Below are 142,575 nucleotides of genomic sequence, written 5' to 3'. Positions count from 1 at the left end.
GATGTTGATTCTTAGGCATTCTAAATGCATCTCAGAGGCCTTTATATACATGCACTCCTAGTGTACTTTCATTGATATTGAATTGAATACATATCAATATTCTGATCAAACTCTTTCTGGTCTACAGTTGTGCTTGTGTTTGAGTTCTTTGTTCTTGGGTGAATTTTGCCCTAAGGAAATTTTTTACATGGTATCAGATCTTGGAGAATTTTTCTTCAAATAGTCGTTCTAGACCATTGTTGCTTTAGCACCTCGGCTCAAATCTGGAGTACCACAGAAATTGGGAGCGTCTAGAGCTAGAATGGACCTCGCCATTACATCTGGAACATTGATTCAGTGCAAATCGACAATAAATTTGGCTACCCTAGGCCAAAGTCAATTGTGAGGCAATTTTTTTTGCAAACCAACACCCAAAGACCCCGATTTGCAAGTTTGGGTATGATCTTTTAGATTTGTAATTTAATTTAATTCAGATATGGAATTATTTATTTTCTCTGCCATTTTCGTGTTTTTTTTTTTTTTTTTTGCCTTTCGGGCAACAGATCAATTTTTTTTGGTACAGGTACCGAGCAGTCAAATTCTGACCCTACACCCTACGCAGAGAATATTCTATAGGGAACCAAGGAATATTCCTTGGCTTTAATGGCGAGCACATTAATATTTCCATCATCGAGCTAAAATCACCAGAATCCAACTCCAGCAATGACATCTTACCATACCCTCCGGCCACACACACTGGACACACCAACCGGCAGTTGTTTGTATTTAACGACGGGCTCTTTATTTTAAACCCTCCACAGTCCCAACTCATGTTGCATGTGGGATAATATATAAACTTCCAGCCGCTGCAAAAAAAATTTCAACTCGTAAAACCCGATCATCGGGAATGAAAAGACTCCTCTGGTCCGGCTCTTGCTCCTACAGTTTAAAACAAAATTTGGCCCCTGTGAAAACAAAATTGGCACCAGTGTTTCAAATTATTTAGCCCGTGCTTAGCATCAACACGTGGAACTCCACAGTGTCGTCGTACCTAGGACACATAGCAAAAACTTTATTACCTATGCGAACTCTCTGTTAGCATGCCCCGTGGGTAAGACCACCTATTAACACCTGACACATGGTCTACCACTATGGACCAACACCACCTCAGTAATTCCAACGTAGTCACCTTAGCCACCATGCGGGTTGACTCAGTCGCCACATCTATAGCCTAGTTAGAAGGTGACTGTACAACCACGTCAATAAGACTGTACATCCATATTATCGCCATGTGTCACATCTGTACAATTCGTACAACCCAATTAGATGTCACGTCACCCTGGGAGGCTTTTCTTCATTGACGTCAACCAGACATGATGTTAAAATTGATAGCTGTCTGACCATCATTCCTAGACATATTTCAACTACTGCAATGAGTGTTTGACCATCAAATTTAAGCTTGCAGTTTTCTGCCCAGACCCCTCTTCAGATGCATTTTTTATTTGACAACCTTACTTTGAGAGTCCATAACTTGGTCATCCAAACTCCAAATTAGGTGCAATTTTTTTAAATTTTGGGTAGAATTTCCTAAAAAATTTAGTGGTGGTGTTCTTTTCTAGTTTTGGTGCAAGGATTTTTCAGAATTTTCATTTTTAAGCAATTGTACCTATTCAATCCTGCATTTTGCAACTTCAAATGCTTCGTACAAGCTCATCACGACACTTTTGAAAGTGCATTATTTTTTGTCTACTTTCCAGATTTGCAGTAAGATTCTAGGGTTGTGTGGACAAAAATCTCACTTTCAGTATTAGGGCTTTTTTCTGCATTGTAATGCTTTGATTACTTTTCAAAATTGTTGTACATCTGAGCTCTAGTGCTTAGTGATAGATTTGGGCCTCAAAAGGTAGTTGTAAAAAGTAAAATCAAAAGTCAACTTTGTACATTTTGACAAGTGGCCTATTGTACAAGCACTACATATAAAGTGCCAAAAGCATCTTTTTTTGGGGGGGTCTTTTGATTGAGTGAAAAGGGGGGGTGTGTACTGTGTTCTTGTGTCTCTCTTGTGTGCTCTTTCCATTTTTTGCATCATGGGTTCTGTTGGTGTTTGAAACTACTGAGCAACAAAATACTCAATACTAGAATGATAATACTCAAATAACCTAAGGATTAGCCAATTCCCATAGTCAATTATACAAGTAAATCATCTGGACCCAACTTTAATGAAACCAAGGATGGTTTCCTACTCTTTAGGCCCTACTTTACCAAGGTGGGTATACCTAAGGATGATCCTATTGCAAACTGTGGTATGAAATTATTTTAGTTTCATTCTGATTCTCATCTTTTACCCTCAGGCACATACACAGTTTGTCAATTTTCTTTAAAGCTCTCAAATACATATGCATCCCATATAAGCAGATATGGTCACAATTCTCCTTGAGTTTACAAGTGTTCCTGGAAACAACGGCTACCTAGGACCCAAAAAACTAAATGTAAACGAGTGGTGACCAGCGTTACAACCTTGAACAAAAATAGAATAAGAATGACTTTGAAATTATAATAGTTTTAATCATGTAGAAGCAGAATTTGCTCTCGATCATCTTTGATTTATGAGACCAGTACCTTATCCATTGGGCATAGAGTCACTTATGGGCAGGAGACCATGTTCAGTTATCTTGTATTTGAATCTGTCAACTATAATCACCTATTTCCATTCTTACATGATATCCTCTTCATAAACTCATGAATTCTACTGATCTATTGAAGCATTTACATAATTCATTGAATTAGAAGCAACAATATAACTTATATACACCCCATCCAGAATGAATTCAACCAAATGAACATTATTCAAATGATCTCAAAACTAATAAACTCATGAAAAGGAGACAGAAAATGGTGACACATAATTGGTGTAAATACCCCTTTGTATTATCCTTTTTGCTGATTAATACAGTAACCAATAGAAACTCAGTAAAGAACCCAAAAATTATATTGATTCTCCATTTCTATTTTTATCAGAAAAGTACATGACTGAAAATAAACTCCAAACAACTACATATGATTGGACCGAATGTACTTTCTTGAAAGATTGAAAATTATACCAATCTCAGACCCTCACAATGCCTTGAAAACTCATTTATATAACATGAGTTGCAACAAGAAAAGGGCAAATGTGATTGACAAGTGTCCTTCCAAACAAGAAACATAACAGAATTAACAAGAGACAAAAACATGTATAACAGAATGCCAAGCACATCAAAATATCCCCTAGGTAGGCCCATTTTTGTTACTGCCGCAAATCATCAACTTTTGATTCATCACCTACTATTCTGGATCTTCAGAATATGTGGCTACCAAACTAGCCAACAAAGGATTATCCTGTGGTGCCTCCAAATCAATTTTTCCCCTTGGATTTTCACTGCTTTCATCTCGAACAGGCAATATTACTTTTTCATCTGATAGCTCCTCTATCATGTCCACATCTCGAGCTTCTTTTCCTGCGGCGGGAACTAACTAGTGACTTTCACCTTCTTCTTCTTTCAAATCTAGTGTGGATGTGTCAATGATCTACACCTCAACTTCTTGTTCTTCATCATCATCTGTACCGCCTTCTTCTAACTGCTCACCAGAAGCAATAATTGTCATCCAGGTGTTAAATTGTGCATCATCAGGCCAGCTGAATTACAAGATATCATCTTGCTTCTTTAATATATAGTTAGCCTCATTATCAAAACCAATAAATTATTGTCTCAAAGAATCAAAAAATAACTGGACTTTAACCAATTCCTCTGTCGTGGTGGCCCACCAGGCATGCCCTTTTTCATTTATAACTCTATATATCCTTGTGCAGAATAAGTCATCCAATTCTTTACTCCATTCATCCTTATTTTTCAATTTATTCTTTCTATCCAAGGCACAAGGAAATAAATCAAATTTTTGATTCTTGTACTTGCTCAAATAAGAAACAATTTACAGTTGCAAAGCAATTCTCCTGTTATCAAAATCTGACAGGTTATTAGCAACATCATACAATTTTTCAATATGGTCATGGGAAGACCTTATAACTGAATAACATAAAAGAGTAATTTCTTTCTCCCTTTTTCCCCACTTATTAACAATAGGCTTGAGGGTTTCATCATGGGTCTTTAGTTCCTCCCATACACTTGTTACTCTTGCTAACTGATCATAGAACAAGGACCATTCAATTTTATCTACTAAATACATTAGAGCCTTTCTAAGCTTATCCTCATATTGTATATTTAGCTCTACATGTAAGGCCCATAGCTTGCTTTTCTCTTCTTCAAAATCCTCAATTGTGTAATATTTTGGCCTTTGGGGTGTGTCTGGTATTTCTACAAGGGGGATGGGTTTAAAAGGTTCCACTGGAGGACGGGGGTATGTTATTCTTGGCTTGGTGGACTTCCCCATTAGCTTGTCTTCAAGCTCAATTCTCTTTTTTACCTCCTTATTATAGGTCTCAAGAATTGTTTCATATTTACTCTGTAACTCAAACATAGCATGTTCTTCCTTCTTAGCAGTGGCCAAAAGAAATTGGGATGAATCCACATTCTAGTGTGCTGCCTGCACATGTGAGTTATCAACAACCCTTCTTACAATTATGTTTCCCATCAATCCAAACTCATCTAATTGTGATGGTGTGGCTCTAGATCCTCTTGTTAATGACCAACTAACCAATGCAGCTTGATCCTCAATAAATGCAGTGCCCCTGAAGTCCTTTTTATTTTGATCTACCAAATTCAATTTGTTTGAAACAGAACTAAAAATTATGGCATCAACAATATCCCAATTTGATAACAATAAAATGTTAGATGCCTTCACCATTTGCCTCCCCTCCTCAGGGCTTATCTTCTGAAATTCTTTTATCATTTCTTCTTTTGTTTGTTTCTAGATGGAAGCTTCATCCATTTCTGGATGCTCTGTTTTTAACCTTTTACATCTCTCTTCAAAAATATTCATGTTTTCCCTCCATGCAAATTGTTGGAAAGCCTTGGATCTCACAAAGCTATCATCAACCAAAAATTGATGACTTGCCTGTTCTAACACAGGGTCCAATTCCCTACCTCTATAGTTGGCTGTTGTTAGATCCAAACTTGGTAGGGGAGGTTCTGGAGGGTTACCCTCATCTAATTCTTCTCGAGTAATAAAGATACCTCCCTGTGATCCCATCTACTCAATTTGCTCACTAGTGAGCTGCTCTCCTTCAATCCTTAAATTGGATTGAGTAGGCGAATATTCCTCAACTTGAGGGCTCTTTTTGTGCATTACCTTCTACCTCTTGGGAGAAGGTTCATTAGTTCTATCCTCTTGAACAACATTGGTGGATCCCATTATTTGTTTGCCTTTATCCACAGGAGGCCTTTTATTCTAAATCACAATATAACCTAGTTTCTTTTGAACAATTATTTGACCAGCTCCTATATTAGGAGTGAAAGCCAACCTCCTCACGACCTCTCTGGCCTTATCAGGATAAGAATCAATAAAAAATTGTTTCTTCTCATTCATAGCTTCCATTATTTCAGGGAAGGTATTCATGAGTTTATTTATTTTGTCAGCCTCTGTGTTAGCATTATCTAGAGGACTATATTTCTGATCAAAACAATGAATGAATTCTAAAACTTGGGAACAGACTCTCCATTTTTCTTTTTTAGTTTCTTGTTCTTGCAATGAGAATTCATTCCTTATAATGTCCTTTGGATAATATGAATCATGTTTGACATGTCCTAGCTTAATTCTATGCCTCGAGGTTTGATTAAAAAATCCCTCAGAATCACAAAAATGGGGGTGGGAGACAACCATCATATACTGATTCAAAATTTTATGCAAAAAGAGCCAACCCCCTTTGGTAATCACATACTGATGGGCCACTGTGTAGGTAGGGAAAATTGACCCTAGTTGCCTTTTCAACAGAAACATTTCTTCTACTCCTCCTAATTTCCACAAAACTTTAGCCATTCCTACCTTCAAAGGTACTTGGTAAGGCAAGACATGAGGACTCCATTTAAAACCATAGATTCTAAAAATTGTAGAAACAAAGTAAGGAATGATATCTCCCCAATTGTGTGAAACTTTCAAGTTATGGGGGTTGTCCATAGACCTAAGGAGGTTCATTAATACCTTAGGGATCCTAAGATTATCACTTAATATGAGGCATCTCAATTTAGAAGCAAAATACCTATCAAATCTGACAAAATAGGCATTATTTGCATCCTAGGTCATATCTACACTCCACAACTAGACTGGCAGTGCTTCCCCATTCTCCTCTCTGTTCAATTCCATCTCATTACCAAAATATGTCACCCCCTTAAACAAGAACATATGCATCAATAGAGAATAGTGGCCAAAAGTTTTCTCCACTTTGCCCCTGGCAATTCCAACTAAATCAGTATGAATTTCTTCAGCCAAAAAGGAAGCAAAATCAAAGATAACATCTACACCAAAAGAGGCAATTTGAACCATCATATACATAAGGCCAATGGGCATGAAATCCTGCTCATCCTCACCAAAAACACGGCATAGGGTCTTGTATATCTCTACAGCCCGGGAAGTGAAATTTTTTTTCTTAAAAGGTTCCCTAGAGGTTGCAATAATTACTAACAAAGTTCATATTGTACCAATGTGCGCCCTCAGTGCACCCCCCCTAATCACATCCTTCTTTGCTTTGTATTCATTTTCTAGTTCTGGCAGATTAATTGGCACATGGTAATCTGACAATGGTTCTAGGTGAAAAACCTCTCTAATTTCTTTAGGACTAATTGAGATCAGAGACACACCATCATTTCTTCTCACCACCCTAATAGATTGGTCATATTCTTGGCAATGGCTTCAAGCAAATCACAATCCATGAAAACACTCAGAACTACTAGCTTTCCCAAATCAAAATTCCAAACGTTAGCATGCAGGGAAAACAAATTCCTCTCTGAAAACCATTTTTTAAACAAGACAAGACCAGTTTGCATAGTTGTTGCATCCTTAACCCATTTCCCCTTGTCATATAGGCCATCAACAATGTTAAGCCTAGGGTTTAAGGAAATTAACCTTTTTAACTTGTGCAGGCTTGGTGGTGGATTCTGGGAGTAATTCTAGCAAATCGTCATGGACATTCCTATCCATATAATTAACTTGCCCAGAAAATGCTTTCTTAGGAGGCATCTTGATCGTAATAACAGGAACTAGAATGCTACAGAGGTTGTAATATGAGTACTTACTTGACTTGCCAAACTTGTTCTTCTCTGAACCTTTATAATTTCTCTCAAACATATGAGGAATTGCTTCACGTCCTTGCTAGGCTAAACACAATATGATCAATAGGCTCTTGTGCTTAGAAAATGTGAAATCTTTGTTTGCGTGAGACTGGAAGTAATGAAATCTCCTGTATTATACTCTATTTTTCTCACACGTGAAGCTTTCATTCATCATAAATGTATAGAATAGAAAAATAGAGTGGCATCACACTTCCTTTTAAATTTGCACAATTGATCCTTAAAAAATCCTATGATCCAGGAATGAAAACTAGGCTGACTCACTTTTCTTCTTAGCACACTGGCAGTCAAACCAATAAACTGCTTCCATCTATACCTTTCCTTCAATGTTGGCATTTCAATATGGACCCACTGATGACTAGGGACATGTGTCATCAAGTCGCTACCTCGCTATGTGTAACTTTTGAGCATCTTGCTATAGCGAGATAGCAATAACCACTGATTTTGCTTTGATCGTGTGGCAAACATTTGAAATAACTCTTAAGAGAACAATGGTGGGCCCCTCGTTCACTAGCTCGCTATACATAATCTTCGCACATCTTTTCATAGTGATTTAGCGAGTATCGTTGATCCATGCTTGATCTGACAATCAAAATTCTTTGCATACTTTATGCATGGGGAGTGGGTCCAAGTTACTACTAGCGTTGAGCTAGCTTAACATGTAATCACATATATATATTATTTTAAACTTTTAGTGACATCATACTTCCTCGGCCTTGCCATGTTTGTTATTTTCAGGCGGGTCACTACATCGCTATCGACAAAATCACCAACTTTCCAGCTAGCAAGATAGCGATTTTTTAGTAACCCATCAAAATTGACACTGGGAAATAAAACTATGAATGACACAACCTTTATAGAAATAAAAGTAGAGGTTGCAAAATATCTTCCTCGGGATCCTCAAAATCATTTCATGTTTTAAAAGAACATCGTATTTTGCAATGACTGAGCCCTCGCTATGTTGCTACCAAAAAATTGGTGATTTTTCGAGTAGCGAAGTAGCGACCTCCAACAGATTCATAATTTTGGTAACAGATAACAAAAGATACATTGATTGAAACTTCACCAATTAATAATGGTGTCAGAGAAGGTGGTCATGCATATTTATGAGACTACATCAGAATTTCTGTGGTCACATCAACTTTAAAAAGGTTACTACTTTGTTTAAAATCTGGGCACTTGCTATGTCACTACCAGTAGGTCACATAGATTTTTCAGTAGTGACTTAGCAAATTGTCGAAGTAACTTGAACTCTAGTGACACCATTTGCAAGTTTCTCCTTGTGTGTCCTTTCTAATACTGACAATCCTGGGACATAGCACGTGATCATAATGTCTTCATATTAACACACCTTTTTCAACGTTGGACTACATTTTTCAGTACCACAACATAGTTCTCTGATGGTCGCTACATCGCTATAGGAAACAACCTCGCAACTTTTTATAGCGAGCATGCGACAACCATGGATTCAAACGAGATCCAACGGTGGGATAAAACTTTTCAAAAGGACTCAACAATGACCTCAAAGCAGGCGGGAAAAAAATATTCACTTTTTTAAAACTTTCGTGCTAGGATAAAATAAAAGGGTGAGATCTAGGGCTTTACACAGATTTTAAAAGGTACCAAAAGTCTGAGACCGAAACCTAAAACTCTAGGATCTAATAAAAGGATTCACATCTGATTTTTATACCGTGATTTTAAGGGAAGTTATTTATGGTAAAAATCAGACCAATAGGTTCATCTAAATGTCCACTTCTAACTTAACGTAATTATTCTACATGGAAAGATATTGCATGGAATAGATTAATGGAAAAAAGGTTTAAGTCTTTATGTTGATGGTTCAATCCCCAAATCCACTGATGCTACAAAACTCATTGATTGGAAAAAAAAAAAGACCAACAGGCTTTAGGAATTATCAGGAATCGTGTACATAGAGATCTCTTCTTCCACATTTCCAATTTCAAAGAATCCAAACCTGTATGGGACAAACTTGAATCATTGTATGCTAAGGTGGATGAGGAAAAGGGTTTTCAAATTGAGGATGATCTACTTCTCTTAGATCTAAAGAAGTTTGACACAATTCAAGATTACATCAACAAAGCCAATGAGTATAGGGCACTACTTAAAGATTGTGGAAATCCCATGAAGGATGATAAGTTGATTCATCATATCCTGAAGAGGCTACCTTCAAAGTATACTTCCTTTGTTTCGAGTTATAATACTCATAGATTAACCATGGGAAGTGCCTTCCAGAAGCCTACATTTGATGCATTTGCAGAGATGTTGATTGTTGAACAATCTCACTTGATAGATTTAGGACTTCTCACAACATCAAAGACCAAAGAATTGGTGGCTAGTGATGAGAACCAATCAAGTCAAGGAGGAAAAAGTTCTAAGAAGAAGAAGAAGAAGAAGAAGCAGTGGAAGCAGAAGTCACAATCTAAGACACAACAATCCTTCTCACAGCAAGGCAATTCTTCTTCCAACAAGAAGGGAAGTAATGAAAAGAAGGTTAAACTTTTTTGTGCATATTGCAAAAAGCCAAATCATGATGAGCATCATTGCAAGACTAAGAGAATCAATGAGTTGGAAAACCTACTCAGGAAGAACAAAATTCAAGTGCCAAGTACTTCCAAGGATTCAACTCCACCCACTTCAAAGGGAAAAGGGCAAGCACTTATGGTAAACATAAGCTCTTCTTCACAATGGATACTTGACTCAAGTGTGTTCTATCATATGGGTTCTTCAAAGGGAGACTTTTCTTCATTGAAGCAATCACAGCACTACATATCTTTGTAGGAGATGATACCAAAATGGAAGTTGAAGGGAAAGGACATGTCAAAATGGAAAATGGAGAATTCAAAGATGTTCTCTATGTTCTAAACCTAAGCTCTAATCTACTCTCAATTTACCAAATCACTCACCTTAGAGATGGCAACAAAGTTGAGTTCCTTCCAAATTCAGTGATGGTGCGAAGTCTAAAAGATGATTCATTGGTTGCAGTGGGGAAAGTCAATCATGACAAGAGGCTTTATTCCTTCTCCCACTTTGTGCCTAAATCTCCTTGACAAGCCTTGATAACTCAATCTAATTCACAAATCAAACTATGACATGAGCAGTATGGTCATCTTGACTTTCGCTATCTTCAGCAACTTTGCTTCAAACACATGGTCAAAGGTCTACCTAACATCAATTTTTCTAAGGGAGAGTGTTCATCATGTTCAATGGATATGCATCTTGAGGAGAAGTATGATAAAGGGAAGTCTTCTAGAGCACCAGTTGTTCTTCAGTTGGTTCACATGGTTTTAGTAGGACCTTTTGCAGTGACTTCAGTCAGCCAGGGTCACTACATCCTTATTTTTGTTAATGACTTTTCATGCTTCACATGGGTCTACTTCCTTCATCATAAGAATGAAGTGGTTGATAAGCTTCAAGCCTTCAAGAGTCATGTTGAACAGAAATCAAGGAAAGCCATCAAGGTTCTATGGATGGACGACAAAAGTAGATATGTGAATAGAAGACTCAAAGACTTTTGCAAACTTGAGGGAATTGATCTTCAGAATCCACCAACATTCAGTCTACATAAGACAGATGTTGTAGCTATGAGGATTAGGACTCTCAAAACCATGGAAAGTTGCATGATAAAAGCCAAGTCTATTGATCCTACACTTGAAGTCGAAGCCATTAACAGTGCTACTCACAAACTTAACAGGTCTCTTCATAATACCATAGATAGGAAAACTCCTTTTGAGGCATGGTGCGACATAAAACCAGTTGTGAGTCACTTCAGAATCTTTGGTTGTCTAGCATGGGAAAACATATCTTCCAGGGGATGCAAGGCACCAACACCTAGGCCTTGTGCTTTCATCAATTATGAAGACGGTGCTAAGGCATATAGACTTATGGATCCTGAGACTCATGAGATTTTTATGGAGAAGGATGTTCACTTTGAGGAAAGTTCATCCAGCTTATCCTCTAATCCTCTTCGCTATACTCTGGAAACTGATAGTGACACTAGTGATAGTGCTTCAATAGATTCAAACATGTGGGATTCTATCAACAGTTGTAGCGAGCGATCACATCATAGTCCACATGCATACATTGCCACAGTACTAGGTCCAACATAGTAGGGTACACTTTGTCTTCCAACTCTAGCAACAGAAGATGACTACATAGCAGACATTGTAGGTTTGTGCGTGGAGTCACACATAACAGACTTGGGAGACAACCTTGATGATTTACATCTTCTCTTTGATGAAGATGATCCTTCTACACTTGTTGTGAGGGCTCACTCTGACCCTTGTGTCCATTCTCTACATAATCAATCTTCATAGGTTGGCATGATTGTGGATCCTTATGTACAGTAGTTAGAGGAGGTCTCTTTATTAGTTGAGGAGGCAGATGGTTCATTGGAACAGGTTCAACAGACATCCTTGACAAATCTGCATTTGTTCTTTTTAGCATCGTTGGAAGGGGTGAACATCAACATTGACACAAGGACACTTGAGTAGGTTTCAGGGCCACCGTACATCTTCAGGATTGTACCTTTACCATTGTTTCTTCCAAAGGGGAGGAACATCATTCAACACTCATGGACCAGCTTCTTCCTTGGAGCAACAAAAACTGGTCAACATTCTTCATTGGGGGGGAGGACTACCTTGTCTCTCTTCCTCTTCTCTCTTATGGGGGGGGCGGGGGGGGGGGGGGGACTTTTTCCTCTTACGAGGTCTTTTGAGACATTTAGGAGTTTCGTATCTTTATAAGTTGTCATGTTGACAACACAGAAGTACGCAATTCTAATTCAGCAAATGGTGTCTACAACACTAGAGTTTGCATCATTCATTGAGTTGTCATGTAGACAACATTGTTATTCATACTCCCTTTTTAGCACATGTTGTCTACAACATAAATTTGCATGCTACACCATTGTAGGCTTATCCTCTCATCATCACACTTACTTCTCTACTTAATGGAGGATAACCCATATCTGGTGGACATGTGCCTAGTTGTATGACTTATCATGATGTTGATTCTTAGGCATTCTAGATGCATCTCAAAGGCCTTTCTATATAGGCACTCCTAGTGTACTTTTATTGATATTGAATTGAATACATATCAATATTATGATCATACTCTTTTTGGTCTACAATTGTGCTTATGTTTGAGTTCTTTGTTCTTGGGTGAATTTTGCCCTAAGGCAAATTCTTACATAAACCATAAAATTCCTGCACTAACTTGAATTCTATATCTATATCTTTGAGGGTCATCATCAATTGGAATAAGAGGAATTGTTCTTTTAAATAGATGATGTAGATCCTAGGTGGCGGCCTACAAGTAATTATTTGGTCGGCCAGCTTAAGGACGTGATCCTTCTTTTGCTTCCGTCTCACTAATTGCTCTTTTAATTTTGTAATTTCTTCACCTTGGTCTATTATTACCTTCTTCATTTTCTTTCTATCTTCTTCCCATAGGGTTGTTGTTAACACATGTTTATTATATAGCTGAAAAAAAATCATTTGTAAGGTAATCGGGCCACTTTCTTCATCCCAATTATTTTTCTTCCTTCGGTCCCTCCATGAGCATTCCAAGAAGCTTATAAACCACGTTTTCTTATAGGAAACAAGGGCATTTTCTGAACAATCTAGCTAGTGCATTATTGGGTCTTCTTCTTCTTCACGGCTTGAGGTATCCTATTGGCTTACTTGGGAATCATTTTGGCATTCATTCACCTCAGCTTTAAATTTCAAGTTGATTGGGGAAATCCCTGGATAACTTGTACTAGAGGTCCTTCATCAAATTGTTTAGGTAAAGTGGACTAAGTTTCTGAGGGCACTTTAGGAATTTGTACTCTCTTTCGAGGGCTTCTCCACACAGGGGTTTCTTCAAGCATCACAACCTTTTTCTTGCTAACCCTCTTTAGTGTCTCTGCTGTAGGAGTAGCTGCTACAAGAGCTAACTTTATTTTCTTTTGTTTTGAAACTGTAGGGTTTCATTTTTCTGCTATAGGAACTAAAGTTTCTTCTTATAACTTTCATTTTCTTTTTGCTCGAGTAGAAGTAGGTATATTTCTCATTTGAGTGGGTAAAGGCACATTTTCTTGCACATTTTCAATTTTCACACCTTGGGTGCCTTGCTCAATAGTTGTATCAATGGAGACTGCATTATATTGGCTAGGTTGCACATTAGGGGCAATTTGAGGCTGCAGGGTTTTATGCTGGACAAATTCTACCCATGCCATAGGAGAGACGTCCCTAAGAGATCTTTCTACAAGAAATTTAATTAAGGCACGGTGAGTAATATAATTGTCCTTTCCTTTCTAGGTTTCCTCAACACTAATGCATAACATATTGAACAAGAAATCGGGGACATTTACTGGAAGATTATGCCTTACATAACTGAGTAACTTAAAATGATGTGTGTGCAAATTAGAAAATCTTCCTTTACAGGTGAAATACCTAATAATATGCATAGCCAACTTATTGTATGGCGAAGGAATAGACATTCTTTTGTACCCCTACTTAGTAATCTCCAATGGGGGGTCACATGGTAGGGTAAACTAGGCCCTAGCTACTTTGGCATCGTTCTTATTAGGGTAGTGTTCCCCTGCTACTAGTAGCCCAATTACTTCCACTATTCATTCCTCTACGATAACGATTGTCAATCCCCATACTGTTGCTTCACCTTCCTCAAATGTATTTGTAAATATAGTAGTTGCCTCTTCATCAAACTCCATTAATTTCAAGAAATATCCTATCCAACCACATTCATTGAATCTTCTTACTACTTCTACATCAAAAAGTAAAATACTATGATCTACTTGTTCACGTCACTGCAACTGACCTCCCATTTGTGCTTACTAATCTCAACCTCTGCTATGTTTTCATCAATTACCCTCTTCCCTTCTGTGAATTTCAAACTTCTTCTTTCTAAAACCACATACCCTTTTCACATTCTTTTGGTCTTTTCGTCATGAATAATAATAATGTAGTTTTAATAGAATGAATCATAGATATGCAAGAATCACTTCAAAATTTAATTCTGATCACATCTTAGTCTGGCAATGAGGGATTATAAAGGTTCGACACTGGACACTTGTGTAGTATGGCTGCTGGATTTTAATCAAACAAAGGGAAAGTATAGATTTGAGGATTTTAATGAGTAAATAGAAATGTCACTTGGAATTAGTGACCTTCCTTGCCCCCTAAGAAACATGGACAAGTGTCCTCGCTTGTCATACTTGGCACAAGGTACAAAACTAGCATAATGTTGCAATGATATATTTAATGCAATAGTAGATATAACCAACTAAATCTATGCGCTAAAAATGAATAAAATTTGAAAAGATTGTACCTATCAATTTGATCATTGCACATGCTAGATAAAGGTGGTGAGAGTGGAAGAACGACAACAACAACAAACTTTAGCAAACTAGCTGTATTATGGAAAGCATATAAAAATGATGACATGGAAGGTAAGTTGGTGGTAGAGAAATAAATGAAATGAGTTTAAAAAGAAGAATTTAGAAAGTGAATGGAGAATTGAACTTTATATAAACATAAAGTGTTTATTATGGGCATGCTCAAAGGAATTCTTATTGAAGAGCTACAAGAAGAAGATTGGCACCCTCTACTGCAGGAAGTGTTACCTGTTGTTCGTTTGAAACTAGCTGTTGAAATTGCTATAGGAAGTCTTCTTTCATTTGGGGTTGGTGATACAACTTTAACTGATGTCCATTGACTAATAACTTGAAGTGTACTGGATCAATTATGGTTAACTGGATTTCTCCATTTGCAAATACATGGCCTATTTCATAGGTACCCATCCATCATGTTTGCAACTTATCTGGCATTTCTTTGACTCTGAATTTATAAAGTAATGCCCAACATTCAATTTAAAATTGCTTACTCTTAATGTGGGAGTCATGCCATTGTTTCCTTTCCTTCTATATGATTTATGTGCATTCGAGGGAGACTTGTGCATTTCATCCAAAGAATTAAGATGCAGTAAATGCTCTCTCTTTGTTGCAGGAAGATCAATGTTTAACTCTAGCATTGTTCTTAAAGTTTTGTGTTCAAATTTAATGGGTAGCATTGCTACTTTTCCATACAATAGTTCGAATGGTGTAAACGCTATGGTCGTCTTCCATGTTGTTCGATATGGCCAGACAACTTTTAGTAGTCTGTTGCTCCAATCTTTGCGGTGCAAGTGAACTATCTTTGTTCAGATGGCTTCTATCTCCTGATTTGTAACTTCTGCTTCTTTATTAATTTGAGGATGATAGGGGCTTGATTTCTGATGTCTAATATTATATTCCTTCATGAGTTTTGTTATCAGATTAGAAGTGAATTGAGCATCTTGGTCAATACCAAGTTCTCTGGGTATGCCATATCGAGCAAAGATTTCTTCATACAGAAATTGGCAACTTTATGGTCACGGGCATGCTTCATGGCTTTGAGTTTGACCCATTTTGTCAAGTAGTCAGTGCATACAAGGATGAATGATTTCCCATTGGATGGAGGATCTATTGGACTAATGAAGTCCATGCCCCATTTGTTGAATGGTGTTACCACCACCTGTGGATTGAGAGGCATTTCATCTGATCTTGTTGGTCGGCCCATCCTCTGACATCTATCACACTTTCATGTATAACTGGCTGCATCTTTATGAAGTGTAGGCCAATAGTAACCAGTTGCTAAAATCTTCAACGTTATTTTTTTTTGCAAAGTTCCCCCTCATGGTTCATTATGACATGCATGTAAAATGTCATATGTCTCATCTTCTTACACACATCTCTACATAACTTGGTCAGGTCTAGTGTAAAATAGTGTGTTATCAATCCAAGAGAAATGGAAGCTTTTCTCTACAAGCAACCTCCTATCCTTGTAAGAGAAGTGTGTGGGCATTTTATTAGCTCTAATGTAATTAGCTATGTCTACATACCATGGAGTTTGGACAACAATATGAAATAAATGCTCATTTAGAAATGTATCATTTATCAAAGTAGTATCTTCTTCATCATGGTGGATTTTGGATAGATAATCAGCTATCACATTCACTTTCCCAGGTTTGTCAATGATTGTGATATCAAATTCCTGCAAAAGAAGTAGTCATCTTGCTAACCTACCTATGATGGTTGGTTTGTTCATGAGATACTGAATTGTTGCATGGTCAGTGTGAACAAATATGGGATAACCAATTACATAATGCCAAAATTTGTTCAGAGCTTAAACTACTACTAATAGTTCTTTTTCAGTCATTGTATAGTTTAACTTTGGTCCATGAAGACTCTTACTAATATAGTAGATTACATTTTCAAGGTTTTGAGATTTTTGTCCTAGGATTGCATCTATGGCACAGTCAGAAGCATCTGTATGTATTTGAAAAGGAAAAGTCTAATTAGGACCCCTAAGTCTCAGTATAGTTGTCAACAATGACTTGAGCTACCAGAAGGAGTTATCGCATTCCTTTGTCTATGAAAATTCAACCTCTTTGGTAAACAAAGTATATGGAGGACTAGTTACCTGACTAAAATTTTGGATAAACCTCCTATAATAGCCAACATGTCCTAGGAAAGATTTGACTTCTTTTGCTTTGTGGGAATAGGGAGTGTGAGAATTATCTCTATTTTCGCAGGGTCTACCTGGATTCCAGCTTCAAAGATAAAATGTCCCAAGACCACGCCTTTCTACATCATCAGAAAGCATTTCTCACTATTGAGAGACAGGTTATGTTCTTCACATCATATTAGTACTTTCTCCAAGTTCTTTAGGGCTTTCTCAAATGTGACACCAAAGGTAGTGAAGTCATCCATGTATATCTCCATGCAATCATGTGATATGTTAGCAAAGATATTGATTACAACTCTCTGAAAAGTAGTAGGTGCATTGCACAAGCCAAATGGTAATACAAAATAAGCATAGGTACCCCAAGGACATGTAAATGTGGTCTTCTCTTGATCTTTTGGAGCAATACTTATCTGATTTTAACCACTGTATCCATCCATAAATGAGGAGTATTTCTTTCCAGCCAAAGTATCCAAAACTTGGTCAATAAAGGGCAAAGGAAAGTGATCCTTCTTTGTGCCATTATTTAACTCTTTTTAATTTACAAATATCCACCACTTACCTTCTTTCTTAGGTATAATAACTAATGGTGATATCCATTTGCTATCATAGATTGGATAGATGAATCCTACATCTAACAACTTCTGCAACTCAGTCTTAACTATCTCACGCAATGTAGGATTTATTCTCCTCTAAGGTTGACAGAGTGGCAAGCTTCCATCATTGATGTAGATCCTATGGCTGCAAAGTTTAGGGCTCAGTCCAACCATATCCCCATAATTCCAAGCAAAGGTTTTCTCATGCTGATTGAGGAGCTTGGTTAACAATCCCAATTGTGATTGGGACAACTTGTTTACATGGAGATTATGACCAAGAGAAAGTTCTACAGTAGTTGTTAACTCTAAAATTGACACTTTTGGTACTAGACTTGTAGTTGTTTCACTTGGCAGTAATTGATCAATTATCTTAGGACTTGCTAGGTAAACATAGTCTTCATAGGTACATAGCTTAAGACAGAATTCTCAACAATATCTCTGGCCACTATACATTCATTAGTAAGAATGCTATGTATTACATCATCTTCCTCCTACATTTTCAAAAAAGAGTGCCTATGCAACATCATGAGCTTGGCTACAGAATTCAACTCTTCCTCTTTGTCCCCTAAATCTAACCAAATAGGTTCTCCCAAGTCTAGTTGGGGTTGGGTAGGTGGATATAGCACTAGCTTACTTATGACTTGACCATTTGAAATTGTCGCACTGCCTAATCTGTAATTAATTTTAGCATCAATGGTGGCTAACTAGGGTCATTTTAGCATCACCCTAGAAAACATTTTGGGCTACTATTCACCAATGGCACAAAATTTTGGGCTACTATTTGCTAATTGGCTATTGTTTATATTCACCAATGTATGGCCGACATGTTGTAACTAATTTTAACCCTAAAGCAGGAAAAATACTTGTATAAAAGGGCCTAGGGTTAGGGATTGTTCAATAAGGTGATGCAAAAATTGGTTCTTGCAGCAGTATTGAGCTGTAAGGGATTACAGATTGTAATCAAGTTGTTATTACTGGATCATAATAATATTGGACTTGTTGTTTGGTGGACATAGCCCAAGGTTTGGGTGAACTACATTAAATCTTGGTGTCTTGTGTTCTTTTTTGTGTGATATATTATTTTCTAATATTATTTATATTTGCAAGTAATTGTTATTTCTATCTGAGGTTTAATATGACAGGATAACCAACAAGTTTTACTTTAGGTGATAGGATAAGAAAATTAGTAGGGTATTCCCATGAATCTAAAGTCACTATCACATATTCTATGAGACCATCTGGAATGACAATTGAACTATCAATAAGTTGTAACACTGTGGGAGTTGTCCTTAAGCCTTCTATGTGTAACCTATGAACTATATCTTTACTCATCACATTTATTGTTGCTCCCAAATCAACTAAAGCATTTTTCACAACCTATCCATTTATGATTAGATTATCTACTTGACTGCCAGGATTTGTATACTTTGGTATCACTACCTTCCCTAACATGATATCTACTAATTTCCCATCAACATGGACTATTTGAGGATCTTTCTTCTTCCTCCTTGGCTTCTTAAGGCATGCTTCCTTAATAGCCTTTCCATAAAGAGGGATGTCCTTGATAACTTGGAATAGAGGGATGTGGATGTGTATTTTTTTTAGCTACTCAATAATATCAAATGTCTCTTCCTCTTGGGATATAGATTTCTCTTTATTTAGCCTATGTGGAAAGGGAAGATTCACCGAGGTGTGGTCAATAGTCTTGCTGGGTACATCAATTGGCAGGTTGGTATTTGGCAATGTAGCTTCTAGAAGTGGTGTTGCAGGAGTGTCTACAACTTCCATGATAATAGGATATTCTGGTGTAGGCAGAGTTGTACTAGATCACAAATGGATATCAAATATCTCTAGTGACTAAGTAGGGCACTGCTAAGTATCAGTAGTGTACGTTTGCTATTGTTGTTGCTTATTGTTTGGATTTGGCTAAGATTGAGTAGGCAATTGGGTTGGCTTAGGATTAGCATTATTTGGTGTAGGAAGTGGCATTATTGCAAGTGGTTGCACTAGAGGTGGTAGTTGTGGGTTGTCAAAATTTTGGTTAGGCTACTATGGAGGCCCCCTCCATTGGTTATTTTGTTGCCAATTTCCTTGTGGTGGTTGCCATTGATTCTGTTGATTTTGCTACTAGTTATTTTTTTGATTAGGCCACTGGTTGTTTCACTGGTTTTTCCATTGATTATTTTGTTGACTAGGCCACTGGTTGTTTTTCAGTTTTGCCAAGGAGGTTGGGAGTACTAGGAAGGATTCTGACAACTTTGGTTTTGCCACTGATTATTGTAAGAATTTGAAAATTATAGAGGATCTTGAGGCATACCTTGTCTTGAAGCCCATGGTCAATGTTGAGCAATGAAGAACACTTGATCATTGCCCCCATCTATCTTCATGTACTCAATTGGAAAATGTTGATTCTCCAGGTTGATTACCAACTTACATGTGCAGTCTTGCTTTTGTTTGAGGCAGTGATGACAATACTCTGCCAATTGTGATTCAACTTTTGTATGCTTCTTCTTTGTAGTCATGGTGTCAAGATGTGTAGCAACATCATTTATGATGTCCTACTTGAAATATGAGAGTAAATTAGATATCTCAAGATTTGAAATGCCTTGACCGATCCCTTTAGTGATTATGCACCGGTACCCTCTACCTTTCTTCACAGTTGACCTTGAGTAGTTAAGACAGATTTTCTTGAGGTCATCCCAAGAAGATTGTTATATATCGCCACCAACCATCAGGTCTAATGCTTCCAGACAATTATTGTTTACCCCTCTCAAAAAGATTAGTTTCTATGAATCCTCTGCCAGTACATATTGGGGGTTCTTCTGCAGTGTGTGCAAAAAATATGAAACATAGTCTTCTAATGTTTTGTCCTCCTTTTGTGACATTCTAAAAATATCATCTCTCTTGGATCACTCCCCTTGTGGTAATCTTTGTATTTCTCCATAAGCAGAGTCTGTATCTCATCCTAGGCACCTGTTGCATTGGCTCCTAAGTCCATGAACCATTGTAAGGTTGATTCTTTCAGTATTGTTGGAAACAACTTGAGCTTGTGGGCATCGGTGTTATAGTCAAAGCTACGATAGAGTATGTCAAACTCAAACAAGAAAGTATTAGCATCCTTAGTTAGAAGGCCATAAAACTTTGGAAGAGTAATTGTGGGTATATTTTCGAGATTATTGTTGTTTATGAGGAAATGGAAAAGTAGGGTGTGCCATTACTGGAGGTATTTGATTATGGGGTTGCTGCTAAAAAGGAGCATTAGCTATAGGATTGTTAACAACGAGTGAATTTGGACCAAAACTATCAAGAAAGCTGGCCAAGATTTCAACAAAAGGTTGAAGATCACTTATATCCAAAGATTCTGCTCTAGAGGAAGATGTTGCAGGAAAATTAGGACTTGCATCCTCAAAAGGCAACTCAACTTCTTCAACTTCATCATTCAAATTAATAGATCCTTTGAAAGAAATCTGTCATATTCATCTCGTCATCTTCCTCCTTGATGCATGCAATTGAATTCTTCATGCTTGTGAAGCAAATTTTAGGACTGCAAATCTCTTTTAAAAAAAACAAAAAAAAAAAAAACTATGACTCAAAAAGATGTTCCTAGCTTGACACCATCCTCGTCAAGGGCACAAAAAATGGTCTGCCTCACAATAAGTGTGTGATAATCATGCTTAGAGCCTTACTTAGGAATATTTTATTCAATCTAAGGATTACTTCTCCCACCATGAGGTGCATTTAATTTTTCAACCCTAGGATGTATACTTGAAATGGTCAGCACGGTATGTGCAGTAGGTTCCTTGAAGAGTCATTATGCTTATGCTATAGGAAAGTCAAATGCATATAAAGAACCTACACTAGTACTATAGGAAAGTAACACACTTAACTCTTTACTGAAAGGAATGCTGGAAATGCAACTCTATGCTAACCTATATTTCAACCCAGACCATCCACTATAACTGCTCTTGTAGATGCTACAAGAACATTCACAAAGTACGATGCTGCAAGAAGAAACTGTAACTTCTATATGAAATACTAGAAATGCTAGAAGTAAATCTACACTACTCTAGTCTAATCCACCTCCAAAGTGGCCCCCCTTGATTGGCTTCTGCTATTCTACTAACATAGATTGTAAACTAAGAATTACTTCATTATATTTCAAAAACTTCTTACATAAGAACAATACATAAAATTGTAGATAAATTGCTACAAGATACAACAATGTTTTTCCATAAACTCTTTCCAACTTCTTTAAACTATTGATCCAATCCTTATAAATAGAGGTTTGACACTTATTCTAAAATAGAAAAGAAAACAAACTAACTGAAGATCTGCCAAAGAAGAAGAGGGAAATATAACAGCCCGCAGAATAAGAAATAAAGTTTGGTCGACCAATTTAGCACAATAGTAAACACAAAGGGAATAGAGCAATAATCCATCCCTGCATTCTTGGAATAATGGCTCCTTCTTTGTAGTAGTTGTGTCTTCTAGTGTCATAATGATTCCTCTGTCACAGATGGGCCTTAACACTCCTCTTGAATGTTGTCAACCACTCTCTACCTTCTTCATTTCCTAGCAAGTTAGTTACAATGCAAAAATATTTACACAAGTAAGCATAATAAAACTAAATCCAAATATTAAAACACACATTCTGATGGTTATATGAAATACTACATTATATGTATAATATTGGCAAAATATGACATAACTATCTACCCATGGTTTAACAGTTCTATCTAGACTTTATCATAAGTTCAACTGGTTATGAGTTCACAAATGTCCTAGCAATATTAAAAATAGAGTATTAAAATTAATATAAAATAGAGGCAATAATTAGCCTCATCACTTATTGTAGCCTGAAAAAACATCTAAGAAGGAAAACCTTTTTGAACCATTAACCTTGTATAGGACTTTTTCCATGGAGGGAAGGGCATGGTGATCTTTAAGAGAAGCCCTATTAAGGTCTCTAAAGTTTACACATAGTCTAATCTCTCCACTCTTCTTCCTAATAGGAACAAGGTTAGCCACCCATGAGGAGTACTTGATAGGGAAAATAATGTTGGCCTCTATGAGCCTTGAAAATTCTTTTCTCATTAGTGGTTCAATCTTAGGGTTTACTAGCCTTTGCTTCTACCTAATAGGCTTGGAATTATCATCTATATCAATGGTCTTCTGAGATAATTTTGGGTCAAAAACCTTCAAGTCTTCATATGTCCAAGCAATAACATCATTAAATTCTTGACATAATTTAACAAAGACCTCTTGTTCAATATTAGTGCATACCTTTCCCAAGTTGAGAGTCCTTTCATTAGCAATAGTGACAGGCATATGATCATCCTTGCTTGTAGTCAGATTTGAACCCTTGCCCTTTGCTTGATCATCAGAGTTGAAAATGTCATCCAAGGTGACTAGACCTTTAGGTAACTTTTTGGAGTTCAAGTTCAAAATCTGGTCTCCATACTGACTTTAGAGCTTAGATTGATTTTTAGTCGAGAACTATGCTAGATTTTGCAAGAAATTGATAATTTGAACATCATAGTCAAAAACATGCCAATTAGTATTATTGTTAGGAACAATAGGCCTTACAACAATTCTGATCTGTTTCTCCTTTTCATCAGCAACATGCTCTAGTATATCATAAGAGGCACCAATTGTTGCAAGTTTGTCAACATGTTTATTTTCTCTTCTAGGGACACTTTGGATGTTAAATGCTTGGAAGCCTTCAAGCAGATCCCACACTCAGTGCTTGCATGATTTGAGAAGGTTGTTCCTTGTGACATTTTGGATCCTTACTTGATTAACAACCAACTCACTATCCCTAAATACTCTTGAGTCTTGATTCCTCTCTTTTGTGCAAGTTGGAGACCTTGGATAAGAGCTTCATACTTTGCTAAATTATTAGTGTAGCTAAATTGGAACCTATAAGAGAAATAATATTTCTATAATTTAGTGGAAATGAGCATGACACCAACCCCTAAACCATTCTTATTCCTTGAGCCATCAAAAACCCTGCTCCACAATGCATCAATATTCTCTTTCTTTTTTATGATATCAGGAACAGGAGCATCACACTTTGATATGCAATATGTGTCGAGGCCTATCTCTTGAACTTCTTGTACTAGATCAAACTGATAAGAAATTTCCCATTCATCCAAAAGAAAGTCAAGAACCCCTGCCAAAGAAGTAGCAAGCTCATGTGCTATGTCTCCATCCTCTTCTTCAAAAATAGTGCAATTCATGTTTATGGGACTTGGGGTATAAGTCTCTATGTGATTAAGGGTGTGAGGTTATGCCCCTATGGAAGATTTTGTTCCATATCTTGTTTTAAAAATATATATAAGACCAAGCAGATGAAATATAGCCAACTATTTGTGCAGTAAAGTCTCTGGAAAGATAGATGGTAAAATGTGGCTTGACCTCAGCTACTAATATGTCTTGTACTATAGTGCAAGCAAGGCATGCATGCAATGCCATTTCTACATTCTTTAAGACTCCTACAGTCTTGACAAAGTTGCCATCCAATTGAAGCACATCCCTAACCATTGGATCATATTTGATACCCATGAGGTTAGCTACACATCTAGGCATTATAGAGCTACTAGCCCCTGAATCTATCAAACAATTATGGACTAGCTTATCTCCTATGATTAAAGAGACATGTAAAGGAGGAGGTTTGGTTTTCTTACTTACTTCTCCTTCTTTAGTCGATTGCACCAAGCTTGTTGCATTCTCCTCTCTAGGTGGTTGATCTTTCACTTCTATGCTCTCTAGCTCTTATTGCAACAACTTATTCTATGATGGTATAGTAGTAAAAATGTCCCATATAGAGATATTGACATTAGTCTTTTTCATTTGATCTACCACATTGAAGGTAGGAGCACCGACTACTTTGACTAGAGCTTTAGGAATTGTATGGATAGGATGTTGAGCTTTAGAAGTCTGAGGTTCAACATACTTTTTGCTACTCATATCTTGTCTCTATTGAGGAGTAACATCAAATTGTACATTCATCACTAGCACATGAGGAGCTGCATCTAAAGTTGAAGCTTGATTTGGTGAAGGAATGACATCCTTAATAACACTTCTCTTACTTTTGGTGTTATGGGCCATGACATCATGATTAGCATGGCAATGTTCCTTTCAATGGTTCATGAAAGAACAATCACCTTGTTGTCATAGATGAGAAGCATCAATAGGCTAATTAGCATTGTCTTGTTGCTCTACTGCTTGTTCATGTGTAGTTAATGCCAAATAAGACTCTACCCTATGACACATATAATATCCATAGGAGTGGTTACAAGAAGAGTAAAAGTCTTGATCTTGAGCAAGATTATTCTAAGGGGCTAAAGCCCTATTTAGGTTGGTATTCGTAATATGGGTGTTGTCAATAGGTCTATTCTGATTGTAGGGGATATGACTCTGGTTTGGGGATTTATTATGTATGGTACCTGATACTAAAGTTGGGGAGGCTTATTATTTTGAGCTTGTTGCCTCTTCATAGTCACTAACTCATTACTTATTTTTTACATCACTGCATCGTTGTCCTCCATCTTCTTTTCTTGATCCTGCAACTTCTTATCTATATTCTACATCAATTTTTGCATCATGGCCTCAATCTTATCAACTCCATTAGAAGATGTGGAAGCTATTGGGACCACAACAAGGGACTTACTTTTAGAGGAAGTAAGAATAGGGGCTATTGCAGGTTGATGATTGGGCATGTTAGGAAAGAAAGGCATTGGAGGCCTAGAAGCTAACTTCCCTCCTTGTATCAAGATATTTTCTACCCTTATGGCTATCTCATAAGTATTTGGTAAAGTATCCCTTCCCATAGATTGCAGAGTGGTAGCAATATCACCGTTAAAGGCTCTAAGGTAATACAAGAATGCATTACCAAGGGAAGGCTTTACTACAATAGGTATTCTATCCCATGTCTTTTGAAACCTATAATTAAAATTAGTCATATATTCATGGGCTACCCTCTTGATGGTTGTCAGCTACTCTAAAATTGATAGGTGATTACTTTTGTTCTCAAAATTTTTACAAAGACCTGCTCCTAACCCATCCCAATTAGTAGTTATGAGGCAAACCTCTATACCATTGCAATGCTTTTCCTTTTAAGGATGAAGCTAGAAGCTTGAAAACAACATCATCTTTTGTAATACCATGTATATTACAAACATTTGAAATCTCCTAAATATGTTCTATAGGGGAGATGGAAGTTTCACTAGTGAAATCAGGTATACTTTTGAGAGTTGACGGTGGAATATCATGTCTTTGAGCCAAAAGGAGAGGACTCCCACCACTAAAGGTGGTAAATGCATGTGCTCTAGGTTGTGCCATATAGAATAATGACCTGTTTATATGAAAAGGTGACAAGCTAGGCTGTGATTTGTCAACAGGAGGGGTAGAAAGAGATCTCACAAGTGTATGTGCTATTTTTGCACTCCTAATTGGTGATAGAGATAATCTATTTCTTTTTTTTCTAGGGTTTGAAAATGAAAGCTCAATGTATTGAAAATTACCTCTAGAAGATGCCCTTGTGTAAGCCTTGGGCATGAATCACAACTTTGGTTTGGAGACTAAAATGTAGAGATCGAGTTGCCAAGTACTTGAAAATGAGCCTCTTGAAGCCCTGAAATACTGAGAGCAACACTATCTTCTCAGTATGTATTGGAAATTTTCTTCTTTGACACCAATGGAATTATAATGCTTCAAGTGTTAGTCCCACTAGGTGTGCCAAAAACTATTGACACAAAAGCTTGCACCCTTGGCTAAAGTCTTACCTAAAGGTAGCCTCGTGTAACATGGAAACAATCTAAAAAGTGTGGGACTTTATGACTTGAGATTGAATCTCTGGAGAAGGCTGACTTCCTTACTATCAGGATGCACCTAACTATTTCTTGAGAGGAAAAGGGAGAAAAAATGCATGCAATCGAACTACCTATTCTAATCTAAGAGGAGATGATACACCAAATAGTATGTTCAACCCTATCTCTACCCAAGAATGCACAGTTCATTAGTACAACCTCAAAGTATACAAATTCAATCCTTTCTTAATCCAACAACCACATGTAGATCAGAAACCCAAAAGAATTCTATAAGAAAGGGACTTCATGCAATATCATTTAGAAGTCAAGTAGATACAATTATATAGTTTGAGAGACAAAGACAATACACTAACACAAGTCAAGAGGGTGTTGCATAGTATATTAATGGAAGAATGAGATACAATAGAGGAATATATTAACTCACAAGCAAAGGAAATTATAGTAGTAAAGCATAGACATACAATGCTATAGAATCAGAGAGGAAGATCGACCCTAAGAAGAGTTACAAAATCTATTTTTATAGTGTAAGCATAACTCAAATAGCTTCTACCTTAAGGCAAAACTCAACAAATGCATTCAAGATTGCAAAGAATAGTCATTGCAAATCTAGAAAAAATTTGATCATGGCACACATCAAGACATAGGAAGAATCACTTCTTCACCAAATAGAGCCCTAAGAAGATATAAATGATGGCAATTAATGTTCTAACTGATTAGATGGACCAACAGGTAGTGATGGAGTGTCTCTTCTCATTTATTAGGCATGGGGAATGATGAAAGTGGTTTGAAAGAGATAAAAAAGATTAGATCTACCACTAAAGAGTTGCTTCCTTTCTTATCAACATGCCAAATTAGCCATGTCATCGGTCAACTGGAGTCAACCTTCAAGCCTTTCTACGTGGACCGATCATACTTTATCAATCTATCACCCTACCAGTATTCAACTTATGTTTCATGTTTGACCGCCCGTGATTGCAGCTTTTCCACCACCTTTCTTCATTAGTACTTATTCCTTACAAAACCATGATCGACTATCTATCACTACTTCGTAGCTTACCTTCAACGTTCTCCACTAACTACTACTACCTGGCGAAAACATGAAACTAGCATCTTGCAACATCGCCACTTGATATCCAACTCAACATTAGATGCCTATGATCGTGTGAAACTATGATCTAACCTACTAACATAACATTCATATTGTCGTGACATAAACCTTGACTTAACATGAAATGCCCGCTACCATGTGAAAATAGACTTAACTGTCATTGCTTGCTATCCAACTGGGCCCACTGAGACACGTGTTACATCATTATTATCTCACTATATAAATTAAGCATACAATTTTCCATAACGACATAGTGACGTGTTGATTTTGTCAGATCCAATAGCAAAAAATATAGCTGGGACCCTTCCTTCATAGTTCAACTCCTCAATCAATCAGGAACTGCCACATCATCAAGGTAATTCTTTTGGTGCCATGCCAAAATTTTGTGACCTTAACCTGAGATTATCTTAACTTATCATGACCATGTGAAAAGGAAGAGATGCATGATCGCAGTATTAACTACAGTTCAAGCCATAACTCTAGTGAAGCTGCGATGACTGCCAGGTCTACTCATTTATGTTATTGCTGCTTTGCAGCTTAAATCTTAACCCATCATTGACCTTAATGACCGTGCACACAAGGTGATTCATGAATTTTCCATCTTGACCATGGTTAATACTAAACTCTTTGCGATTATGCAAATGAAGAAGGGTCATGACATTGTAGCTTAAACCTTGAGTCAAGATTGTAACCTTGCGATAGAGCGATAAAGAGAGATTGTTGCATTGCCACTCATAACTAGATTTTAGCCTTTTAAACTAAAAATCCATGCTGATCGCTTGAAATAGCTGTGTCATGCAATCACACCTCCCCAATTGGTTAAGTCACAAACTGCAATGACTGGGCAATAAAAGATAACCAACTAAGAATTTCCCAGGGGATAAAGCATGAAAATGTTAAGATTTAGGATATAAAAAGGATAAACCAAATTTTTTAATATATCTTTTATTTGATCATTTTAATATTTGAATAAATATGATCATTGGCCATGCTTGATAGGCAAAACTCAAATTTTGGTGGGAAGGCAAATATCGCTAATAGTGTCCTCAAAGATTGCTCAACACATGAATAACCAAATAAGAAGACATGTTGTATTGTAGTTGACTCAATTGGTCCTATAATAGGAGAGTCCCAATGCATCCTTGGAATACATACTCGCTTATCCATTTTCAAGTTATATAGTCTATTGTCAATTTTCTAATTGTCAGATCCTACAATCTTTTATTTTGAAATTTCTAAGAATGCTTTTAAAAAAAATGTTATATATATAAACAATGCACTAATAAAGCTAGTTATATTAGTTACTAGTGTAATTCTCCTAGTAAAGGATGTAATTAATCAAATTTTGAGAAACATATCGCAAGTATTGTCTATAGCACAAGTTTTCGTGATTGAAAAGAAAAATCAATAAAATCAAGATGCACATAATCCTCTTTAGTTTTGTGTTGATTTTGCTATGTTTATTATTATAGCACCAAATCTAAAAGGGAAAATAACTTCATTTGACTCCAATGCTTATCATCTCTAGTTCATGATAAGGTATTGTTGACATTTTATGTAATGTTTATCATCTTTTACGAAAAAAATTGTTAATGTGATGCTATTGTTTAGGATTTGTGGTGTTGATGGTTAGCTTTTTTTTGTTAATGATAGATATTTGCTTCTTGTGAGCATCAAGATGGGACTAATCCAACTTCTTTGTAATAGAATTATGAGACTACTTGTAGCCTTTCATGTGCCCCTTTGCGATTTTAACTTGGATCTGTACAATGACAACTCAATATTTCAACTAAGCTTACCCCTTTAGACTTGTGAGACTACTTGTAGCCTTTAATGTGCCCCTTTGGGATTTTAACTTCGATCTATACAATGACAACTCAATATTTTAACTAAGGTCACCCCTTTAGACATTTTCTCATTAATTTACGAATGGGACAAACTAGTTTTAACACATAATGAGGCATGATGGCCTGCAATTAACAATGATTGCCCATTTTTGTAAAATCCAAGCATTGACTAGTTTTTATGTGGGTTATAAATATATTTATGGATATTTAGTAGTTTTATCTAGGTTATAATTATATTAATGATTTTAGGTTAAGTTACAATTAGAACTCAATATTTCAACTAAGCTCGCCCCTTTAGACATTTGCTTATTAATTTATGAATGAGACAAACTAGTTATAACACATAATTAGGCACGATGACACGATTGCCTACTTTTTGTACAATGCAAGCATTGACTAGTTTTTATGTGGGCTGCATATATATATATATATATATATATATATATATATATATATATATATATATATATATAGAGAGAGAGAGAGAGAGAGAGAGATATACATATATATATATATATATATATATATATTTACATAGTTGATAAATATAGTTATGGATAATGGCTAGTCATAGCCCACTAAAATGAGGCAAAATGACCTACAACGAACAAAGGTTAAATACTTTCAAACATTGACTAGTTTTATGTGGATTATAATAATAGTTATGGTTATCAATTCGTTTTATATTGGTGTGAGCAAATTATATGTCAAACCTAATCAAGATAATTGGCCTCATCCCAACTACTATAGTCCCATCTTGGGAAGTTATACTCTTGTCAAAGAAAATATTGCATTGAAATATTCAAAACTTTCAATATTTAAATGTAACATTATATTCAAATCTATCAATATAAAAATAATTCATTATAATTGTATAACTGACCATCTATTCAATATATTTTCAAATCAAATCTATTGACTTTCAACCTTTAAAGCTTCATGGTCATTTAGTAACAATATGTTTGCAATATAAATTTTGTTTTCAATTATAACAACTAGAAGGTAGCCTTATTTTAAGCTCATAAAATAGAAATATTAAACATCTAATGTCAACAACACTCTACCCTCTCCTTAGTAATTACTTTACAATATAAATTGAAAGCTTCATGAGAGTTAGTAGGTCTGCATGAAAAGAATGAGGTGCAATTAATGAAGTAAAATCTCTCAAAATTCTTAAGACAAGTCATATGCACAAGAAAATCTATGATATGTGGATTTTCATTAACAACCACTCTTTTTGCAAATTCAAAGTTATGTTATTCTCTCATGAGCACTACCCATGAAGATGGATTTGTGTGGTCTAAGTGGGTATGGGAAAGAGCCATTGGGAATTCCAAATAGCAAATACCACCTTTCTCAAATAGAAGTAGACTCAAATTCCAAATAGCAAATACCACATTTCTCAAATAGAAGTAGACTCAGAGGAATGGTATACGAAATTGGGGGGTTTTGAGTTATAATAGGGTTGTAACAACCCCAAGGGAATAACCCATGATTCCATGCTTGATCAATGGATGTTGTACCTCATTTGATATTGAGATTACTTCTAGCCCCACGAGGACACAAGGTTGAGCGAAAATCAATAGACAACTATATATCATTACTTCATTTTGGGGAGATCAAGTTCCTTTTGAACTTCAGCTAAGAAATGTTATTGTTTTGAGGTATGGACAACATAATTAGAACCCTTTCTCCATGAAATGACCTTGAATGACTAAGGGAGTTGAATGTATTATTACTGGTGAATTGTTGGTTGGATATTCTGTTAATTTCCAGTGGTAAATCTATGCATTAAACTTCTTAACTGTCATTGTATTCAATATATATTTTGAAAAATAAAATTGAATGGAGCTTGTGTCATTGAAGCAACCTAATTTTGAAATTTGAATGCACTTTTGAGGTCGATCTGAAGCAAGAATCCACACACTTGAGCTTAGAATTTCATATAATACGAACAAAAACTTACAAGCCTAAAATGGAAGAAGAATTTGATTTGCTAGTGAAAGATCATGATTGTGGTTAGCCACTTGAGGGAGAGGTGTTAAAAATGAATCCCAATGCAAAATTTAAAGCCAAGTTGTCCCTATTTTCCCCGAGTGAAAAAACCTTTGAGAGGAACCCCCATAAATAAGAGATTCAATGTTCTATTTCAAACACATGTAATTCAAATCCTTAATGAGAAAAGCAAACCAAGTTTGGTCATGCAAAAATTAGAGAAGAAATAGGAAATCAACCTTCTTATCTACATTCAAAGGAAATTAAAATTGTTGAAGATAGAGCAATCAAGCTTCAGGGCTAATCGAAAATTTGAACCCAAAAGAATCTGAAATTGATTATGATAAATTTGTAGGTTGTGATTAGAAAAATTAGCAGGGAGATCCAAATTTCCATAAAGGATTACATGTCAATAGAGTCCAAACCTTGAGGAAGCTGAATCAATATTCAAGTGCATCTAGGTCAATCTAAAACCCCACAGAACAAAGTAATTGAGCTAATGATAGGATTCCAAATTGAAAACAATGATTCTTCTATGCTACAAAGAATGTTAAAACACATAAAACATTTTTTTCCCAATTTAATGGTGGGTAACACTGGGGGCGCAAACAAGTAATAACCACCATATGTAAAACAAACTTGAGTTCAAAACTCTGCTACAAATGCATTTCTCTAGCATTAAAACAAGCTCGTCACCATAAGACAAACAATTTTGGTGACACCAGATTTATAGCTAATCGTACAACAAATTGATTGCAATCCTATTCCTAAATATAAAATCTTTGCATCCCTTATAAGAAGCTTTTCCCTACCCAAACAAACATTTGATGAAACACAACAACTATCTAGTTATAGCTAATGGCATAGCCCCTTTTTCAATCCATAACTATTCATTGAATAGATTGTCAACATAGGAAAAAGAAATTAGATAAGCTGGTAGTTAGTTTTAGTTTAGTTGAGCAAAAAATCAAGTGAACAAACATATTTACAAAACATCTTTGTATCCAAAACAAAAAGAGAGAATGTTAATAATCATAGTAAAATAATTGGGCATGTTTCAAGAAAATGAGCTCTATTACCAAAGGGGGCGAATCGGGATGTAAAAATGTATTAATGGGTAAAGGCCGGCTTGATGGTAGACACACATATGCCCTTATTTTAATATTTAACTATCCTCATTGTGAAAAACCATGCTGGGTAACAATTTAATGTGATTTGTGTTTAGAATTCATCCAAAGATGTCTAGGCTTACCAAAGATTTAGAAAATCAAAATAACATTGATTATACAAAAATCCATCACTGAATGAATGGGTTTGTCAAAAAAAGGTGTGTCATCAAGAACGAGATCAACATTTGAATATAACCTAGGTTAAGAAATATTCAAAAGGTGTCCATGCTTATACTAATCTACAAAATAAGAGATTAAAGATGTCCAAAGTTTGATGATTGAAGAAATGGGTGTGTCAAAAGAACTTGCAGCGCATTAAGAAAAGAGAAAAATTGAGACTAATATGAATCACAAAATGATATCAAGCACATTTAGAGTGTTTTAATTTTTATCCATGCATAAATTTATTGTGATCTAAAATGTATACACAGATCTCAAATTTGGGAAAAAATAAACCCAATTCTTTTACAACAAAATCGATTGTAAACAATAGATTTAAAAAAAATTTCTACAAATAGATTTTATGTAAATATGATGATCATTAAAACTCAAAACAACACAATATGTTCTAAAAGCAAAAGAATAGAAAAAGCCTTACACTTCTATAGGAAGAGACAAAAGCCTTTAGAAATGTGAATTAAAAACAATCAGCCAATGCTTTAAATAGAACAAGAGCTCTTAGTGAGCTAGAGTCCCTGTCTTTAGAAGAAATAGGAGCAAGACTAAAGTTGGAAAGCATCATAAATTAAATTGAACTTATAATGAAGGCTTGAGAAGGTAATGAAAAAGAAAAGTAGAAATCAATCGAACAATAGTTCAAACATGTCAGTCTCATTCAAATGAAAAAGGAAAATAAGAAATCAATTGCACTAACAATTCAAACAACACCTCAAGTACAAATAACAGATAAAAAAATATTGAACCAACCCCATAGAAGCCATAAGCAAGTGGAAGTAGGTTGACATCAAATTAGTTAGGAAATAGTGAAAAATAATGAGTAGAAATGATTGATTTGATCATCTTGCTTAAATGATTGTTGGTATAATTTTTAATTTTATTTTACATCATATAGAAAGATAAGCTAAAATTTAATTTTAAAAATAGTTAGGAGTAAATTCTTTGAAAACAAGTGTAAAATTTTATATCATAATATATATAAAAAAATATCACAATTGTTTTATAATTAAATTTTATACTTGCTCTTATTGATAGAAACTTATGAGTTTTACAATAATTTGAAACAAAATTTAAATTTAAATTTGTGATTTAAAAAATTGAATTCTATGACATTGTACAAAAAAATTAAATGAAGAGTAATTAATTTGTTTTCAGAAGGTAAGATTTTAAATTACATATATTTCTATTTTGAAAATTTGTAATAATTTAGAATATTTATTTAATACCAGCTTTGTAAAATACTACATGGTTACACTTAAAATATATTTTCTTCAAAACACTTATTGAAAGCTCCAACCGAGTTTGTCACAACCTTAATGCATATCCACAAATGCGTGGCATTTTATTATTTGTCAATGGTTCATAACAAGGAGGACTCCGCAGGTCAAATCAACAATAGATGAACGCATATCCAATAAATCTTTTCCAATCTGAATTGTCAGGTAAATTATTTGTCAATGTTGTCACACCTGACAGTTCACCATAACCAAGCATTAAATACATCCTTATCCCTTTTAATTAGTACTTGCCAATAGGCTAAGTACTATTGTGTCATTTTTTGGATTACTCATGTTAACTTGGTATTAAATGACCTCTATTCTACCAATAAAAATTCATTTCATTCTATATTTTTCTATAACTATTATGTTTATCAAGAAATACATGTTCATTTTTTAACATTCCAATTTTTATATATATTAATTTTCTAGCTTTTAATTGGATGAATGGATTAGAGTCTTATATGCGCATTTTTGAGTTTGCGAAGTTTACAAGAAGTGTTTTTTAATAGAATATTTGTTTCCCTTATCCCTAATGTTTAGCACATTTGTTATCTATTTTTTTTAAAGTGTTTTTTTAACATTTCAATTACTGCATATGAATTTTACAATAGAAAACTATATATTATAATAATATAATCAATAATTTAATATTTCTAATTTTTTAGAACTATTATAAATAATTTTTTTAATTATAAAGAAATACATTGAAATAATTTTTTTAAAAATATTTCAAATATTTACTTTAATTATTTATTACAACTCTTAAGTGAGTGTTATTCGTTCAATTCTTAAACTGTGTTTGAATGATTTATTATATTAAAAATTTTAATACTATTGTTAAATGTTTTATATTATATTTATTTCATTCATCCACTATTAATATTTATTAAATAGTTCTTTCAATTTTTGTTCTTTAAATTTTAGTATTATATTATACAATTTAAAAAAATAAAATATTATAAAACAAAATTGAATACATATTTTTTCACAAAAAGTATTCTTTCAATTAATATATTTAATTATATATTCTTAAAGTATAAAATTATTATTCAACCTATTTCATATGTATTTTAATGTGTAAATCTTATGTGAATTAATGTGTTGGTTACAAAAATTGACCTTTCTTTAATTTGATCGATTTCCAACAACTATATGATTGTACAAAATGAATTATATATAAAAATATTTGAAAAACATTGAGTATGATTATTAAAAATTATGAAAGTACACATTAATATATTTCATACATATAATAAATATATAATAAAATTATAACTAAATTTATATCAAAATTAAGACTAATACAAGGCAAGTAAGGCAAGTACTAAGCCACTATGTGGCACTTGTTTCTTTTTTTTTTCCAATGTGAAAAAAAAGATTTACTCTCAGGACATTGGCCCTGACCAATTAAAAATGAGAAATTTGATTGTTATAATTCAATTTAAAAATATATATCTAAAAATCTTAGCTTTTAACATTGTGTTTCTGCCATTAAATTAATGCAGGAGTCTAATGAAAACATTAATTCTTATTAAAAATGAAAACATTAATTCCGTTACTGAACAAGAGACGCAATTCGTCATAGTTCCTGCCTAATGCATAATGGTTGTAGAGGTGTAGATGAGTGAGAATAAGGTTAAATAGTTCTAAATTAACATTGTGAATGCATTAATTTTTGCTTAGAAATGTAGTTGTGATCTGATAGAATGGCTCATATTTTGTTATTAAATTCTCGTCCTAGAAATGCAGTTGTGATTTGAAAGGATGGCTCGTATTTTGTTGTTAAGTTCTCGTGTTATATTATTATATGCTTGTGTCATGTCCCCTTTTCAAATAATTAAAAAAAAAGAAAATCTTTGCTAAGGCAGGCAGGCCCAAGAAAGTGAAGTTTCGAAAAAAGGGGGTTAATCTTTGGAAACCGTTGGACTAATAAATGAAAATTATTATTAAAATAAGTTTCATTAACCTCTCTTGGACGTGAGTTACAGTTATGCCCTCTTTTAAGGGGTTTGGAGGCATTTTGGGCTCATTCCAGAACTTGATTTTTGCTGATTCTTTGTTATTCTTCAGAGGCTGCCAAACCTGTGGAGAAGGAGACCCAAGAACGGGAGTTTGCAGGTTTCCAGGGAGACCCAAGAACGGGAGTTTGCAGGTTTCCAGGGAGACCCAAGAACGGGAGTTTGCAGGTTTCCAGGAAGGCTAAGGACGGGAGTTTGAAGCCATTCCATGTGCATGCTCATACAGAGTTTGCCTTTGTGCTGAACAGTGCAGATTTGTGAGTTTCCGGGTGTATTTTTGTAAGAGTTTGGTGTTTCCGGTTGAGTATTTCATATCAGTTTTGGTTGCTGCTGTATTTTATACTTTAAGCTGTTAAAATAGATCTGAATATATATATTGGGATGTGATTAAACTTCTGAGATAGATTATTAGTGTTCTTGTGGTGTTTTCGGGCATATTTTGTGCTATTTCGGGAGCCCGATGAGCATAGTTTTGGTCCTACATTTTCGAGCTGTTGTGTAAAGGCTATACGGATCTGGAAATGTCAATTTGTAGGCTGTTATGCTGCTGAAAGTTCTATAAAAATTTCCATTTTCAGATTCATTAATAATTTGTGAAGTTGTGAAGCTTTTAGCACTATTTTCAACATACCCGATTTGGGGTTTCTTGAGGAATTTGGTGGATCTTTGGGATATTAGCTGTTTGATTTTAAAGATCTGATTAGAGGTTGGAAATATCATGAAAAATCAGAAAAGGGACATTTCAGTGGTATCAGAGCCATGATCTTGCCAGCCTGAGGGTTTGTAGAAGTTGCAGGTCAGTTTTGACAACTACCCAGATCTTGCATGTCAGTTTTGACAACTACCCAGATTTTGCATGTCATAATTTATGGTTGCATGTTTCTTCTAATCAGATGCATGTTAAAATTTATTGTTACATTCTATTTCTAATCATTTTCATGTTAGTTCTTGGTGAATTTGGTGGTTGTAGAAGTTTGCATTTCAGTTTTGACAACTACCCAGATCTTGCATGTCAGTTTTGTCAACTACCCAGATCTTGTGTGTCATAACTTGGTGGTTGCATGTTGCTTCTAATCAGTTGCATGTCAAAATATATGGTTGCATGCTACTTCTAATCATTTGCATGTTAGTTCTTGGTGAATTTGGTGGTTGTAGAAGTTTGCATGTCAGTTTTGACAACTACCCAGATCTTGCATGTCAGTTTTGACAACTAACCAGATCTTGCATGTCAAAATTTGGTGGTTGCATGCTGCTTCTAATCAGTTGCATGTCCAAATCTATGGTTGCATGCTACTTCTAATCATTTGCATGTTAGTTCTTGGTGTTTGAAGAAGTTATATCCTATTGGGGTTACACTCTACTTTATCTAGAATGGACAGGTATAGTACAGAGTCTCAGAGGACACGATCTTGGACAATTGATAACCAGAGTCAAAATAGTAGAAAGGATGGTTATTTAGACATTCGAGATAAACTTATGAAAATAAGCCATAACATGTCTGAACAATTGGTTGAGCACCACCGTATAAATGACATGTTATCTGACCCAGCTAAGGTGGATAAGTTGACTGGATTTCTATTTGGTAGATTTTCTCACAGGACAGATGACACAATTCCCAAGAACTTGCATGAGGAGTTTGAGAAACTAGCTGATAGCCAGGTAGAGGTCTCAGATTCTACTCTGCCACAGGAGGTGGTGGGAAAGGATATCACACAGATTGATAGTAACAGTCAACTTGATACTCAAATTGAGACAATTGTTTACAGGTTGTCAAAGGGTGATGCCACAGGTATTCAAGATGGTATAGTTACAACAGGCAGTGACTACAGTGTAGTGGGTTCAGATGATGATTATGAGGATGTTGTTGTGCAGGATGGTGAGATACCTGGTAGAGATGAGCAGACATTGAGCATTCATGAATTTGCTGAGAAAGAGTACCAGACACAGTTAGATGCTTCATCACATGAGGTTGAGGCTGGTAGTACTTCACATGATTTGTCCAGCCAGCTGAAGGTGAACCAAGATAGTATTGTGACTTCATTATCTCATCACGACAGGTATGTGGAGTTAGTTGGTATTGGTCATATTACTCAGGTGAGGAGTTTGCTTGAGTTACCAGTTGATTCTAGTTTACGGATATGGACTCGAGATTGTTATATTGGCATTTGGGATTTAGTTGACTGGAGATCTTTAACACTTTTTGGTAGCAGTGTTTGTTTGGGTGCTATCATGGATTTGATTAGCAGATTACACGGTGTTGTCTTTTCTTGTGCCAGTATCTTGTTTGATATTGGTATTAGTTTTTATACACCAATGTTGGGCTTTGTTCATATATCCAGTTGACCATACTTGCTGGAATGTGTTGATGATATTTCATATTTGGTAGTGTGTATAGATGAGTCCCAGGATCATATTGGCACTGATGACATCCAGGAGGATGCAGTGGGCAGTTTTGAAGACTTAGTTTCCTTGGGTACAGAGGAGTTGGACAGCAATGCTAATGTTTTTGATACTCCGTATGTTGTTATGAGCTTTAGATTTGATTCACAGGATATGGATGGTAATACTCTAGAGACTAGTAACTTTGAGGACACTCCTTCAGACAGTGCATCAGAGGAGGTTTGTAGGAGACAGTCAAGCCAGTGCCATCATGTGTCTAATCAGTTGAGAGTTAGTGACCAAGACATTGCTATCACTTGCCAACATTTCGATGCTGCTCGTCAGTTGTTAGTTGTTTATGGATGGGGTTCTCCTACTAGTGATGAGCAGGGAGGAAGTTATCTTTCCTTGACAGAGATCCACTCTTTATGGGAGGCTATTCAGATTTTGAGACAAAATTATATGCAGTTGGTAGCCGACAGAGATTATCTTATGGAGTGGGGCAGTACAGCATATGATGCATTGTTGGCCAAGGAAGATGAGGTGAGTGAGCTTACTGAGCAGCTTGAGGTGACTTCTGAGATTCTTGAGAGTACACAGTTGGCTCTCAAGGAGTCACAGTTTCATTTGGCTAAGGTGACCATGGAGTTAGAGCGACTACAGTCTTTACCTAATTCTATACAGTCACAAGCTGTGGTGTTTGGTGATCCGAGGATGTCCATGGCCGAGATTGTTAGAGACAGTGGAGATGGGGATGCATCCATCCTTGATACTAACATTGGCATATCAGGTTCATTCCCACTAGAGTCAGGTTCAATTGAGTTGGGTGCTGTAGCAGATTTTTGTGGTGTGCCTGACATGGTGGTGACCTCTAGTACTAATGGCACGAAGACTAGAGATGTTGTATCAAAGACCATGTGTGACGTTGGTGAGCTGATAGTTGGCATGGTTCCTACTAGTAATACTACTCCCTTCGCAATGTCTTCAGAGGTAGTAGTCAGTTCCAACTTGGTTAATGATCGATTGCAGTTAGTTACATCTAGATTGCAGTCTGAGCCGCTGACTAAGATTGGTGCATTCTATCGGCATTACACTGTGAGGTATGCTCATCTATCTACCTTTGATGACCATGTTGATGAGATGATGATACAGAGATGTACTTTAGTTCCTAGTGCTTATCATCAGTTATGGGATAGTTTGATGCCTCGGGATGAGAGTTGTGATGGGCATGACATGGTGATAGGTCCTGCAATTGACAGGTTGATAATACATGACTTAGAGCAGGAGTTTTGGAGTGATGCTTTAGCAGGTGTTGTTATTGATTCTACTCCTTTGGCTATGACATCTCTTGACTTAGCTGGTGATTAGTCACAGTGGGTTGTATCACTTCTTCATGGTGAGCTGTTGACTGAGGTTGGTTTTTTTTATCAACATTATATTGCAGGGTATGTACATCAGTTAGCATTTGATCCTTGTGCTGAGGAGTTGATGGTAGACAAATTTGGTTTGGATTCCATTTCTTACTCTTTATCTTGTAATGTCTTTTCACCATCAGCAGTGTATGGGAGTTATGGTTATGAGATAGTGGCCAATGATTTGCAGAGTTGTGTTGACTACAGGAGTTGTACAGTGTGTGGATTCTCCATACTTGGTACAGTTTCATTCAAGAGGTTTCACCATTGTTTCAGAGTTGGATTGTACATTCCATATAGGCCAGTGGGATGCGTTGATGGTATTTACTGTGTTGGTAGTTTGATTTGTCCACTTTACTTGGGTTCTGATGTTCCAAGAGTTTGTGCCTCATGGGTTTTTGTTTGTGGTAGTGGTGATTTCGGAGTTTGGTTGAGCTATAATTGTCAATTTGATTATGGATTCCTCTTGGTCATATTGCAAAGGATATTGCAGGAGCCTGTGTTAATTGGTAGTAGTATAGTTCATGACTATATTTGGGATCCAGGTGGATTGATTGGTTTATTGTTCAGCCATTGCTTGAGGACAAGCAATGATTGGGAGGGGAGGACTTGTCATGTCCCCTTTTCAAATAATTAAAAAAAAAGAAAATCTTTGCTAAGGCAGGCAGGCCCAAGAAAGTGAAGTTTCGAAAAAAGGGGGTTAATCTTTGGAAACCGTTGGACTAATAAATGAAAATTATTATTAAAATAAGTTTCATTAACCTCTCTTGGACGTGAGTTACAGTTATGCCCTCTTTTAAGGGGTTTGGAGGCATTTTGGGCTCATTCTAGAACTTGATTTTTGCTGATTCTTTGTTATTCTTCAGAGGCTGCCAAACCTGTGGAGAAGGAGACCCAAGAACGGGAGTTTGCAGGTTTCCAGGAAGGCTAAGGACGGGAGTTTGAAGCCATTCCATGTGCATGCTCATACAGAGTTTGCCTTTGTGCTGAACAGTGCAGATTTGTGAGTTTTCGGGTGTATTTTTGTAAGAGTTTGGTGTTTCCAGTTGAGTATTTCATATCAGTTTTGGTTGCTGCTGTATTTTATACTTTAAGCTGTTAAAATAGAGCTGAATATATATATTGGGATGTGATTAAACTTTTGAGATAGATTATTAGTGTTCTTGTGGTGTTTTCGGGCATATTTTGTGCTATTTCGGGAGCCCGATGAGCATAGTTTTGGTCCTACATTTTCGAGCTGTTGTGTAAAGGCTATACGGATCTGGAAATGTCAATTTGTAGGCTGTTATGCTACTGAAAGTTCTGTAAAAATTTCCATTTTTAGATTCATTAATAATTTGTGAAGTTGTGAAGCTTTTAGCACTATTTTCAACATACCCGATTTGGGGTTTCTTGAGGAATTTGGTGGATCTTTGGGATATTAGCTGTTTGATTTTAAAGATCTGATTAGAGGTTGGAAATATCATGAAAAATCAGAAAAGGGACATTTCAGCTTGGGCATTTAAGCCCAATAATAAGAGGCCAAAGTCCCCAACTATGTATTATTATCATCTTAATTATCAAATGGAAGTCACACTATTTTTAATCATTTGATAGAGATAAATAGCAGTATAGAACAATAACAACATAAACATATATGCAGAGGAAAAAATGATAGATAATATATAGGACGAAGAGGAAGAGAAATAAAATAGTAAGATAAAGCGATACGAACATAAGTTTTGTATGTGCGCGCGCGCGCGTGAGAGAGAGAGAGAGAGAGAGAGAGAGAGAGAGAGAGAGAGAGAGAGAGAGAGAATTAAATATAATTATTTTTCTTAATAAAACAAAAAGTCAAAATAAAATCATGATTATAATGAAAAATTAAAATATATTATATTTTAATTAATGAAACTAAGAATTTAATTTTTATATTAAAACTCACATTTGTATAAGAAAAAATGAAATGTATTGAAATATAAAAATATTTTATAAATAAAACTAATTGTTTAATTTTACACAGTTAGAGAAGGTTTACTGTTTAATGTTTTGTATTTCCAATTTTTCATAAAATAAAGTAATTTTTAATTATGAAATAATATCTATGTAATTTAATATGTACATTTGTTAATAATAAATATATGTAATACATATAAATTTGATGTTGATGAATAAATATGATGTAATAAATAAGAAATAGAATATAACTATTTAATTTTAATACACAGTTTATAAAAATTTAATAATAATTTACATATCTTTTATAATTGAATTATTTCTTTTTTGTGGTTATTTCCTTTAGTATGTTTTTTTATTGTAAAATATAATTATTAATTTAATATTAAAATATATATTTAAGTTTTAAATATATTTAAACTAAATGATAAATTATTGAAATATAAAATATTAATAATAATAAATGATATAATTTACAAATTGTAACACTTATCAATTATACATATTACAAACACTATTATAAAATATAATAATAATAATAAATTGTTTAATTTATTTTTACAAAAGTAAAATAATAGTAATAATTTAACTACTTTTATTAAAAAATCAAAGTTTTTAAAAAATTATAAATTCAAATACAAAGATATAACATATTGAAATTATATTGCTATTGAGAATTAATATTGATTAGACATGTTGTGTGAGGTGGAAGATAAAATGATTGGAAAAAAAAAAATCTTATAACTTGTCACAAAGATAAAATTGTAATTAATGCATTCATTAATGCAAGATGAAATTGTTAAAAAATATTTGTATTTTTTGTTGAGGAAAATTAATTTTCTCCCCCACCAAAAATAGTGTGGATCAATAGAATGAATGAAAAAAGTGATTTATAAAATAATGAAAAATTAGAAAAAGATATAAACATTTCAAGTTTCATATTATCTTTTAATTTTTTTAATTTGATTAGTTAGTGTTAATGTGAAATTAGCATGACATGAATGCATTAGTATTCAACTAAAAATGAAATTTTAGAGGAATCCATAATCTATTAAAAGCAAGCTTATGAAACAATGAAAACATTAATTCTTATTAAAAATCAAAACATTAGTTCCGTTACTGAACAAGGGACGCTATGCGTCACAGTTCCTGCCATATGGTACAAAAGAGGTTGAAGTCATAGAACAGTAGTAAAACATATCAGAACAACAACAATATAAAGAGCTTGAAAAATATAAAAGCTATACAAAGCCTAAGCCACGAAAATCCATAGCCATGGCGTTCATAACAATTTAGGCCGTAAGATGATTATCTCAAATATGTCTACAAACAATATCTATACTGGAGATGTTGTCATTTTTAAGTAATCTGTATAAAGACAGTCTACAAATATGATAATCAAATCGACTGTGTATGTCGACACTTTAGATTTTGCCCAATGTTATTACAGACCAAATAGGCATTCAACCAATAAACATGTATATCTGATATTTGTCTTTACGCGGAAATGACCTGGATTATCCTATGCAAGTCAGATCATCACTTTCTGCAAGTTATATACAAATATCAAGTATCGTAGCATCTTTAAACTTGTGTCATTATTGCGTATGTTTGCGTGATAGATAATTACCTCTTTACATTTCATATAATGAAGCTAATGATTCTGAAACAACCATGTCTTCTGAAACTATCTGATAATGTAGTCAATGGCAAGTTTCTTTTGTGAATGGAGCATCTTATAGTGGTGGTTTCTGCAAAGAGATTCAATTGCTGTTAAATATCACAGAATATGTGCGATTACATTTTTCAAGACTCTTTATTATACATACAGAGTTGCATCTGATTCTTATCATTAACTATAAATGTATCCAGTAGTTAGAATGTAAATAGTTGGTTATTTACAGCCTGTTTCCAAGCTACAAGTAAATAGGAAAGCAATCAAATTTATATTGCTAACAGACATTCTTTTCTATTATATCTACAATTTTTTGAGTCTTTGCAGGGATGAGTCCTTAAGCACAATGCTTTTGTGAATCTGTTAATTTACAAGGAAATTGGAATAAGTATGAGAAATGCCAAGTTTTTTGGAAGCCTAGGAACTAGTTGGCATAAAAACATCAGATGGGGCAAAAGATGGGTTAGGTTTTGAGGATGATAGGCTAAGAAAAGGAAGGCTTCAGGAAATGTGCATGGAAGCTGGACAGAGCAAGACAGACCCACTTAAAGATAGAGAAAGCTCGCAGTCTGTTGCAGGGCTTCTTTCCAATCCTTTAATTGATATCTTAAAGTTCCAATAAACAATTTTTCCATGTAAGATGAAAGAATTTAATATTAATGTTCATACCAAGTTAGTAGAGATACAAAAATTTATTGAATAACTTTCATGTGGGTATTATACAAAAGTGTATATTATATAAAAACTGCAATCACATATTAATCATGAACTTCAAACAATGGTCTTGTCTTAATGCAGTTGCTACACAAATAATGTGAGCTTGATAGAACTTAAAAATTACAGACACCTAAAAAGCCATGCCAAACAAAAAATACCATAAAAAACAACCTCAGAGTTTTGATGGAAACTAAGGCAAAATTGATTGCAATCAAATCTGTGAATGCATAATCAAATAAAAAATTCTAAAAACACATACGCAATTAATTAGAAAAGCTATGTAGATAATATGCAAATCAAATCATGGATGAAACTCTATTACAGTATATCTTGATACAGACACAGGACTGTACATATATTGTTCTAATATACCAAAAGCAAAACATAATATTGATGTTATATTAACTAACTGTAGACTTAATAATAAAAGTGCATTTAACTTATGTGCAATAGAATTTGACAGCAGATAAATACATCAGCATTGTGCCAATTCTATGACTATCCATGATATCCACTTTCATAATGCAAAATCTGTATTGTTTTTAAAGAACAAGCTTTTGTTATAGAGATGAATTATTAAGTATGTTGATAAATTAAATTAAATGAAAATAGATAGATGTGAGATAAGTATTGGGGAGGATATCTGGTATTTAAAATATTAAGCATATGACTAGGAAAAATAGTGATATCACGCTTTGTCCTAAAGCTGATCACAACCTCTAACTCTACACCCTATAGGTTATTAAAAATCAATAGGTTTCCTGCTCAAAGAAAACCCGAATCTTCAATTTAACGTCTATGATAAATTATCTAAATCCTGCCAGATCTAGTAAAAGATGCTATCTAAAACCCATGCTTAAGCAAAACATGAAGTTCTGAGTAATTTAGACCTAAATTAAAAATAGGCCACAAAATTTATATAACGTCTGTCAAATCCCATCAGATTTCTCTTCATGCAATAAATCCCACACAAACCTGATTGAACCGAGACTATACAAACTAAGTCAGTCACTTTGCTAAGCAAAATTTAAATATTATTAATTTTAGAGTAGCGGGTTTAAATATATTAGATTAAAAGACCAAAACCCCTTACTGTGGTTAAAAAAATAGAATTAGGAGTTTTCCACCACTATGCCAATTTCAATTCTCAGGTTAAGGGATTCCCTGTATAACACCGTGGCCAACAAAAAGACGTTTAACCAACTACTTTTTTAGAATTTCAAAATTGTAATAGCCTATCCGTAAAATAGGATTCAATTTCAAAGTTTTGTCAACATTTAAAGGCAACCCACTGCAGCAATTAAACAACGATTCACAAACTTTACCTATTTGTGTAGCTGCTCGCACAGAAGCCAGGCTGCGTCTTGGGGTCTGTAAGAATTTGCATGGTACTTAAAAGCATAGCGGTTCAAACTTTGTGCTGTACACAAAGATCCATTGTGTGAAGGCTAGTGCAATCTTATAAAACATTTAGCTAGTGTAGTTGCCATAGCTTTAGCTCATGCTTTTCGCAAGAGCATTTTTTGTGCTTTTTTCGTCCAATGAAAAATCAAATAAACCAGGTTTTTCAATTTTCAAAAATAAACAATTATACATAACTATAATGAACTGAACATTAATATAAACTAGCGAAGACTATATTCTGAGTTTTAACAGAGTGTTTAGTTTGTCTTTTTCTCATCTGTGACTTATAGTCTCGAAAACTTGAAGTGACCTTGCCTTCTAGTTTTTGGTCAGATGAACTCACTTTGATAAGCTACTATAAAAAAATGCGAACCCCTTTGTAGATTCTTAATTGAATTAATACATTCATGATCTTGGTTTTGTAGTTTTGTACTGACTGGATGACTACAATGGTATAGGAAAGCAAGAAATATGCAGAAGTGCTACAGTTTTCATTCACATCCACCACTGCTCATATGTTTTGTAAGACTGTAACAACTTCTGATACAAGCACTCATGGAGGGTTTTCAGTTCCTTGGAGGGCTGCAGAGGACTGCTTTTCGCCACTTGTATGCTCTAATCTTTCATAATATCTCACTTACAAACAAACTTGCATTGCCTTTTTGTGTAGGTTTCCAAAGAGGCCTTATAAGTTTGCTGGCTATGTTGCTCTAATGTATCACTTTATTGCTTCAGAACCTTTTGGTGTTGAAGAAACTTCAAAATGGCAAGTATGGAAAGATGCAATGATGGAAGAATATCAGTCTATTCTAAAAAAGGATGTTTGGGATATTGTTCCAAGACCCAAAAGTAAGTTTGTGATTTCTTCAAAATTGTTGTTTAAAATTAAGCATTTTGCTAATGGTAGTATAGAAAAATATAAGGCTAGATTTGTTGCTACAAGTCTCTCTCAAAAGGAACGCATAAATTATGAGGAGACTTCTGCCCCTGTAGCTCACTATTCCTCTATTAGATCTATCATTAGTATTGCAGCTGTGACGAGCTAGAAACTCCATCAAATGGATGTTAAAACAACATTTCTTAATGGTGTTATTGAAGAGGAAGTCTTTATTGAACAACCTGAAGGGTTTGTTATTCATGGAAAAGATTCCTATGCATGCAAAATAAAAAAGGCTTTATATGGTCTTAAGCAAGCCCCTCGTGCTTGCTACGAAAGGATTGATAATTATCTTCTTAGCTTGGAATTTGAAAAGAATGCTGCTGATTCGAATTTATATTTTCAAAAGAGTAATAACAATTTTTTGATCCTTGTGCTTTATGTAGATGATTTATTCCTTACTAGTGATGATAGTATGATTATGAAATGTAAAAAGTATCTTAAAACAAAATTTGAAATGAAAGATCTGGGCTTCTTACATTATTTCCTTGGTCTTGAGGCATGGCAGTCACCTAAAGGTATTCTTCTAAGCCAAGGTAAATATGCCTTAGATATTCTGCAAAGGTTTGGTATATTGGATTCTAAATCCATGGCCACTCCAATGGAAGCAAATCTTAAGAAATTCTATGAGGTTGCAACTGGTTTAGATCTTATTGATCCTACCATTTATAAACAGCCCATTGGTTCCCTTGTGTACTTAGTTAACACAAGGCCTGATATTTGTTATGCTATTAATGCTTTGAGTCAATTCATGTGTGAACCAAGGCAAATTCATTTAGTTGCAACCAAACGTATTATGAGATATGTTCGTGGTACATTGAGTTTTGGTTTTGTTTTTATTCAAAAATTGATTTAACACTGACAGGCTTTTATAATACATATTGGGTAGGATGTGTTTCTGACAGAAAGAGTACTTCAGGATATTGTTTCAAGCTGGGTTCAACAATGACTTCTCGGTGTAGCAAGAAGAAATCTTGTGTAGCTCAAAGCACTACTGAAGAAGTGTATGTAACAACATGTATGGCTGCAAAAGAAGTTGTGTAGTTGTGTAAAGCTTTTAGTTAATCAAGTTTTTCATGACAGATCTAAACATGTAGAAATTAAATATCATTATCTCAAAGACATGGTTCAACTGAAATTTATTGAACTCAAGTATGTTTCTATTGAAGAACAAGTTGTTGATATTCTCACCAAGTCTCTTCCCAGGATGAAGTTTAACTACTTCCAAAAGAAGCTTGGCCTAATGGAGAATGCTATGCTTGCTGAGAGAGAATCTCAGCTTCAGTAATCATTTCATGACGAGTACTTCTCTGGGAGGGAAGTCATTTAATGATGCTCCTTGTGTTCATCCTCTACATGGAAGAGAATGGATATTTTAGCATATATTTAGGGGTATGAAACTAGGCACTATAGTTGATGTATATTCTTCATTATTTGTGTGTGTTATTGTGACAAACTAGAAATTATTACCCTTGTCTTTTCGTTGCAGGTTTGGAATTTTTCCAAATGGTAGAACACCTTGGTCTTTAATATCCCTTTAGTAAACTTGATTTGGTACCATATCCAAATCTTTAGATTTGATAAGTGTGATAGGACAACAATAACTAATTTCCACTAGAAGTTGTGGATATTTATAGTTACAACCAACCAATGTCCGTGATATCCTTATAATTGTAGCAGGAGCTGTAAAGGCTATGATAGTAATTTAGGGATGCTTTGGAAGGAGTGTTTACAATGTTCTAACATTTTGAGGAGTCGTAGATGTGTCACATGCTTATGGATATGATATTATGGTGTATTAGATACTAGTAAATAGATTTGTGAGTAGGTAACCTAAACAGAGCGTGCAAGCACCCAGGAGACAGCAGACATGGGGGTTCAATTAATTAATCCAAATTGAAATATTATCTAATTTAAAAGTAGAAAAAAAATGAAAAGGTTCATTTGAGTGCACCAAAATGAAATGTGAATTGTTTACTAATACCTAATATAGCTGAAATCGTGTTCCTATGTCTAGATAAGATCTTTGCATGGCTTTTATTGGGTTTCAGATAGCATCTCCATATTCGGCCTCAAAGATACCAACTAATATATTAATTGACGCAAATGAATGAATGTAGCAATGGATATAAATTGAAGCTTATAATTTATAGCATGAGGAGCATACTAGAGCTCATTAATAGTTTGGTGATACTGTTGGCAAAAGATTTTTCTGTAGTGTTCAATGGGCTGAAATAACGAAATGGTGATTTGTCTAGGCCCTATACATTATAGGGCAATTTGCTTTCAATTCATATCATTTTGATTTTTAACTAAGCTACTAATTGAATGAAAACAGAGGTAACAAATGTGTTGTATCAGTGACTTGAGAAAAAGACATCTTGCAAGAGTAAAAATATGACTTTCATAAAAATATCATAAGAAACAATGTCAGAGTTCTTATGCAAAACCAAGGCAAAATTGATCATAATCAAATCTGTGAATGCATAATTAAATAAAAAATTCTTAAAACATATATACAGTCAATTACCAAATCATGGATAAGAGTCTATTAAATTATAACTTAATGTAGAGAGAGCATTGTACACATATTGTTGTAATATACCAAAAGCAAAACATACTATTATTGTTATATCGAAGGCTGTAAAATTTTGGAGTGAGAGGAAGTATATATATAGTAGGTTGTCAAATTTATGTGCAATAGAATTTGACAACAGATAAATATATCAAAATGAGGTTCTTATTTCTATCTACTTTTATAATGCAAAATCTGTCTTGTTTTTTATTTCATGATCTGTATTGCCTCCTCATTTTGTGGGAGAAGGGTCCAAGATGGAATTATGTCTTTGATCCTTGCAATAATTTCATCCTGACAAACACAAATAGACTTAGTAAATAAACAATTTATTAGAAGAGAAGATATTTGTTGAATTGTGTTTGCTTTTAGGCTGTAATCTGTATGATATAATTTTGCATGTCTATGAGAGCTAATCAAGAGTCATGAATTTAGAACTATTCATTTTTGTTTTAGCTTTCAATGTATATTTAGAAACTAGTTTCAACAGGTGCATGTATTCTTATGAAATACTTACAGCTATGTACTGATCATGAAGATAAAATGTGATGTTAAAATACAAATTTGAATCCTAGTTGTTTATACAATGTATATTTCACAAACTTGAGATGCGAAGACAATTGAGTTATGTGCAAGAGATAATATATATGCATTTTTACATTGTAGAAGATATAGACAGTGCATTTACATTGAATGCCGAAATCTAGGACCTGCAAAATTGGTAGTATGATCAATGCATTGCAAATGACATGTAATAGAAAAAATGTACATGCTTTTTATAATATAAACAGATAAGGATGAAGAGGCAGTACCTGTGTTGTTTGACGTGTAGTTTATTGGTTCATAAGAACTGCATGTGTAATGGTGTTGTATTGGTTGAGAGTATATGTACCAGTTGCTGAAAAGTTTCAGAGCATAAATATTACTTCTGATTTGTCATCAATGTCTTGCTGATAAATTATGTTTTTAAGAGCAGGAAGTAACTGTTGCACAATATTGTTTTCAATAGAGCAATTAATTGGTTGCTGGCTATGATTTGTCATAATTACTTTTAAGTACAATGTATATTTGTATGAGACAGTTTCATCACATCGGTTGCAGTGACCTTTTTCTCCTTCTAGTGCTCCATAGCTTTCAAATTTGTAATTGCATTTTGGACAAAAAGCATGGAATGGACTTGAATATGGATTCTCCACAGCTAAATTTCTCTTGACCTATTCACAGTGTGCTCGTATTAGTATGCTTTAAAACATGGAAGATAAAATATTCAATTAAATTGACAAAGGATTGGAAACAACTTGCCTGAATTGGAATTTGTAACAGTTCGTGGAGTGCATTCACTGCTCTTTTGTTATGTAGTTTGCAGATAAATGTTGCTGGAGTTGTCCGTAGAGCTAGTTTTTGATCATTTTTTTTAGCTATGCTCCTAAAGACCAGTGATGGTATTTCATTTCTTTCAAGTTGTTCGTGTATCTGAATGTATTGGGATGTGAAACTTGAATGCATATATAGTTAAATACAAATAGCAAAGTTAGTTTTTTTAATTTTTGAATTTGTCATAGTGAAATTGTAAAATGTGATAAAAAGCCAAAAATGGATAATTATTTTCATAGATTTATCAATAAAGTTATTCGTATGAGCTTACCAGTGCCTTGCTCATGTCATTGTTTCCATCCTTGATTTCAAGCACATATTGGGTACCTTTTTTGTATGCTGCTAGAACAATAACACCAATTGTTCCAATGGAGTAGTCAGCTGTGCTTGTGAGTAATTGCTTTATAGTCATACCAGGAATGAATCTGTATTGATGCAATATAGTTGGTATTGTTTCAACCATGCTGGAATCTTTTAGAATTAGTATGCAGTCATTGTCGACTTGATCAAAATCTGATTTTGGTTCTATGTCAAAGTCTTTTATTTTTAATGCCATGCCTGGAATTACTTTACTTTCATATTTACTGAGAAGGTTGTTGCCACTGACATTTAATGTTATAGTAAGCTCTCCTTTGGAATCTATAAGATCAGCACGTAGAACTTCACGTGTTTTGGTTGCTTTGTCCAGGAAAATTTTGTAAACTACTAGGACATCACCTTTGAAACTTTGGCCTGCTTTTCTTGCATTCATATCTTCTATTAATATACATGGTTCATTGTCTTCTTTTGACCTGTAATAAGTAATGGTCAATATTTTTTATTTAGAAATATTTGCAAAGATGAAAAGATTGAAAAGTTTAGATTCAAAATACCTTTTAGTGAGTTCCTGGTGATCTTGTGGTAGTTCACTTGGTGCTCACTTTGGTGGAGTCATTGCTGTTATAAACATAAGATAAACTAGAGTCAAGTTGCATATATTTGAATGAATGTTGCAAGATGATTTGTCCAGTATGCTTCAGTCTTGTAAATGGAGCATGTACTTGTTGGTGAATTTGTCCATACATGATCAATGAGTGGTTTGTTTATGCTATGTGTTTGATTTTGCATGAATTGAACATTGTAATTTTGCATATGTTTCATGAGTGTTGTTGTGATTATGTTTTCTATGGACATGTCTATGTTAAAATCTCCAACAATGTAAAGCTTGTTTTTTGATATGTAGTTTGTAGCTATTTCAGTAATAAGCATTTTGATTTCAGCAATTGTTGTATGTGGTCGTATATAAATATTACAAACATTGACTTGAGAATCTGATTCATTAATTGTAATTGTTATAGCTTCGATGTTTTTTGATCTATGTTCTATTGAATTGGTCACGAAAAGATTTCTTGAAGTAAGTATTGTTACACCATGTATATGATACATTGAATGGTGGTTATATTTTTCAAACAAAATATCAATATTGCGTGGGAGGGAAAATAGTTCTTGTAGGCATATGATATCAGTGGACATTGTATCGTAATCATTTAAAATGTCATTTGCATGAGCATGTAGGTTTCGTGTGTTCAATGTACATAGCAATATGTGTATATTGTGAGTTGTACAAGAGAATTGACTTTCAAGTTTCCATGTTGCATTTGAGTGTAGTCGAGACATTTCATAATGGATTTTTTTGTGAATTTTGAAGTTTGCTAGAATCAAAGGTTTCAAAAGATATAATGAATTAATTGTTCTTGTTCTTGAAAGTGTTGTGTATGTTAAACCATGTTGGGTTATGCCACTAGGATCAAATGCAAGACCATCCATTGTGAGGCCTTGGGCTCTATGTACTGTTCTAGCACATGCTACTTGTATTGGAAATTGTTTTCTAGTTCGAACTTTTTTGATAGTTGATATTTTTGGAATCGACCTTGCAATTTGAAGGATGGGAACCCATTCTTTTTGAATGCTTGGAATGTAGTATTGGCATAGTTTTTTTCATTGTTGTTGGTCAATTTTTGTATCATTGAATCGTATCCAAACTATGTCCATTTCTTGTTGTTTGGTATACGCTTTAAATATTCCGTCTGACCCATTTACAAGACCATCTTGTGTGTTGTAGTTTCCTGCAAAAATTTCAACAAGAATGTTTGGCTTTACAACTATTTGAGCTGGTAGAATCATTGTCTGTGGATATAATCGCATTGCATTGAAATTTTCATCTTCAAAGTCTATTGCATTTAATATAATATAGTTTCCAGGGACCTTGGAAAGCATATTGTTATTGTGTACATTGACATCCTTTCTTTGTAAAATAGATATGGGAATGTTGGATCAGTAGGTGGGGGTTGAAGACAAGTTTGATTGAGATAGTGTATATCGTCATATGTATGTTGTCCTAGACGTATGTTATTTAGAATTGAAACAAATTTCTCATCTTTTTGACGCATTGTAGTGCTTAGTGAATAGTATTTTACATTATCAGTCCAAAATGTATAAGGCATTAATTCTATTGTTGATGGTTTGTTGTCAAAAATGGGTGAATCAAGTATCGGAAGTGCTTGATAGAAGTCACCACAAAAAATTGTGTCTAGATTGCCAAAGTATGATGTTGGCAATTGCATTATATCACGTAGTTGTTTGTCAATGTAATGTAAGAAAGTGGAACTACCAATGAAATTTCATCGATGAGGAGTACACGTAATTGATTATAGTGCTTTGATAGTGTATCTAATGTTTCTGTACTTAGTGGAATGAAATCTGATTTATTGAAAGGTATGTGAAAAGTTGAATGCAGTGTACTTCCACCTATATTGTATGCTTCCTTTCCTGTATATGTTGTTATTAGGCCTTTAGGTTTATCTGGATCACTGTCAATGCAATTACTGTAAATGTGAATAAGTGCTTGAAAAATGGTTGTTGTTGTAAATGTTTTTCCAGTTCCAGCTCCTCCAGTTAGAAAAAGATGCAAAGAAGTTTTTATGTCTTTGAGTTTTTTCATTACAATATCCTTGATGATTGCTTGTTGTTCTCTATTTAACTTTCTCCTTAAGTTATAGTACTCATTGTTATTCATTATTCGAGGGAGTTGTGTGATTTCGAAAGATTTTTGACTTGTACTTTTAAACTGGTTGGGAAGTTTGGTTTTTATATCTTCATGCATGTCATATTGCTCATCAGGTTCTTTAATTATTGGTTGTTGGGAAGTATTGGCTCTGTTTTCTTCGTTGTCATTTATCGCATCAATAGCATTGTCAATATCACCCCACATTGAATTTGTGTTGTATGAAAACTTTGCTCGATTGTTATGAATTATATTTTCATTATGCATGTAAGCCTTTTCCCATGAGCCGTAATTTTGTTTAAATGTGTCTTCAGTTACAATGAAGGGAACATATAACAATAATTGTTCCCTGCAATAGTTTTCTAGCTATAAATGTTTGTTAAAATTAATGAAACGAATGATATTTGGTTTAGCTTTTGGTTCAAGTTTACTTCCATTTTTCTTATAACTTGATACAAATTCTGCTAAGCATAGATTAGCAATAGCCTGTGATCGGCATAGGTAATATTCAATTAATGATCTACACATTACATTTTCAGAATTATCTTGTTCTTTTTTAAATTGTTCAATTGGTTTTAATATAAATGTACGGTCATTATGTGATCGTGTATCAATAAATGTGCATTTTCTAGAGCTCGAGTGCAGTGGTAGAGCTAAAACCAAATGAGTTGCTTGTTGAGTGGACATTTGTTGTAGGTTTAGCAAAGCATTTCCAAGTTTTCCTATCATCTTGAGTACATCTATATTGTCTCGTTGATGATCATCATGTATTTTTTTGAAAGCATTTGTCATAGATTTGTCAACTTTTGCTATGTATGAACTACAATACGTTGCGGCTGCATATGCATTGAGAATAAACTGTGCATTTGTATTGGCTTTCCATAAAGGAGGTATCATTTTTGCAAAGCTATTATTCCAAATCTGTGACGGTTTTCTTTGCAAAAAGATTGTTGGTCTATGGATTGTTGACCTTAAAGCAAGAATGTAGTTTTCTTCAGTTATGTCTATTTCATTGAGAAAGTTGTCGCATGTAAGAGATGCATCATACATTGCAAGTTCAAGTTTGCATTGAATTTTGTTAGCTATTAAGCTTATACTTTTTTCTTTTTCAAGTAACGGGTCAAGTATTGTTGTTGCTCTCATTGGTGGAAATGGAAAGTTATGTCTACAATGTTTATTTTTTGATCTTTTGCATTGCTTTGTATGATGATGTCTATGGAGAATAGCAATATCTGGATCAAAATTTTATATTTGACATGTAAGATATGTGTCAACAAAATTTGTAATACTTTCATTACTTTGCTTTCCATAGACAGGTGCATCTTTCACCCATATGAGAAAGTGATCATGTTCATTTCCTCGATTTTGGAATTCTGTTACTAAAAATAAATCAAGTACATTTCCAAAAAAAGAGTGGTCTGAAAGTATCATTTTTTTTAGGAGCATTTATGCGATGTCTATAGTACCACACACAAGTTATTGGATCTTTTTTAATTAGTTCATTTGTATCAAGTTCTTCTGTCATATCTGATATGTTTTTTTTTGTTGATTGATGAAATTGTTATATAGTTGTTTGAGTGTGTTCATTAGAGCCTTCTAGTTTTGTTTAGCACTAGTAAATGTGAGGAAAAATGTTGGAGGTCCTAGTTGTCATATCATAGCAAAGACATCTTTTTTTAGTTGATGTGCATAGTCTGGAGATATATGAATTCTTTTGAAGTTGACATAGCCTATATCTGATTTTAGTATTTTTTCTAAATTTGGTTTGTGTTTAACATCTTTTGCTAATAGCTTTCTTCCTTTAAGTTGTCTTTTGCGAATTCTCATCCATATTGTGGACATAACTTGATGTATGAGTATTTTTATTGTTTTGAAGAAAAAATTTGTTATGTGGTATGAAAAATGTCTTTGTGAGTGAATCAATTCCCACTTTGCAATTTTTTGGTATGATAGTTTTTGGTCAATGTCATGGTCGCGTGGGTCACCAAAAAATAGTGTTGGAAAATTCATTTCTTCTGCATACTTGTCTTTAAATATTCCAATGGGACATTGGTTTTGTGCAGGTGCAATTTCTAGTAATTTGTCTTCCATTTTATGTATGTTAATAGATTCTGTGAATCCATGTACCAAAGTTTCGCAAGCTTCATTTTCATTGTCACTTTCACATTCAGTTTCAATGTCATTTAGCTCGTTCTTTTCACTAGTCTCATTATCTATTTGTAGAGCTTGTTTCCAATCTTTATTAAGTTTAACATGTTCTATTTGGTAAAGTGTTCTTCTTATTAGTTGTTGAAGGGCTTGCATAATAATGTTTGGTCGTACCATTCCCTTTTGAAATGCATTTTTGTATTCTAGTTTCCTTTTCAAAGACACATCAATTGTTGTTGTATTACTAGTTGCCAGGGGCAAAGCTGTCTATGTAACATTAGGATCTACAGGTACATTGATTATTGAACCAGTTAAACCAACTTGAGATCTTCTATGCCCGAGTTCCCAAATTTGTGCAAATGCAATCCACAATGAAACAAGACGCTCCTCTAATTGTGTTAGCATTTGCACATATTGCATTGGCTTGTTCATTCGAATGTTATGTGGTGTAGCATATTGAGGAATCTTGTATTTCTTTAATGCATCACTACATTTGCGGCAAATAGAATTTGATAATGTGTTGGAATTTGAGTTGACTAAATTGCAATAAGTCTCCTTTTGTTGAAAGTGGATTTTTTTAATGTGTTTCTTGAACTGTAATGTTTGACAAACGTTGCACATGTGTATTGGTTTGTCGTTAATTGTGTTCTTGAATACATCAATTGGGGATAACGTTCTCTTCCTTTTTTTAGAGACTTGTTCTATAGTATTGTTTCAAATAGACTTTTTTAATTTTTGGAGGGAAGTCTTTTGTTTTGCAATGTCCTTTTGGTGATTGTTATTTTGGTTGTTGTTATTTAATGTTCGAAGACAAGTCTTTTGTTTTATAGGCTCCTTTTGTTTGTTGTTTATTTGTTGATAGCTTTCATCTATTGTCATCATAGTTCTCATAGTTACATTTCTTGTTAGTTGCTTTTGTGCAGTATTTCTAATTGATTTCTTAAATTGAGAGAAATGGAGTTGTTGTTGATTTTGTGAATTTGGTGTGATTGATTGTATTAGTGGTTCGAAATGGGCACAAAGTGGATTGACATCGTGGAAGAGAATTGAGTATGGTTCAGTTGTTAAAAATTCATTGAAATGCAAGTATTTTTTCCTCGTTGTAGATGACCAAACACATATTCCTATATTCAACCATTTTGACAACCATCATATACAAAATATATCTCCCCAAAGACCTAGTTCATCGCTAATTATTTTAGGATTTGCAGTTCTTTGCATTCTTCGCAAATATGTTTGATGATCTTCAACTCTATGCAACTCGTAAAGTATTTCTGGATGCAATTCATGGTTGTAAGAATTAACCGCTTCTAGTTCTTGTTTTTCTAGACTAGTCAAAAAGTATTGAATAGCTCCTTTGCGGAGGTTAGTTGATGTATACTTATTGTCAAGCAAAAGTTGTAGTGAATCAAATAAACAGTCCCCAATATTATATGTAAATGTTGCAACTCTACATAGTCCTTGTTGCCTAAGTGCATTGTCAATGTTGAAGGACATGTCACCGTTTTCTAGAATGAAAATTTCACGTATTGGCGTCAGTTTTTTAAGTAGAATTAGAGGTCATGAAAGTTTTTTGAAATGGAAGAGTAAAATTATAAAAAGGAAAACCTCTAACAAAAAGCAATGTAACACTAAAAATATACGTTATAATAGTGTTAACGTATAAACAAAACTAAAGGAAGTAAATAACAATAGCTTTTTCTTATAATAATCTTACCTAAATGTAAAAGCTTTTGCTAGTACAATACCTGGGACAATTCACCTACTTCAGCTAATTACACCAAAACGTTCAAAGAAAATGAACTAGCATGTGATAAGCTGTTCAGAGGGAAAAAAGTAGAAGTAAATGTCAGAAAAAAATATTACAACATCAAATAATTAGTAAAGTAAAAATGATAAGGAAAAAATTACAACAAATATATGTTTACATGATGAATTTGAGAAATAAAATTACTCTTAAGAACTTAAAAAGTATCAGTTGAACTATATAATTATAATAGATTATATTTAATATATATCATTTTGAATTGATATATTATTTTCCTTAGCTATAAAGGAAATAGGCAATAATTTGTATGATAGCCCCAATAAAACATAGACTACAAAATATATATGTACTTTTAACAAGATGACAAGCTCATGACAAATACTTTGTATAATATTTTTTCTTGTAAAAAAGTTTTGCATTTGATTTTATAGGAATATCGTTATTATAAAAAAATGTTAAGAAAAAGGATTTTGCTATGTTACCAAATAAGACTTAATTAGTAGTAAGGATAGTAAGGGTATTTTCATTCTTAACTTTTTGTTTATTTGATTTAATGACATGTAATTTAATTTCAAAAGACAAGCAATAAATTCAATTTTTTAAATTTTAGATGAACTAGAACTTAGATGATAAAATTCAAAAGAATAAATAAAAGTGTTGTAAATAACTAGAATGCAACCTAGGATTTCAAAATTAGTAATATTAAAATTTACTTAAGAGAAAAGGGCAATTGAGAAATAGTCCATCTATTATTTTATGGTGATTAATGATATTGGAACAACATGTAGTGAATGGATGATGGATATTGTGTTTAGATAGGAGTTCATCTTAGATGGTAGGTATTATATGATCAAATAGGTTAGGAGTGAACTCATATGAACCCAAATTTTAAAGTTTAGGTTTGAGAGTCCAAATTAAAAGAGAAATTGGTAAAGGTCTATGTCTAAAATTAAATTCATAGTTTTAAGATGAAAATTGAATTAGATCAAATATAGGTGCGAAATTGAGTTTAAAAAGAAAATGAAGAATTTGAAATGTAATAATAAAAATAAAATGATTACCTCTACAATCCAAATTCATATAATAAAAGAAATAGTTGAAAGACAAGCTAAAAATAAAATACTATAATAAACTTTAAAGTTAATAATTAATATTAATAATCTATAACTATTACTTTTATAACAACTTATCTAATAATTGCAAGTATAATATTAATAATACTATTATTAATATAAATGTTAATATAACTATTCTTTTAAAGATCTATAGAACAAATTCTAAATATTATATTATCCGTAAATAATTCTAAAGATTAATCTTTAGAATTTATATTTATCATAAATTAATATATTTATAGATTTGTATTAAAAATAATAGTTAACATATTATATTATATTATTCATACAATCATATTAATACTTAATATACTTATAATATAATAACAATTATTAATTATTAATTATTAATTAGATATTAATATTAATTAATATTATAAGTTAATAGTGATTAAATTTATTATAAATTTAGTATTTAGAATTCATAAATAATAAATAAATAATAATAAAAAACAAATCAACTTTAAATTATAACAACTTATATAATTATAATTATTTCTTCAATAAATTGAATTTTCCTAAATATTACTAGTCTATAAATTTATTTTCTTAAATATAGATCTCACCTGATATATTAATTTAATAAAGTTTATTTATAAATTAACTTTAAATAAGTCGACTAATTATTTGTAAAGCATAGATTAACAAATATTAAATAATAATAATAATAAGTAAACTATATATATTATAGTTAACTTATTAATAATATTATTAACTTATAATTTATCTTAACTATTATTAACTTTGTTATAATTGATTATATTAAGTTAATATATAATTATTCAATTTATTTTAATTTTATAATTTAGAATTCATAAATAATAAATAAATAATATTTAAACATAAATCAAGATTTATTATTTAAAAATTTTATTGTATTTGTAAATCTTATAGTTATAATATTATAATAAATAATAATGATTTTATGGATAATATTAAATATTATAATATAATATTAAAATTAATTATTAATAAGTTAACAATATTAAAACTATATTATGTATTACTTATTAAGTTATTAATATATTATATAGATTATAATTATTATAATGATAATTATAAGATTATAGGGTTAATACTTGATATAGTTAATTAATAATATTATTAATTAACTAAAACTATTTCAATTCTTACAATTTGATTGGTCCTTTCGAACAATGTCAACATGATCTACTTAATAGAAAAAATAAGAGAGTGATTAATTGAACCCCACCTTTATTATTTTGAAGAAGAAAAGGACAAACGTTAAATGGAATCACCAGTGGCGATACCAACTGCATTCTTGCATTTTCCCTCATAAACTTTATTATTATTCTCCATTGCCGTGAACCCACTAGAGCTCAGCTCTGAATTGAAACAAAAACTGAAGCTTTTAACACCAGCTTACTCTTGCCTCGAAAAGAAATGATGGTGTGGGATTATATAGGCATAAATAACTTCACTCCAAATGAAACACTAAACCATGGTTTTGTTTCTTATTTAACTAGGGTTACATTTAGGTTATAGGCTTATCCTCAGCTAATCTACTACAAAACTACTTATACGTGGTAGGAGAAAAATCATGAGATTCTAGATCCCAACTTTACCTTACAAAAGTTAAATAGAATAATGTATTATATGTAGTCTCATCTAGCTGGTCACAGCTCTTCATAGAGGTCACATGCCTTCTCCATGCGTTCAGGTTTTTACACACGTCTTGTTTTTACTTTAACTTTGTATTATTGTCTCATCTCGCTGGTCACAACTCTTCATAGAGGTCACGTGCCTTCTCCATGCTTTCAGGTTTTTACACACGTCTGTAAACATGTGAATATAAATATTATTAAAGTATTTGTTTGACACCTTTCTGCTACCAAAACTAGTGTCCATGGATTTGTTACGTGCTTCAGCAGCTTTCACGGATGATATGGGATACTATCTCTGTTGACTGTTGTAAGACCTGTGTACTTACTTTAAGGATTATTGTAATCTTGTTTTAGCTACTTTGTTTTGTTATGCATGAAATGTGTGGTCTGGAACTTGAATCCGCGGACCAATTTCTCGATAAAATAACATGCTTTAACCTAAATTATATGGGTATTTGGGGAAACAAACTTTTACCAAGGAAGTAGAGGGGTAGTGGGCATGACTGCTTCACCCACAGTACTTCTAGGCCTTGCAGTTCAGATGTGACCTAATAAGTCCTAGTCCCGTCGAAAGCTGCCTTGTTTTTCTTAGCAGATGGTGCCATTTTTCTTAGCAGATGGTGCCAACAAGAATTTAGAGTGATTTTCATTGAAGCTACCCTGTCGTAATTGAAATCTATAAATCCCAGTATATTTTTAAGGGTTTCATTGGATAAAATGTTTAACCATTTCAACTCTATGCGGTTCTTTCTGTAGCGAGCATGCACTTTGGATTTAATTTGTGTCTGTTAGAAAAGATGATGGTAATATGCACAATAAAAAGTATTGGCAAAGGTGTGACGATCACAATTGTCCTACATCTTCGAGGACTATATGTCAACCCAACTTTCTTATAGCACTAATAATGTGCTTTGATGCGTCAGAGAGCAGACTTGAGCAAAGCATTTGCAAAGAGATCATGAAATCTTATGATGCCAATGTTTACTTATTCACCAAAATTTTTAAAGCCTCCGTGATTGTGATTCATTAGCTATGTAAGTTCTGCATTTTCATCATCTATAGCTCTTTGCATTTCCATCATATATACTTAGCAGCTGAGAGCCCTGTAGGAAGGTAAGGGTAGGGGCCAGAATGGCAGGCATTTCATGAAGCCCTATAATTCTATGGTGGGGGGCTATGGTGGCAGTAGAATTAGAACTGGGAATCTAACGCACCAGACTAGCATCATAAGTGGGATGGGGTATGACTCGGTCAAGTCGAATCATACTATGGCCATCATACGCCGGCCGAGATAGGAGACATAAGTATTTCACGGCACATCAGTTTGATAAAAGCTCACAGGCAAAGATAGGAGACTAATTTCACGGCACATCAGTTTGATAAAAGCTCACCTAATAAACATAATAGACATGCAGTCTTGTTGGTGTACATTCCACAGCTACCCTTGTTTATAAATCTTAAAAATTGACATGGAAAAATCGTTAACTGGTCTCTGGGTTCAAACAAATGGGCTCAAACCAATATCTCAAACCCCAAAATAAACACAAACGATATTGAATTCAACCAAACACAAAATATTTTCAGATAAACATTCACTGCACAAAGAAAAAATGGAAAAATAAATATTGAATAATAAAATATTGAATAAGAAATGACCTCTCATGGTAGGAAATCTCACCACTGCCCACAGAAATAGAAAATCCAACACAAATTTCCTTGCTTTCTCTGAGTGCACAGAAATAAACGATTAGAAATGCACAAAATCAACTAACCACAAAAACGAGATTTTCGAAACTGTGAAAGATCGAGATAAAGCCTCAAAGTGTCGGTGGAAGATAAAGATAAGGGTGAGCATTTATGAGCACTTAATTAAATTTGAATAGCTAGCATTAATGCATAATTCAAAGCGGGACAGATATGCAGTGGATATGTTGGGCGCAATTTATTGTCACAATTTTCGCCCGAATTTGGTTTGGAAAAAAACAATTTTCTCCTTGCCTAAATCAAGTACAGCCAATCAAACGTCAAATAAACAGTATTAATAAATGTCTGAAAAATGCATACTGAAAATAAACATTACAATAGCTTTAAGAAATGGAAAAATAAATTTATGCCATTGGTCAAATTAAGAAGACTAATAGCACCTCGGTGAATGCGTTAGTAATCCTGCCCATGGGCAGGAACTAAGAATGAAATTTCAGAGGAATCCATAATCTGTTAAAAGCGAGCGTATGAAACTCAACAACTATAATGGACAAGAAAGGGCATGACCTTGGATCATACACAATGGTCGGTATGGTCGGTGTATAAGCCCATGAAATTTAGCTAGCCCACGCTAGAATTCGATTTGGCTCTCGACACGCGCAGGGATTAAATCCACTAAGTTAACGTATGGGGAATTTTCAAGCTCGTCCTTCGGATCCGGAATTCTTGTCCGGCTGCAGGTAAATCCATCAAACTTTCTTCCATGGTTCTAAACCCCGTGCACAGCGTCATTGATTTTACGTTCCTATTTGTGTACGCAGGAAATTCAGTGAAACTGAGCTTAGAAGCTTGAAATCACTCTTCGTTTCGTTAGCGTCACAATCAAAAAGTCATGGCCAATACATCATAGCGTCAGTTTTTCAGGTGATTTTCATTATTCTATCCTAATTTTGAAATTTATATTGTTCGAGATTGTTTTTCACAAGCCTTAAAATTTGGGTAAATTTCGGGGGAAGTTATGGACAGGAGATGAGCTTAGGGAACATTCTTAAGATCTGAAAGGTTAGTTTAGAATCTTAACCTGCTCTAATACAATGGCTGTTAAGCCCTCAAGATAATTATGGACGGCATTTATAGGTTCTATCGAAATTGGAAGGTGTCAACAGTTGCAGGATTATCAATTAAATCCATAGTCTTCAGGAAATTTTAGTGTGGGAAAACGCTGCCCCGCTACCCACATCTTTTAGTGCCTATATTTGTATATAACGTAGCTGTACCGTTAGTCATTTACTCATGTCTTAACCTGGGTGACTAACGCGGGACAAATATCAGTCCTGATTGTGGTGCCTAACTTTGCCTCATGTCCACTAGTGGTAGAGGCCGCCTTATTGCAGTCATAAAGATTTGAATCCTTCTCTTAGAGGTGTGTCCCTTTGCTATTGTACCTTAATTCCTTGAGATTGTGCTTGGTGATGGACTTGATCAAAGAAATGCATCTTAATGACATCATAAGTAAGACAAAAGTAAGGCTGGTCTTGGTTCAAGCCATTTAAAAGGGTTGATTGGTAGTTGCAAAGCAGGTGAAAAGCCTAGAATAAGTGTTTTTGCCAAATTAAAATTTTGATAAAATTTTGGTGAAACAGGAATAATTTGGATGTAGCTTCAAATACAAAAGGTGTACTAAGCCTTACACAACACTCAAAACATATCTAGTGGCCTTGATTTTGGCCTCTATTATGAAAAGTATGCTAAGCTTGTTGGTCTATTTTGTATGTTTGGTTGTAGGTGAATTAAATGTTTCAAATACCTGTGAAAATTAAAATGAAACTGTCATGAAAATTAAAATGATCTTAGTATACAGTGGGAGTGATTATGAACCTTTTTCAGTGTTGTGGAAGTGAATATGGTTCAGTTTGTTAATAGGAAATTTTAACTTTTGATTAAATACAGTGTATTATCAAGCTAAGAGAACCTTTGAGTTAGAAGTCGTAATTGTAGCAATTAAATGCATTTGACTGTAACATGGAATTTGGAATTTGATTGAAGCTTGCATGTTAAGTTGAAATTGATATGCTAGTGGTACGGTCAATGGATTGGAGTTTTTTTTTCAGTTTTATTTTCCAATTTAACTAAGAAACCATGGCTAGTAAATTTTTGAACCTAAATAATTAGTTGGTTACAACATTGACTAAACTTTTGGTTTTCTTATAATTGGGCATGCCTTGCTGTTTTTATATAGTTGATGTATTCGAAAATTGTTCATTTTCTTATGAGCGTAAATATTTTTTGACATTAATTACTGAAGATTAGTTTCATTACATGATTGTCATTATAGTGGTGTACACATTACCTAAATTTATTTCATGATTTAGCCATATCATCTATATTTCTAAAGTTTTTCATGATCAGGCACATTATGGAATTCATGGGGCTCTTGGGGCAAGGATGTTTGATTTAGTAACTCGCTTGCGAAAGGACCAAATGCTAACCTACGAGGATCTTATAATTGCCAAAGTAAGTATTTTTTACGATGCACACTACAAATGATTAGATTGCTGAATGATAGAATTCAAATACTTGGGTGAAAGCAATCATTGTATGTGTCTTTTTTTATGATGTATACTTTATTTGTATTACATCTTACCTAGTAGACAAAAATAGAAAATCAAACCCATGTAATGCAAATGATTGGGTGAATTCATTCCATGTTTGTACAAAACTAATTAGCTTTCTTTTGAAATTTCTATACTAGTGTAGTTAAAAACTAACAACTATCTCATTTTCTATGGTATATGAATGCAGGGCATTTATGAGAAAGGTTGTCGAGATGAAATTGAGAATTTCATGTATCAGCTAGTTGATGTGAAAGGAGATGGAGTTGTGGATAGGTTTTCTCTTCTTTTCCTTTATAAAATTTACTTTGATGATAGCTTGAGCATTGACTATATAGAAATCCTAGATTATTATGATGATGGAGTCTTTTTGCCCTTTGAACAAACAATGTAGATACACTATTAATTGAGTGACTATGATATACCATTTTGCTAATTTGTATTGTTTTGTGTACTTTGTGGTTCAACAATAAATATGTTGACATTCAAAGACCATATACCATTTAAATATGAGAAAACAATTCTAGGATGGAATGAGTTGATATGGAAAAGACTAATTTTATATTAGAATGGGACTTATGAGGCATTGCAAGCTATATGTTAGCTTTAAAAGATGACTTGGATGTTAGGGTAATGAGGTAAAGAATGTTTTTGTTGAGCTTTGTAGTAGGATATAAACTCTTTTGGAAGTTTTTTTACATTTTTCTTTCAAAAGACAAATTCATTGCAATGTTCAAAATCCTTATTTAACATTTTGTTTGGAGTCACATAGCCTCGAGTTGGCATCCATAGTATAGACCTTCTTAGATTTTTTATTTTTCCATCTGTTGTACATGACACATTTTATTGTGCAAGTATTGAGACATTGATCGGTAAGTGCTTCCAATGGAGTAACCTTTGACTTGGATGCCACATCCAAGGGGTTATCTCTTCTATCAAACCCAGTTGGGCTTGCACCTAACCGTGTTTGTTGCAGTATTTTGGTAAGGTCCTCTTTCATGTCAATTGTTGGTATATATACCATGACTGAGCTATGGCTTCTATCCAACACACCTGTTAATAATTTTCTTTTCAAGTTTTGTGTTTAGTTTTATGCTTTAAAACTGCTTTACATACATTATTCTAATAATTAATACAAATAATGTACTTACCAAAACAATAAATAACTAAAACTACAAACACAAAATTATTGTATGCCTTGAGGGTGCAATGTCTCAAACAACCTCGTTTCTGTTGAATCGCCTCAAAGAAATTATAGTCGAAACAGTTACTTAATTTTGGAGTTCTCTCTTTGAACAACCTATGAAGGCATATAGCAATTCTCAAGCCTTTAGTGCTCTCATGGATGGCATACAAACAATTTTTTTTGGATAGATAATAGGCTTAGGCCTTTTAATAATTTTATAAATTTGAATTAATTTTTTACCATTTTAACCCATTCAAGTGCGGACACTGAGGGAAAAGTACAAGGAAGAAAGACCCCTGGTGTTACCTGGGACAAGAAGTCTGGATAACAGCTAGTACATTACAGCTTTTTCCTATATTGCCGAGGTCATTTGAGAAGACAAGTCCTCCTCTTACAATCATATATTCCAAACCAAGCTTAAAATTGGTTTGAAGTTACAAATTCATGCATGAGACGTGTGATCAATAATGCATTGGTACGAAAGGAAGATCAACAAATATGTACAATCATAGCCTCTGAATAGCAGCATGCCTCTACTGAGTACTGGATTGGAAAAAGTCTGTTACCTTGACACTAAAGCCCCTGCAGATGATCTTCCTAACTTCTCAATTCAGATCCCACATTAGCTCATGCGAAAAAACCCATGACCCCTTTCAAATAATCCTGCAATTAGACATAACTCACACAACCCTTTGACTAAGATCAGCATTAGTAACCTTTGGATAAATAAGGCAAAATGCAGCCAGTTTAATAAAACTGTCTCGTAGATATTCTTAAATGCTCATCTTAAATCAAGGAGAATCTCATAAAAAAGCCAATTTAACTCAAAAGCTATGAGATAGATGAATGCAACATGTAGTTCCTGAACACTATTCTCACAGAATAATAATTTTTGAACCACCTTGTGAACAGGATCAACAAATTAAGTAAACCAAACATCAGCCAAAATACGAGTAAATATGAACAATTACCATACAACCTTAGAGATTTAATCCAAATTCAAAGAAATTTTTGAGCTATAAGCCAATCTTCAACTTTAATGCCGAGTCTAGGAAAGAATCCAAATCCTATAATTTCCTGAAGGGAATCTTATGATGCACCAAATAAGGCAGAATTAGCCTGATTTGCACTGATTATTGCGTCAGAATCTCTCTCTCTCTCTCTCTCTCTATATATATATATATATATATATATATATATATGTTGCAATACTTTAAACTTGACAACATAAAGCCATCAATGACTAAGGAGCAGAAAACCATCAGAATTCCCGGAAAGGACATCTGTCCTTAACAAAGAGAATGCATACCATCCAATATACGTTCAGCACATGCTGCATTTATAAACATAACAGAGGAGATCTACCATCATCATCCATAAAACTTATCATTAGGAGGTCTATCTTGCTTCTCAAAGACAAAAAGGTTCTTGACAACCGTGAACCAGCGGTGGTTAGGAATTTGGATTACCTTCTTTGTGGTGTCATGTTGTTCCTTCGGATGATGCATTATGGCTCAGAGATTACTGGAGAGTGGAAGGTCCTAAAGTGTTGGATGACTTTGGTAAAGCTCCTTTAGAGCGTTATCAGATCATCCCACCTTTGATCGTCAAAGCCTCCATGCTGGAGGCTTTGGAAGGAAAGGTAAAGAAAAGTTGGATGTGGAGCCAGGCTCCTCTAGAGTCCAATCTGAAGAAGACAATTTGGATGAGTTTGAGGATATGGTCATCTATGCGAAGAAGAAAAAATAATATCTCATAGTGGAGTAGGATTTATGGCTGTCTGATTTTAATCTTAGTACCTTTAAACCTGGTATGATCTAAGTATATCAGAACTTAGTATGGTCATTTACAGTAATAGTAGTATATAGATGAAGAACTGTCTTCCCTTTCGATGCATGATACTTTCAAGACTCCGACATTTTGCCTGTTCGGTAGTTTTTCTGCAAATGAGTAGACTCTGGTTATAGTCTGATAAACTTGCTTTTTACTGTTTAATTAATAGTCTGTATCATTAGGAGGCCCATCTTAAATCAAGGAGAATCTCATAAAAAAGCCAATTTAACTCAAAAGTTATGAGATAGATGAATGCAACATGTAGTTCCTTAACACTATTCCCACAGAATAAAATTTTTAAACCACCTTGTGAACAGGATTGACATATTAAGTAAACCAAAAATCAGCCAAAATGCGAGTAAATATGAACAATTACCATACAACCTTAGAGATGTAATCCAAATTCAAAGAAATTTTTGAGCTATAAGCCAATCTTCAACTTTAATCCCGAGTCTAGGAAAGAATCCAAATCCTATAATTTCCAAAAGGGAATCTTATGATGCACCAAATAAGGCAGAATTGGTCCGATTTGCACTGATTATTGCATCAGAATCTCTCTCTCTCTCTCTCTCTCTCTCTCTGTATATATATATATATATAGATACATATATATGTTGCAATACTTTAAACCTGACAACATAAAGCCATCAATGACTAAGGAGCAGAGAACCATCAGAATTCCTGAAAAGGACAACTGTCCTTAACAAAGAGAATGCATACCATCCAATATACGTTCAGCACATGCTGCATTTATAAACATAACAGAGCAGATCTACCATCATCATACATGAAACTCATCAAAGGGGCTGAAAGAGAACATACCGACAGTAATCTGAGAATGATACCAGCATTTATGTGAGTCTCTATATATATATCTGTGTGTGTGTGTGTGTGTTTGTGTGTGTACTAATACTCATTTTCTCAGAGATAAATTCACGGAAACCAGCCAGATAAACCCGTAACCACCATGTCTGAGTAAAGCAAGATACAGACTATTAATTAAACAGTAAAAAGCAAGTTTATCAGACTACAACATGAGTCTACTCATTTGGAGAAAAACTACCGAACAGGAAAAATTGGAGTCTTGAAAGTATCATGCAAAAGGGAAGATAGTTCTTCATCTATATACTACTATTACTGTAAATGACCATACTAAGTTCTGATATACTTAGATCATACCAGGTTTAAAGGTACTAAGATTAAAAACAGATCTACTCCACTATGAGATATTATTTTTTCTTCTTCGCATAGATGACCATATCCTCAAACTCATCCGAATTGTCTTATTCAGATTGGACTCAAGAGGAGAAATAACCAACTCCCAATAATTCTAAAGAAGGCTACAAATCATGTCCACAACTCTAGAACTATCCTACTTAAAAGGTGAGCAGAGTTCATAATTTCCGCGATCATGCCACTTACTAATTAAGAGGTATGTTACTTGCATCAAGTGAATATCATGAGAAGAACCTGCCAAAGTATGAGGTGTTGGTTCCCAAAACTGTAGATTAGAAATCCAAGAGCCTACCACTTCTCCGATAGGACTTCTCAATCAGTTCTGGCCAATGAACAAGAATACTTCTCGATTCCCCTGCACTTCAGGCTTTGCTACACCGAGGCTGGCAAACCTTCACCTCAAACCCTGATTGTCTGGTTCAAGGCTTTTTTATAGCGAATTTAAACTTTGGAGTTCTCCGGCTGGCAATGTCCTCGAACTCAATGAAACTGAAACTGGATGTTGGATAATGGTTGAATGTTTTGTATAATTGAATAATAATTAATTTGATGCATGTAGGAATGAAGTTATATTTTTTTTGACTTCAATAATAAGAAGACCGGTGCCTCTGCTCATCCGGGCAATAGAGTCAACTTAGTGAGTTTTCACATACAACTCTATAATGTTTTACGCACTTTACTGCCACCAATTAAATAATCAAGATGCGATAGATCAAATATATATGCAATCTTAAATTAGTCTAGATTGAACTTTAACTCCTTTGGTAAGGAGACAAATTGGACACAGATGCGGAAACAATTAAATATCTCACACTATCTGTGATGATCGATTTAAATGCTAAATGACCTTGTCCACTTATCTGACATTTAAATTGTATACAGAATTCCAAAAAATAGTTACATCTGCAGTTTAAATCTCCACGATTTTTAAAAATAAACAAAACACATTTTATTTTATTATAAAAATAAAATAATAGAGTTTATATTACAAAGTCATAATGTTGCTCCTTATCCCTCCATACAATAAAAAATGTAAAATACTCCTCCTTGAGAATGTGTGAATGTTCTGATATCTTTACTTCTCCAACTTCTCACATATTTATATCTTTCTTCATTTGAAGTCATAACTTTTCACAATGAGGAGTCATATCTAAATAACACATCTTTTACAAATCACATTATTATTTTCTTTTAATGTAATCGCATCCTTAAACCTCAAATTATTTTAATCGGTGGAACAAGAAGCTTAATTACCTCATCATTTTCTACATTCACATCGAGTTGCAATACATTATAAATTATTTTGTCTTCTATCACACAAACTAGCTTGGCGAATCTCTCAAACTCCCATGATCTCTGTTTTTTCTTTGCCGTGTGATCCTTGTTGGAAATAACAACTCCTGATGGTAGAGAACACATCACAACTTCATCCTTTGCTTTTGGAGGCACTTAGAGATGCTTTCATAATCATTACTTCGGGTGTTTCAAGAGCAAATATGGTGCAATCTTCGATTTCCGCCCTCATCTATAGAAACATGACAGGTACTCTCTTATTTTGGTGTCTTCAGATGCAACCTTCCTGTGATGGCAATAATAAACTCAAAACCCTTGTGCGAATGAGATATCTTTGTCACTCGTATGGCTTAGTTAATGAAATCAACCAAGTCATTCAATATGCTTCTCGTTGATGGCTCAGGTGTGAATCCCGACTTCTTTCCAACACTCCACATCAAACATTGGAGTTGTCACGTTACTTGTAATAGCAGTAGTCAAAGCACCAATTTATACAAATGTTGAGAATGTGTAATGGGCACCCCTGAATGTCCCAAAAAACTAAACCAAATCGCTGAAAGGAATTATGTCAAACAGTTTGCATTCAACCTCTTATTTCTCCGTTTAATGTTTTAAACCCCTTATAACTCCGGAAATCAAAGGTTTATTTGTTTGTTGTGTTTTGTGCATGGAAATTGGTATCATACAACATAAACAAGAAAGAAACTACAATAATATGCAAAGTGGAAATGAACTGCTGCCAATAAAATGTTATTTTCAGAATTCATAAGACCAAATACATGGCAGATTTATCAACTCACTAATTACTTCAGCATTATTGACATAATACTCCAGCCCATGCTTTCGAACTTGCTGCTACAGTGCCGCGTGAATAGTGCCGCATGAACAGTGCTGCTACAGTACTTTGTCCTTCAATCAGTCCACTACCTTCGTAATATCATTCCCTCAAAGCAGCATAAGTGTCGGACAAATAGTGAAGAAGATATGAGCAAAATACCAAATCTGCCTGTAGCTGGAAATGCAACTTAACTGCCTGATAATGAAGCAGATAACAAAGAATTCCAAAAGCCAAACCCCAAGAGAATGACGTCTAGAATGTTACAAGAGAGGATAAATGTCCTCAAATGCCAAGAACGGAGCTATAACTCACACACCAATTTCTTCTCATATTCAACCTGTCTAATGAAGCCACAAATGCTTCCTTTTATTCTATTTCCAAGGGTCCGCTCAACTCATATGGGCAATGTGGGATAAAAGATGTGTAATATATAAAGAATATATTAAAATACCCCTTATGTCTCCCTTGGGTACACATCCCCATAAAATAAATATTAAAGTAACACTTTAATATTTTACAATTAAATTAGACGTTACTTTAATAAAACTTCAGGCATTAAAATGTATTAGCAATCGGACTCCGAATAATGCGAGTGATAGCTCATCAGAAAGCTCTCACCAAAAAGTATCAAATTCAATCACCAAAATTGACCTGCACTGTGTCCTGCCGACTTACTAAAAATAGTATGCCTGAAACTGAGTAAATCAACTTCGTTTTGGCCCAAACTGGAAATGACTAGGTCAAAACACTCCAGGATCCCATTAAACCCTTCGTTAGCCCTCGGGACCATGTAGAACAAGGCTAACGCACACACACTTGGTCAACTGCTAAAATGGGGACATTACAGTCCGCCCCCCTTGAAATTGCTTGTCCTCAAGCAATCTCAGTTCAGCCTGCTGAATAACTTGCTCACTCTCCCATGTAGAATCTTCCTTTGGCAGGTTTTTCCATCTGACCAAATACTCCTTCACTATCCTGTTTCTAAGCTTCCTCTCTCTGGTGTCTAGAATAGCCTCAGGTACTAACACAAGCTTCCCCTGCTCATCCAAAGGGGGTAAATCTGCAGAAGGCACTACACTCTGACCAATGGCTTTCTTAAGCCTAAACACATGAAACACATTGTGCACTCGATTGCCCTTTGGAAGCTCAAGCTCATAGGCAACTTTGCCCACTTTGCGAATCACCCTGTAGGGACCATAAAATTTGGGTTTCAACTTTTCAGCTCCGCTCTTCTTGAGCGATGACTGTCTATATGGTTGTAGCCTTAAGTAAACTATATCCACTACCTCGAAGCTATGCTCTATTCGGTGCTGATCAACATACAATTTCTGTTGATTTTGGGCCTGTTGTATATTCTCTTTGAGCACTTTCAGGATGTCCTGACTATCCTGCAATAAGTTTTTGGCTTTGGGCACTCTACTGTCCCCCAAAATTAAATCCATGAAGCTAGGTGCTTCATAACCATAGAGTGCCATGAAAGGAGTCATCTTGATGGACATATGATAAGTGGTGTTATAACAATACTCTCCCATATGCAACCATCTGATCCAAGTCTTTTGTTGTGCAGTTACATATTTCCTCAAATATCCTTCCATCCATTTATTCACAATCTCTGTTTGCCGATCTGTTTGCGGATGATAACTAGTGCTAGGTGTAAGATCTGTACCACACAACCTAAACAACTCTTGCCAAAAAAACTCATAAACTTACTATCCCGGTCGCTGACAATGAATCTGGGCAGCCCATGTAACTTGAATATCTCTCTAAAGAAAAGATCTGCCACCTGTGCTGCTGTATAAGTGGACGGAATAGCAAAGAAGTGAGCAAACTTCGTCAAGCGATCCACCACCACATAGATGCAATCCCTTCCCTGCACTCGTGGTAAACTAGTGATGAAGTCCGTCGAAATACTTTCCCATTTCCTATCAGGAATGGGCAAGGGCTGCAATAAACCTGCAGGAAATGTGTGCTCTCCCTTATTCTGTTGACAAACCACACACTCCTGACATATCTCTGAACATCATCCTTGAGCCCTTTCCATGAAAACCGCTCTCGGATCTGCCTGTAGGTCTTGAAGACCCCCGGATGTCCAGCTGTGGGTGCATCATAAAATGCCTTTAGTATCGCCTCTCTCAAATGCGATGACGGAATCAAATAAACCTGTCCTGAACTCTGATCAATCCATCTATCACCTCATAGCGATCATCTTGTATGGTACCTGAAATCAATCCAGAAGCCCAAGCATCTCCGACATACTCTGCTATAATCCGATCTCTCCAATCTCCTGAAATCTTTGCCAGAGCACATAAGTGAGGTCTCCGAGATAAGGCATCAGCCACCACATTTTTCTTACCTTTGACAAACTCTATGTCAAAGTCATAAGCGTGCAATTTAGTCACCCATTTTTGTTGCCAATCATTAAGATCACGCTAGCTCATGAAGTATTTAATACTGTTGTGGTCAGTCTTGATCACAAAACGTCCACCTACCAAATATGATCGAAATTTGTCCAATGCATGCATTATGGCCAACATCTCCCAGTCATAGACAGAATAACTCTTCTCAACTCGCCGGAGCTTCCTACTCTCGAATGCAATGGGATGCTTCTCCTGCATCAATACTGCTCCAATCCCATCACTTGATGCATCACAATGAAGCTCAAAAGGCTTCGTGAAATCTGGTAGAGCTAGAACTGGACATGAAGACATTACCTGCTTGAAATGCTCAAAACACCTCTTAGCTGCCCTTGTCCACACGAAGGCTCCTTTCCTGGTAAGATCTGTCAAGGGTGTAGCAATCTGTGAGAATCCTTTAACAAACCTCCTATAAAAACCACATAAACCAAAGAATCTCTTAAGCTATGTAAGGTTTGTGGGAGTAGGCCACTCTACAATAGCTCTAATCTTTTCGGGATCAACCCGAACGCCATCTGCACTAATGATATGCCCAAGTTAAAGGAGCTCAGTCATGCCAAACTCACATTTAGATTCCTTGGCATACAATGACTCTCTCTCTCCACCTCCTCCAAATGATGTAAGTGCTCCTCCTAGGTCTTACTGAAGACCAAGATGTCATCAAAGAAGATCAAGACAAATCTCCTCAGCTGCTTCCTGAATACCTGGTTCATACAAGTTTGAGATGTAGCGGGTGCATTGGTTAGACCAAATGGCATAACCATGAACTCAAAGTGACCATAGTGACATCGAAAGGCTGTTTTCTCAATGTCCTTTGCTCTTATCCTGATCTGATGGTATCCGGATCGCAAATCAATTTTGGTGAAGAAGCATGCCCCATGCAACTCATCAATCAGCTCATCAATCCTAGGAATGGGATACCTGTTTTTAATTGTTTTCTTATTCAGTGCCCTGTAATCGATGCACATGCGCATTGTCCCATCCTTCTTCTTTACCAGTATTACTGTTGAAGCAAAGGGGCTCTTACTGGGCCTGATATGCCCCATCTCCAACAAATTCGTAATCGCCTTCTCTATCTCATCCTTGTGTTTCTTAGGATGACGATAGGGAGTAATCATAACTGGTTTGGCTCCCTCCTCGAGCTCAATAACATGTTCCATCCCTCTGTCAGGAGGAACCCCATGAGGAATATCGCTCAATACTTTAGCGTGTCTATCAAATATCTTCTGGATATCTGGTGGATGACTCTTTTCTTGTGGCTCTGGTGAAGTTGGCATAATGTAGCACTCTGTCGCCCACTCTATGTCATCATGACGAAAAAGTGTCTGCATTCTCCTCAAGGACACTACTCTGCAACCTCCATCTGAAAGTCCTCTAAGTACCATAGTTTTGCCCTCATGCTGGAATCTCATCTCTAATTTTGCTAGGTTGAGTGTGAACTCAACTAGTGAAGCCATCCATGTCATGCCGAGGATGACATCATAATCTCCCATGTCCACAACATAGAACTCATCCTCCAACTCGTAGCCATCTCCAAACCTGATGCGAAGATTAGATATCTTCGAAGTGCATAATAATTTATCACCATTAGCCACCATGACTCTAAACCCATCATGCTCCTCTGTCTGTAACCCTCTCCTGGCTACCAACTGTGCATCTATGAAGTTATGTGTAGCCCCAGTGTCAATAAGAGAAATCACTTTCTGCCCCTGGATAGTACCCCTGACCTTAAATGTGATTGCCTTTTGGGCCCTTGTCAAGCATGCCAACGATCTATCATCCTTAGGAATGCTGCTCTCCTCTATAGTGTTACCCTCGTTTGAATCGGAGTGCTGATCCTCCCCCTCTGACTCTGACTCTTCTGCTGAAAAATACTCCATTTGATTTGCCTTAGCCTTGAGAGAACATTTATGAGATAAGTCCCAAGGCTCTCTACAATGGAAGCACAACTTCTTCTTTCGAAGTTCATTCAAGGTTTCATTGTCTAGTCCTTTTGATCCTTCTTTGGGTTTGCTATATTCTTTCTGAAACGGTTTTTTGTCTTTGTCCTTGCGGTAGGAAGAATCTGTTGAATGGTTTTTTCCTTTGTATACCGAAGGGGCTAAATCTCGTGCCTTTTTAGTTGCTTCAGCTAAGGTGAGTGGATCATGTCCCTTCACCCAACCTCGTAATGGATCAGCAAGACCATTACAAAATAACACCACCAATCTCCTAGGAGAGATATTAGTAACAAGTACAGATAAGCGTTGAAACTTGGCAATGTAAGCATCCACAGAACCTGACTATTTTAACTGTGCTAGCTCCTTGAAATGTAACTCGGGATCCCTAGTGTCAAATCTCTCAATCAATGTTTCGGTGAATTCCTCATAGGATGTAATCTGATTATGCCCCAAAGTCACTATGCCATGATGCCACCATTCATGTGCAATGCCATCCAAGTGCATAGCTGCATACTTGATAGCCTTCTCCTCAGGCATAGGATTTAGCTGCAAGTATGTATCTATCTTCTGCACCCAAGCTCGTGCAGTCATCTTCCCTGAAGCATCATAATAAGGTAAAGAAAGTTTTCCAACTTTCTTTCTCAGCTCAAAGTTTTGATTCCTCCCTCGTGCTCTAGGCATGTGTCTCATCCTCAAGTCCATATAATCTCTAAGGGAAATATCTGCTTGAAACTCCGGTCCACTAGCCTCCCAGTCCCTCCTGAACTGATCCTGTAACTCGGTAATTTGCGGTTCGTTTACTGGTTGAACCGGATCTCTGCGTGGGAAAGTGGGTAGAAGAGGTCTCGAGCTCGTAGTCCGTGCTGGGCGTGCAACGTGTCTAAAGTTATCAGCCTCATTCCCATTGTTGCCGTGTCCATTATTACCATTAATGTTATTCTTAGGACCGTTGTTGTTGCCTTGGCCTCCATGGTTATTGTTTCCCCTATTGTTATTGTTTCCCTCATTGTTATTGTTTCTGTTGTTGGCATCACCTGGATTAATATTGACACCCATCTGTCTAGCCATGAGCTGCAACATCATGTCCATTTGCCTATTCTGCTCCTGCTGCATACGCTGCCCCTGCTCTAATGTATCCAGTAACTATCTGAACATTACCTCCCCTTGATCTGGACCGGCATTCCCGCCTCCGCCTAATCCTGTATTCCTGTCATCTCGATCACCCATATTGTTGTCCTGATCAAAGAATATCTCCTCTGTGTTTGTATGGCTAGATTCAATGTCCACCTGCACGGATGTACTAGACTATTTGCTTTGCAAGTCTGAAATCCTATTTTGTCTTGCTCTGGTATCGCGGAAATTATAAGGCCCCTGTCGCATGCTCAAACATAAATGCTTAGCCTGTGTTTTATTTATTTATTTCTGATTTTAATGTTTTGACATTTTGTCAAACACTTTTCCCTCTATTCGGCTGTTCGAAATTCCCTATAAGACCTCCACAGGATGGCAGGACTTATAGCTCTGATACCACTGTAATAGGCACCCCTGAATGTCCCAAAAAACTAAACCAAATTGCTGAAAGGAATTATGTCAAACAGTTTGCATTCAACCTCTTATTTCTCCGTTTAATGTTTTAAACCCCTTATAACTCCGGAAATCAAACGTTTATTTGTTTGTTGTGTTTTGTGCATGGAAATTGGTATCATACAACATAAACAAGAAAGAAACTACAATAATATGCAAAGTGGAAATGAACTGTTGCCAATAAAATGTTATTTTCAGAATTCATAAAACCAAATACATGGCAGATTTATCAACTCACTAATTACTTCAGCATTATTGACATAATACTCCAGCCCATGCTTTCGAACTTGCTGCTACAGTGCCGCGTGAATAGTGCCGCATGAACAGTGCTGCTACAGTACTTTGTCCTTCAATCAGTCCACTACCTTCGTAATATCATTCCCTCAAAGCGGCATAAGCGTCAAACAAGTAGTGAAGAAGATATGAGCAAAATACCAAATCTGCCTGTAGCTGGAAATGCAACTGAACTGCCTGATAATGAAGCCGATAACAAAGAATTCCAAAGGCCAAACCCCAAGGGAATGACGTCTAAAATGTTACAAGAGAGGATAAACGTCCTCAAATGCCAAGAACGAAGCTGCAACTCACACACCAATTTCTTCTCATATTCAACCTGTCTAATGAAGCCACAAATGCTTCCTTTTATTCTATTTCCAAGAGTCCACTCAACTCATATGGGCAATGTGGGATAAAAGATGTGTAATATATAAAACATATATTAAATTACCCCTTATGTCTCCTTTGGGTACACATCCCCATAAAATAAATATTAAAGTAACACTTTAATATTTTACAATTAAATTAGACGTTACTTTAATAAAACTTCAGACATTAAAATGTATTAGCAATCGCACTCTGAATAATGTGAGTGATAGCTCATCGAAAAGCTCTCACCGAGGAGTATCAAATCTAATCACCAAAATTGACCTGCACTGTGTCCTGCCGACTTACTAAAAATAGTATGCCTGAAACTGAGTAAATCAACTTCGTTTTGGCCCACACTGGAAATGACTAGGCCAAAACACTCCAGGATCCCATTAAACCCTTCGTTAGCCCTCGGGACCATGTAGAACAAGGCTAACGCACACACACTTGGTCAACTGCTAAAATGGGGACATTACAGAATGGGCTTGGACACTCGCATTACCCATATGAGATTTTGCTCTAAATTTTTATCTCAAAAATCATATTTTGTCAAAGATTCATGAACTGCGCTTAGTAGAAAATATAGGTTTCAATGCTAATGAGAGATTCAAGTTTTTGTTCACATGTCACTCTCTTCTACCCATGTTTGGTGCTGTATATTCCGTGAACAGTGATTCACTCTATTAAACACCTCCACTGCAAGGAGTTGAAGCAATCCATAGTAAATCTCATTTCTTTGCCTGCCAGAAACTCTGCAATGCATTATTTTTTTTGAGTGCCCGCACTGGTACACAATGTTACTTTTCATTGCCTGTGCTATGCAACTGGAAACCAGGTGTGTGACATCTTGAGATCGTAAGTGCTCAAGATATACAACTATCTAGAGTTAGATATGCTTCAATTCTTTCTATCAGCAAACTTCTGTCTTTGGTTGTCATTTAAATTGTTCCCATATTGACATCAGAGAATGGATTAATGATCTAGGCAAGTTCTTCAGTCCTGACTTTGCTAACCATGAACATATGTTAAAAATTTCTTTGACTAATGAATGGATTAGCTGCATCGGATTTACATTAGCACTTATCCTTTTGACTTCAATATTTGATCAAGGAAATCTCCATCTTTACATAACTCCATCAGTCTATGAACATGATCATCATCATCTTCAAATGCATTGCAGAAATGGACTGCATCACATGCTCATTCTAGACTTGCAATATTTTGACTTCTTTCTTAAAGTCTTTAACATCAGTAGACAGCAAGTATATACATCTACATACTTTTAATCATGGAGGTTGATACTCATAAAATATGCTTAAATGGATGCCTAAATTTTTTAAGTTTAAGGCTCCATCACGAGGGATAACAACCTAAGCAAGTGGACCCTCGGGATGAGGGGAACCAAAAGAAGGAAACACCTTGCAATGTTGCATCACTTCTTAGCTTGCTTTAGATAAGGGAATGACCCCTAACTTACCTCTTAGATGCTCATAAGCATCATTAGGTAATGCCTTAGTGAATATATTAGCTATCTGCTCCTTTGTGCATAGACTCCAATCTCATTTCTTTGTCTTGTACTGACTCTCTCAAGTAATGTTATTTGATAGCAATGTGCTTGGTCTTTGTGTGCATCAGGAGATTCTTTGATATGTTTATAGCATGTGTTATCACAATATATCACAACAGGTTCAGTAATTTCTTTTTTCATACCTTTCAATTGCTTGATCGACACAACATTTGAACAATTAACTGTTGTAGCAACATACTCAGCTTTGCGGTGGATTGAAAAATACAGTTTTGTTTTTTGCTTGTCCATGAAATCAGTCCCCTGATTAGAAAGAAAGTGCCTCTACTTGTACTCTTTTTGTTATCAATGTTTCTTGCCCAATCAACATCTGTATAAACCTTTAGTTGTAATGTCCCCTCTTTAGTTCGACATGGCATTGATCATGGATTTGCCTATTCCAGACTCTCGTAGGCAAATGGTGTGGAAAGAGAGTCAATTTTGCGGATCAGATAGTCATATCTTGCTCTCGAAGAAGTGTTAAGAGGTTATATTTTATCATTATGTGATATTGGGGCCCACATGTTATAATTTTAATTTGAGTTGCACTTTTTATTTTATAAAATTACTTTGTTATAAAAAGTGCATTATAATGAGAAATTATAAAGGATGTTTCTAGAAGTTCTAGCAACTTCTTAGAAAAGTGAATAAATAGAGGGTTGGGCCTCTCATTTGGACATGCTTGGATTGGAGAACTCTTCTACTTCTTCATTGTGAAGACATTTGTGGACTTTGGATCTGCAAATTATTCGATCTTTGGGAACGAATCACTCCCTTGGATTGGCGACTTTGAGGGTGTGAAATATCATCTGAATTGTTGCATAATTGGAGTTGGTATTCAGCCATCTCATTGGAGCTTATTGAGAATTCGTTGTTAGGGTTTGTTTTTGGTTGGAATAAGGATTTCAGATTTGCCCTATCATTGGAGAAGCATTTGACAAGAGTTTGAAGACAGAATAAGTGCATTTTCAGAATTGGCAAAGTAGGGTTCGGAACCACATAATTGCTCATATCTCCTCAACCCCTTGGAGTTATTTTTTATGGTTTTACAGGGTTACTACCTAACCATAGGCGCCCATTTTCCTTGCATTTGGGGGTCCCAAAACCCTAATATTATTTTATTTCAGCAGCCGTACAAGTACGGCCTGGTACGGCCCTGCTAGTTTGGGCAGCAGCAGCAAATTAAGGACAGTTTGGGGGTGCGGTTGGAGGTCTTCATCAACGATCTGCAGCAAAACGTGGTGTTCTTCCATAGTTCTTCAAACCAGGTTCTTGCATTTTGAAATATATGTCAATTTTTGGGTAAATTTGCTGTCATACAGTCATTGTAATAATCAGTCCAGAATTGGTAATAAAATAATTTCAGAATTTATTGCATTGTAATTGAAATATAGTTCAATGGCTTTATATATATTGTAATTCTGTGATTATATTCTGAAAGTATCAAATCTGAAATTACCATATTCTGAATATTGTAACTGTTACACGCCAAGTGTTTGACAAAATTCCTAAGTTCAGTTTGAGGGTTTCTGTGGCCTTTATAGAGAGGGTCATTACATTAGCTCAAACTTATCACTTTTCTTGTACCATAATCCATAGTCTTTTGTTCTTTTCAAATATCTTAGTATCCTTTTCACAGCATTATCTATAGGATTAACTTAAAATCTAGCAACAATGCCAACTACTAGTGCAATATTAGGTCTGCTATGTACAACATATTCCAATTTTTCAATCATTGACCTGTATAATGTTTGATTCACCTTTGCAGAATCATCATTCTTTGAAAGTTTGTGACCAGTAACCATAGGTGTTCCAACTGGTCGTGAGTCCAAATTCCAAAAGTCTTCAATATCTCCTGGATATACTTCGATTGTATAATGTAGATTCCTTTCTTCATCCAGTAAACTTGCAAACTAAAAAAGAACTTGATCTCTCCAAACATTCTCAAATTCTTTCTTCATCTCCTTAGCAAATGATTTGCACAACAAATCATATCCCCCAAATATGATATCATCAATATAAATTTCAATTAGCAATATCTTGTTCTCAGATTCACTTTTGAAGTACAAATTGCTATTATCATTAGTTCTTGCAAAATCTGTTTTTCCCAAAAAAGTATGTAACCTTTCATACCATGCTCTGGGGGCTTGGTTCAAACTATATAATGCTTTGTGCAACTTGCATACCAAATTCTTCCTGCTAGGATCAACAAATTCTTCAAGTTGGTCAATATAAACTTCTTCTAAGATTTCATTAAAAAATGTAGATTTAAAATCCATTTCGTATATCTTGAATCCTTTGTAAGCAACATATGCAAGCAAAGTTCTCACTACTTTCAACCTTGTAACTGGGGCAAATGTTTCTCCATAGTCAATTCCTTCCTCTTGTGCACATCTCTTACAAACTAGTCTTGCCTTGTCCCTTGTGACTTCATCTTTTCCATTTAGCTTGTTTCCAAATTCCATTCTGTGGTGGAGTCCTTGGTGCATTCATTTGTCTCTTGATTCCTTTGTCATTGTAGAATATGTTGAACTCATCTGATATGAATTCATCTCCTTTATTTGATCTCAAACACTTTAGACTCTTGCCTACTTCCTTTTCAACTCTAGCCAAATACTGCTTAAACATTTGAAATGCATCAGATTTTTCTTTAAGAAACATCATAGTCATCATTCTAGAAAAGTCATCAACAAATAGAATGAAAAATTTGTCACCATAATAGCTTTGCATTCCAATAGGACCACATAAATAAGTTTGAACCAATTACAAAATATCATTAGAACAATAAGTCTTGCTCTTGAAACTAGTCTTTGTCATGTTTCACATTTGACATTGTTTGCACATCACTTTATCAGGCTTGTTCAATCTTGATAATCCTCTTTACTCTTTTCATTTTACCACTGCTTACCAAATTATCAAAGTTTACATGATATAGCCTCTTATGCCATAGCCAAATGTCTTCAAATTGTGCAAATAGACAAGTATCTCCAGATAGGTCTAGATAGAACAAGCTACCTCTTGTTTGATCACCACTTCCAATTAATTCAACAATAGCATCATAGATCTTTGTCTTTTTGTTTTGGAATTTTACTCGGTAACCTAAACTATTCAACTTTGCCATACTCAACAAGTTATATTTCGAACTATCAACCTAATATGCATTGTCACATCTGATCTTATCATTTAGTATAATTGATCCTTTACCTTTCACATAATATGGTGCATCATTTCCATACTTAACACTGCTTCCGTTATAATGTTCTAATTTTTCAAACTTACTTATATCACCAGTCATATGATGTGAACAATCACTGTAAATTATCCATTTGTCATTCTTATTCAATGTGAAACCAATGCAATTTTCTCATCTTCATTAGATTCATCTTTCATTGCAACATAAACAACTTCATCAATTTCATCAGAATCACTATCAGAACCATCTTGTTCAACAATATAACAAGATTTCTTACCTTTTCCTTTGTAGTCTTTGTTACCTCAATTGTCTTTGCTGTCTCTCCTTCCTTGGTATTTGTTGCACTTCCTTACTTCTCATCTCTGTCAAGACATCTTGCAGCAATATGACCAACTTTGTTACATGTAAAACAGATAATAGGGTGTTTACATTTGTATTTGCCTTTTCCTTTTGGTAGCCTTCTTGCCAATATTGCTTCTAACTCATCAAAATCATTTGATTCACTATCACTGTCCACATGTTTGCTCTTCTTTCTTTTTGGTCCATCAAGGGTTAGTTGAGACTTGAAAGCACATTCAATACTAGATGGTGTATAGATTTGATAATTCAAATGTAGTGAGTCTACCAATCAGACTATCCAAGGTTAGATCATTACCAGGTATACATCTGAGTTCTTGAATTGTAGATACTCTAATTGCATAGAGAGGAATTAAAGCCCTCAATATGTTACTTATCACAATCTCATTAGATATATAATTCCTCCCTCTCCTTTGATGGCATTCACAACCTCCTTGATTCGACCACAATACTTGTCTCCTCTCTTTCTCACTTCCTTAGTTCTGAAGCATTTCAGGGACTTCTTCAATATACTATCTGAAATGGTGATTCACCAATACTCCTTTTTACAAAATTATTGTATGAAAATTCTGCTTGTGGCAAATTTGAATCCCATCCCTTTGGTGTATCTCCAACCAAGCATCTTAACAAATTTCCCAAACTCTATTTTACCACTTTTGTCTGTCCATTAGTTCGCGGATGATGTGCGGAGTTGAATTTCAAATTTGTCTATGAGTTACTTCCATAATGTTCTCCGAAAGTATCCAATGATCTTGGTGTTTCGATTTGAAACTATTCTGCCTTATAGAACTCTTTGAAATGCACAACTGACTACCTTCGAATAAAATACCATCTTGAATTATGAAGTCCAACCATCTGGTGCTATCTAGAGTAACAGATTTTTAACAAGTTTTCGAAGCTTCACTAAAATTAGGATCCTCTATATACAAACTCTTGAGTTCCTTGCATCCAACAACCTCGATCTGCAAGTCTACCATCAAAATCCATCTCCTACTAAGAGCATCTGCAACCTATTAAACTTCCCACTCTTGTTCAAAATAAATGTGCAACTTTGCAAAACTCAACCCATTTCAAATGCCTCTGATTCAACATTCCTTTATTATTCAGATATTGCAAAGTTTGATGATCAATAAATAAAACAAACTCTTTAGGTAAAAGGTAATGTCTCTATTTCTTCAATGCCTGAACTATATAACATACCATTCCTAATTATAAAGAAAATTTTCTTTTGACATCATTCAACATCTTATTGAAATTAGGGCCTACCTTCTTGAGTCAAAATAACTCCAATGGCATTACCTCTAGCATCATAGTCTTCTTGAAACACTTTATTAAAATGTAGAAGTGCTAAAAAGGTTGTTTTGGAACTTTCTTTTTCAATAATTCAAAACACTTGTCTTCTTCTGTAGTCCACTTAAACTCTTTCCTATCTCGTCTCATTGTTTCAGTCAGGGGTTCACAGTCAAACACTACTGAAATTTCTGATGAACTTTCTGTAAAAGCTAGCCAAAACATGAAAAGATCTTACATCTGTAGCACTCCTTGGGGTAGGCCGTTTGAGAATAACCTTCACCTTTTTTGGGTCCACTTTTAGATCTTCTATTGAAACTACAAATCCTAGATACACTAACTCTTTCACAAAACTACATTTCTTTAGATTAATCAACAAATTTTCTTCCTTTAACCTCTCGAATACCCTACGAATATGCATTAGATGCTTCTCCAATGTCTTATTGAGGATCACAATATCATCTAGGTAAATAATGACAAAGTTACTTAGAAACTCTTTCAATACCTTGTTCATGAGCCACATGAATGTGCTTGGTGCATTGGCTAGCTAAAGGCATGACTAACCACTCATACATGCCCTCCTTTGTCTTGAACACTATCTTCCATTCATCTCCTTCTTTGATCCGAAATTGGTGATATCCATTCTTCAAATTTATCCTTGTGAAATACACAAATCCCCTCAAACAGTCCATAATGTCATCCATCCTTGCCAAGGGAATTCTGTACACATCCTGCATTCTCCATTTTTCTTGGGTGCTAATATTGTTGGTTCCTACATGAAGGCATTTTATCACTCAAACCTCATGTTCGGCGATCTATCTATACACTGAGGAACTTCTGCTTTGATGCCACTTGATGAAGGGTACTCTTCTTATTTACACACACACACTCAAAAAAAAATAGAGAAATAACAACAATTTGCAGAAAAAGGAAATTGGCTTCTTAATATCTCCAATAAAATGGAATTACAATATTCAAAATATGACATGCAAAGCCACATGGACATTATCCGTACGATATTCTTCAAGCTAGAGTTATCATATACATTAGGGCCTTCTTTATATTGGCAATTTTAATCGACCAAGAAAGTTCTAGAAATTTTAACCCTAAGCTTTGAGGCGGACCAAATGTACGATATTATTAATTATATTTTAATTTCATTAGAGTAGGCCCCAAGCAACCTCGAAACTCAAAAGATTTTTTTGAAGTAGTTACTTTGATTGATTATTATGGCCTCATTTCAAAAATGACATGAAATGCCCTACAACACTTGTATGACACAAATTGCAGTCAACTGAGGTTTGACCCCTTTTTGAAGCCTCTAAAGCCTTTAGAACCGAGTTCAAAGTTTACGCACCCTGTTGTCAATACCCAAAATTTTCAATATCTTCAAAACTAGACTTGATCATGCAATGAAACTTTATTGGTAGACTGATTTATCTAAAATGAATCTGCAAGGAAGAGATTAGAACATTCTGAGCTCCAACGACTATCTTACTAAAAATAGTAAGCTTCCAAAAACAACAAATCTGCACTGAGATAACTTTTATTAACAAGGCAAATTAGAAATATTTTTGAGTGATGCAAAATTGCCCTAACAAAGGATGCTCCTGCATCAAATTGTGGGCTACTTGAAAAGGAAAGGTAAGATGTATATTGATATTGAAGAAAATTTTTTCATCAAAAAGCTGGGAGCTTAAAGAATCAAGGAGCGTTTCTCACAATGATGAGACGACTGGTTACAACAGGGTGGCATTGTCTTATTGGAAAGAATAGTTTCTCTTATAATGATTTTGTTTGTGGCATAGTTGGCCAATAAATTATGTAGTAAGTTTGTAAGTTTTGTGACAGTTTTGTCAGTATCATGTCAGCTTCCTCTTGATTCCTGTGGCAGTTTCATCTGTTCCATAAAAGAAAACACAGTAGTAGAAGAGAAAGGTGGGCATGCATTTTCCTTGAAATTTGGAAGTCCATTATTGCATTAAAGGAAATTTCCAATGTAGAATATCTGGAAGGCACAAGAGTCCATGAAAATAGTATTATGTGAGAATAAGACTTAAAGATTTCAATTGGCTGTAGAGGCAAGATTTGTTTGCCCAAAGAGAGTTGACATAGTGGGATGTAGGAAGAGCTTTATGTTTTATCTCACTGTTTGACCAGGGATGCAAAGAAAATGAGGACTTGGCACTTCCAACTGAATTTTTCGTACAGGGTTTCTAAGTAAAAATGCTTGTGTCAATTATGTTTTGGCTGTGTTATTATTTCTTTCATTTTTTTCTTTCATGCAATTTTAGTACTATTTTATTCTAGCAACTTAAGAACACCGATTCCAGTGTGAATTGTATTTTATTCTTTTATAGTAGAATTCACATACTTGCATGGAGATGCATCTAATGGTTTTGGATGCCATTTTAAGGGTTAAGAATTTAAGAGCAACTGCAATAGTCGAAATGAGTAAGCATTTCTGTTTTGGTAGGGGGATTTTCGCATTAGAGTGTCCAAGTATTATTAAATTATAGTTCCAGTCCACTATATTTTCTGATTTTCTATAAATTATTAAATTATATAAATAGAAAAAAGTGTCTCCCAGTGCCCCCATTTCTTATTTAAAAAAAATTAGCCGTACAAGTAAGGATACCAGTCTCTGGAGTCTCTCTGCAACCTTGATAATTCAAGTGAAACACTATACATGTGTTAAGTTCCAACAATTATTGAATCTTGAGAGACCATAGATTGCTTTAGAACTTACATTTTGATCATGTGCCATTGTTGACTTTCTTTAGCTCTTATACAATACTCTGTCAACATTTCTGCTGTAAAATATTCACTTATTCTACATGCTATGTTATAGTTGCATCTAGTTAATTCAAGAATCCATCTAGTCACTTTTGAATGTCTTGATTTTCTCAAGGGGTATGTTACGCTTTTATTTATTAGATGCTTGCAATTGGAGAACAGAGTTAAGAGAGGTTTGTACTGGCCTTATAGCATGTCCCTAAAGCCATCCTAGCCATGTTGAAATGCCATATTAATACTTGATATTTTCATGGTCCTCTATTGATTTAGTAGGCATGCATTCATGGAACGTGAATAACTATTGTTGTTTTGAAAACTTTCTGTCAAGTGAGGAAGTGTTAGTTCTGTAATATTGTTTAACCATATTTTTCCAAATCAAGTAAACTTTTGGCAATTTCTATGAACGGCATAATATAGTAGTGCATATCAGATCGCTAGTCCTGCTCAGACTTGCATTAATTGTCAACAGGAGAAAATAATTATAATATGAAAAATCATTTTTAGTCTAGTTTAAATTGACATCCATCTGTCAAGTTGTGCTTGACATTTTCTTGTTTCCGGTAGGAAAATTCTGATTTTTACAGCAGCCACATAAAGGGCCCCATTGTTATGAAGAAATTGGAAACAAATCTTTCAAAAACTATTCAAATTCAGAAAGAGTTATAGTCTATTTATAAACAACTCTAAGAAACAGTTTTTTTCTTTTCAAGTCTAGCTGATACTAATGAATATAAAATATGTGATTGCAGTATGAGAGGACTCCTTTTTAAATTTATTTATAAGAGTTTTTCCTCTTAAAATCAGATCGTATTGCTTTTTTAACCTCTCCTTTTGGAGAAAATAACGACAAATTGCCCAACGCTGGACAATTTGGAAAATTTGTATAAAAATATGAAATAATTTTTATTACAATAGCCTTACAGATTTTCTTGGCTGGGTTACTACTCTTGAATAGATGGATTTTTTTTAAGTCAAGCAGTATGGGCATTTCTTGTAGTCTGATTGGATTTTTTTTTCTATATTTCAACACAATCCTACTAAATTTTGTATTTTGAACTGGTGGTTTTCAGGTCTGAATTGGAAGCTGTCATAATTTCAGCACTAGAAACAGTTTTAAGCCCAAAAGATGCGATTGTAGGAGTCAACTTGCCCGAAGATACCATTCAAATGTTTGTAAATTCTGTGAAATTTACACAGGGATCAGAAACTGACCGTACGCGTGTATCATTTGAAGATTTTAAAAAATGGTGTGCCCGGATTCCATCCATAAAGAAGTTTCTTGGAAGCCTTCTGACAACTCAGAGATCAGGTTTTGCAAATCTTCTTCCATTATAGTTTTGTGATGTGTTGTTGTCAATGGAGTATACTGAAATAATATTTTTCTTTTATGAGTAAGGAAAGTGAAGTTCATCCAGTTTCTAACTTTATTACCATGTCCTCTGGAGTTCATTTTAGTTCTCTGAATTGGAAAGAGAGAGATAGAGCTCATATGGCTACTGGGTGTCTTTGCAAGTTTCTTTTTCTCTCAAAATTGAATATTGATTACTAATAAAGTATCCAAAATACAGAGCAGTTACAGAATCAGTGACCAAGCTGGTCACTTAAATTCTGCCCAAACCAGGTTGATCAGAACTCATCAAGACAGTAATAAACATTTCACCTAGCACTAAAAACTGAGAAGTCTATAACATCAATAATATTATCCATAAACGACAACAAAAACAACTAGTAACATGAAACGGCATTTAGATTCAGATTTCATCAGTCAGATTGGTGCTTCTTATCCTTTCTGTCATCTTGGTCTTTTCCTTTTCATTAAGTTTTCCTTTGTCTTTGTCTTTATCATCCTTATTTTTTTTGTTTATCATGCTTATTCTTTGTCTTGCTGATCTGGAAAGAGTCAAACACCTTCCTATTGAGTGATTTATTATTACCTTTCACTATTCAGAAAGAAAAGGGTACACAAATAGCTATGGTAGGCCACATAAGATTAAGATGAAACATTTCTTGACCTGATAAAATGATTTCTACAAATTTAAGACTAACTTTATAACATAAAAAAGGTCATACCCAGTGGAGACAGCAACTCCATGAAACATGTCGGAGACGGGTCAATATAGATGGCTAGCATTCTCAAATTAAGAACCCCAATTGAATATTTGATAAAATGTTCAAATTCACATTCGCTATCACAGACCCAAATCAAGCTGCCTTGCAGGTGTTTCAAGAGCTTTTGAACCAATACAAAGACAAAACTTATATCTTCCTACCTGCGGACTGAAAGAGGATTTGAATCAATATTTAACGTTTTTCACAGCATGATAAAAGTGGGATTTTGATAGATGAAGTTTCGTTAGATGCATGCCTCAAAGACATGTCATCTTGTGAATGAATTAGTTACATGGTGTATGAGATGAGTAGCTTGAAGGAAATGTGACCAATATGTACCCAAGCCTAACTCTAACACCTTTACTATCATCCTCTTTCTACAATAGCTTTTTAATAGAAATGGTTGCACGCTTAGAAGTAGGGTGTTGGCACCCATCAAAGCATAATGAAGGAATGTGGTCTTGCAGATGCCATGATGGTATGGTGCACACAATGCACTTGTGGAAAAGTCTGTATAAACTTTCAAGCTAGTGCGAATGACGTGCAGAGTTGGATTCCACAAGATCATTCATTGCCTCCCTAACCGCTTATTAGAGTCCTTTAAAGCACAATGAATCGGGTTTATGTGTGATACTGAATGCTCTAATAGACATGGATACCAAATATGGGTGCGTAGACAGGGTACTGCGATATAAACTGGAACAAACTAATAGGCGAATCTAAATAGGATAACATTTTAGGCACAAAATTTAAAGTTGTTAAATCCACTACAGATTTAGTGGAAGTTTTATTTGTTTGAAGTTTGAATCCTTCCATACAAGGAATTGATCAACAAAGACATAAGGTATATTTACAAAGTGGTTGGTGTTCACTATAGCACAGATACACATGGTCAGCTCATACATGGCAGATTTAAATACATGAGAATAAGCGACAAGAAACGAAGGTTTATGTCAAATGGAGTTGATAGAGGCAGTGACATGAGAATTCCATTTGAATACCTCGAAGCAGTTATTCTTAGCTATCGAACAAATCTGTTCACTTGAGGCAAATAAGATGAAGCATCTATTGGGGGTGCATGGATATATCCAAGGTAATTGGACCATCATCTGTAATAGCCGATTCAACATTATCAAATTGTTTTAAATTACAAAAAGCTAAAGGCGTTTGTCATTCACCCAAAATACTTGCCACATGGAGGAGCATTTGAAAGGGATGGGGAAGGCACATAGCTCGCTTCCTTGCCTACATGCAACAGTCTTAGTAGTCTTAAAAATAGCTCAAGCACAAAATCTGGTGATGGTACTAGCAATGTGGCTCATTCTATGCCAAAGACTATTGAAAGTGCTAACAACAGTGTATGCAAAGGGAGTAATAAAAGTGGGCTCAATGATCAAGGCACCTGTAACAAATGGATTTTCATAACAAAACAAAGGCGATCTAGAAAGAGTTCTCCTCAACTAATTATTGAACAAATATATTGAATTCCGTTTCTCTGGGACATTAACTGCTTTTAACTACCAATGATTAACTGAAATAACAAAGCTCAACTGAAACAACTATATCAATGATCAATTGTAATAACTATAATAACGATTAACTGAAATAACTATAACAATGATCAACTGTAATAACTATAATAATGATTAGCTGAAATAACTGTAACAATGATCAACTGTAATAATTGAAATAATGATTAACTGAAATAACTGTAACAATGATCAATTGTAATAACTGAAATAACGATTAACTGAAATAACTGTAATAATTGAAATAACGATTTACTATCTTTCTATACATATAAGTAAAGTAAATGCTTAATATGAAAAAGAAGAAGAACATACAAGAAATATCCAGTGAATGTTTAGTTGGTTGTGCAAGCCTCGGGTAAGAAGAGAAGCATTGACTTAGGCTTAACCTCTCAACCTCGAACCATATTTATCCCCACGCAGTCTTTTGAATAGAAAGGCCCTCCCTACCTCGGGATTAAGCTTGGGATACTTCTAGTCCAACCACTTGAGCATTCCGGTGTCTAGAATGTCTGCACAGTTATGGATGAACATGTTTGAATAATTGGCTCTATTGAGATCAAGTGATCATAGATGGCAAACATGCCTTAAAATGACCTTGGCCAAGATTTTCTGATGGGTTCAATGACCCAATCACCCTTGCTCGACTTGACAACAGGGGAACATTAATATGGACAAGCATGAGCTATTAAATGAAATTAATTTAGATTTATTGTATCATATCTGACTTTTATTTCCATATCATTGCAGATTCCATCGCACCTCTTCACCTTTTCTATGGCTATACAGCCAGTGAATTCTAGGTGCTCGGATCTTAGAGCAGTCGGCTCTGTTTATTGATTCTCAACTGATTCATGAATATTATATATTTCTAGCTTATCACAATCTGTGATTAGAAGAATGTGTTCTTAAAGACTTGCAGAAAAAATATCATTTGATTTTGACTATCAATGGCATAAATAAATTATGATTCCATGTCATGGATACTTGGCTTTTATTTATCATAAACAACTCCTTGTTAAAGAGGGTCTAAATGATGATACTTAAGCATGATGAATATAAATTGCAGCTTACTGCTATGGTAATCAGAATGCAGTAATAACTGATAATGAAATTTATAGCAATACTTGGAATATGATTGACCACATAACTTGGTATAATTTGGAAAGGATTTGAGTCTTGCTAGACGGTAATGATTCAGCTCTTCCTCGAAATGGTCTCCAGGCGCAAACTCAGTGGGAATTATAATCACGTCTTCAGCAAAGAAAAAATAATACAAGGCAGAACGTGAAAGAGATTGGCAATGTTTATAATACAAAGGTATCAGATGGTTTTTGTAGAGGTATTAGGTGGTAAAAGAGAATGGAGATCGGGTGATAGAAAAGGAAGTCGGGTGATGAGAAGGAACTCAGATGATGAGTTATATCTCCTTTGTCTCTCTCGACCTCATGATATATGAAGGTTATATGTTTCTTTGGCTTCCAAGAAGCCGTAACATAAAAAGAAGATTCTTGGCTCTTGTGCGCCAAATAAATATGCCAAGTGTTCATTCGGTTTCTAGCAAGAAAAATGAATAAATATGGAAAAAGATTTGAAGGTTATAAATTGAAAATAATTATAGTTTATATCTATCTACTTACAGGTAGATATACTTATGAGGTGGCATCATATTATTATATTATAAAATAATATTATGGTGTCACTTTATTCTTATATCTATGTGTACGTACATATGTATATATTATAATGATGTGGTGGAAAGATCAATCAAAACCTTTGAGGTATGTATTATTTTTAATTTAATTAATTTATGTTTTAAAATGTTTATTTAATAGCTCATGTGGGTCCATCAATTATATCCTGAAGATGAAGTCGCCAGGGCCTTATCAAGGCAATTTAAGGTTGTACCTATTAACCTGATAATTGGACTAAGCCAGTATCCCATTCCGTTGATCCCGTTTACCAATGCTCCCCCCCTTCATCTTCTCCTGCAATCACCTGTGCAATATTTCCACGATAATAACAAGTTCCCTAATAATTTCATAATAACATTTAATACAGATAAAAAATTTAATTATTAACCATAATTCCAAAATCAAGCAACTGCTAAACATCACATGACAAATAATGGATAACAACTATCTTATTAAACAATTAGCATAATGAATACAACAGATATATTTAACTACCTTCTTCACATGATTATGAAAGAAAATCCGTTTAATCTAACGGCTATAAATAAATATAAAATTAGGTCAAAATTTGGGATGTGACAGCACCTACAACAGTTTAAAAGTAGTGCTAACAAGCTTCATAGTTCCAACGATCCAAGATGGGACTCAAATTTTCGTAAAGATGTAATAATTAGATTTCTTCACAACCCACGTTCTTGGAGCTTTAATATTAGTCACGACAAAAGTCATCACAAAATAAATAAATAACGATTCACCATAGTTGATTGAATTGTGATTTTAGAACATTCAACTGGTGTCTAAGCAGATGGCATGGCAGGGAAATAAACAAGTAGGCAGCATAAGCAGCTGGAGCAGCTCAACCAGACAACCAGGCAGTTGAAACCAATTCTCTATTGCTCAAACTGTAAACTTCTGAAATTTGTGCAATCTTGAACATCAACGTTCGACATCAATAACAACATATTCAACATCTACTACTGAGGTTCTGATCTTTTGTGGTCATTGGATTTTTAATTTAGAGTTTGGACTATTCTCTTCCACACCCACTCAAGCATCTTACTGTGGATCAACTAGGACCTTCTAATGACTGCTTAAAGCATGCTGGGATGGTCTGATATTGAAGAGACCACAGTGTTTGTTTTTCATGGCGCAGTTTGCTCTTTTACACCTTTGATCCGTGACAAATTGATATGCCAGACCAAAGAAAATATTGTAAAATACTATGCTTTTTCCAAATAATTCAAGTACTACAGTAAACATTAATTTTATACCATGACCGTGTTATCAAGTATGATACCCATAAAACAAAACAAATGAGGTGTACACTATTAAAGGTAATATTTCAATGCCAACTTTTATATGGAGTATCTGTGCTCCAAATTAATATCTAATGCTGTAGGCTGGAAGAGATTCCTACTTAAATGATAATGTGCAGCACAGAAATGATGAATTTGGACCAAAGATTAAGTAGATTTAGCTGAACTCACAGATTATTAAATCAACAGAAAATGGCAATTTACAATCATTGTCATGATATATACTGGAATTCTGTTTCTGTAAAATAGGATTAATTTTATATTGATTTAAAATGATATAGGAAGCATGCACTCTATGCATCTCTACAGACTTTCATTTAGTTTAGTCAATTGGCAAACTCAAAAGTTTTGATGGATATGATGAATCATATGACACAACTAACTAATTATTATTTTAATTACTACAAGGAGTAAAGAGTGAATATGCTTTTTTAATCACAACCCTAGTGGTGTACTAGAAGATTCTTCTGAGCTTCACATCATTTTTAGAGGGATGGTCTGTGTTTATATTAGTATGTGTGATTGATTATCTTTTCATGGTTTGTATCTTTGAAGTTTGTGATCAAATTGTAATGGGAAATGAAGAAGTTAATATTCTCTACCATTAATTTAGTATCATTCACAGAGGAAAATTAAAGCTATTCGCTTGAAATCATAGTATTTCTAAGCTCTTATTTCAATCCTTACTTTTTCTGACATCAAAGTTTTCAAGTGCAGGCAACCAGGGTTGTCAGGTGCCACAACTAGTGCATTCAGAAAATATAAATCCCAGTTCACTTATTATGAGGAAAGAATATGCATGGCATATAGCTGGGGCCCTTCAACATCAGGAGGCGCATGAGTGGGTCCTCCTTTATCACAGCGCTTTTGATGGCCTCAGCTATAACACCTTCATGGGAAATTCAGCGTGAGTGACAGTTCTTTTAATAACTTTTTTGATGATTGGAAGTTTTAATGATGATTGCATGGCAAGCATTTTCATTCCTCTGATTTAGCACGTTGTAAGGAACATGTGGTGGACAAGTTTTACTTTGATATCTTTTAGGTGAGTTCTGTAGTTGTTGGTTGACAGTTTGTCCTCCTCTTTTTCTCAACAGAAATGACTCTCTCATGCCCAAGGGGTGGGAAGACCTAGAGTCACCAACAGTTTGGGAAGTGTTTTTGGTTTTGCTCCTCTTTTAACTTCCCTCTGAATTTTAGAGGTACAACTCCCTCTCTGTGGATGTGCAATGAATTTGTTTTGGGTTCCTACTTCTAACACGAGGTATGCTTTTAACTAGATATTAGGAGAGGCTATTTCTAGATTTCCCGCAGCTACAGAAAACCTGGGTGAGATTAAAGAATTTCAGTCTAATCACTCCCACGACCATGAAAGTAACCAGGCCTCCTTTCAGCACATCAACTAATCCTACTTCTACTCCTATATGTATCTACCAGCTACTGAATGACATGCAATCTACCTCTAAATGCAAACATAGATGAATATGGATGCAATTAAACCCAAGTGGCTCTCAGACCAGTTGAATTTATCAGCCCAATGATCGTTAAACTCAATGATTCCCCAGTTCTTTCACATCTAAATTCCTAACACAAAATGCAATGTAGTACGACAGGGGAGAAGAAAATGCAAGAAACCAAAATAACACATAGGCTACAAGCATGAGTAACCCCAATGACCATTGAAGATCAACAATTCCTAGTTTCAAGCAAAATCAAATTCTCCATTTCAATGCAAACTCTCGATTTCCACTCAGTAATCCTAGTTACAAGGGGACAATTTGCTCCAGAATTCATTGATCCTTCATTGATTATTGAAATTTACATTTATAGGCCCTTAGTCTTTGGCTGTTACAAAATATTACATTCCAAGAAGGTAGGTGAAAGAGCCAAGAAGAGGAATGGCATTTGTCATTCATTACAAAGTCATGATTAATTTGGGGGAGCTGGGGCGTTTTGAATTCCACCATCCTTTGGCTTGGCAGTTTTTTGATGGTCTTATGATGCTTCATTGCATCAATGATTTCCGCTAGATCCTTTGAATTTGGAAGTGACATGTTGTTTGACATGATCAGCCAGTATCATGGTCTACAGCCAAGGCTTCCATAGTGTCTACCTTCTTCTGCAACTTTTCCGACACTTTTGCTAATGTTCCATCCATGATAGTTAGAGTGTGTAGATGTGTGGATTGGAACATGCTTGGACGGGCCAACCCATCAATGAAGTCCTGGTAAGCCTTTCTCATGTGATTCACATCCACGACTTCACCACACCTTGTGACATGGGACTCTATATGGAGCTCTTAGAGATAGACATAAATGTCTTCCACCTTCTTGACCGCTTTATACACTTTCTTCTGTTGCTTCTTGGCTTTAACCATGCTTTCTCTCATGAATTCGAGAGATCATTGAGTGAGAAAGTGGCTCATTTCCATCTTTCAGGATACCCGCACTAATGGCACTCTCCTTCTTCATAGTTATGATCTCATACAATAGAGAAGCAAAATCCTTATACTTCTCAATGTCTGTCTTCATGGACACCATATTATTGTCCATGGTGCTTTTTAGTTCATCAATTCTAATGCACAAGACACCCAACTTGTCAATCAAGGGCAATTCCCTTATTTTCATGTCTTCTATCCACTCTTTGCCTATCTGCCCGAAATACCTTTCTTCTTGTAGCTTGGCCAACAAAGCCTTGCTCTCTTCAGCAGAGGGATCAAAAATCCTTCAATCTGATGACTCTCCCACTTAACTAGCTAGTGATGTGAACATTTGTCTGTTGCAATCCAACAATTCTTTGTTCACTGCCTTCAATTGAGCCTTAAAGATCTTTAATTCATCCAACTCTTCATCGATTTCCTCATTCAAGAACTTCCACATCAGGGTCTTTGAATTGTGTTGTGGAGGCTCCATGTCCCACTGCTAGACGCTAAAATCCGATGGGACGAGATTTGCCAAATTTCCCTTCTTCTGAGCTCAAGCAATCCCCATGATGTAGTTCCCGGTATTCATGTCTTCGCCTAAGGTTGACAGCATCGAAATCTTCATCTTCTTCAAGGCTAGAGGTTACTTGATTGTCTGGGAAATCAAGTCTTTTGGGGACACACTCTCTTCTGTTCTCTTTCTTTTCTGCTCCAAGGTATTCTCCAACCAGGACTCGGATTGAAACACGTTTAGTGAAGATTGGAGGGTTGTGGGATCAAACAATTTTCTTGCCACAAAGGTGTACTGGTCTTCTTGCTAGAAAATGGAAACACAATTGTCTTAGTAGTAGAAGCCGTGGCTGGAACATTATCTTGTGTATCTGACCCTTGAGGTGTTTGTTGGGGTGGAGCTCCTTGATCTTGTCCAACTCCTTGATCTGCTCCATTAGGTCTTGTTGATGTCAGTTTTTATACTACATAACATATTAGCAATTGAATATCTGATACGGAGTATCAAACACACAGTTCCTCTCTTGAAAAGTTAATACTCATGGGACATGAGATTAACTCCAATGTTCCTTACACCTGTGGATACTAACTCAGTATATCGATGTGATTTGCTGGTAATCACGTAGGCTTGCTTACATTATTCCTTCAAGGACAACTTGGATTTTGGGATGATGGTAATAGCGATCCGGTACAAGTGCTAGATGATGTTGATGGTGATGGAGGGTGAGTGTTCGAATGGCTTATGCTTTCTTAACCTTCTTCTTCAAAACCTCGACTAATCAACTACTCGCTATTCTACTCCTACTCCTATGAATGGAAAGATTAGCAAAGGATAGGGATCAAATCTAATGGAAGTTTACCAACGGCTCCACCCTCATAGATGCAATGATTTAAAGGATAAAGAACTAGTTTACCACACAAGGCTTCCCCAACAAGCCACTAGGATGCTAGTGGCCTAGTATAGATCCCTATCAAACATCTACTGATATCACCATACAATTAGCCATCTACTTCTGCTCTATCAACATGAAATGAAATCTTACTTTTAATTTGGGAGATGAGAAGAACTATGCAATACACCAAAATGATCATGTATATCCATCATGCAAGCCACAACAATGAATAGAGAACAATTTTGATAGTATTTTGGCAACAATTCTCCAACATAACTCCCTCACAAATGAGAGCAAAATAGCCTTATATAGAGGCTCCAAATTACAATGAATGGCCAAGATTAAGAGGCAAAATCAAGGGCCGAGATTATATCTTACAAACCCTAATTAGGGTTACCAATATTCAACCAATTACATGAGGGCACCAACTTTGTGGGCCAATGAGAAAATTAGAATAATTCGTCAACCAATGAGAACATAGGACACTTGGCATGATTTGATTGCATGCACATGAAAGTGCCACCTCATCAACCTTATCTTCTAAATCTATTCAATCCTTGAGATAAGGTAAAGCCTTGGATGCTTGAGCTTGTCCTTAGAAACTTTCTCATCACCACTCGAACTTGCTTGTACTTGATGTCTTGACCCTGAAAGGATGAGGTGTTCATGCACTTGGGGTAATCTTACCTTGGCCTTGGTGGCTTCCCTAGATGCGAACTTCTTTGCAACTTGAGATCCTTGCTCTTGGCCACTACTTTGAAATCAAACTTAATCCCCCATTATCCTTGCCTTCCTGGTCATCCAACCTTCCCATTCGAATTCAACCAAGCTAGCTTGCACAAATAGCCAAGCCTTGCCTAGCCTCAAATATTTTCAAATCTCTTCTACCAATCTGCTCTTTCTTGAAATTGCAGGGCTTCTTGAATCTTAATCTTCAATCAAATTCACCCTTCACCTGATTTCTTTTTTCACCAAAGTTCGCACTTCAACCTTTGCTAGCTTGCAATCAACTAGAAGGGCTAGGACCCCATGTGGAATTGCTTCTAGTTTTGCACTGCCCTAAGTTGTAATTCTAGATTTTCACTTATAATTCTAGCCCAATCAAATTTGCCCCTTCCATTTGCAATTTCATCAATAAAGAAGTTCATCTATTTTTCGAATTGCATACCTTGAGCTAGGCCCATGATCCGGCTGAGAAGCTCTATGAGATCGCCATATTCTGATTTGAAGTCTGCCAATGTGAGCCTCGATGATCTGGTGACTCCTTTCTTTTCTTCGTGTAGCCAATTCTGCTTTTGTAGATCTTTGCCATAGGGAATTGTCCTTCCTTTAGTCTGTCCTTGACTTGTATCATATTTACTATACTGACATTGGTATCGGTTATTCGCCTCATTTTCGAAAAGTAAGTTGTTTTGGGCATCATATCCTCTGTCTTTCTTAATATTTGTTCCCTTAGGGTTCTTCCTTGCACTAACATCTACCATCCTAAACATTTATTTCTGCCTCTTCGTTCTAAGTGATATGGACTACCCTTATCAATCTCCAACCTTCTTTCTATCAATGGATTCTACACTTATTTCTGCCTCGCCAAGTCCTATCACTACACTTATCAATCTCCAATCTTCAACCTAGGGGTGGGACTGCCACTTATTTCTGCCTCGCTGTTGCCTTAGGATGGACTACACTTATATCTCCCAACTTCATTCCTAGGGTGGTCTAGCTTATTTTGCCTCGCCAAATGCACTATCATGAATTCTACACTTATCAATCTCCAATCTTCAACCTAGGATGGGATGATGAATGCAAGCAGAATCAAGAGAAGCAAAACTAGACAAGAACAAAAGAGCGAAATCCGCTTAAGGGCCACTTTCAACTTGAAATGAGTTGAACTTACCTTTACCAATGGCCGGGTCTTTTTTTGAATTTTGGATCAAACCTAAGAATTTCAAGCCCCTTGCAAATATTGATGTCCTAGCTGAAGAAATCAGAATTCTGCCCACTGGAAATTGCCCATGCATGTGCCAAAAAATCAGACTTTAATCACTTATTTCCTTTGCCAAATAATACTGTCCAGATCTGATGCAAAATCGCAGCTCCTCAAGAAAATTAGACTTCCACAAATTTTGGCTCCACAAAAATCGCAGCTCCACAAAATTTGCAACTCTCTGTGGAAATCAAGAATCATCTAGGGTAAGGAAAATCAGATCTGCCTTGTAAAAATCACCAAGAACTGCCCTATAAAAAAAATGCTAAGGAAGAAGAGGTGCTCCCATATGCAAATCTGCCCTTTGCCAAAAATCGTCCAAGGTGGAAGAGCCACTTCAAGCGTGGAAGAGGAAGATGGAAGAATGAGGAGACAAGGAGAAGGATAGCCTTCTTATACCCAATTCACTTGTCTTCCCTGGCTGGCCAATTTGCACCTAGGAGAGGAAAAAAAACAAAAAACATTAATTAGTGCACAATCTGGTCCCAATCAAACGATAAGCCAAAAATAAATTTTGCCATAATGAAGATTTGCATTATTAAATTGCCAGTTAGACCAAAATTGCAAAGATAAAATAAATAAAGCCTTGGAGATGCTAATCGCTTTCATTTAATGACGAATTAGTAATTAATATATCATTAAAAATCAGATTTGGCAAGCTAAAATTGATTTTTTCAATTTTAAATTACTAATTTCTTTAAATGTTTTAAAATCTTCAAGGCAATTTTAACCCATTTAATGCCAATTTTTGCAATTTAAATTCAAAATCGATTTTGCCATGCAATTTAATTTTTTAATTTTAGCAAAAATAAAATCATTTCTCTAGAATCCAAAATCGATTTTCAAATTTGATTTCACTATCACAAACTTAATTTTCTTTACCAAAAAAAATCAAGATTTTCCAAAAAAAACCAAATCTAACAAATATTTCATTTTTTTTGAAAATTACTCAAGTTTATTCGATTATATCCAAATTTTCAAAAAAAAATCGTATAAGTACCCAAAATTTTGTAATTTTATCCTGCCGAGTATAGTTCTTTGAAATTTGTTCGGCCTAAGGATAAAATTACTTGTTTCGGAAAATCAAGGTTAAAATTGGGTAAAAAAACAATCTTGGCCTGAAGGAGTCCAAGACGTAAAATTTTCTAAAATCGGAAATTTTTTGGACAACTTGAAAAAATTATTTATTGCCAAGGTGATCGAAAAAAAGGGGGTCCCCAAAGTTTTGGGGCGATGGTGTGAAAGCTTCACAGCAGGTCTATCGAGATTGATCATAGGGGCGGAGGAATCTTGGTCTTTCGCACTTCGGATTTCGCCTCCTTCCCCTTCTTTGCACCCTTGTCTTTGTCTCTTTCTAGTTCTCCGATTGAACCGATTACTAGGGCTGGCCCGCCTCCACAAGTTGGAGTTATTAGTACATTCTTCTTTTGGGTCTGATCTCCATCTCCACCATTTCCCCTGACCGGTTTGTGAAGGGCCCACTGAAGTAGTGGATGTTACGGCAACTATGCTTGCAGAGGTTATGACAGCGGACTGCGCTGGCTGATATCTCGACGGTGAACCACTAGTCGTCCATTTGACCCACTTATCTATTCTTTTAATGACTCCTTCAATTAATTTCTCCAAATTACCAACCGTAGGGCCGAGGGGAGGAGTCGAGTCTATAGGTGTGTTCTTGACCTAGTTCAAATATGTAGAAGATTGCATATATTGTCCATCATCATCGATTCCTTCTACATTAATATAAACACCATATAGCTTCACTTGATCTACAGTCATCCTCGAAAAATATCTTTCTCGGCTCTCCAGTTCAACAACACAATTAAGCCCAATAATCTTCTAGAGATGGAACATGCCTATATGCCAACCACAACTGCAAGTTATCTTTAATGTAATCCATAGGGTCGAACTTAAGCCTGATTACTTCATAGGCACTGACTTATATCTCTCCTCAAAGTTCTTTACGACATTCTTGGCGTTTGATTTGGAGGCGCAGGAGTAGGCCCTTACTACAACTGGAAATGGGATTCCTGCCTTCTTCATTATTGAACATAGCTCATTCACCTCTAAGATTTATCTGCACATTTCAACAAGCACTATCCGGTCATCCGGATATCTAGGAAGCTTCCAGGGGAAGCCATCAAAACTTGTAATCCTAATGTAAGAAAAGGTCGTGAATTGAATAAAGAAGCTTCCAAATTGAAGCACCACAGCCATTGCCTCTAGAGAAAATCAACGCTCAGGGCACCCTTGCAACATTCTGCAAATTGTCATGGTGAATACATTGTTAACTTTCATAAAATCTGCGTAACTCCTATGCAGTTGTAGACATGGGAAGAAATCATAAGCCAGGATGTCTTCATCATACTCCTCTATATGCAACAATCTTGGCCACAAATTAATAATCGCCATGGCATAAATCAAATAGGACATATAAAATTCCCTTTGGGCTTTACCACTTTGGAGCCAACTGGTGAGGTTGTCACACATAATCAAGGCCAAATCCACATACTCGACCTTCGCACATACTGCTTGCACCAGATAGAAGTAGTGCTCCACGAAACTGAGCGAGTCTTCCTTGCGCTTCAACCGGTGCAAAAGGACCATGATGTCGATGATCTCCCTCTTCAAATTTGTACTATACAAAGTCTTTGGCTGTCATGTCCCCTTTTCAAATAATTAAAAAAGAAAATATTTGCTAAGGCAGGCAGGCCCAAGAAAGTGAAGTTTCGGAAAAAGGGGGTTAATCTTTGGAAACCGTTTATTATTAAAATAAGTTTCATTAACCTCTCTTGGACGTGAGTTACAGTTATGCCCTCTTTTAAGGGGTTTGGAGGCATTTTGGGCTCATTCCAGAACTTGATTTTTGCTCATTCTTTTTTATTCTTCAGAGGCTGCCAAACCTGTGGAGAAGGAGACCCAAGAACGGGAGTTTGCAGGTTTCCAGGGAGACCCAAGAACGGGAGTTTGCAGGTTTCCAGGAAGGCTAAGGACGGGAGTTTGAAGCCATTCCATGTGCATGCTCATACAGAGTTTGCCTTTGTGCTGAACAGTGTAGATTTGTGGGTTTTTGGGTGTGGTTTTTTGCATGAGTTTGGTGTTTTCAGTTGAGCATTTCATATCAGTTTTGGTTGCTGCTGTATTTCAGACTTTAAGCTGTTAAAATAGAGCTGAATATATGTATTGGGACGTGATTAAACTTCTGAGATAGTTTATTAGTGTTTTTGTGGTGTTTCCGGGCATTTTTGTGTTAATTTCGGGAGCCCGATGAGCATAGTTTTTGTCCTACATTTGTGAGCTGTTTTGTAAAGGCTATATAGATCTGGAAATGACATTTTATAGGCTGTTATGCTGCTCAAATTTCTGTAAAAATGTCTACTTTCAGATTTATTAATAACAGGTGAAGCTGTGAAGCTTTTTGGCACTATTTTCGACATACCCGATTTGGGGTTTCTTAAGAAATTTGGTGGATCTTTGTGATATCAGTTGTTTGATCTTAAAGATCTGATTAAAGGTTGGAAATATCATACAAAATCAGAAAAGGGACATTACAGTGGTATCAGAGCCATGATCTTGCCAGCCTGAGGGTTTGTAGAAGTTGCAGGTCAGTTTTGACAACTACCTAGATCTTGCATGTCAGTTTTGACAACTACCCAGATTTTGCATGTCATAATTTATGGTTGCATGTTTCTTCTAATCAGATGCATGTTAAAATTTATGGTTACATTCTACTTCTAATCATTTTCATGTTAGTTCTTGGTGAATTTGGTGGTTGTAGAAGTTTGCATTTCAGTTTTGACAAGTACCCAGATCTTGCATGTCAGTTTTGACAACTACCCAGATGTTGCATGTCATAATTTGGTGGTTGCATGTTGCTTCTAATCAGTTGCATGTCCAAATCTATGGTTTCATGCTACTTCTAATCATTTGCATGTTAGTTCTTGGTGAATTTGGTGGTTGTAGAAGTTTGCATGTCAGTTTTGACAACTACCCAGATCTTGCATGTCAGTTTTGACAACTACCCAGATCTTGCATGTCATAATTTGGTGGTTGCATGTTGCTTCTAATCAGTTGCATGTCCAAATCTATGGTTGCATGCTACTTCTAATCATTTGCATGTTAGTTCTTGGTGCTTGAAGAAGTTATATCCTATTGGGGTTACACTCTACTTTATCCAGAATGGACAAGTATAGTACAGAGTCTCAGAGGGAACGATCTTGGACAATTGATAACCAGAGTCAAAATAGTAGAAAGGATGGTTATTTAGACATTCGAGATAAACTTATGAAAATAAGCCATGACATGTCTAAACAGTTGGTTGAGCACCACCGTATAAATGACATGTTATCTGACCCAGCTAAGGTGGATAAGTTGACTGGATTTCTATTTGGCAGATTTTCTCACAGGACAGATGACACAATTCCCAAGAACTTGCATGAGGAGTTTGAGAAACTAGCTGATAGCCAGGTAGAGGTCTCAGATTCTACTCTGCCACAGGAGGTGGTGGGAAAGGATATCACACAGATTGATAGTAACAGTCAACTTGATACTCAAATTGAGACAATTGTTTACAGGTCGTCAAAGGGTGATGCCACAGGTATTCAAGATGGTATAGTTACAACAGGCAGTGACTACAGTGTAGTGGGTTCAGATGATGATTATGAGGATGTTGTTGTGCAGGATGGTGAGATACCTGGTAGAGATGAGCAGACATTGAGCATTCATGACTTTGCTGAGAAAGAGTACCAGGCACAGTTAGATGCTTCATCACATGAGGTTGAGGCTGGTAGTACTTCACATGATTTGTCCAGCCAGCTGAAGGTGAACCAAGATAGTATTGTGACTTCATTATCTCATCATGACAGGTATGTGGAGTTAGTTGGTATTGGTCATATTACTCAGGTGAGGAGTTTTCTTGAGTTACCAGTTGATTCTAGTTTACGGATATGGACTCGAGATTGTTATATTGGCATTTGGGATTCAGTTGACTGGAGATCTTTAACACTTTTTGGTAGCAGTGTTTGTTTGGGTGCTATCATGGATTTGATTAGCAGATTACACGGTGTTGTCTTTTCTTGTGCCAGTATCTTGTTTGATGTTGGTATTAGTTTTTATACACCAATGTTGGGCTTTGTTCATATATCCAGTCGACCATACTTGCTGGAATGTGTTGATGATATTTCATATTTGGCAGTGTGTATAGATGAGGCCCAGGATCATATTGGCATTGATGACATCCAGGAGGATGCAGTGGGCAATTTTGAAGACTTAGTTTCCTTGGGTACAGAGGAGTTGGACAGCAATGCTAATGTTTTTGATACTCCGTATGTTGATATGAGCTTTAGATTTGATTCACAGGATATGGATGGTAATACTCTAGAGACTAGTAACTTTGAGGACATTCCTTCAGACAGTGCATCAGAGGAGGTTTGTAGGAGACAGTCAAGCCAGTGCCATCATGTGTCTAATCAGTTGAGAGTTAGTGACCAAGACATTGCTATCACTTGCCAACATTTCGATGCTGCTCGTCAGTTGTTAGCAGTTTATGGATGGGGTTCTCCTACTAGTGATGAGCAGGGAGGAAGTTATATTTCCTTGACAGAGATCCACTCTTTATGGGAGGCTATTCGGATTTTGAGACAAAATTATATGCAGTTGGTAGCCGACAGAGATTATCTTATGGAGTGGGGCAGTACAGCATATGATGCATTGTTGGCCAAGGAAGATGAGGTGAGTGAGCTTACTGAGCAGCTTGAGGTGACTTCTGAGATTCTTGAGAGTACACAGTTGGCTCTCAAGGAGTCACAGTTTCATTTGGCTAAGGTGACCATGGAGTTAGAGCGACTACAGTCTTTGCCTAATTCTATACAGTCACAAGCTGTGGTGTTTGGTGATCCGAGGATGTCCATGGCCGAGATTGTTAGAGACAGTGGAGATGGGGATGCATCCATCCTTGATACTAACATTGGCATATCAGGTTCATTCCCACTAGAGTCAGGTTCAATTGAGTTGGGCGCTGTAGCAGATTTTTGTGGTGTGCCTGACATGGTGGTGACCTCTAGTGCTAATGGCACGAAGACTAGAGATGTTGTATCAAAGACCATGTGTGACGTTGGTGAGCTGATAGTTGGCATGGTTCCTACTAGTAATACTACTCCCTTTGCAATGTCTTCAGAGGTAGTAGTCAGTTCCAACTTGGTTAATGATCGATTGCAGTTAGTTACATCTGGATTGCAGTCTGAGCCACTAACTGAGATTGGTGCATTCTATCAGCATTACACTGTGAGGTATGCTCATCTATCTACCTTTGATGACCATGTTGATGAGATGATGATACAGAGATGTACTTTGGTTCCTAGTGCTTATCATCAGTTATGGGATAGTTTGATGCCTCGGGATGAGAGTTGTGATGGGCATGACATGGTGATAGGTCCTGCAATTGACAAGTTGATAATACATGACTTAGAGCAGGAGTTTTGGAGTGATGCTTTAGCAGGTGTTGTTATTGATTCTACTCCTTTGGCTATGACATCTCTTGACTTAGCTGGTGATCAGTCACAGTGGGTTGTATCACTTCTTCATGGTGAGCTGTTGACTGAGGTTGGTTTTTTTTATCAACATTATATTGCACGGTATGTACATCAGTTAGCATTTGATCCTTGTGCTGAGGAGTTGATGGCAGACAAATTTGGTTTGGATTCCATTTCTTACTCTTTATCTTGTAATGTCTTTTCACCATCAGCAGTGTATGGGAGTTATGGTTATGACATAGTGGTCGATGATTTGCAGAGTTGTGTTGACTGCAAGAGTTGTACAGTGTGTGGATTCTCCATACTTGGTACAGTTTCATTCGAGAGGGTTCACCATTGTTGCAGAGTTGGATTGTACATTCCATATAGGCCAGTGGGATGCGTTGATGGTATTTACTGTGTTGGTAGTTTGATTTGTCCACTTTACTTGGGTTCTGATGTTCTAAGAGTTTGTGCCTCATGGGTTTTTGATTGTGGTAGTGGTGATTTCGGAGTTTGGTTGAGCTATAATTGTCAATTTGATTATGGATTCCTCTTGGTCATATTGCAGAGGATATTGCAGGAGCCTGTGTTAATTGGTAGTAGTATAGTTCATGACTACATTTGGGATCCAGGTGGATTGATTGGTTTATTGTTCAGCCATTGCTTGAGGACAAGCAATGATTGGGAGGGGAGGACTTGTCATGTCCCCTTTTCAAATAATTAAAAAAGAAAATCTTTGCTAAGGCAGGCAGGCCCAAGAAAGTGAAGTTTCGGAAAAAGGGGGTTAATCTTTGAAAACCGTTGGATTAATAAATGAAAATTATTATTAAAATAAGTTTCATTAACCTCTCTTGGACGTGAGTTACAGTTATGCCCTCTTTTAAGGGGTTTGGAGGCATTTTGGGCTCATTCCAGAACTTGATTTTTGCTCATTCTTTGTTATTCTTCAGAGGCTGCCAAACCTGTGGAGAAGGAGACCCAAGAACGGGAGTTTGCAGGTTTCCAGGGAGACCCAAGAACGGGAGTTTGTAGGTTTCCAGGAAGGCTAAGGACGGGAGTTTGAAGCCATTCCATGTGCATGCTCATACAGAGTTTGCCTTTATGCTGAACAGTGTAGATTTGTGGGTTTTTGGGTGTGGTTTTTTGCATGAGTTTGGTGTTTTCAGTTGAGCATTTCATATCAGTTTTGGTTGCTGCTGTATTTCAGACTTTAAGCTGTTAAAATAGAGCTGAATATATGTATTGGGACGTGATTAAACTTCTGAGATAGTTTATTAGTGTTTTTGTGGTGTTTCCGGGCATTTTTGTGTTAATTTCGGGAGCCCGATGAGCATAGTTTTTGTCCTACATTTGTGAGCTGTTTTGTAAAGGCTATATAGATCTGGAAATGACATTTTATAGGCTGTTATGCTGCTCAAATTTCTGTAAAAATGTCTACTTTCAGATTTATTAATAACAGCTGAAGCTGTGAAGCTTTTTGGCACTATTTTCGACATACCCGATTTGGGGTTTCTTAAGAAATTTGGTGGATCTTTGTGATATCAGTTGTTTGATCTTAAAGATCTGATTAAAGGTTGGAAATATCATACAAAATCAGAAAAGGGACATTTCATTGGCACTTTGCTTTTCTTGCTCCGAGGGGTTTGGAACCAACTTGTCATCATGTCTCCATGGCACAACATCTTCTTCTCGTTGAACAGAAGGCAGAGTTCCAGAAATCCATTTCGCTCTACGCTGCCCTCTTTGGCAGTCAGAAACTGTTTTGTAATGTATTTTGGTCAAGGGTGAGCAACACCTCATCCCCAAGCATCTTTATTTGCTTGGTGTCGAGATCAAAGTTCAATATGCACTCCAAAATGAGCTTTGGTGCTTGCATTGCCACTGGAAATCCCATTGCTTCTACTAGGCTGCTTTCCTTTAACCTCCGAGTGACTGGATGAATTGGGTCTGCCCCTAATCTTTGGTGCAAATCACCCAAGTCGTAGAATTTCAACGAGGTATCGCTCAAGTTCTTTAGAGTACATTCGATACCATTCAAACTATCATAAGCAATGAACCTTGCAGCCATGGTGGTTTTATAGCATTTGAACAGTTAGCTAGTTGTCAATTAAAAAAGGCTCGTTGAGAAACAAATGATGAATTGTGCAAGGGGAAATACTTCTTTATAGATCTTTCCTTTTTGATCGTTGGCTGGAGATCTTCGCAATTTGATTTTCATTAAACTTTGGCATGCTTTAAGCTTAACGATCATATTTTCCATTATTGTAGTAGCTCAACGGGCAGAAATGATGTCATGCTCTCCTATTCTATACAACCTTTAACTTTAATAAATTTGACCTTTTGATAATCCACCCCCTTAGGTGGGAGAAGCAAAAATTATAATTTCCTAACATTAAAATTCGGCTAAGGCAAATGAAGCTTCCGTTAGACTCTAGATTTTTAGCTTTTGAAGGTGAACTCTTTGCTTTTGGTTTTGGAGAAGTGCTTTTACTTCTTTCCCGAACACTTGCATTATACTTAGCTTTTCTCTTACTTCGGGAATCTTCAAGAACAGGTACTCCTTGAATAATTCTTCTTTTGAGTACTTCGCCTAAGATTCCTTCAAACTTTGGACTTTTACTTATTCGTGGGAGCGATTTTTCCTTTATGCAGGATCTCCTTGAGAATGCTTTGCCTCTAGGTGGGGGAGAAGTGGAGTAGGGGAAACTCTGAACTCCACATTCTTCAAAGAACATTGTGGACTGAGACAAAATTCTTCTCATCGGGGGGAAGCCTAGACTCCTAAGGGGAAAACATACTACAACAAGGCAACTCACAAGCACACATGACTTAGGGATTTTCTGTATCAAGAAAGTGGATAGAGCTGAAGTGTGCTGATATTCCTGAAAACCCGACCAAAGGGAAGACGAGACTCTTGATGAGAAGTTGTCATGCCCTGAATTTCGTAGAACAACACAACCAAATTTTTTTTTTTTTTTTTCCATGTCCTGACTAACGTATTACTTCCAAGTCATATTTTACCTTTTTCCTATAGTTCATATTACTCATTTCTTATAATATGTTACGCTTATTGGTCATAGTTTGCGAAGAGATTACTTACCTAGAAATGATATATACTTATATTAGCATATGTCTATGGTTAAATTATTCATACTAAATTCACACATTATTACCAAATTTTATCCCAAGTCTTAATGTCTAACTACAATATTATTTACATAAATTTAACATCCACTTTTAATTATATTCTTCTACAAATTTAATTCATTTCATAATCTAATGCATCTCCACTAAAATTATCATACTAGCTGCTTATTTAATCACTTCCATTATTATTACTTCTTTAATAATAATAATAATAATATTTCTTATTATTATTTCAAATTCCAATACCATCAACTAGCTATTATGTTTTTTTTTTTTCTAACTTACATCCTGCCCTAATTACCTATCCATATTCAAATTGCTTCACACTACTCCTACTTCTTTTTGATGTTCTAACAACACCATAACTATTATTTTTTGAATATATCTAACATCCTAATTATCCTATTCCTATTAGAACACACACATAATAGAATCATTAAATCCAAGTGATACTATAAAATTACCATTTTTTTTATTTTTTATTTTTTAACATTTAAATGTCTAACTAAGCCACTAAATACTATGTCTCCTACATAAATAAATCACTATAAAATACCTTAACTTTATTTAGGAGCCTAATCTGCCCCCCCTTTTCATCCTATGATGAAACTTTTACAAGCATCCTACTCATCCCAAGAAAGCAAATACGTCCCAACTACAAATAAATTATTACAACTACTAACCAATCCACTAAAATTTTAACCCAACAATGGGACATCATACCTTGCCCACACCTACCTCCTATGACAAGACATGCTTGGCATGTTTGTTTTTCCCCAAGTACCAAGGCCGAGGTGCCTTCCTTCCCTCCTACCTAGGAAGTCGACTAGAGGGAGGTGTCAGTTTATTTCAGTCCATAAAGTATGGCAGCAATCAATTTTTTTTTTTCAACCAATATGGAACCACCTCCTCACAAGGCGCCATAGCTCTTCTCCCAAGGTGGACACCAACTTCTAGCCTCTGTTCTATGTCAGAGTAAGGCAAGTATGAGGTAAAGTAAGTTTGGAAATTAAAAAGATATGTCTGCACATAAAATAAGCTTTATGTAACAAGCATGTCAGCACCCAATCCCGAGGTACTACCTCCTAGTTGGTCGAGCTTTTAGCAATCCAAAATGGGGCTGCCTGGGTAATGACATTGACTAAAGTCAGCCCACCTTGCACTTTATACCATGTGTCAGGATGGCTAAAAAGGAGGCTATGGTAGTGATGAGGTTATAAGCCAATTAGTGCAGCATTGGTACATGTGTCCTTAAGGCATGAATTCGCCTAGGAAGGGTAGCTTTGAATATAAGTAGGTTGATAAATATTTAACCCTTTAGCTTGCTTGATTTAAAGTATTATGAGTTTATTTATTTTTCTTTAGCATGTTCATTTTTTTAAATTTTAGAGGAGGCTCTTCTATCCATGTGACGCCACTTAGAGGTGGAGTGTTTTACCACTCATCAAGGTGATTAGACATAGCCTAGGGCCTAGGCAAGTCCTTAGATTATATTATAAGTATTTTGGCTTCCTTACTCTTTTAATTACTTCCTTATATAAGGATCCTGGGAATATGCTCTTGAATAAAATATCTATCTGTAATCGGTTTCCAACACTTTTTAACTCCCTCCATACAAATTCCAGAGAGGGATTGTATATCTACAGCAAGATGTCTCACTTGTGTTAGATGTTTATTTTTTTCTTCTTTTTTTTTTGTTTGTTCCAATTTCTTTTACAAATATAGGACATCAATATTGTGATTTTACATCTTCTAGCACTCCTATTTACAAGTTGATATCAATTCTTGCATTCATTCAACCTATGAATTTATGGTACTCAAGATTTAACTTCTTGCATGCATTACCCAGAATTAAAACTAAGTGGTCTGATGAAATGAGAAGATACATTACAATGATATGAGAAGATGCATAACTGAGTCTTAAAATGGAACCTTCCAATTTTGCATTATATGATTATTACAATATTCTTCTCACAATGAGAATACCATAGGATTCAATTATTGATTGCATGCAAAGTCAAAGCAAGAACAATGAGTTAATCTACATAACTTCAACAGGTTTCCCCACAACATTAGATGTCCATTTACGTGAATTAATCTTATAAGTACCAAGCACTATCTACTGATGTGATTTTCTCTATTTTTCAACTATATCATTACAAGGAACTATCCATTGACATGATTTCTTCTATATTTCAACTATGCCATCAATATTTTTCAACTTTTCATTTCATTGCATATGAACGTATCTCACTAAACATTGATACAAGTTACATCTCTACAAGACTAACATCCATCAACAGGAAAGCATGTATCACAACTCATTAAACAAGGTGGAGTTTCCTCCATTATCTTGTAATACATAAAAGACAAGTTGTCTCTTTTGTAATGGATCCATACAATGAGAAGTCCCAAGGTTCTCCTATGAAGCCATGAAGCACAAAAGGGAACCTGCAAATACATTTTAAACAAGAACCATGGAGGCTCACCTCCCATCCTAGGCTTCTATGAAGCCACCCACCGAGCAGGGGAAACAAGATCCAAACTGGGTATCATTCCAATCTTACAATGCATGAACATCACATTACAACACTTAACAATCCCATCCCAAGGTATTTCACAAAGGTTCACCAATGGAACCTTGAACATAGGGTGAAGGTGTGCTTTCAAGGAGGTTTGCCATATCATATCATATCTGCCATAAACAACATTTCATGCCCTTTCGGGGCTTCATAAACATCCTTCACCACACACTAAGAACAAGTTTAACTTCCTTGGAATCCATACTTCAGTTACTTCCTTTCTTCACCATTTTTCCCTTATCACCCCCAAAGTAGAATATGAATGAATATGGCATACAATGGAGCCCATACTCCAAGGTCCTCAATCATGCAAGCCCAACTTATGCCCTTCACCCTGGACTTCTCTTCCCTTCCCTCAAGGGTGAGTGAAGCCCTCTCACCCATGATCACATTCACATTCCAATCCAAACAAGAAAACTAAACCAAGAAGAAAAACCAAGAAATCTTCAAGAACACAACACATTCTCACAATGCCACAACACAATATCAAAAACATAATGCAACAAGATCATAACACAATATCCGAATCCATAATGCAAGACTCCCACTACAATGCATACTCCATTGACACATTCCTCATACTTGTAGATCTACTTTACAATACTCAAGAATGAAAAATGAAGCATAGTTTGAAACACCAACCTTGGTCCAAGCTAGGGTAATGATAGTTGTAGTAGAGCTCCCTTTTCCCTTCCAAAATCTGTCTGTCTCTAAACTTAGAGAGTGAGTGAATACACCACTAGTTTGTCCAAGACCCTCTAATAAGGCCTTCACACTTACTATTTTTAGCAAAAACACTAAGCCACTTTCTCTTACAAACTTGTCTCCTCTTACTTTTCTATTTTTGACTTAGTGGGAACATGGGGAAAACACATATGACAACTCCAAATTCGAATTGATGGAAGAATGCATGGGTAAAGGGGCTCCCTAGGCTGTCTAGGCACTCACATGATCAAAATTAGGTTCCTAACTTGATATACTATCATATGGCTAACTTATTTTAACATAAAGGACACCTTGGGACCACCTAATGCCCCCTCAAAACCCTAGTCAAGTCCAAATTCGAATTTCTTATGATTCAGACCCATCTTTCCCTTGTCAAGTGGGTTTAATTACTTATTAATAGGGTAACTAGTTTTAGGGTAAATTGCCACCATATTCCAACCCAAAATGACATGTCAATCACACACAAAATTCACAAGTGTCAAGTGACACATAAAAACACATTCACCTTACCATGACATACCCCTAATGCATCTTTATGATTAAACATCGCAACCTTACATTTACGAAGAAAAATACTTTCACAATGAGGCTTTTGAATCTTCCAAAAGTTCGCCTTGGTTAAACTGTGTTCACATAGGCTTGGAACTTGTTTCCCCCAAAAATTCCATGGTTCAAATTTCCTGCACACTCAACTTAACCATCAGTAGTCTAATGAATTATAGAAATACATATAGATAAGTGTAGAATGATCCAATATCACATAATTGCATTAACATATTCAATCAACTTCCATCTAATCGTTTCCATAAAATATTCAAAACATTGAAATGTCAAGATATGTACAACACTAATCTTTCTAATCATAACAAAACTACCATTCTAAATACCATCACAATCTTTGTCTATCATAACAATGAAACATCGAAGTCCTATATCTTAAATTAATAAAACATGTAAAATGGATCTTAGTATATATGTCATAAGTAAAAATCACTATTGTGCAGACCTGTTAACTAGTATCCTTTCAAATCAATTGATCAAAGTAATATTTCTAACAATGTCCTTTTTATCTTGTTACGAGGGGTGTGTGTGTCCCTAGGGTTAATTTCTCATGCCATTGAATGTTTCCAAATTATGTCATCATATGATCTATATTCATTGTTATTTCTTACGAGAGTGAATGTTAATTCATCTCCCCTAATTGTCTAGTAAGTCTTACCTTGAATCTCGTGACTAGGTTCTCAGCTTGAACATGTTGAATCTCATTTTCACGTGATCCAATATTATTGAACAGGTATTACACTTATAATAACCCAAATCTACATTAGTCTCTAATAGGGTCTCATAATTGTTATTAGTAACAGAATGTCATTCATAACCTAATTGACTCCTAATCGTGTTCATTTCATTTGATCTATAATAGGGTATTAGTGTGGGCCTTACAAAAGCGACTCTTACAGAAGCGACTCCTATCAAAACCCAACTATGGACTTAGTTGATCTTAGAGCATGGGTTTAGTAACAAGGCATACTAAGGGGGAAGCTTGAAAATGTAAAGTCCCTATCTTTTTAGCATTTCAGTGGAGTTCTTAGCCTTTACATTCTCCGAAGGCTAAGTGGGGGAATAAGGAGAAATTGATTAAATTAATTTCTTATAAGGTTATTAAATAAATTTAAGATTAAAAGGTGACTTTATATTTAATTGATTTAATTAAAAGTGACTAAAATTAAATAAACAAATTAAAAGAATCTTCTAGGAGGAATTAAATATTATTTATTTCTTCTAGAAGGAGGTCCATCTATTGGAGGAAAAGAATAAATAGGGAGGGCAACCTCATTGTTGAGCATTGAATGTGTTGCCTCTACTCTTTCGGTTAACTTGTGGAGCCAAGGGTTTCTGCAGTTGCTTTATTGATTGTTGGGAATGAACACTCCCATTGATTTGCATAATTGAGCTGGTGAAATATCTTTCGAAGGGTTGCGAGTGTTGGAAAAGACAAATCGGTCTTTTCATTGTTCCAAATCTGTGGCCTAGGGCCAGATTTGTGAAGGAATAAGTTGGATATTGCTGTAGTAACTCTACTACAATATCGCTGCTGCAGTAACTCTACTACAATATCGCTGCTACAGTAATGCCACTATAATAATACTGCTACAGTGATGCCGTTACAATGATTTGCTACAGTGCTGTCGCTATAGTGACTTGCTGCAGTAAAACTCAGATTTTTGGAGCAATTCCAGGTTTCTATCTATTACATTTTGCATTGTTTGAGAGTAGATATTTAGGGTATTGGTAAGGGTTTTAAAAATATGTTGTAATCTGATTTATATTAGAATCTTGTCAAAAAGGATTAGAATATCATTGGAAATCATAGCAGCCATTGCCCTAATGTCTTATTGTTGTAGATGCATATTTTCTCATTTGTAACCAATGTTATATGTTTCAAAAAATACGAAAGAACATTTGTTGTTTGTTTGGAGTTTTGCAAGCATATCAATTAAAGTTTGACATATATATATATATATCCCTTGTGTGCAAAGTGTTTGATGAAATTCTCAGGTTGGCAATTTGGAAATAAAAATCTAGAATTGCATAGGATATTACAGTGGTATCAGAGCTTGCTTGCAAAGTGCTTGACGAAATGTTATACAACTGAATTAGTAAAGAATTTGGTATTTGTTGAAGTTATAACTGGTTGGGATTATTATAGTGGTATGTAATATCCCCAATTGGTTATAACTTTGTCAAACACTTTGGAAGCAAGCTTTGATACCATTGTAATATCCCTTGCAATTTTGATTTTAATTTTTTGATTTCTAACCTGAGAATTTCGTCAAACACTTTGCACGCAAGGGATATATTTGAGATCTAAACTCTAATTTCTTTCCAAAATGCCAAACTAAAAGAGATATGCTTGCAAACTCCAAATGACTAATAATGGTGATGCAAATATTTGTATTTTATTGGAACATATAAACATTGGTTACAAATGAGAAAATATGCAAATGACTAATAATGGCGATGCAAATATTTGTATTTTATTGGAACATATAAACATTGGTTACAAATGAGAAAATATGCATCTACATCAATAAGATATTAGGGCAACAATTTTGATATAAAACTTTGATATAAATCAGATTACAAATCATCTCTAAATTCTTTACATGCCCTAAAATATTCAAATCTATCCTCCATGCAATACAAATGAAATAGATAGGAACCTAGAAAATTGCTTAAGAGAATCTGGATTTTTACTGTAGCAAGTTCTTGTAGTAGCAACGATACTGTAGCAAATTATTGTAGCAGGTCATTGTAGCGACGACATTGTAGCAGCGATACTGTAGTAAGTTATTGTAGCGACGACACTGTAGGAGTGTTACTATAGCGACGACACTATAGCAACGGTATTTTAGCAAAGCTATTGTAGCAATATCCAACTTATTCCTTCAATCTTACTCCACAAATCTGGCCCTAGGCGACAAATTTGATACAATGAAAACACTGATTTGTCTTCTCCAACAGTTGCAACCCTTTGGAAGATATTTCACCATCTCAGTTATGCAAATCAATGGAAGTGTTCATTCCCAACGATCAATGTAGCAACTGTAGAAACCCTTGGCTCCACAAGTTATCCGGTAGAGTAGATGGCAACACATTCGATGATCAACAATGAGGCTGCCCTCCTTATTTATTCTTTTCCTCCAATAGATGGACCTCCTTCTAGAAGAAATAAAATAATATTTAATTCCTCCTTCTGAAAGATTCTTTTAATTTATTTTATTAACTTTAGTCACTTTTAATTAAATTAATTAAATATAGAGCCACCTTTTAACTTTCATTTATTTAATGACTATAAGAAATTAATTAATCAATTTCTCCTTATTCCTTCACTTAGCCTTCGAAGAATGTAAAGGTTAATAACTCCATTAAGAGGCTAAAAAGATGGGGACATTACAGTCCTCCCTCCTCGAGATTGCTTGCCCTCCCACAATCTTTACGAAAACTTACTACAAAACCCACAGATCAAACAAAACCAAGTCCTAGATGCTGACAGGAGTATAGTACAAAGAGCTTCCTCCCGAACCATTCATAGGCCTACATGCCCTACCTTTCTTAGGAATAAACACAAAGATAAAATTGCTGAAGGAGAGGCAACATTTGTAGATCATCTTATGGTAGCGAATGTTGAATGGGATTCATTGAAACCAGAAGTTAGGGAGCACTTGAGCTTTGACAGATTGCTAAGTCAAAGAGGAGAGCATTATAAGACAAGGTGAGATGGAAGACAAAGTGACCAAAACAAAGGTTTGAAGCATGCAGCACACAAATTCACCTTACCTATGTTTGATTGTAACGGGACAGTTACAACTCAATCTTGGACTCATAAGCTAGACACTTTCCAGAATCTTCGACCCATGATAGAGGAGAATGATTTTATGTCTTCTACTTTCAATAAGGTGTGCAAACATTTATATGATGAATTTGATGGACATGCAAATTTGAATCAGAAAAATAGTATGACAGCCTTGGGTGATGATTTGTCTACATCATCCTTACAAGAGGTTTTATAGGAGGTTATGAAAGTGACCATGGGTGTTGACACTCAAGATACTAGTACCATGAATGGAGATTGCATAAATACTTCTGATTTTTATAATGTAAGTTATGAAATTTTGTATCCACAAGGGCCAAATGCTATCCTTGAGATGTCACTTGGTAGTACTTAAGAAAGGGGTATTAATAACACAATGTATGAGGCAGATTCATGCACTGATGAGTCTGATTTTTCAAATCAGACCTTAGCAAATGAGTTTGAAGATTCAGTTGTTGGCATGGAGCCCCAGGATTGCGAGCTAGAGGAACATGCAATTGAGTTATCTGTTGAAGGACATAGCAGCTTTACCTCGGATGTTGATAGCACACAACATAATGCGTCTAATTCAGACTCATTTCAGTCGGGGAGCTTGCTTTGGAATGGGTAGTTACAAAGACCTTATCATTTGATTGAGCCACTTAAGGTGGGTATGAAAGTTGATCCTCTACATAATGGAGCAGCCTCTCATATTTTGATTACACATAATGAAGGTAAATCTTTTCAATGGCATGATATCATTAATGATTTGTTTGAGGACAATTGTGTTATACACCACCATTCTCCATATAATGAAAACGTCAACACTATGATAACATCCATTGATGGCAGCCTTACACCTATTGGTAAACTGAAAGATATCAATTATACAAGAGCTGGTTTAACATACTTCGACAATAAAGAGGTGAAGAAGTTTAAAGAAATGAATGATGAATGGTTGCAAAAGGCTAAAAATGCTAAATTGGTGGCTGCCAATGCAAGACAACATCTTCAAGAAGTCAAAGGAAAGGTTAATCTCCTCAACATAGCAAGGAAAAAGAGGATGGATAACATTATAAGACTCTTATTTTAAATAGAGAACGAATATAAAAAAGTACCTGGATCCGATGACAATAATGAAGATGACGAGTCTGGTCAATTAAAGGATTTGGTAACGATTCCAAACATGAAGAAACAAAAACAATTTGAGGGTTCTTCATGTGCGGCTGAAGTTGCTCATAGCGTGGAGACTTAGTTGAAGGTGAAGAAGGATGAGATTATTGCAACATTATCTTATCATGACATGATACACAAACAAATTGAGGATCATATTTGGGCAGTTTAGAAAAAGTTAGATCCAAAGGAGGAATCAGCAGCACCCCTAGATAGAGAAACGCTTAATGATTTGAATAGAAAGAAGTTTCGTTTTTATTGCAAAGGGGCGCATGATGCAAACCATGATTGTTCATTAGGGTGTAAGGGGAAGATTCATCGTGTTATGTGGGCATATAATGAGAATTCTGAATCTGAAAATTTAGATCAGAAATTTGATCAAGAAGGGTTTGAGCTAGTAGGATCATAACGTGGGGAAGAAAGGGCTGAAAGGGAAGAGTCAGTTCAGCTACAGGAAGCACGTCTCACTAACATACCGTGCGAGGGTTCCTTTAGGATGTGTGGAGTTTTAGTTGGGCAGAACATCATTACCTTGCTTTATACAAGAGCCACACATAACTTCATTGATGCTTGGTTGGTTGAGAGACGCAACATACAGACGGAGGTATTTGAGGGTATAAGAGTAAAGGTTACAAATGGCTACACTCTTACGTACGACAGGAAGATTTCAGATCTGCCCATGCATTTGAATAGCTTTGAGTTTAATAAAGATTTTTGTGTGGTAAACATGGGAGATGCTGATATGGTATTGCGGATGACATGGCTTCATGACTTAGATTGTGTTTTGATGCCAATACATGAGGAGCAACAAAAACATGCTTATTATCTAGACATACAACAGTTGAGGCAGTTTGTGTTAGTTTTTGTGTACAACAAATTGTGGAGGGATCATATTTTGCATCTTGATACAGGTTTGGGTATTCTTTGCAAAGAGACCTTGCATGTTAAGGAATTCAAGTGTGAGTTAGGCTCTAGAGAGTTGTTGTACTCAGGACACATCATTAGCACACAGGGAGTTTGCATGGATCTAGGCAAGGTCAAGACAATGATTGAGCGGCCTATACTTGAGAGTCTTACACAACTCAGAGAAATTTTGGGCTCATGTGGTTTTTATTGCAGATTTGTTAATGGATATTCATGACGTGCAACACCACTTTCTGATCTAACCAAGAAGGGATATCTCAGGAACTACATTGCAGGGCAGCAAAAGGGATGGGTTTAGTGGATATGTCTTTGTGAGTATTTTCTATTAAGAGGACACCATTTATAGTCTTTTATGGTTATGTGGCACCCAACTTTCTTGATTTGGTGATGAATGATAGTAGAATGCCTAGTGTTGGAGCTTTGCTGCAAGAAAATCAAGATATCACGAGGGCTCTTAAGGAGAATATTCAGAGAGCACAAAACCAACAGAAGCAATATGCAAATCAGAAAAGAGTTGAACGATCATTTGAGGTAGGAGACATGGTGTACTTAGTGCTGCAGCATAATAGATAGTGTACACTAAAGAAGAATGGTGCAGGGAAGCTGGAGCCACAATACTATGGACCCTTCAGAATCATTAGTTGTGCGGGTGAGGTAGCTTATAAGTTGAAGTTGCTAGTTGATAGTAAGGTCCATAATGTTTTTCATGTGCCATGCATCAAGAAGGCGTTAGGATGTCACAATTCTACCACCCTTAGATGATGAGGGTAAGTGGATTCTAGTACTTGAGGCTATATTGAATGTTAGGGAGAAATAGGTGAGGAGACAAGTTATTAGGGAATATTTGATCAAATGGAAGGACTTGTCGGTCAAGGATGCTACTTGGGAATGTGAGAAAATTTTGCAGCATTCGGAGTTGACATTGCTGGAGGACAAGCAATTTCAAGGAGGGCGGACTGTAATGTCCTCATCTTTTTAGCATCTCAGTGGAGTTTTTAGCCTTTACATTCTTCGAAGGCTAAGTGGGGGAATAAGGAGAAATTGATTAAATTAATTTCTTATAAAGTCATTAAATAAATTTAAAATTAAAAGGTGACTTTATATTTAATTGATTTAATTAAACGTGACTAAAGTTAAATAAATAATTTAAAAGAATCTTCTAGAAGGAGGAATTAAATATTATTTTATTTCTTCTAGGAGGTCCATCTATTGGAGGAAAAGAATAAATAGGGAGGGCAGCCTCATTGTTGAGCATCAAATGTGTTGCTTCTACTCTTTTGGATAACTTGTGAAATCAAGGGTTTCTGTAGTTGCTTCATTGATCGTTGGGAATGAACACTCCCATTGATTTGCATATTTGAGATGGTGAAATATCTTCCGAAGGGTTGCGGGTGTTGGAGAAGACAAATCAGTCTTTTCATTGTGCCAAATTTGTGGCCTAGGGCCTGAGTTGTGGAGTAAGGAATAAGTTGGATATTGCTACAGTAACTCTGCTACACTAATGCCATTATAGTAAGTTGCTACAATGATTTGCTACAGTGACGTTGCTACAATGATTTGCTATAGTGACTTGCTGCGGTAAAACTTAGATTTTTGGAGCAATTCCAGGTTTCTATCTATACATTTTGCATTGTTTGAGAGTAGATATTTAGGGCATTGGTAGGGTTTTTTAAACTCTGTTGTAATCTGATTTATATTAGAATCTTGTCAAGAAGGATTGGAATATCATTGGAAATCATAATAGGTGTTGCACTAATGTCTTATTGTTGTAGATGCATATTTTCTCATTTGTAACCAATGCTATATGTTTCAAAAAATCCAAAAAAACATTTGTTGTTGGTTGTTTGGAGTTTTGCAAGTGTATCAATTAGAGTTTGGCATATATCTATATATATCCCTTGTGTGCAAAGTGTTTGATGAAATTCTTAGGTTAGCAATTTGGAAATAAAAATCCAGAATTGCACGGGATATTATAGTGGTATTAGAGCTTGCTTGCAAAGTTTTTGACGAAATGTTGAACAACTGAATTAGTAAAGAATTTGGTATTTGTTCAAGTCATAACCAGTTGGGGTTATTACACAAAAATAGGGTGACCAAAAATGGGGCAAGAATAGTGTAAAATCTATACAAGCACATGAAATCGTCCACACAAGAAGTCAAGCAAGAAAGTACAACACTAAGAATATGGAGGACTGGTGCATACATAATGCTATAATAGTCAGATTGTATAAGGAATAATGGATTGTTCCATTTTAAAAATCTGTTGACTTAGTTACCTAGTTCTCCTCCTAGCCATTTGAACTAGGTGAATTTCGAACTGGTCCTTGGTTCTAGTCCCGGTTCTTGTTTGGGTTCCACTTGGGTCCGAACCCAAGTAAGTTTGTTCCTTTAGGCCAAACCTAGGTTTCTAGAACCTTGGTTGAACTAGGGCAGACCTAGGCAAACCGAATGCGAACCAGGTGAGATACATTCTATAATTTAGTGCAGAAAATGATTATTACAGAATTTGAATAAAGATCTTTAACATTACAAAACAAGATTTTCATAAGTTCAAAGATTTATCACGTCAAATTAAACTAGCACTCAATATATCTTCCAATGAAATTTTTATTATCCAATTGCTGATAATGACCCTTGTCTGATTAATTGGAAGCTTTTTTATTGTGATAAATGATATTTTAAACATTAAACACCATCTTTAATAGGTGAAGGGAGTTGCAAGCTACTTATATAACATTTTTCAAATAGGATGTTAATTACAAACTAACAAGCTCTCTGTACAATGAAAAAGTAATAAGGATTGAACAACTTAGAAAGTAGAAAGTCATTTGTGCAGCTGATCCCATTGACATTGGCACTATTTGTGAATCAACTAATGCTTGTGATGAAGAGAAGAAGAAGATGAAGATTTAGATAACCCATTAGATGATTAAAACTTAATATAGATTTCTAATTGTTGAAAGACAACAATGATACGTGGACTCGATAATATTTTAATTTTTTGGTGTTGATAATAGATATGATATTATGATTACAAGTTTATAGTGTTTTTGATGTGTTTATGATACGTTTATGATACTATGTGGTGTTCTCATCTGAATTCATTCTTCTTGGCTGCATACATATGCATATGTATGTATGCATGTGTGTAATATTATGTGTGTGTGTGTATAAATTTTTTTAATGTTTTTGTACTAAAGAACCCAAAGAAACCCAAATTGCTTTTCAAAATTTTGTCGTACCGGTGAATCGGTTCTTCGAACCCAAACTCGAACCAGTAACTTAGGTAAAAAATACAAGAGAAGGTTGAACATTGGTTGTATAGGTATTTTTCTTCGAAGGTGGTTGCTAAGGAAAAAAGCAGCACTGAAGGGAACTAGTTTAGTAGTTGCTTTATTTCAAAACTTCCACATACGTGCATCCCTATCTAGTATCCTTTCTTCTAGTTCTTTGTTGCTATTCAACTCTTCTACTGTGCTATTTGTTGGCAAGGATATGCCAACCAGGGTAGTTGGTTTGGAAAAATATTTTTTTATTGTGTTGTTATCATCATATTTAATCATCTGTGAAGGAAATTAATATTAAAGGAATGATTATGCATAACATTCGCCTTGAGTTGAATTTTTTTATGGATGAGTTAGGTTGATCTTATAAGAAATTTTTTATTTTATGGCATTTTTAAAAAATTGCATGCCAAAGCAAATGAAGGTAACATTTTAAGGAAGTAATTTATTAATTGCAAGGCAATGTAGCAAAGATAGACATTGACCTGTTGAATGGTATGTTAACAAAAATACATGCCAAAGGGAATGGAGGTAACATCTATAGGAAGTCAATGAAGTCTAGTGTTTACTTGGTGAATACTGTATTTTATAGTCATGTTTCTATTATCTTTGTTTAGTATCTAATGGTTATCTATTTTAGTTCTTGTAAATATTAGAAAGTTTCTAATATTTAGTTTCCTGTTTCTAGAATAGAATGTTTTTATTCTTTATGATTGTTTCCTAAGGAAACATCGTTGAGTCTCTTGTATAAATTGATCTCTTGATCACTGTTAATAACAAACAATTTACCAATTACTTCCGTAATATGGTATCAGAGCCGAATCTTTGATTTTTTTTTGAAAAATATTATAATTTCTTGTTTGAAATTATCAGAGCAATATTTTTCGAAATTGTTTTCTACGATATCTATTTCGAGCTAGGGTTTTGTCTGCTACTCACGGCCATTATTTTGCAATTTCCGTATGTATCCTTACAATTTCTTGGTTTTGTTGCTCACGTCTCAAAAAATTGAACCCTTTTTTCGGGTCATTTTTTCTCTATTCGCATCTGTTGGGCAACATTTTTTTGGGTGCTATTGCCTTTGAAAATCGTGACCCTACCTATGGTTTATGGCCTCTACAAATTACAACATTTTTTCGCTTAGATCATCATTTTTTTGAGCTTGTATAATTTGTGTGCATTTCCCTTTTTGGAGGTTTTTGCAACCTCGAATTGCCATTGTTGGAGGTGTCTAGGGTTTTCCAACCTCTTGTTTACTTACGCTTCCAATCCAACCTAGAAACCACTTTTTTTTGCATTTCTGCCATTTTTTGGGGGGTTTTTTCCAGCCAAGGTCATTTTTGGTCGAAACCCTAGTTTTCTGTACTAGATCAAATTTCTTTTATAGATTCAAACTTCATGAGACTTCAGACAAAAGAAGAGCCTTCTTTCTCAAGAACACTTTGTTTTCTATTGTTATGGATGAGCAAAAATCGCTCCAAGAACACTTAAATAGGATTCAGGAAATCTGTGATTAGTTGCTTGCTATTGGACGCAAGATAGAGGAAGAGGACATTGTGTTCATAACCCTCAGAAGTTATCCCAAGTCCTATGAACATTCCCTCCCTTGATGGTCATTGTCTAAATGTTGTCGTTTGGTCACAAATTCTACAAAACATTTTGCTGCTATTGATACCCTCCTTGGATGTACAAAATGTTAATGACCAAGAAGCCAAAATTCGCCCATAAAAAAATAGAGAAGGGTGCCCCCTTCTTTTGAATGCTTTGCAACAAGAGACAAGAGCTGGCCACAGAGATGAGTCTGCCACTAACCCACCCAGAATTGGCAAAACATTTAACTATAAATCATCACAAAATATCCAACCTGATGTTGGATAACGAAGTTGCTCTTCTCTGGAGATAAAGACAAACATTGAGAACAACTAGCATGATGTTGAGAAAAAATCGGCAAACCCTCCAAACTTTGTAGATCGGCGTGATGCCCTAAAACAAATTGCAAAAGGCATGATTTTTTAGGAGAAAAATTGACAAAAACCCTACACAATTTTTGAGGTGAAAACTTGATCAAAACCTAGCATGATTTTTGAGGTGAAAAATTAGTCAAAACTAGACAATGGAAAGCTTCATTTTTGAAGAAAAATGGTAAAGACCATCAAATAGTTTATGAGGAACAATTTATAAATCCACCAAGGAATCCCACATAACTTAAAAATTATAGAAACCCATCAATCTTTTTTTAAGGGAGAAAATCATGAAAACCCATCAGAATTTTTTAAGGGTGGCAAAATATGAGACTTCGCATGGTAAACCAACACATGCAAGTACATGCAACCTTAAAAAATCAGAGACTTTTGTGGCAACCAAGAAACTGTGAGATCAAAACCCTTAACTAGGCTTGCAATTTCTAGTAGAAATCCTTGAAGATGAACCACAAAAGTTTCATAAAATACATCTAATGATTTTTATTTCTAAAAATCGATAAGCAAATTTCTGGAAAAAATTCCAGTTCAAAAGAGGCTCAAATTTTCCTTCAAAAATCTGCCAAATTTTATGAAATCCCATCGACCTGCTTGATACCATGTTATGGTAAATTGATGTTGCTGTAGTTGTATTAAATAAAGGAGATGAAAGCACCTTTTAAAGATTTACAAAGACGATGTTTCTAAAAGAAGCAACTATGAACTAAAGACATAAGTAGAAACTACAAAATAAACTAAAAGACTAACTAAGATGATGATTAAAGACTAACTAAGAATATTCTAATAGTTTTTTATTAGAAGATAAATCAGCGATAAATGATATGAATATGTACAAGAACTTTTAGTAGTAATACTTAACAACATAGTATATAGAGGGTATAGCTTATAGGAAGTGAATGTACTCCAGTCTTGCTTGTGGCGATGCTACAAGGCAGTAACTTTTAAAGTATTCAAGGAAATGTTTGGTATACTTATTTTCAGTCAGCCTTGAAACAAAGCTTCTATTTTAGAAGAATAAAAATTGACATTGAACCTTACTAATGGAAGAAAAAATAATGTGGACCCTAGGGTTTTCTTCTATGATTGCTCCTCAAAGTGTTCTATTTCTTTTGGTTATTTTTTGTTAGCAGAAAATTGATAGTTCTTCTGGTAATTTTTCCTGTAAAGTTTCTGCAAATTCTGAATTTCCAACCTTATGATGCCTTTAATCTACTTGCTGAAGATGATCCTTTGTATATCAGACTTGTATGAAGTGTTACCAATAGTATAATTACTATTCTGGAAATGTTCTTATCCCTGCAATAAATTGCGTAAGGCAGTAATGTAGAGGAGCAGACTTTATTGTGTATTGTGTGTTCTCTATCCTCATACTTACCTTTTGTTTATATTGCACCCAAGAGGCATGTCCTTACAAAGGACATGACTCTTCTAGGTCAGCCCTTAGAATAAACAAACTAATAATCTTCCAAGATTGGCGTCTCTTAGAAAAGTATAATTAGATAGTAATTATACTAACAACTACGCAAACTGAACATTCTTAAATGCTCCTAAATAAGCCGCTGATAAGGTTAATTATATAGGGTTATAAAAGAGGCAAATCCTACATAAGGATATCCATGCTTTACATGATCTTGTACGATCTGCTGTTCACATCAGTATGTTATTGTAGTTACATAGAATTAACACTTCCGTGTTTCATATATTACCAATGCAAACAGAACATGTTGTGTATTTTATAGTTCCTTGTGAATTCTCATCAAGTTCCACATTGAACACAGCATTCAAAATACAGCTATTGCATGTATTAAATACTGACACTTGAGAAGAGGGGAGCTAGTGCTGAACTAGTCTTCTTGCCATCCGCAATAATCTATAATCAACAAATTATTATTAAGCTCAACTACTGAATGACATGAACATGGATCACTGTGCTAGTCACTGAGTCAATAGTGAAATGTTGATATTCAAGTAAGAAAGTGGCCTGGTGCTAATGATTTGAAACCTAATTACAAAAATGGTTCAGCAGTAAAATTAATCATGCATTATTAAATAAACTAGGCACTATTGACTCAGTTACTGCATCAATAATTTCCTTGCAGCTGACAGGACTGAAGGTCAATGAATTTACAGAATTGGACGTGGCCCTAGTATATTGCTGGTCAAGGATAATGATGGGTACATCTATGGAGGCTTTGCTTCTCAGCCATGGGAGAGGCATAGTGACTTCTACGGTGACATGAAATCCTTTCTCTTCACTCTATCTCCATGTGCAGCGATATATCGACCAACAGGAGCAAACAGCAACATGCAGTGGGTAAGCTTTCTATATTTTGAATGGCACTGCTTAAAATATATTATCCAGGCAGCTTTTTCTAAGATAGGATTTTTATTTTAAATTATTAATCTAAGGAATGTAAGAAGTCGTTTGATATCTTTTGGAGAGTTTCATTATTGTTTTATTCTTCAAAGTTTGGTGCAGTATGTCACCTGTTCAATAGTTTCTATACTGATGCCAATGGAGAAGGAAGTTTGAATATCTTGGCCAAGCTGAAATCTAATTGAAATCCAATTTACATAAATATTAAATATCAAAATGCAAGAAAATAAACAAGGGATTAGTTTTTGGCTCTTCAAAGGAGTTCTTAGTTTACCAGTAGAAGTGAAAGCCTTACTGATATAATAAATATAAAAAAGCATTAAGCTTTCAAGAAGACTAAAAGTTTAAAATAGGGGAAGAAGAGATTCATCGATAGCAGAAAACTCATGTTTGTGGTTCAAGAAGTCCGGAACAAATGCAAATGAATAAAACCAATGACAATGAGGATGGATAGCTGCATAGTAAGTCCTTGGTCTGGCAAAGAAAAAAATGTTTCTTAAATAACTTTAAAAGAACCAGACAAATTAGAGGTAGATAGAAACATGCATGACGATTGCTGAAAGAAAAAAAAGGATGAATTTTTACAAGAACAAGGTGAAGGAATTTGATATACCACGAGAAAACAATCCTAAGTAGCACTGGAGGGAACCGCAGAAAAATTAAAACAAGCATAAAATAACATCATGGTTGATTAATGGATAGAATTACCACATGTTTGGAAAAATGTCTTTCACAATAAAGGACAAAATGCCTCTTTTCATTGGAGGACATTAGTGAATCTATAGCATGGAAAGCCTAAGGACATGGATTACAAGCAGAGTATCTAAAATTAGAGGCATGATTCTTAGTATCACATATATAAGAGGCACAATCAATGAAATTATTCGAAGTGATTTTCGAACAGATCGGATATCTCATCTAACTCAAACATTTTGTTTATAGCAGCAAGCCTTCAAACTGCTGAAAGCATTAATTGATTAATATAAACTTCTTGCAAACTTATTTGGAGGCATTGTAGAATGCAAAATCGGTATTTGAATAGAAAAACAAAGGGCACACAGTTTTCAAATCAAAAAATTCAATAATACATTATTGCGTAATCTTAAACATTTGATTGAAATTTTCTGGAATAACCTTAGGCGAAATGCATTTTGCTGCTTTGTAGATTTCTAAAACTCTTTGAGACTGCACATGAATGTATGTTATGAAGTAGGATGAAATAATAATAGAGGACTGCTGTGAAAAAATCTCAGAGGTCCAAGCCAAAATCAAAGGAAAAGAAGGGTTGTGAAAAGGATTTGGCAGTGACATAGGCTCAAGTGGTGTTGCCCTTTGTAACATTATATTTGGCTATGTCTAGGAACTTTTAACAAATGGACATAAAGGGTGAGATGAGGTGTATGGTAGGGTTTCAATATGTCAAAGTTACTCCCATAAGCTAATGAACTAAGCTCAATTGGGAGACAACTCAATGTTTGAGATATCAGTTGAAGGCCTTTAGTTCTCGTGCATAGTGTTAGGGCTACAGATAGTTCCAGCAAAAATAAGATTTGATCTTCTCTCATCATAGAGGCCAAGAGTTGTTAAATCTCAAATTTGATGATTATACCCTAGAGGTAGCAGTAGAATATGAATTTCTGGGGTTATGCTTTCATCATTCATGATAAGCCTAATGGGTAAATATACAGAGTGGAGAGAATACAAGGATGAGAAACACATTGCTTACTGCAAAGTAGAATACATTACTTGCTCGCACCGGTGGTGCTATATGGATGTGATGTGTGGGCCTGCAACACATCAAGATTGAAATATGGACAAATTGAAAGAATTCAAAAATGCTTGATCAAACAATTTGAGATTTAAGATATTTAGTCCTATGGAATATATTACTTTTAGAAGTAGCGAGTTCTTTTATTAGAGGAAACAATGATGATCCAACTATTAACCCGAGGAAAGCCTCAAAAATACAGAGTTATAGGTGCAAAGTTGTAATAAACAAAATCCTGAGGTGGAGAAATGCTACAGTTTTGTAAACATATGGGCAAACAATGGATTTGGGAAGATCATTTCTTCCCATTTTCATTATGCATTGACACAAAATGGAATACATTTCTCTTACTTGAATGTTAAGGCCTTGAGTAATGTCTTTCTTGTGTAGACATGTATGTTATATAATTTTGTCGCAATGTTCGAATATTTTTTCCTTATGCGTTACCATATGCTGCTATCAGGGATACCAAAAGTGATTATAGGCAAAGGAAGATATAAGATAAATTTATTAATGTCCAACAAGAGACCACCAAAAGGTCTAAGGGACTGAACACTTACTAACAAGGAAACAGCCAACAATAGAAGCACCAAATGAAGAAGAAAAAATACAACTCGTATGAGTGGACATGCATGTAATTCAATATGCATTCATGAAGAGAGCAATCATGCTGTTACAATCAAATGAAACCTGTAGGACAAGCTTGAAGAGTGATCTATTGAGTGAAGTAAAACAAGTTGTTTTCATAGGCTTAAGAAGTGAAATATTTTTTATTCAAAGTGATATTCTGGGAAGTATCAGCTGAAGTCACTCTAAGCATAAATACTCTTGCGGTGAAATAAAGAAGCCAACTATTCTGTATCAAAAGAATTAAAATTATAGCATATTGTGTGATGATTTGGCTTATCAAGGAGGTGGTAACAAAACTTTACAATAGTTTAATCTTTAGATAGTTTACCCAATCAGGCATTCTAAGCATTGTGAACCAACACTCAAAGTTAATGAAGAAATGATGCAAGCAAATATATTAGAAGTAATTGTAACGACTAAGAGGTGACACATTAGGTATGCATATTGTGGAAAGTAATTTCATTCATAAGAGTCTAAGACAACTTAAAAAATAAATTGTAGCAAAGTTTAATCAATAAGTGGTGGCAAAAGATACTTGAATCTTTTCATGTACTAAACAATTAATGGAAGAAGCAATGATCTTATAATATTAGAATGCTGAATCTTCCAAGGCTATTTGAACAAGCTCTTGGGGAGTGTGTAGAGTTTGTAGTTTGCTTGAATGCTAATTTAATATTTATTAATTTTGAGACACTGAATTTGGTGCTTCTAGAGGCATGCAAAACAGATTTTCACAAATATAGGAAAAAATCATAATAATTGTTACAGAGGTGATTATGAAGCTTTGCTTCTAAAAATAACCAAGAAACGAATGAAAATGCTTTAAGAATACAGAGAGCTTTTGATATAGAAAATGATAGGGGTGTCAGAGTTGGTATAGAATGCTCTATGCCGTGAAAGATTTGGAAATGGAGAGGGATACCCAAGATGTATGAGCTTCACTGAAAGCACAAGAGAAACTGAACATGAGAATAATTCTATTCTATTGGATGATCCAAATACACAATATGTTTATATGTATTTATGATTGATTTGGATTACAATGAGAACCTTTTGATTTATACATGCCTGTACAGTTACCAACCAATTTATGGCCAATGTTTCAATCTGATCTTCCAGGTGAGTTTGTCAAACAGTTCGCTTGAATTGTTGGTTTTGAATTTCAGATTTGCAAGTATTTATTTCTATATCACTGGTATGAATTTCAATAGAAAATATATACATAATTTTTCATACTTAAACAATGAAAGAACAAAAAATATGCAACCAAACCGAACCGAACATGGATCTTCAGTATTACGTGGTTGTCAAATAAATATATATGTTCAGAACATTGAATGATGTCTTACTTTCTGCTAATTAGATAAATTGGGAGAGGGCCCGAATCCTTACAAACAACCAACCAGAACTCACAAGCAGTGGGACCACCAACTGCAGTAAAGAGAATGCTCTTTACTGAAAATTGAGCCTTTTGGTTGGAGCAACAACTGACAGGAATCTAAAAATCTCATAATCAGAAGTTAGAACAGTAACAGAGGGGTTTAGGAAGGAACCCTGAACCATCTTGCAATAATAAACTCTTGCAAAAACAGCCAAGGAAATTGAAAACTAACGTTGGGTTTTGAAAGGCTTCCTGTAACCTTTTACTATTCAGACCAACTAAAAACAGAGATAGTCTCAGAGAAGAAAAGAGGTCCGAAAGACCTTAAAAAAATGGTTTTGGAAGGTACCTAGAAACCCACTAATCACAAGAGCACTTCAAACTGCAAAGAAAGCAGACAAAAGGTGCACGAAGAAAAAATGAGCCATCAGGTTTTGAAAGGCACCCTGAAACCTTTTACAAGAGAAACCACTACGAACAAATGAGTTCATAAGAATGGAGAGGGGCAGAAGAGTGGCTAGAAAACTTTGGTAAAGATTACTGGCAACCATCATACAAAGAAACACCACAATAAGCCCAATGTGAAGAAAAAAATGTGGGTCCTGAAACCTTTTACAAGAGAAGCCACTACGAACAAATGAGTTCATACGAATGGAGAGGGGCAGAAGAGTGGCTAGAAAACTTTGGTAAAGATTACTGGCAACCATCATACAAAGAACCACCACAATAAGCCCAATGTGAAAAAAAAATGTGGGTTTTGACAAGGCTCCCATAACTTTTTTAGGTTTTAAGAAGATCTCAAAACCAACCAGCAATATACAAGTTCTTCCCAACATAAAAACCCCTCCTCACCTGTAATAATCCTTTCCACCTCGATAGAAAAAAGATCCCATTTTAATAGGAACAATCGAGGAAGAGAAATTGAGACGGCAAGAACACTCACAAACCAACCCCACCATGCAGTAAAAAATGAGAGTGGACCACCTAGAGCACCATTCAATCTCACTGACCTCATCATACAAGCCCTGTCGGATCATCACTGTAGCTCCACAAAGGACCACCTCAATACATCTGCTATTAATGATATTAGATTTCAGAAATTGATAGGGATCATTATAATTCTTTCCTGTGCAGATTGTGTTAAAATATTTTCACATCAATGTTTTGTATCATACTCTGTGCTCCTTGATCAGGATGATAGGATAGCATAATGAGAACAGAAATTCTTGTTCTCCTTATGCTCTTTTATCACCCTGATGATGGATCACAGAGTGTGATTTGAAATGTTGATATATAATTTTTTAACAGTCTACCCAGAAAAGAATTACAATAAGATCTGCTAGTTGCAAGTATTTCTGTAAACAGAGCCAAGAGACACCTCATCACTACCTGTCTCCTTAGGGCAGGGGATAGAAATTTCCAAGCCCTCCAAACCAGAGGACACCATAGTTGGAAAACTCGCCAAAGCCAAAAACTCGCCAAGGTCTGAAAAATAAATTTGGGGAAAACTCTGCCAGTTTTCGGCAAAAACTGGGCTACTTAAAAAATTGCTTAAGTTTAAATAGAAATGTGCGTTTTTTTTTGCAAAATTTTATTAGAAGATACATTGAATGAGTCAATAAATAAGAATACAAAAGAATTAATGTTAGTCTAGATATATTTAAACACAAATTGGGTACAAAATTGTGAGGAATGTTGATGGCTGGAAGCAACATTGTAAATAAATTATGTAAAACTAAAAGTAAATACATCATTCCAACAACTTCTTCCTCTTTTTTTTGCAAAATTTAATGAAAAGATACATTGAACGAGTCAATAAATGAGAATACAAAAGAATCAATGTTAGTGTAGATATATTTAAACATAAATTGGGTACAAAATTGCATTCTCGTGAGGAATGTTGATGGCTTGAAGCAACATTGTAAATAAACTATGTAAAACTAAAAGTAATTACATCATTCCAACAACTTCTTTCTCTTCCCAGCTCTAGTAAAAACTAAGAGAGGTTAGAGGTTCTCGTCTTAGAAGCATGCACTGGCCATGATTGTGCCTCATTGTTTGGTATGTTTGACTTAGTTTGTGTCTTGTCCTCAATCCTGGATGTAGCTCTGCCTCTAGCTTCTCTTAGCACTATCAAGGACTATTTATTTAACTCAATGTCATCCAACGTGAAACCAAATCCACCCCCCTCCTCCATAGCCGGCCTCTCCAAATCATTGATGTCATCATCTTCAAAAACTTTGCTTCAAACCTGCTGCAAATCCACTTCAAACCTACTGCAAATCTTTTTCGAGTTGATCGAAATCAGTTTACAAGTGTTTCAAAGATTATTTGTCCCCTTTCGGCAAATTGCGAGCGAGGTAATGAGAAATGAAATTAATTTGGGCTGTTTTTTGCCTTAAGTGTTGTTTTAAGACTACAACCGAGTTTTTAACAAAATCTCAATAGGTACTCGATGAGTTCTTGCCAGATAATCTGCACGATTTTGGCACCAGTAAAGTTCTTGCCAAGCCAGAAAACTTGGCCAGTTCTTGCAACTTGGAGAGTACTTTGCCAGTAGTACATCTACGGGACACACAACTAGTAAGCACCAAAATGACCAACCAGACCCAAAATAAATAATCCAAGAAGAAAGGAGGCAAGACAAGAATATAACTCCTTCCAGCGTTCAGGGTAGCAGACACAGAAGCCTGAGAAAACATAGGGCAATGTCTGTATAGAAGCCCAACAGATCACCTAGTCCACAAGAAGAAAAGGAATTGCTCCTCGTCAAAACACCACAAAGATCCATAGGCCTGAGAAGGAAGACCCACAAAGGATCAGGCTCACAGCACATGAGGGTCCAAGCAATCTTCTTCGAGAAATAAACAATGCCACAGCCAAATCTGCAACAAAAAGCAGACAAGGTTCTCATGCTCACAGAAGGAAGTGCAACAATGAACTACAACTCCAAAATAGGGCACATAGAGGGGAAAGCAGCCAAGCATTGCAAAGTACAGGACCACAGGCTAGAGTCCAATGATGTCAATCATAGACAGCCCATAGAAAGCAAGAGTCTAAGCCACAAGGAGGGGACATGCAGCAGACAATCCCCCAATGAGCAAAGATAATTTGGTAAGGCTTTACCGGACCAGATCTAACAGATCCCTCCACCTAAGGCCATATGATATGGTCAAAATCATAAGCCAACAGCTGTTGGCATCATCCTCTCTATTGCTGTCTCCCTCATCCACCTCCTCTGCAATTTCTCCTCCCAAAGCCCTACCTTCACCCATGACTTTGTTTTCCTCCAGAAATTTAAAAAACAATTACATTAGGATAACACATTCTCTTCCAGTTCATTATTAATTAGTATTAGTTGAGGGCATATTGATAACTTATTCTCTTCCAACTAATAGTGTTGGCCTATCAATAAGTGTTTTTAGAAGCGTATTTGCTGCGACCACATTGATAAATATCTATAGTATTACTTTCTTTCCTCTTGTTGTTTCTTAGTTTCTACTAGCTTTAAATTGATGAAATTACATATCAGTTTTTGCATTAGAGCAGATTATAAAATACTTGCGATTTGTGGAGCTTTGCTACAATTTGGTAAGGCTTTCTCATTCTCAGCCCAGGCATTGCTTGATCTGCATGAGAGAAGGGACAGCTGCTGTCACTAGTACGTACATTTCATTAACAAGTGGTTAAACAAGTATGTTAATGTTGAAGGTACTGACTCTGCTTCAAGTAAAAAGGTGATCTGTTAGAAGCATGGCAATATTTTATAATTTTCATTGACATGTTTTCTACTAATCTTCTATAAAGAAACCAAGGAGAAACCATCAATGCATTGTTGTGGTATGGTTTCTAACCCATAGCAGTCATTGTAGCATATCTTGAGCACGACAAGGGGTGGTTGTGTGTATAGTTTCATCCAACAATAGAAGTTGTAAAAGCGAGACATTGAGAGATGATAGAAAGGACGTCAAGGAATCTTGAATCCATATTGTAGTGTGAAAATGACGCAGTGCCACTACTTTCTAATATGGAACATCAACTTGATATGCAGGGGGTCGTGTTCTATTCACAAGGCCACAAAAGTTTGGAGATGGAAGGAATTCTTGCATATTTGGATTGTTTAGTGTAAGCTTTCGTGGGACAAAAAACACTCCTCTAAGAAAGCAGGTGCGATCCAAAATGGATCATTGAAATGAGAGGAATCATTTTATATAAGTTTTGACACTCTAAAATTCACAATCATTGACAATTCAAAATTGCCAGTTCTACAGAAGCAGTGATCTCAAAACAGCCCTTATTGTCTCGTAATTGCTGAGCTGTTGAATGCAGCAGCACCACCCAACATTATTTTTCAAGAGTTTGAAACAAAGACACCTTCAATTCTTCAATTTCTTGAATTGGCAACCTTTCAGAACATGGGAAGGGTTCTCAGTATGCCTGTATACATTAAAGAAGGCAATTGACAGCATGGGAGGTACAATTGAATGATGTAAACAGTGAAAGTAGGGTTTCAATTGTACCAGGAATGGCTCTACAGTGAGTATGGATTAGTGGAAGTGAGGAGCAGATTTCTTTCTTCACTCTCTTGCAAGTCATTGTACTTGCCTAGCTAAGGTTTAGTAGAAGCGCACTTGCACTACCAACAGCTGGTGTTTTTGCTTCATTGGGGTTTCCATGATAAAAGTCCACGTTTCCATTTTCAATTCCATGACATTACTTTTTCTTCTACTGTCACTTCATAGATAAGTAATACAACCCAATTCTTGCCTTTTCTTGATATCTACGAGCTTTGAATTGATGAGATTATGGATCAATACCCAACCCCCATAAACCTTTCCCCACATTGTTTTCTGGAGGGTTTTTGTATTATTAAGAAATCATGATTGCCATTAAGCGTAAACAGCAGATGGTGGACAAAAATTTCTTGCTAGTGCTGTATATTTTTATTCTATTAACTTTTTGGGTCTTCTGGTAAATGTGCATTCAAGACTCCCTGTACACCCTATGGGCCTGCTGTGGTTATAAAGTTTTCAATTAACATTTTTGCATATATTTTTATCCGTTATGCCTTGGAATGACAAAGTAATGTTTTGAGTGCTTGCTTTGGTTGATTTTTTTTGCAGGGTTTTATTTTTTAAGCATTCTCTTTACAATATTGAAAGTGTCCTTCTGTACATGCTGGAAGGATGGAGCTTTTACTTTCAGGGCTAACATGTACATTGTTTTTTACAGTGCGCTGCAAATTTCACGTCAAAGAATATTCCCAATGGTCTTGGTTTTGGAGGACAGGTGAATCATTTTGGACTTTTTCTAGCTGGAGCCTTTGATCAAGGCCAATCATTCAAATGTGTCACTTATGACAGTCCATGCTTGTCAAAACAAACTAATTTCTACCCAGAAACCATAGAATGTTGGGGAATAGTTGTTGAAGGAAGCGAACAGGAAACATCAAGTGCAATGAAAGGAACAGTGCTTGATCGATTCAAAGAGGATCACAATATGTTGAAAATGATGGGGATGGCCAATGCAAGTGAGTAGATTGGGTCTACAGTATCTTCAGAAATACAATGTTTGTTTTACGAGCATAACTAGTGTACCAAGCATGTTTATTGTTAGCCATCTGATTTTATTTGTGTAAGTTATGTGTCTTTTTCAAAATCTTTAGCAGAACCAATTGTTTTAAACATGTGAATAATCTAAAACTCTTTAAACTATTTTATTTAAATAGTATTTTTTGTTTTCCATTGAAAGTCATCTTCTTTCAAGCTTCCGATTGATACAATAACAATCCATTACAACATTGCAAATATGAACAGCAAGAGTGACTTGAAGTGGAGTAGAGATTCATGTGTACTGTATGAAAGGACTTTCAATTAAACTTAACTTTGGGAACTAGTTGGTACCAGCAAGAATATCATGCTCCATTGTATGTAGTATTTGACCGAATGAGAGCTTATGTTATAGCTCTGCAATTTTTGTATAATTGTATGTTCACTGGATGCCTTGACATATCCAATCTATAATTTTTTGAAACTAACTGATCTTGAATTGCCATTTTAATATCAGATTACCAAAGAATCTGTACATTACCAAACCTGCAGACATATTACATTATCAGAATAGATCGCCACAACAAAATTGAATAGTTCTAGTGTTTTTAATGAAGTTAAATTACAAAATCGCTTTGTTGTGATATGTAGTTACAATGGGAATGGGATTTCATATTCTTTTTGGCGCACATCTCATGTTTGGGACAAATCATACTGCTTTCAGGTTCGCTAACTGAAATTGTTAGAAATTTGAATAAACCGTGGAATTATTTGTTCCTAGATTTAAAATAAAAAATTTCTGTTGAGCAAAACATCCAGTTTGAGTAGTTGAAGAGGTAAATTATCTTCTACCGATTATTACCTTTTATGACAAGACATTACCTGTAGGCATTAGCTTGGTAGCAGACACCCTGTTGAACTCACATCTAAAATACTCGTTGGCCTGTTGTAATTTGGTGTGCGGTGAAAGCTTAACAATTGCCACTTTAATATACATTTTGTGTGCGTTTAAACAATCAAGATGTTCATTACCAGTTATTTTGATTTTATTGTCTCTGTAATTGTAATGGCTATGATTTTGTTTATGTTTAACTTGACTAAACTTTATCCGGTGGATAGTAGCAGTGCCTCCTCAATAACATTTTCTTATTGCAGGGACAATTGTTTGAATATCTTGACAGCTGGTTCCTGGTATAATTTATTCAGCGAGGGACAGTTTGAGAAGTAGGGGGTGCTCATCACCTTGTGTAGAAGGATAAAATTTTGGAAGTCGATTTGATCAAGCAAGCTGTCCCAGTAGGCATGTTTAGCTTCATGGATATTAAAATAATCTTCTTACATAAGAAAACTATACGATTGCAGTTGAAAACAGTGTCGGGGCGTAAATTCATGGGTCACATTAGTGAATGAATGATTGTTGTGGATGAATGAAACCTTAAGTATAATATGGTTCAGGGGCAGGTGAATGTTCCTTGGCTTTTGACTTTTGTAAACACTGCATATATGGAAAGTAAAATCACCTTCAACCAAAGTTGCATGCATACAAGTATGGTTATGAGTATGGATATAGATGAGGAGACATCCATTTTTGAAGATATGATCATTATTGAAATAACATATAAATATCTAACATAATTTTTAAAGTTATTAAAGGTGATTTTCATTACTTTAAATTGTGACAGACACAATTGTTACATAAAAGTAAATAAAAATGACTGCACAATTTATAATAAAAAAAACAAAATAATACAAGCAATGACCTATAATTAAACCAACAATAATGTCTTTTAACTTCAAAGGCAAAATAAAGTAAAATTTAAACATTAACTGAAAAAGAAAGATATCTAAATATATTAAACATTAAGACTTAAATATAAAGAATTAGATAAACAATAATAATTTAAGTTTTAAATAAGTCAATAGAAAGAAAAATTAAATAAAATTTGGATGAATATTAATTACAAAGAATTAGTTAAATAGAAAGGTTCATGTTAAACTTTTTGAAAATGAAAACACACAATAATTAATAGTTGGATTGCATAAGTTTTTGTTGTTGTTCCAAGTCTTCCTCTTGTTATATTCCTTGTAGCCTCCAACTTTGCTAGTGCTTTGCCCTTAGGCCTAGAGGGCACTTTGCTCCAACTCCTACGACCTTGTACCAAGGATCTACTGATGATGCTTGACTTCAACTATCTGGACGTTGTTACGTCAGTTGCTCTTGTGGTGAAACCATGTTGGGGAACTAAGGATTGTATCATTTGGACATTTGTCCGAAGGTGTAAAAAGAACTCTCTCCCTTCTTCTATTGTGGTGTAAGTTTGGCCCTTCTTTGTAGGCTTTTCTTTGTGTTGTCTGAAGGCATAGGAAGAATTCTCACCCGCCCTCTCTTGTGGGAGTTTTGGCCTACTTGGTTGTGGCAAAGGTCTTAGTGCTTTGTTCTTTAAGTTCTATTTTCCATCAACACCCCTTGTGTTGGCTTTGTGTTGTTGTTAGCCTATTTTGCTATTTTGGGCCTTGTATTTGTAAAAAGGGCCATCCCCCTTATTTGGTTGTTTTATTAAAAAATACAATTGGATTGGATGCACGTGTTTTTGACCTCTACTAAGTCTGTTGAGATTTGAAGCTAGTGTGTGACATGTTTGGTGTTGGTGTACCTTTGCTTCTGAATCATTTTTGTTCAATGCTGGTTTTTGCAAGAACATACAAGTCTAATTTTTAAGTGTAAATATGATTTTAACAATATTCAAAGAGTTCATTTTTTTTTTGGTTTAAAATGAGACGCAATAAGATTAACATGTTGAAAATAGATAATGGTTGAAATTTTATTTAGAATAGAGATAATTTTGTAAGGACGTGTCATTGCATGACATAAAATAAGAATATACATCCTCTAGCAAATTGTAATTGTAAAATGAATGAATGTTTTGAGGGAGATGGTCAGGATAATGCTTAGTGTTGTCACCTTGGTGTATAGAAGAAAATATATATTCATGAAACTTTAGAATGAAGTGCATATAATGATAGTAATCTAATGACAAAAGAAAACCTAGTAAAAGTATTAAACGAGCCTCTTAGACTCAACATCTTAGTGATATTCCTATAATGGGAATAAGTTGTGATGAAGATCTCACAATGATGTTCGAGGATTTTAAAAAGCTATATGAAAGCTATATGAATGAGTGATTTAACAAGTTGCAAACTTGAAATGCTTCAAATGTGATACCAAATGATACATAAAATGTCTAGAATTGCCAATAATTATGATGCTTAAAACCTTGCTATCTCTTAGCTCTAGAATGCCTTAGTTATGATGCATGAAACTTTGATCCTTTTACTCTTGAATTGATGTAGGGAAATACAAAAAATCGGGAATAACGTGTGGAATTTAACTAAACTTAAATCATCAACACTCCCCACTTAGACATTCACACGTAAGCTAAGCATAAATCATTGAAACTATAAAGAACACAAGGCTAGATGCAACATATTTGTAGGTGTAATTATTTCACTTCACATATAAAGAAAGTACAATATGCCCGAGTATGAGGCCTTCTGGGTTGCGGCCTTATTCAAAGTAAGAAATGTACAATCACAGAGCCTCAACTTGCATCCTCTATCTTCTAACCATCATTCTAAATCATTAAATAAATGCCCCATCTCCTTTTCCTATATCTAACCAAAGCTTCTTTTATAGCTAGCTAAGCCACAAGTTGGCTAGTCATGCATTTAATTACAATATAGGTCCACACTTGGAAAAGTAAACCAAATTCATGCAAAGAACCATATAAGGTCATGCACACTTAAAGGTAGGCCCACACGTGTGTTAGGAGTGGACTCATAATTGTGCAAGACACCATGTAATCAATAAGAACTACGCTAAAGGGAACAACATGCTTTGCTGGGTGAAAACAATAAGAAAACAGGTATGCAAAGAATGACATAGAACTTAAAGTAGATGAAACATAAGAACTCGTGCGCTTAGGACAAGAATCGAGGATAGGTCTTCAACAGGATGATAAGTACACATAACATGAAAACAAAAGCATCAATGACTACTTCACGAACAACATATTGGTACAAAGATAAAAAAACATTTTTGGTTGATGCAAGATTGCTCAAAGACACAAGATATTCCTGCATTAGACAATTGGGGTTAATAAAGACTTGATGTCTACATCAAGCATGACTATTATTCTGACCTGAATCATAAAGATCCAACTCAGTTTGTGTAATCCATGAACTATCTTCAACTGGTTTGTCTTTCCAATGAACTAGGCATTCCATGTAGTCCTTTCTTGGTGCAGGGGCACCTAGCCAAACATCTAAACCCACCTTGGGACCAAATGGAGTCAGAGGATCAAAGGCACCCTTGAATGCAAATTAGGAGATCTTGAAGCCAATAATGACACTTTGTAATGAACAATTTGATGCAAAAATGAAAAGTCCTAGAAGCCCTGATAAAGGACTTAGGACCAAAATTGATGTAAGGGTGGCCAATAGTGCCAATAAGGGATCTAAGTTTGTTAGGAAGGTCAATTAGGTCCTCGAGGTAATTATGGATTGAATCCATACCATTAAAAGGGTTAATTTGCTAAAATATGCAATAAAACAAGATGTGAAATTCAAATATTTGAAATCCAATGATTAAGTGCATTTTAGGAGGGAAACTAGTTTTAGGACCTTAAACATGTTTGTAATAAGTTTCAACTGAATGAAATTGGTTGAGGAGGTTGTCATACATCCTATATGGCCTGGTCAAGGCATAGGGGCAATACAACAATACAAATTGGATCAACATTGTACAAGCTGATGATGAAATGACAATAAAAATTTCATTTTGAAAATATTTTGGGCATGATTTCTTGATTGGATTTGATCTCTTTGAACCCTTATCATCTCATATGCATATTTGTACTTTGTTTGATCAATATCTCATGTACTGAGACTGGTATAGGTTTCTTTTAAGTTTGATGATCACTACTTTAAGGGTTTCTCTATTTCCTTTGAGGTTTTGAGTGTTTACTTGAAATGCCGATCATTCCATGAATGTAGGAATCTGATCCTCATGGAATGATCATTTAATCCTATGTACAAAGACACCCTAACAATGTTTTCACTGGAATTTGTAAGGATTGGTGATCACTAATCATATTTGTGAGTGTGAAGGGCACCAAATACATGGCTATGGAGCAAAAACAAGAGTTCTAGCCATTGGAGGTTGGTATTTTATGACTGGAAGTGTCTTGTTTTGGCATGAAGAAGGTGTATCAACTCTTAGAAGTTTGAGATTTGATTGGGAATATGTACATTGAGAAAACCCTACCTTTGAGGGTTTGTAGGAGACCGATTTGGGGTTTCATGCTTGGAGGGGTTTGAGGACCAAATTGATATGATTTTCCTTGTATTGGGACCATTTCAAGGGACTTTTGAGAGTCTTGGAGTTTGGAAGTCAATAGGGCTTATATTTGCTTTGTAAAATGACCTTATTTTATGCCTAAAATAGGTGCACAGTCTAAACATCTGTGTGTTGAGCCAAAACAACCTATGCTAGGGTTGGGATATGTTAAATTTTGATGTAATGGGTATCTGAATCTCCTATTTTTTTAGGGATTGTTTTGGAAGTTCAGGAGTAAACTTCACTTTTGTCTCGTTGGAGACCTATTAGGAAACAATAGGCCTACTAGACAAATTGAGGGTTTTGGGTATTTTTTGAGGGTCCAAATCTATTTGAAACCCTTTGAATAAATCTTGTATTGGTCTAAGATATCCACCTTGGTCATTGGGAAGGTGTTGGAGTTATGTGTGTACTATTTGCTATTTGGAGGGTTTAGGGAACCTTATATTTCCCTTATAAGTTTAAGTAGGAACAACTTGATTTGACCCCACCCACTATTCCTCTGCATCATTTCCTCTGGTGCTTTTACTTATTTTTCTATTCAAAACCCTTTCAATACTATCTACCTTCTTAGGATAATTCAAGTTACTTTTCAACTCATCATCTAATTCAAAATACTCGAAGATATCTGCAATGTTGAATATAGGTCAAATGTCCATGTCTTTTGTCAATTGAACTTCAAAAGAATTTCCACTATCAAACTTCTTTAGAATCTTACAAGGACCAAACTTTTCATCTTCAGCTTGATGTAGGTACCAACTGGAAGTTTGTTCTTCTTCAAGTGAATCATAACCTCATCACCAACTTCGAAAGATCTGTCTCCTCTTATCAACTCTTTGCTTGTATTCCAGATTACTGTCTTCCAAGTTAATTTTAACTTCCTTATGCAAAGCCCTCATGAAATCTGCAAATTTCTCAGCTTAAACACTTTTCTTTATCTCAAGGTTCAGATCTCTCATTTCCGTAGTTCCCTTAGAATTTATTCTGAAAACAATCTCAAAAGGTGTCTTCTTAGTGCTTCTATTCACATCATTATTGTATGCGAACTCTGCTTGTGCCAAAATCAAATCCTAATTAGTAGGCTTATCTCCAACCAAACATCTCAACAAGTTACCCAAACTTCTATTTACAACTTCAGTTTGTCGATCTTTTTTTGGATGAAATGTAAAACTAAACTTCAACTTTGTATTCAACTTCTTCCAAAGAGTACTCCAGAAATAACTAGTAAACTTAATGTCTATCTAAAACAATAGTTTTAGGCAATCCATGCAATTTTACCACTTCCTTAAAGAATGATTCAACTACATATACAACATCATATGTCTTCTTATAAGGTATGAAATGAGTCATTTTTGAAAATATGTCCACTACTACTAAAATAGAATCATGACCTCTCTGAGTTCTAGGCAAGCCAAGAACAAAATCCTTACTGATATCTTCCCAAGTCTTATAAGGTACAAGAAATGGTGAATACAATCCCAAATTTTGATTAGTTCCTTTTGCTGTTTGACAAATTTTGCAACTTCTCATCATTTTCCACACATCCTTAGAAATATGTAGCCAAAAGTATCTATCTGAAATCAACTTCACTATCTTATTATTCCCAAAATGTCCAACAAGTCCACCATTATGGTTTTCCTTCATGATGTTCTCTCTCATAGATCTTCTAGGTATACACAATTGGATTCCTTTAAACTACATATCTTCCTGAATGAAATAATCAGTCCACTTATCTCTCACCATCTTTACTTACAATCTTTCCAAGGTTCTGCAAAATTAGGATCAATTTCATACAAATACTTCAAATCATTAAAACCAAGTACCTCAACTCTCATTTTTGTTAGAAAATTCCTTCTTCTACTCAAAGTGTCAACAACCTTGTTTGATTGTCCACTTTTATGT

The 142,575-nt window shown here is 35.3% G+C and overlaps 1 protein-coding gene across 1 annotated transcript; it reads left to right on the top strand.

Annotated features, from left to right (window-relative positions):
* The first annotated feature begins 62,112 nt into the window (after positions 1-62,112).
* Positions 62,113-135,766, top strand: LOC149540634 (TLD-domain containing nucleolar protein). Its single transcript, XM_089801725.1, has 8 exons — positions 62,113-62,394; positions 62,476-62,578; positions 64,064-64,168; positions 64,457-64,542; positions 87,506-87,744; positions 93,801-93,990; positions 125,704-125,887; positions 134,962-135,766. The coding sequence occupies exons 1-8, from the start codon at positions 62,342-62,344 to the stop codon at positions 135,265-135,267; spliced, it is 1,266 nt and encodes a 421-aa protein (XP_089657851.1). The 5' UTR covers positions 62,113-62,341; the 3' UTR covers positions 135,268-135,766.
* The last annotated feature ends 6,809 nt before the right edge of the window (positions 135,767-142,575 follow it).

Source organism: Cupressus sempervirens, chromosome 9 (genome assembly GCF_028749045.1).
Source record: "Cupressus sempervirens isolate cs-2001-9-10 chromosome 9, ASM2874904v1, whole genome shotgun sequence".
NCBI classification, from domain to species: Eukaryota; Viridiplantae; Streptophyta; class Pinopsida; order Cupressales; family Cupressaceae; genus Cupressus; species Cupressus sempervirens.
The sequence above is the reverse complement of the archived record's forward strand: the minus strand, read 5'-3'. Positions and strand labels throughout refer to the sequence as shown.

What these genes read in the sequence shown, in the direction of transcription:
- LOC149540634 (XM_089801725.1), top strand. Translation starts at nt 62,342, where the DNA reads ATGGGGAATTTTCAAGCTCGTCCTTCGGATCCGGAATTCTTGTCCGGC. An exon ending in ACCTTCATGGGAAATTCAGC is followed by an intron (nt 93,991 to 125,703) that starts GTGAGTGACAGT and finishes ATGAATTTACAG; the next exon opens with AATTGGACGTGGCCCTAGTA. An exon ending in CAAACAGCAACATGCAGTGG is followed by an intron (nt 125,888 to 134,961) that starts GTAAGCTTTCTA and finishes TGTTTTTTACAG; the next exon opens with TGCGCTGCAAATTTCACGTC.